Source organism: Arachis ipaensis, chromosome B6 (assembly GCF_059453495.1).
Source record: "Arachis ipaensis isolate K30076 ecotype BB chromosome B6, ASM5945349v1, whole genome shotgun sequence".
NCBI classification, from domain to species: Eukaryota; Viridiplantae; Streptophyta; class Magnoliopsida; order Fabales; family Fabaceae; genus Arachis; species Arachis ipaensis.
The window spans coordinates 144,761,348-144,904,983 of NC_142441.1; the positions used below are offsets into that span (position 1 = coordinate 144,761,348).

At 32.9% G+C, this 143,636-nt stretch overlaps 12 protein-coding genes, 1 long non-coding RNA gene and 1 pseudogene across 37 annotated transcripts in view; 9 read left to right on the forward strand and 5 right to left on the reverse strand.

The window, feature by feature from the left end:
- Positions 1-1,348: 1,348 nt before the first annotated feature.
- LOC148563036 (uncharacterized) lies at positions 1,349-9,663 on the reverse strand (annotated as a pseudogene).
- LOC107605144 (methyltransferase) lies at positions 9,581-14,382 on the forward strand. The gene is made up of 7 exons (XM_016306910.3): positions 9,581-9,710; positions 9,805-9,836; positions 10,055-10,197; positions 10,930-10,996; positions 11,835-11,912; positions 13,603-13,748; positions 14,108-14,382. The coding sequence occupies exons 1-7, from the start codon at positions 9,662-9,664 to the stop codon at positions 14,145-14,147; spliced, it is 555 nt and encodes a 184-aa protein (XP_016162396.1). The 5' UTR covers positions 9,581-9,661; the 3' UTR covers positions 14,148-14,382.
- A 2,753-nt stretch (positions 14,383-17,135) lies between these two features.
- On the forward strand, positions 17,136-21,733 carry LOC107605143 (uncharacterized protein At2g24330). The gene is made up of 5 exons (XM_016306909.3): positions 17,136-17,906; positions 18,236-18,380; positions 19,231-19,340; positions 20,565-20,988; positions 21,134-21,733. The coding sequence occupies exons 1-5, from the start codon at positions 17,607-17,609 to the stop codon at positions 21,403-21,405; spliced, it is 1,251 nt and encodes a 416-aa protein (XP_016162395.1). The 5' UTR covers positions 17,136-17,606; the 3' UTR covers positions 21,406-21,733.
- Positions 21,734-27,261: 5,528 nt separating this feature from the next.
- Positions 27,262-36,182, forward strand: UBP26 (ubiquitin-specific protease 26). 3 transcript variants are annotated; one of them, XM_088489994.1, is made up of 14 exons: positions 27,262-27,544; positions 28,422-28,516; positions 28,634-29,230; positions 30,021-30,276; positions 31,126-31,859; positions 32,043-32,151; positions 32,704-32,882; positions 33,136-33,420; positions 33,500-33,698; positions 33,907-33,978; positions 34,224-34,454; positions 34,755-35,018; positions 35,595-35,742; positions 35,820-36,182. In XM_088489994.1, exons 2-14 carry the CDS (start codon positions 28,437-28,439, stop codon positions 35,912-35,914), a joined length of 3,249 nt encoding a protein of 1,082 aa, XP_088346120.1. In that variant the 5' UTR covers positions 27,262-27,544; positions 28,422-28,436; the 3' UTR covers positions 35,915-36,182. The 3 variants fall into 3 exon arrangements, with proteins under 3 accessions (XP_088346120.1, XP_088346119.1, XP_088346121.1); XM_088489993.1 differs by lacking the exon at positions 27,262-27,544 and adding an exon at positions 27,606-27,750; XM_088489995.1 differs by lacking the exon at positions 27,262-27,544 and adding an exon at positions 27,921-28,035.
- Positions 36,183-37,487: 1,305 nt separating this feature from the next.
- Positions 37,488-40,369, reverse strand: MK (mevalonate kinase). Of its 2 annotated transcripts, none has more exons than XM_016306906.3 (5): positions 40,023-40,369; positions 39,682-39,928; positions 39,048-39,301; positions 38,291-38,707; positions 37,488-37,884 (listed from the first exon to the last, which is right to left on the reverse strand). In XM_016306906.3, exons 1-5 carry the CDS (start codon positions 40,153-40,155, stop codon positions 37,766-37,768), a joined length of 1,170 nt encoding a protein of 389 aa, XP_016162392.1. In that variant the 5' UTR covers positions 40,156-40,369; the 3' UTR covers positions 37,488-37,765. The 2 variants fall into 2 exon arrangements, with proteins under 2 accessions (XP_016162392.1, XP_016162393.1); XM_016306907.3 differs by having other exon boundaries at positions 37,488-37,875; positions 40,023-40,368.
- Positions 40,370-46,769: 6,400 nt separating this feature from the next.
- LOC148563037 (uncharacterized) lies at positions 46,770-48,597 on the forward strand. The gene is made up of 3 exons (XR_015885816.1): positions 46,770-46,819; positions 46,902-47,045; positions 48,384-48,597. It is a non-coding gene; the product is annotated as an uncharacterized LOC148563037 (long non-coding RNA).
- A 1,989-nt stretch (positions 48,598-50,586) lies between these two features.
- On the forward strand, positions 50,587-54,783 carry LOC107605140 (uncharacterized). Of its 4 annotated transcripts, none has more exons than XM_088492167.1 (8): positions 50,587-50,837; positions 51,108-51,192; positions 51,329-51,399; positions 52,354-52,460; positions 53,569-53,675; positions 53,960-54,009; positions 54,101-54,183; positions 54,279-54,783. In XM_088492167.1, the coding sequence occupies exons 2-8, from the start codon at positions 51,135-51,137 to the stop codon at positions 54,391-54,393; spliced, it is 591 nt and encodes a 196-aa protein (XP_088348293.1). In that variant the 5' UTR covers positions 50,587-50,837; positions 51,108-51,134; the 3' UTR covers positions 54,394-54,783. The 4 variants fall into 4 exon arrangements, with proteins under 4 accessions (XP_088348293.1, XP_088348296.1, XP_088348294.1 ...); XM_088492170.1 differs by having other exon boundaries at positions 50,687-50,897; positions 52,360-52,460; XM_088492168.1 differs by having other exon boundaries at positions 50,699-50,897.
- Positions 54,784-56,309: 1,526 nt separating this feature from the next.
- LOC148563038 (mraW methylase family protein) lies at positions 56,310-58,946 on the forward strand. Its single transcript, XM_088489282.1, has 5 exons — positions 56,310-56,787; positions 57,214-57,459; positions 57,760-57,828; positions 58,032-58,224; positions 58,381-58,946. The coding sequence occupies exons 1-5, from the start codon at positions 56,440-56,442 to the stop codon at positions 58,782-58,784; spliced, it is 1,260 nt and encodes a 419-aa protein (XP_088345408.1). The 5' UTR covers positions 56,310-56,439; the 3' UTR covers positions 58,785-58,946.
- Positions 58,947-64,578: 5,632 nt separating this feature from the next.
- LOC107605138 (DUF1997 family protein, putative (DUF1997)) lies at positions 64,579-68,310 on the forward strand. 2 transcript variants are annotated; one of them, XM_016306903.3, is made up of 8 exons: positions 64,579-64,806; positions 64,902-64,995; positions 65,385-65,624; positions 66,110-66,218; positions 66,763-66,808; positions 67,026-67,111; positions 67,442-67,500; positions 68,080-68,310. In XM_016306903.3, exons 1-8 carry the CDS (start codon positions 64,803-64,805, stop codon positions 68,180-68,182), a joined length of 741 nt encoding a protein of 246 aa, XP_016162389.1. In that variant the 5' UTR covers positions 64,579-64,802; the 3' UTR covers positions 68,183-68,310. The 2 variants fall into 2 exon arrangements, with proteins under 2 accessions (XP_016162389.1, XP_016162388.1); XM_016306902.3 differs by having other exon boundaries at positions 64,581-64,806; positions 68,065-68,310.
- Positions 68,311-69,634: 1,324 nt separating this feature from the next.
- On the reverse strand, positions 69,635-72,811 carry LOC107605136 (pre-mRNA-splicing factor). 2 transcript variants are annotated; one of them, XM_016306900.3, is made up of 3 exons: positions 72,733-72,811; positions 72,167-72,544; positions 69,635-71,475 (listed from the first exon to the last, which is right to left on the reverse strand). In XM_016306900.3, the coding sequence occupies exons 2-3, from the start codon at positions 72,514-72,516 to the stop codon at positions 69,939-69,941; spliced, it is 1,887 nt and encodes a 628-aa protein (XP_016162386.1). In that variant the 5' UTR covers positions 72,517-72,544; positions 72,733-72,811; the 3' UTR covers positions 69,635-69,938. The 2 variants fall into 2 exon arrangements, with proteins under 2 accessions (XP_016162386.1, XP_088347689.1); XM_088491563.1 differs by lacking the exon at positions 72,733-72,811 and having other exon boundaries at positions 72,167-72,694.
- Positions 72,812-75,453: 2,642 nt separating this feature from the next.
- On the forward strand, positions 75,454-78,797 carry LOC107605137 (glucan endo-1,3-beta-glucosidase 5). Its single transcript, XM_016306901.3, has 2 exons — positions 75,454-76,397; positions 77,544-78,797. The coding sequence occupies exons 1-2, from the start codon at positions 76,054-76,056 to the stop codon at positions 78,637-78,639; spliced, it is 1,440 nt and encodes a 479-aa protein (XP_016162387.1). The 5' UTR covers positions 75,454-76,053; the 3' UTR covers positions 78,640-78,797.
- Positions 78,798-83,185: 4,388 nt separating this feature from the next.
- On the reverse strand, positions 83,186-89,570 carry LOC107605134 (endonuclease V family protein). Of its 11 annotated transcripts, none has more exons than XM_088492000.1 (11): positions 89,330-89,570; positions 89,030-89,195; positions 88,851-88,923; positions 88,505-88,763; positions 87,555-87,617; positions 87,265-87,304; positions 86,707-86,771; positions 86,374-86,490; positions 85,665-85,793; positions 83,876-83,931; positions 83,186-83,726 (listed from the first exon to the last, which is right to left on the reverse strand). In XM_088492000.1, exons 2-11 carry the CDS (start codon positions 89,037-89,039, stop codon positions 83,663-83,665), a joined length of 876 nt encoding a protein of 291 aa, XP_088348126.1. In that variant the 5' UTR covers positions 89,040-89,195; positions 89,330-89,570; the 3' UTR covers positions 83,186-83,662. The 11 variants fall into 11 exon arrangements, with proteins under 11 accessions (XP_088348126.1, XP_088348127.1, XP_016162379.1 ...); XM_088492001.1 differs by having other exon boundaries at positions 89,096-89,195; positions 89,330-89,563; XM_021105131.2 differs by having other exon boundaries at positions 83,438-83,726; positions 87,253-87,304; positions 89,096-89,195; positions 89,330-89,563.
- Positions 89,571-129,930: 40,360 nt separating this feature from the next.
- LOC107605133 (FCS-Like Zinc finger 10) lies at positions 129,931-132,407 on the forward strand. Its single transcript, XM_016306890.3, has 3 exons — positions 129,931-130,024; positions 130,566-131,657; positions 131,749-132,407. The coding sequence occupies exons 2-3, from the start codon at positions 130,582-130,584 to the stop codon at positions 131,906-131,908; spliced, it is 1,236 nt and encodes a 411-aa protein (XP_016162376.1). The 5' UTR covers positions 129,931-130,024; positions 130,566-130,581; the 3' UTR covers positions 131,909-132,407.
- A 7,116-nt stretch (positions 132,408-139,523) lies between these two features.
- Positions 139,524-143,636, reverse strand: part of LOC107605132 (putative E3 ubiquitin-protein ligase RZFP34) — a 5,714-nt gene continuing 1,601 nt past the window's right edge. Inside the window, exons 1-12 of one of the 7 annotated variants that reach the window (XM_021105138.2) lie at positions 143,581-143,636; positions 142,899-143,480; positions 142,729-142,816; positions 142,220-142,279; positions 142,072-142,104; positions 141,586-141,663; positions 141,383-141,426; positions 140,939-140,979; positions 140,696-140,778; positions 140,487-140,578; positions 140,291-140,402; positions 139,524-140,032 (exon numbers count right to left, since the gene is read on the reverse strand). The exon at positions 143,581-143,636 is cut by the window's right edge and continues 196 nt beyond it. In XM_021105138.2, coding sequence (XP_020960797.1) covers positions 139,913-140,032; positions 140,291-140,402; positions 140,487-140,578; positions 140,696-140,778; positions 140,939-140,979; positions 141,383-141,426; positions 141,586-141,663; positions 142,072-142,104; positions 142,220-142,279; positions 142,729-142,816; positions 142,899-143,086 — 939 coding nt within the window. In that variant the 5' untranslated portion in view covers positions 143,087-143,480; positions 143,581-143,636 and the 3' untranslated portion in view covers positions 139,524-139,912. Of the gene's footprint in view, positions 140,033-140,290; positions 140,403-140,486; positions 140,579-140,695; positions 140,779-140,938; positions 140,980-141,382; positions 141,430-141,585; positions 141,664-142,071; positions 142,105-142,219; positions 142,280-142,728; positions 142,817-142,898 lie in introns of all 7 variants that reach the window. The other 6 variants (XM_088489749.1, XM_088489751.1, XM_021105137.2 and 3 more) reach the window with 6 other exon arrangements.

A 143,636-nucleotide genomic window follows, 5' to 3' on the forward strand; every position in this document is an offset into this window, starting at 1 on the left:
TTGGCTGAGTTTTTAGAAATTTTTTTTTTGAATGATTTTTTTTAAAAGATCTTTTAGAAAAATAAAATTAATTTTATGTAAAAATTTATTTTTATCGTTTGGATATAATAATATAAAATTATTTTTTGTTTATTTATTATGTAAAAAATATTTTTTAAAAAATATAAATTACAACTTCTAAAATATATAATTTTTATTCTTTAGTATTTTTACTATTAAAAATTTGTCAAACACGTTATTAAATGAAAATAAATATATATTTTTACAAAATATCTTTTTATTGATTTTTTTTATTTTTTAACAATTTAACGATACTCACACAAATTTTATATATAATAATTTATTAATAAAACATCGAACTAAATTTCAGAAGAAGAATGCTAGAAGAATAGTAGAATTTTTTTTACTATTAATATTTAGAAGTATGGACTTAATTTTGATGCACTAAAAACGTAAAGTGTTTTACATAGTTATTTTATTTTTTTAGATGATCATTCATGTCGTTAATGTAAAATGTAGTTATTTTTATTGATGTAGTGTTATATAATTGGATGCACGTGTAAAATTACTATATACTAGCATTGCATCAAAATTAAATTCATATTTAAAAGTATGGGTTAAAAATATATTATTAAATTACTAAATTAAAAAAAAATTATTTGATGACTAAAAATAAGGATTTTTTTTATTTAAATTAAAAATATATAATATTTACCGATTTAAATAAACGTATAAGTATTTACTAAAATACGGTTTGGGTCACATCTCGGATGCACGACTACCGTGTTATGATACGCCACGTGCCAGTCATATCTCGGATGCACTCGAGATATAGCTTTAATCAGCCTAAACCCACTGCATCCAACATATGCACATTTTTGTTGATCAGGGGCAGTGCATCCGAGATACCGTCAAGTGTGCATGACAATTTTTATTTATAAACATTACAATATTTTAAAAAAATATATATTCACATGGATAAATTAAACAAGTCGAGTTATACATTTGGATGCACTAAAAAAGAGTCACACATGTGATGGAAGTCTATAAACATGAGTAATAAGCAAAATACATATAGCAATAATGGTAACTAATGCCGTCCAGCAACAGGATCCAAGTGGTGTCCAGTCCCACATCTGCGAGGACGGGACACCCTAGGAGAACGGTATGGACGAGTACGAACAACTAGCTGACTGGAAGTGGGCGGTGGACGCTGGTATGGTGGCGGAGGAGAAGCTGATACAGTCATGGTAGGAGATGTAGGAGGTGATCTCGAGACAGTATCGGATGATGGAGTCGGCGGTGGCAGTGATGGAGTCCGATAGTGGGGTGACGAAGCAGAACCTGACTAGTGCAGTGGTGGAGGAGGAGTCTGATAGTGCCTTGGAGGAGCTGTCCCATGCCGGATGGAAACACCACTCGACGTCCCAGGAATGTCGGTGTCGTCTCTCCTGTGGCGATAACGACTGGCCAAGGCATCCATTACATCATTGGGTGCCCCGATGATCTGGAACATGTCATCGATGTCTATCATATCATCGGATCCAATGTCGAATTGGGGCTGCTCCCAAGCTCTGTCATCAGTCGGGTGGTGAGCAGGGGCTGAGGTACCCGGCATAAGCCTCGCAGCAACGTCAGCCTCATGGGCAGCGAAAAATGCGTCGGAGGGATGCTCTGCATGCGCATCGAAAATGACATTCTCATGTACCTCCTCCTGTCGGGCGTACTCAGCCTCCTCGTCTGACAACTGCTAGTCTCCATCATGAGGATGCCCACCGTCCCTACGGGCGCGCAGACCACGTGCCTGCCGCGCTAGTTTCCGGACATCATCGCGAGGTCGCCTCCTGGCCCGTCGCCTCCGATCTGGGGCATCGTGCGGTAACTGTATGTCATCTCTGTGACCAGGGGCTGCAGGGAGGATATCAGCCGGTGGGGTTGCTGCTCTGTGATCTGCTAGGATGTCATCGCCGGAAAGATGTCGAATTCTGCAGGCCTGCTGCCACCAGGTGATGTACTCCTGTGTCGGGTGAAGATCCGGATGACCGTCGATGGTACCCACTCCCATGTCGGGTGTCCATACTACCGCTGGAAGTCTTTGGTACAACCCCAACAGGCTCTCCGGCAGTGCGTAGTCTAGTGTAGTAGGCAACATCGTCGAGCGTAACGCTGGCCTCACCCCACGGATGGTGGAACATATGGGTCTCCAGCCTCCACCGCTCGACAAATACAGAGATCAAGCACCCGTCAAACAAAAAGTCCTGTAACTCTACTGCATGCCCAAATCCAGCCTCCTTTATATAGGGAAGCAGGATGGGTGGCAGCGGGAGACCTAGTGTCACATGGCGTGACAAAAGTAACCGTGGTCGCTGCAATTTCCAAAACAAATAACTAACGCATATTAGTTACAGCTAAACCATTAACTGTCCCTAAATAGTACTACAACTTATAATGCACCTACCTATGCGTTTACATTAAATGTAACACACACACCCACTAAAAGCTAACACCCTAAATGCATTACAAGATAATTATATAAATCTACAAATCCAAACCTATTAAACACGAATTTTTTATTTAAATTAAAAAATATAACATTTACCGATCTAACTAGATGTGTAAATATTTAAATAAAGAGTAAAGTATCGTTTTTGTCCCCAACGTTTGGGGTAAGTCCTATTTGTGTCCCTAACGTTTAAATCGTCCTATTTGTATCCCTAACGTTTATAAAAGTGATTCAATGTTATCCTACTATCAATTATACTAACAAATCAAATTATATTTTCAATTATTCTCACTTGAATGTATTCATTCTTAATTAGGTCTCACTTGGATGTGTTCGATTTTAATATTATACCTACTATTTGTGTTTAGATTCAATTATGTCCCTAGAAAAGTGAATTATGTAAATGTTGTAGGAATTAGTTTCAACTTTTGATGAGCTATTTTTCGGAGTGGATCATCGATTCTATCCCATACATTTGTATTCTAACTTCAAGAAGAGATTTTTAAAACTCAAACTAAAGCGTTCATGATGTGTAATTGACGGCAGGATAACATTGAATCACTTTTACAAACGTTAGCGATACAAATAGGACAATTTAAACGTTAGGGACACAAATAGGATTTACCCCAAACGTTTGGGACAAAAACAATACTTTACTCTTAAATAAAAAAAAAACCCATAAAACACTAACCTCAAAGTCCAACACTCCAACTACGTGACAAGTATCATTCAGTCTATTAATGTCTCACGTGCGGACATATGCTCAAGGGGTCATAGTTCGTGAAGATTCTCAAAACCACACGTGTAGAATCTCAAAAGTTAGAAAAAAATGAAGCCAATCCACCTTGTTCTCAGATGCTGTGGATTTATATACGGCTTAGGCCGTCTCTCGGATGCACTGCCCCTGATTAACAAAAATGTGCAAATCTAGAATGCAGTGGGTTTAGACTGATTAAAGCCATATCTCGGATGCACTATATTCGAGATCTAGTTTTGTTCATATCTCAAGTGCATCCGACATATGACTAGCACGTGGCGTATCATAACACAGTAATAGTGCATCCGAGATACGCTCATTTAGTATAATTTACCCTACTGCATTCGAAACATGACCCAAAACATATTTAAGTAAATACTTATACGTTTATTTAAATCAATAAATATTATATATTTTTAATTTAAATAAAAAAAATCCCTAAAAATAATAACCATAAACAATAAATTCGGTAGGCATTTCACATTCAGAAAATTATAAAAATTGTTGTGATAAACACAATAGATATGGATGCCCATTAATATCATGGCTGGATGACTCAGTTCTCATTTTACCAAGAAAGAATGTACATTAATGAAGGTTGAAAATTTTCCTTCATTAAGCCTATAAAAGGAGGTTAAGCCTCCGTCAATATTACACACAGCAATAACAAATACTTCTCTTTCTCTTTCTCTTTACAACAATAAAATTATCTTCTCTCTTTATACACTATTAATAATTTCTCTTTATCTATCTTTATGTTACTGCATATAAATATATAAAGTATTTTATCAAGTTACTTATATTAATATTAGAGTATTCTATTTACATTTTATTTTATATTACCTCTTCCTTATTTATTTATTTAGTTATTTTATAACACGTTATCAGCACGAGACTCTGATCAAATTTTTAGGAAGACTCAGGTAACAAATTTTTCATTATGTCGAAACTCTCTCATCTTGAATTCAATGCTCTTGATATATCTGGAAACAATTATTTATCATGGATATTAGATGCTGAAATCCATCTTGATTCAATGGATTTTGGAGATACCATTAAGGCTGAAAATAATGCATCCCAAAAGGATAAAGCTAAAGCCATGATTTTTCTTCGCCGTCATCTTGACGAAGGATTGAAAAATGAATATCTTACATTAAAAGATCCTGCAGATCTTTGGAAAGACCTTGAAGAAAAGTATAATCATCAGAAAACGGTGATACTTCCTCAAGCCCGATATGAATGGACGCATTTGCATTTACAAGATTTTAAATCTATAAATGAATATAACTCTGCAATGTTTCGAATCACCTCACGAATGAAATTGTGTGGGGAGAAAATAACTGATCATGATATGTTGGAGAAAATTTTCTCAACCTTCCATGCCTCGAATGTGCTCCTGCAGCAGCAGTATCGAGATAAAGGGTTTAAAAAATATTTTGAGTTAATTTATTGCCTTCTTGTTGCTGAACGCAACAATGAGTTGTTATTGAAAAATCATGAAGCGCGCCCAGCTGGCGCTGCCCCATTTCCTGAAGTAAATGTGGCAAATTACCCGAGAAGAGGTAAATGACAAGGTTTTAATAATAAGAAAAATTATGGAAGGAAAAAGAATTATGTTCAAAAGAGATGATCTCACCAGAAGTGGGATAGAGAAAGGAATATCAGGCAGAATAAATCAACAGAGGATAAGTGTTTCCGTTGTGGTGGAAAGGGCCATTGGTCACGTACCTGTCGTACCCCAAGGCACCTAGTCGATCTTTACCAGGCATCTTTGAAAAAGGACGACAAAGGAAAGGAAACAAATTTTGTCTCAAATGATGCTGAGAACTCCACCACTCATTATGATGTATCTGATTTCTTTGAGGATCCTGAAGGAAATATTGGTCATTTGATCAATGATGGAATAGTTTAATATGTGGGACTGTGAAGTATATATGTAAATAAATAATGTAAAGAACTTATTGTTAAGTTTTATTTTCTATGTATTTAAGTTTCAAATGTGATGTACATAAATAATGAAATATTAATGTTTATGAATTTTAAAATTATTAAATGTGTCAAATTTTAAAATAAAATTTTAGTATATGACATTATTTTATGTACAGTGTTTCTTAGAAAAATAATTCTGATCAAGTATTCAATTTAACTGTTCATACTACTCATTTTATTATTATTTGTTTTTGAAGAGAATGGCAAGGATATGTAATGAAGATGTATGCCTTGCGGATAGTGCAAGTTCGCACACTATTCTCAAAAGTGATATATATTTTACCCATCTTGTGCCAAAAGAGGAATATGTTAATACTATTATTGGCTCAGACAATGTGATAGAAGGCTCCGGAAGAGCTATAATTTTGTTTCCTGGAGGAACAAAATTAATAATAAATAATGCACTGTTGTCTACCAAGTCTCGTAGAAACTTGTTGAGCTTTAAAGATATTCGCCGAAATGGATATCATGTTGAGACAATGAATGAGGGAAATCATGAGTATTTATGTATCACAACTCATGATTCAAATAAGAAAGTTATATTAGAAAAATTACCCTCACTTTCATCTGGGTTGTATTATACGAAGATTAGTGCAATTGAATCACATGCCATTGTAAACCAGAAGTTTACTAGCCCAAACGAGTTCATAACTTGGCACGACCGATTGGGTCATCCGGGAACAACCATGATGAGAAAAATTATTGAAAACTCTCATGGACATTCACTAAAGAACCAGAAGATTCTTAAAACTAGTGAATTTTGTTGTGCTGCGTGTTCTCAGGGAAAGTTAATTTTAAGGCCATCACCAGTAAAGATTGGATTTGAGTCCCCTGAATTCCTAGAAAGGATTCAAGGTGATATATGTGGACCTATTCATCCACCATGTGGATCTTTTAGATATTTTATGGCCCTAATAGACGCATCTTCGAGATGGTCACATGTGTGCTTATTATCTTCTCGCAACCTGGCGTTTGCGAGATTACTGTCTCAAATTATTCGATTAAAAGTACAATTTCCAGAAAATCCAATCAAAGCAATTCGTCTTGATAATGTTGGTGAATTTACTTCCCAAGCTTTTGATGCTTATTGTATGGCTAATGGAATAAGTGTTGAACATCCAGTAGCTTATGTTCACACACAAAATGGGTTAGCAGAATCACTTATTAAGCGCCTCCAATTAATTGCTAGACCCTTACTTATGAGAACAAATCTCCCAACCTCGGTTTGGGGGCATGCAGTTTTACATGCCGCAGCACTTATTCGTTTGAGGCCAACGATTTATCATCAATTCTCTCCTATGCAATTAGCTTTTGGCCAGCAGCCAAATGTTTCCCATTTAAGAATATTTGGGTGTGCGATATATGTTCCCATTGCACCACCTAATCGCACCAAAATGGGACCCCAAAGAAAATTGGGAATATATGTTGGATATGATTCTCCCTCTATAGTGAGGTATCTTGAGATACAAACTGGAGATGTATTTAAAGCCCGGTTTGCGGATTGTCATTTTGATGAATCAAAATTTTTAACATTAGGGGGAGAGAATAAGCTTCCCGAAAAGGAGCTTAACTGGAATGCATCATTATTGATGCATTTAGATCCTCGATCAGGGCAATGTGAACTGGAAGTTCAAAAGATTATACATTTGCAAAGAATAGCGAATGATTTGCCTGATGCATTTTCCGATACAAAGAGGATAACTAAATCTTATATACCAGCGGAAAATGCCCCAATTCGAATTGATGTCCCAGTAGGACAAGTAGCCACTGAAGCAAATTTACGCCAGAAGCGTGGCAGGCCTGTCGGTTCCAAAGACAAAAATCCTCGAAAGAGAAAAGAGGTAAATAATATTCCTATTGAAAAAGACATAGTAGAGACACTTGCAGTTGTCCAAAATTCTAATATAACGCCAGAAGACGTTCAAGTACCTGAAAATTGTGAAAATGACGAGATCTCGATAAATTATGTCTTTACATGAGCGAAATGGGACCGAAATAAGACAATTGTCAATGAAATATTTGCATATAATGTGGCATTAGATATCATGCATGAAATTAAGGATCTTGAGCCAAGATCAGTCGAAGAATGTCGACAAAGGAATGATTGGCCAAAATGGAAAGAAGCCATGAAGGCTGAATTAGACTCACTTGCAAAACGTGAAGTCTTTGGACCTGTAGTCCGTACACCTGAAGATGTAAAACCTGTTGGATATAAGTGGGTATTTGTGAGAAAACGAAATGAGAAAAATGAAGTTGTGCGGTATAGAGCCCGACTTGTGGCACAAGGTTTTTCACAAAGGCCCGGTATAGATTCTGAAGAAACGTATTCCCCTGTAGCGGATGCGATAACATTGCGTTATTTGGTCAGTTTATCTGCATATCATAAACTGTATATGCATTTAATGGATGTGGTAACAACCTATTTATACGGCTCATTAGATCGGGATATCTATATGAAAGTCCCTGAAGGACTAAAGATATCTAAACCATCTAATGAATATTCGCAAGGGTTATACTCAGTCAAATTGCAAAGATCTTTATATGGTCTAAAGCAATCTGGACGAATGTGGTATAATCATCTTACTGAGTATCTGGCCAAAAACGGATTCAAGAATGATGATATCTGCCCATGTGTTTTCATAAAGAAAACTACATCTGGGTTCATTATAATTGCTGTGTACGTTGATGATTTAAATATCATCGGGACTCCTGAAGAGATTCCAACAATTATAAAAACTTTAAAAGAAGAGTTTGAGATGAAAGATCTTGGAAGAACTAAATTTTGTCTCGGCCTGCAGATCGAGCATATAAAAAGTGGGATCTTTATTCATCAAACAACATACACAGAAAAGATCTTGAAGAGATTTTATATGGATAAGTCACATCCATTAAGTACACCAATGATCGTAAGATCTTTGGATGTGGAAAAGGATCAATTCCGTCCCAAAGAAGAGAATGAAGATATCATTGGTCCTGAAGTACCATATCTTAGTACCATTGGAGCACTAATGTATCTTGCTAATAATACACGACCCGATATATCATTTGCTGTGAATTTACTAGCAAGATATAGTTCCTCTCCAACCAGAAGACATTGGAGTGGAATCAAACAAATCTTTCGATATCTTCATGGGACGGTTGATATGGGATTGTTTTATCCCTATGGATCCAAGTCACAACTAGTTGGTTATGCAGATGCCGGATACTTGTCTGATCCACATAAAGGGAGATCTCAAACAGGATACCTGTTTACATATGGTGGAATAGCTATATCATGGAGGTCCACGAAACAGACGATTGCTGCAACATCCTCTAATCATGCCGAAATACTGGCGATTCATGAAACTAGTCGCGAGTGTTTTTGGCTGAGGAGTCTGATCCAATACATTCTGTCATCATGTGGACTGATTGATCATAAGATAGCTCCAACTATCCTGTTTGAAGATACTGCAACATGTATTGCTCAACTTAAAGGCGGATACATCAAAGGCGATAGAACAAAGCATATTTCTCCCAAATTCTTCTTCACTCATGACCTTCAAAATAAGGGACAATTGATGTCCAACAGATCCGTTCAAGTGACAATCTGGCAGATTTATTCACAAAGTCACTCCCGAAATCCTCCTTTGAAAGACTGGTACATGAGATTGGGATGCGCCGATTTCGAGACATTAAATAATGTCAGCAAGAGGGGGAGACTGTACTCTTTTTTCCTTGGTCAAGGTTTTTTTTCCCATTGGGTTTTTTTTGACAAGGTTTTTAATGAGGCAGTCCCCATCACAAAGGATATTGTACTCTTTTTCCTTCACTAAGGTTTTTTTTCCCACTGAATTTTTCTTTAGTAAGGTTTTAACGAGGCAATAATCCGAATGGTCATCAAAGGGGGAGTGTTGTGATAAACACAATAGATATGGATGCCCATTAATATCATGGCTGAATGACTCAGTTCTCATTTTACCAAGAAAGAATGTACATTAATGAAGGTTGAAAATTTTCCTTCATTATGCCTATAAAAGGAGGTTAAGCCTCCGTCAATATTACACACAGCAATAACAAATACTTCTCTTTCTCTTCCTCTTTACAACAATAAAATTATCTTCTCTCTTTATACACTATTAATAATTTCTCTTTATCTATCTTTATGTTACTGCATATAAATAGATAAAGTATTTTATCAAGTTACTTATATTAATATTAGAGTCTTCTATTTATATTTTATTTTATATTACCTCTTCCTTATTTATTTATTTAGTTATTTTATAACAAAAATATGCCACAACATATTTTTTTTTTAAATTTTCCAAAATACCGGTAACTTTCCACAATAGATATCCTCTTTCAAAGAAACACGGTTCAAATCACGCATTTGCGCTGTGCGTTTTGCACTGTTTCGTCTCCTCCTTCTGTTCGCCATGGCCACCGCAGTGTACCTCAATTCAGCGCATTCGAATCCTTTTCAAGGTTCTTATTATTCCCTAAATATCACTAATTCTTGCATCCCCAATCTTCCAAAATCCCGCACTCTTTAATTCTTCTTATTCCAAACATTTTTCAGCTACAAAATGCAAATACGCCGCTCAATCTGTGGTAACAATTCTCCCTCTCTCAATTACTTTTACCATCAGTTACCAATTGATTATGGCCTAAATGCTCATTTTAGTACCTCAAGTTAATTTGGTCTTTGAAATTTTAAAATGTTCAATTTTGTCTCGAAGTTGCATCTCGTGAATCCCTTCATATCTTGAAATAGTAATGATGCTATTTTTGTTTAGAAAATAAAAAATAAAAAAAATTGGTTTTTATAGAGAGCAGTTCCCATACGTGTATTATCAGTGGGGAAGAAGCGATCACGGGAGCTCCAACTCATGATTGATGAGTATGCTGAAAAGATAAAGTATTATTGCAGTTTTGAAGATGTTCAAATTCGGCCAAACCCTAGAAATGCACGGTGAATTCTCCGCTCTATTATTTTTAGTTGAACAATTTTGGTACGACCTATTTGAATAGGTTGCTAACTCAATCATCTGATAGGCCCAGGGGTATATCAAGTTTCATTTTCTGTCGAGCTAATGAAATGACTAATTTTGTTTTTTCGAATTTGCATCTAGCGCATTACTACAATCATTTCGATGTTGTGTTTCTCTCGTGTCAAAATTTCACATGCATGTTTTACTCTGTAGAAGGTTAAATGATAGAACACGCCGATGAAAATTTGCTCAGGACTTTGTCATGCAGATTTTGCTCATGACGCAACCATGTGCGGTTAAGTCTAGAAATTGGTTTTCTCAGCTACATGATAGAAAACAAATAGAGAGGGTCATTGGATTTTGAAAAGGAAATTACACATTAGAATTTGTTTTAAGTTTGTAATTAATTTTAATAGTGATATAAGAAAATAAGCCTGAGATGGAACTTATTTGTATGTATATATAATCTTTAAAATTTTGATTATATGTATGTTGTATCTGTGTTTTCTCTTATCAAAATTCAGCATTTTCCTTGTGTCAATATTGTATGATGTTTGGTACTTCTGTGTCTATTGAGTATCTTAGGCTCTGAGATACATAGGTGCATTGTGAATATATGCATGCATGCTGAAACCTCTTGTCTTCTAGGTACAAGAAGCTTGAAATTTTCATTGATGCCTAATGGAAAAAGTGGAATTTGGTTTGCATTGCAGTGATCAACGTGCTCAGGTTGATGACGAAGATGCAGCAATGATGAACCATATAAGGTCTGATGATTGGGTATAGTCTTTCAACATGCATGAATTGAAATTATAATAATATTTTTGTCATCCTACTTGAAATTACAATAATACTTGAAATTGTATTCTGTTCCTACTTGACATGATGATAGTAAATCAAATTTCATACGGCATTGGTTTCAGGTTGAGACTGTATACTGTTTGCTTATGATACTTCCTTACGTTCTGCAATTTAGGCCATGCTTGTTTTAGGTTTTAAAACGAGTGACTTTGCAACTCCAAAAAGATAAAAATAAGGCAAAACAAACACACCTTTAATTTTGAAGCTTACTTGAATTGTTTGTCTTTTTTCTCCTCCTTGCCCCACTTTGGAGTCTAAATTATACCCTAATTATAGATTTTTTGTAATATGTTTGTACAGTACTCAAGCTTAGTGTCTTTTGTTGATCTCACAATGTATTCAAACTAAAGTTAAATGTAGATGTTGGTGCTAATGTCATTGATGAAATTGCTAATGGTTTTCATGAACTTATTGATGACTTTGGAAATAGAAATTTGATCCAGGTTTGTCTCCTGCTAGGGATAGTGTTACACCAATGGACTACACCACACCTTTAACTCAAAGCATGTTTCCATGTAAATCATAAATTTTTGTTGTATTTCAATCTCATATATACTACGATTGACATTGTTCCAATGCAACAAACACGTAATGCCATTCCCTTATGTTTGTTCCTTGCTTGGAAGTCAGAACATGCTTGCAGTTCCTATTTTCAAGATACAGTGAGAGTCACAGATTTATATATGTTTTATAGCAAGAAACTGGGCTTGTTTCCCCTGCTAACTAGGTTTCGTTTGCAACACACCTGCACTAACAGGTTGTGATGTTGGATGAACGTGGACAAGACATAAGATCCGAGGAAATGGCAGAGTTGGTTGGTAATGCTGGAAATACGGTAAGAACGTCTTATAAATGATCTCTTTCTCTTTCGTTTTTGATCCATGAGTATTTCGTTATTATTGCATGCGCTTATTGGCACTGCATTGAAATAGCACAAGTTTTCTTTCGTTAAAGACCTTTGGCATGCTGTCGAAAATGTAAATTAATGTTAAATTTTGTAAAAGTACAACAATCCTTTCAATTCATGTTTCTGACACTTGGCAGTGTTTTTAATTTCCTATCAATCATGTTAGTCTTTTACTAATATTCCAAAGGAGTAAACTATCAAAATGGTACCCGAAAGTTTGCATCGCTTACAAAACAAACCCAAAAAGATGCTAACGACAAATAAGTCCCTGAAAGATTTAAAAACATGACAAAAGAACTAGATATTAAATATATTCTAAAAAAATGACTTTAGACATCAAATTTTTTAAATCATTATTAGGAAAATAAGATCTTTTGATACTTAAAATTTGATAATTTTTTGTTAAGTGAATTTTTAAACAAAAAAATTGAGGAAAGGACAAATCGATCAATGACTTTTTGGTATGCGGACATTTAAGTCCCTGAAAATTTTAAAAATATATTTAAATCCCTGACTTTTTCAAAATCTGGACACATCAATCCCTGCGTATGATTTGTCCCATTTTAAAAACTATCTCATGTGTGCATTCGTATCAACTAGGTCAGTAAAATGGGAGTCACATTTGATTTTTCCGTTGGGTCTGACAGACCTAAGTGAACATGAGGAATCGATATGTCCAGGTTTTGAAAAGGTCAAATATTTAAATGTGTTTTCAAATTCTCGAGGACTTAAATGTCCCGCGGATCAAAAGGTCAATGACCTATTTGTCTTTATCTCAAAAATTTAATTGTGAATGATCACATTTTTTTGAAAAATAAAAAAAAATTTAGAGATCAAATTTTGCTTTGAATTTTTTTGTATATCTTCTAAATATTTATTTAAATGTTGCTATAAATATTTAGATTTAATGGATAAGTCAGTTTGTTAAATATAAAAGCTTTGTTTGTTATTTACAAAAAATATAATATTTATGAGTTATTTTTATCGTATTTTTAAATTATTTAAGAGTTATTTTATCAATAACATTTTTTGGAGACTTTTTTTATCAGCAACTTAATTTTTCGGGTACTCAATTGATAATTAACCCTATTCCAAAGTATTTGACGAGGTTATGTCCGCTAACATGGCACCATGTTGAGTAAGGAGAATTGGGGCCGGAGGCTTATCGCCAATAATTAACCCAATATTTTGCCAACTGCTTTATAGTGAATTACCTTTATTATCGATAAAAGGCTTTTAATAGCCACCATGACGTGTGCCAAATATATTTTACTTTGTATGATCCAGCTATTGAACGCTGACTCAGCTAAGACACTAGGCCACTAGGCCTATGGAGCTTAGATGGCATAAAATTCAAATCGTAATCTTTTTAAACCTGATCTGGTAAGTGGGAACCTAAATTCGTAAATTGTTAACTCAGTAATTTGATAATATTTTCACACCAGGTTTGTCTTCTTTTAAGTACCTAAATCTACTTTGATTTGGATTATTTGTTCCAAGATGACTTGTTGTTTAGCTTCTCTTTTGATGAGAAATTACTAACATCAATTTCCATTCTCTATTACTGTCTATTCATGTAAAGAAATTAATTTTTTTGTTGATTTCTGCATTCTCATAGGGTGCTTCAAGATTATCTTTTTGCATCGGTGGGCCCTATGGTCATGGGAGAAAAATGAGGGAACGTGCTAACAAATCTATCAAGCTGTCTTCATTGGTCTTAAATCATCAAATCGCACTGCTTGTGCTCATGGAACAGCTCTACAGGTGACAATATCTTAATCTCCAATTCGTTCTGCTTTTCTGATGTTCCATATCTTTTTGAAACAAAGTTTAACATCAGGATGATAGAGTAGCACATATTGGAGGCTTTTGACTTCCCTGCCTAGCCTGTTGTTTATAAATATATGCTTTTTGACTTCAATTGTTTATAACCCATTTGCTTTGTTTTCTAGCTTTCTCTACTACCTGAAATTTTGAACTTTTTTCATATATATAGTTTCCTATAGTTTATTTATACCCCCGAACCACTGTCAGTTATTATCTCTAAGATATGCTATTTGTTCATGTTTTTGGATTGTATTATTTAATTGTTAGTGGCGTAACACAGTCTTTTTGTTTTGTAGGTCATGGACAATTTTGAAAGGACAGAACTACCATCACTAGATATCCATGTATCATTTTGTTTATCCTTCATACATGTATTTTGTGATCTGTCCAATTTTATTGTGAAATTTTTGTATCTTCTTTTTCTGTTTTACGGAATGTGCATATTTTGAAAGTTGCCTTGAAGGGTTTGTCTTCTTATGAGCACTGAAATTTCATTAGCTGAGTGTGTATGAAGTAATGCTGAAAAGCCATTTGTTACCCTAACGAAGGGCGTAATGTATTGCATTCATCATTCATGTGTTACTGACTATAAAGCGCATACACTTCGCTGAATTGTCGTGTCCGCGTGTCCACGTGTCGGACACGACACTCACCGACACTCGTCCAACACGCGTGTCTGCTGTATCCAACCGTATTTTAATAAAAAATAAAAAAAAATTTTCTGGACATGCTTTTACACACCTAAATACCATCACGTGTCAGCGTGTCCGGTCTTATTCTTAATATATATTCTTAAAATAAATTTAGATATAGTATATATTACTATTTATTAAAATAAAAAAATATTTTAAATACTTGATATAATTAAAATAAGACATTGAAAATAATAAAAAATTTTAATTTATATTTTAATATCAATAAAATATCAAAATATCATTATAATTTATCTATAAAATACTTTATATTTTATATGTATGCGTATCCCCTTGTCATGTAAGATTTTAAAATCCGCGTGTCGGCGTATTCCGTATCGTATCGTGTCCGTGTCCGTGTCAGTATCTCTGCATCATAGGTTACTAATTACTTTAGCATAGTTCGTTGAAATATTAGCATAACATCTTGGCGGAATGAATTCTTATGTACTGCTGTGTTCAATATAGTTTTTTATCTCTAGGAACCTATTATCCAATATTTATAGAGTTTATTTACCTTGGTATCTTTTTTACCCAAAGAAATGAATTAGAACCACACTATTTACTCTAAAATAAATTGGAGACTTGGCATGATTCTACTCATAATCAGGCTGCTCCACCATGATTATTTTTTATTTAAATAATATATAACTAATTATTTTTTATTTCTGCAAAAGAAAAAAATAAATTATACCTCAGAATTTCAGATTTTGGGAGTTTAGGTTTCTGGTCATTTTTTGATTGAAAAGTAATGTTCTATTACCATGAATTTTATTCACGATAAAAAAAAACTTCTTGTGTGTGCGTGTAATTTATCATTTCCAAGTAATAATTTTTTGTACTCAATTTAGAACTTTTCTTTTATACTTTGTTTTTTTCAAATTTCACATCAAATTGCAATCAATTTTAAACTTTTCCATATTATATTCGTTAGCTTTGATCACAACTCACAAGTATTTTAAGGATACTAGTTAAAATATTTAATAAAACATATTTTTAGAATAATACTATATATTTAAATTTTTTTTGTTAACTAAGTCCAACTAAATTAATTTAATATAACAAAAATCAGTTATGCTTATTATTATTTTAAGTTTTATTATTTAACTCGATTGAATTTAGTTTATAAAAAAAATTTAGATATGTAACGATACTTATATTTTTATTAGAAAACTAAATAGTTATAGTTTTTATTGTATTTGTGACGTATCTAACTATCTATTAAGAGAAAATAATTTTTTAAAAGATTATTTCTCACAGTAACTTTAATTACTTTTCTTAACTTTGTATCCAAAATTGTCACATTCTTATCTATCCACGATGTACCAAATCTTGATGACATATCACTTGACTAACCAGTTGACCTATTTAATGAGTGACCAATAATAACATGCCACCTCATCAGTCATTCAATTAAATTTTACAAATCAAATTTATTTCTAAAAAATCATCGATTTTTTAAATTATTCAAATTAATTTTAAATTAAAAATTTTAATATTTTTAAAATTAAATTAAATTAAATTTAATTTAATTATATAAATTTATCATGTATTAAAACAGTTAAGTATATGATATGATCCGTTATCACTAGAAACCACAAAAGCACTGATATAATTAATTTAAATTTTTTTAAAAACAAACTTAAATAAAAAAATCTTTTAAAATCAATTTAAAAAATAAATAATTTTGAGAGACATTTAATTATTTATTCTTAATTTTATTTGTCACACATGGTCTTCATTTATTGGGGGGTTGGGGAAGTTCAGTGAACCACCCATGACATGTGGTATGCAATCTCCGAAATCTAAAAAGAGAAAAATAATAAAAATAAGAGTAGAAATATAATTACTTTTAATTATATTTAGAAAAAAAATAAATAGGTCATTAAAAAATAAATTTAAGATTTTAATTTTTTTAAAATTTAGACATATTAATTTCTTTATTCACTTGAGTATGTTAAATCCAACAAAAAAATCAAATGTAGCTTTTATTATATTAATTTAGTCGATACAGAAGTAAAGGCAAGAGAATTTTTTGAATAAAACAAATTAGACTTAAAGATCAATGTGTCAAGAATTTAAGAAGATTAATGACTTAAATGTATTTTCAAATTCTTAAAAACTTAAATGTTAACAAATCAAAAAATTAAAAATTTCTCTTATATTTAATTTAATATTAATATAATAATATAAATTTTAAAAATAATTTATCAAATATTACTTTTTTGAGTTATGTTAATAAAATTAATATTTATTTTACTTTATTTAACAAAATTATAATCATTTTAAATAAAATATTACAATTTTAGAAAAACAAAAAAATCGACCGCTTATAAAAATAGAGTTTAACTAATACATATATTAAAATTATCGATTGAAGATATTTTTATAAAAAAATATAAAATTTAAATTTGTAATACATTAATTATGGATTTTATTAAAATAATTTAAAAAATTTTATTAATAATAATTTTAATAACAATACTAATTACTAAAGATAATAACAAGACTAATTACTAAACTCATCCTAAACGGATAAATATAAAAAAATAATAATTTATTATATAAAAACAATAACTAAAAAAAATTAAATATTTAATTCATTTAACTAAACTACTTAACCATCATTTTCGAGTAATTTATGGAAGCTCATACGATGATGAGATGTTATTGAAGTGTTGCAATAATGTTGGCAAGAGCGTGAAGTACAAGGTGCGTGGCACGCTTTGCCGTGTCCCGCGTGTGGGAAAAGGCATTAAGCCATTAACTAACCCCCCGAAACGGAAACCCAAAAACCCGTTTTAAAAGCCTCTTGCTTCCCACTCTGGTTCCCTCCCCCTAAGATAGATCCACCAACCACAGTACCACAAGATTCTCGAACCTTCTCAGATCCAAGTTCGTTAATCCCACTTTCTTTGTCTCACTCACTTTCCTTCACATTCTTAGTCGCTTCTTTTCCCTAACGAATTGCTGACCTTTCACTTACTCGCAACCAATACGGTGCCGTATCATAGCTAACAGCGAAATTCAGTCAACAAAACCCTAATTGGTTGTTTTTTCTATTTTGTTTGAGGTTTTAGGGAAGAAGAAAGAGGGGAAAAGAATGGGTGAGGAGAATAAGGTAGTTGGAGAAGGTGAGAAGAAGAAAGAGGAAAGTGTTGGTGCCACTGCTGTTGTTGGTGATGGAGAGGAGGAAAAGAATAATAAGAAGAAGAAGAGTAAGAAGCAGGGGTTAATTTCTCGAATTTGGAACGGGATTTTCAGAAGACGTAGCGATGATTTCGAGAAGAGGCTGCAGTATATTTCCAAAGAGGAAGCTGCGGTTATGGCCAGGGTCAATCGGAGAAACCGGTCGTGGCGGAGAACTTCGCGCCAGATCATCATAATTTCTGTTATATTTGAGGTACATTTTCCATTGCTGGCTGAATGGGTTTATCTTTGTGTGTTTTTGTTTGTCATGAATCATTTCTCACATGAATTTGTGTATTTTAACATGCCATTCTATGCTAGAGTTTCTTTGAACTTGAAATGCGAAAAACTACAAACTACGACTCATGATAGCTATCTCAAAGATCAAATTAAAAATATAAAACTTTGACAGTATAGGGATATGACAGAATAGAATGGAGTCACCTGATCAGTGTAGGTGACCCCCTATATAGTGGGAAAAGACGTTCTTCTCTTATTGTTTTGAAATATGACAATTTGGATTTAAACGATTTCATCTCCCAGGCCGTTGCTGTAGGTTTTGCAATCATGACAACTAGATCAATGGATATGAATTGGAAGATGAGAGCAATCCGAGTTTTGCCAATGTTTCTTTTGCCTGCCTTGTCATCTGCTGTTTATTCAACGTATGTTAGCTTCACAAGGATGCGTAAGTGTTGAAATGTTTACAGCTAACTTGTATCTTGCAATGTTGCAATAGCTACCTTGTTTCTCTCTTCTTTTTTCTTTTTCATCTAGATAAGATTGGAGTGGTTCGTATGTCTAATTTACTGTAATTGAGTTTATTCAAGTTTTGCTGAATTCGCAGTTTGTGTCTAGGACAAGAAATGCTCCTCAAATTTAATGTGTTCCAATTCTTACTGCCAAATTTGATGGCTTCTGCAGTTGTAGATTCTTCTGATCTTGTTTGTGATACAATTTTCAAATGAAAAGAGATCTGAAGTTTTCAATTTCATTAGAATTGCTGCTATCATTTGTATTATAATAGAACGTATTATAGTTATTCTTTCTGAATTAGGGTGATAAGGATTCAAAGGTGAGTCTTTTGTGCCATTTAATTCAACAAACTTGTCTTGCTAAGCTATTGCGTTCAGTTACTTATCTATGGCAGTGGAAAAGTATGTGGGTGCTATAATGGATAGATGCTTTTTAAAAATGAATTTCTGTGTGCTTCTAGTTGATTCCGACAGTGTGATATTGCAGCTAATGCTAGTAGAAGTGTTTGATCTTGATAAGTTTTTATATTCATTTGAAGCTTGGAAGTGTGTGCACAAATATCTAGAATGGATCTTCTGGGTAGAGACAATATGCTTGAAGCAACAGGATTTGATATTCAGCTTCATAATGAAGAAACTTGTTCCTATGATTCTGATGATTGTAGCGTTGGATTTCTGTTTGATAATTCAGTTTTTTTGCAACAGATGCATGTTTTTAGGATTTGGTAGATCATCATGTGCTGATCATTGTTGCTGAATATTTATATAAATGTATTTTTATAGGTGATCGCAAGGACCAGAAAATTCTTGTAAAGCTTCGGGCTGAAAGGCAGGCAAAAATTGATGAGCTCAAAGAAAAGACAAATTATTACATTACTCAACAACTCATTCAGGTGATTGTTTGAGGCAACAATTTTTAGGTGTATTTCAGTAACTTCATTCCATGTTGCTTGAAACAGAATGAATGTTTTTGTTTGGGTTTGTACTGGTCTGTCCATTTTCCTTAATATCAAAATCTCTGGCTAACTATGGTGCATCTTTAAGAAATATCTTCTCATGTATGCAAATGCCATCAGATCTAACCGTGTGGCTGATGCATTTGCATAACTGTGTAGTCAAATCTGGTCAACATTTTGATTGGGTTACAAATGTTTCCCCCACGACTTGTCCACCTGATAAGAAGCAAAGTCTGACCTTCCTTGTCCCGATAGAAGGCCTGCTGGCTGGTACTGCTGCCACAACGACTCTTGCCACTATTCACCCAAAAATTGTCAATAATGAAAATGACATAATTATTCTTAGGAACAACTAATAATTACTAAGCATCTTCCTTTTCTATAGTTGTCAATTTATCATTTCATTTTTCTTTCCATTTGGCTGCCCAATTTCACATTGTTATTTTCTGTTGAATATGAAATTTCGGCTTGTCTATTTCTGGCATGGCCACGTTTTTTTTCTCTGGCATTTGTTTTCATTCTATGTTTGGATTTGTTGAGATTACCTTTCTTTGTTATGTTCTTTCTAACATTTAGTCATTTAACTAGTGACTTTTTGGTGGTCATGTGGGGATTGATTTGTGTTACTTTTAGTTGAGATTATCATCAGTATAAAGAAGGCACTTTTATGGATATAAGTACCATTTGTACTCTCAGATTATATTTTGCCTGAATTTTGCACTCAACATCTTTTACGTTATATTGATGTTGTCAAAACATCTAAGACCTATACATCACGTTGCTTATAAAGCTTTGCACCCAATATTGATGATGTAAGAGCTTAGTAGCCTCTTTGTAGTATGAGGCATACCAAATGGGCTAAGGTGTTGGACACAATGAAATTTCTTATACTCATATTCTTGAGTTCTGTCTTTATTTATTTATTTTTCTCCCCTTCTCTAAGAATCAACAATGTGAGCATGTCAATTATGTTAGTTGCTAACAGTGAGAAATTTTTCTTTTAAGGGGAAAAAATTAATGGTATCACATATAACCAATTCGTTTCAATTTAGTATAGTCCTGTCCTTTGAATTGTATAACTTGGAAGGCAACTTAGGATGGTAGTTGTTTGCAACTGCTTTAATAATGCTGTCCATTTAACTTAGTTTGTGATCTACACAGAGATATGACACAGATCCAGCAGCAAAGGCAGCTGCTGCAACTGTTTTGGCATCCAAGTTGGGTGCAGATTCTGGCTTGAAAGTGTACGTGGGAGATGAATCTAACTCTGCTGCTCCAACAGGGCAGAGCATTGATGCTGATCCTGCAAGGTCTAGTGGACTTAGAAATCGGAAAACAGTGCATTCTAGATCCATTAGTTCTGGGACATCTACTCCAAATGTTCCTGATCAACAACTAGTTGGTGCTGCCGGAACTGATCAAACCCTTACTTCTGAGCACAATCAGCTTGTAGTTGTTGAACATCACCAACCTCAAAGTTCAACATCACAAGATGGGTGGATTGCTAGAATCGCAGCATTGCTTGTAGGTGAGGATCCAACACAGTCATATGCACTCATATGCGGTAACTGCCATATGCATAATGGTAAGTGCACTGAATTTATTTCATGTTTCTGGGTTTGGCTTTTGTCAATTTATATATATTTCCTTGAAAAATGGTGGTGTAGCTGCCAATTGTGTCATGAATACAGTGGCAGGAAGTGTGTTTTTATCTGCTTGTGTTTCTTCAGGTCTTGCTCGGAAGGAGGATTTCCCATTTATTACTTACTATTGCCCACACTGTCGCGCCTTAAACAAACCAAAGCAATCAGATGAGCGTGTCTCCAGTGGTAACTCCCCAAATATGAGGTTTCCAAAAACAGATGATGGTGAAGCAGTAGTTAAAACTGTTAGTGCTTCTGCTGCTGACAGCATAATCAAAAGCAATAATCCCTTAGATACTGCTACCCCTGAGATTGAAGAAGTATCCGAAGTGGCTAGTTCAGGGGAGAAAAATAGTTAAGGGCAGCCTCGTTTAGTGATGGCCTGTTGTTGCGAGCTGTCTTGCCCCCCTTATCTCGGGAGGCTGACCAACTATGAGTATGTTCGGTTGGGGTGCTAAAATGAGGAGTGATTTTTCATAAACGAGTTTGATGTGTAAAATTATGCACGAAGCTCATTCATGAATTTGTTACTCAATTTTTACCCTCCAACCAAATATAAAGGAAGCAAATATGGGTATTGTTTCCCTTGTTGGTTCTGTAACAGGAATAGTGTTGATATTATACTGAGAATTGTGAAACTGTGATTTATAATTTATAGATTACATGTCTCAACTCGTGACTTGACAATTTTGGCGATTTTTTTTACTGAAAATATTTTTCGTTGAGGCATTCCCTTTGTTTACCTCTTGGACTTTATCAGAGAAATTTTGGGGACAATGATGTTGGAAATTGATCGAAAAAGAAGACTGAAATGTGAAATGTTCAATTATCCAAAGAGAGAATAATCTACAACCGGTAAGTTGTATTATTTGACAAGTTACCTGTATTTTACTCTTGGTTTTGTTGTCTGACTGTACTTCACCAAGTTTTGTACACATTGCTCACTTTAGCTTTTGAGGCTTTGAATGGTGATGACAAATCACAGAATGTTCACCTACCTAATGGTTGTTTGAATGCAAAACTGTCTTATGCATTCAAAAAGCTTAAAATGAGTCTAACTCGCATATGGTTACGAGTAAATTAGTGACTATATTAAGTGTATACCAAAATCAGCTATCAGTATAAAATATATGTTCAAATATAAATGCATATTAAAAATAAATTAAATCACATATGTACAAATATATTGGTGACTGATTTTAGTATACGAATAACATTCTTGGTAAACTAGTGATCACGGCGGTCCTTAAATTATAATTGAAGGAATTAAAGCATAATCGGTGATCGAATTGCTGATTTATTAATTTATTAATTTAACCGATAAATCACTGATTGAACCAATAGAATCTGTTTTACTTAAATAATTATATAAAATTTTAATATTTCCTTCTTCGTAATAAATATTTTTTCATTTTATTTTTATACCATAGTAACCATTATTTTTAAAATTTTAATAACTAATTGATTATTCCATACCTATTATATTGTTATATACTATGTGCAATTATTGAAAAATAACATTAATAAATATTATGTTATCATAAAAAAATTGTTATAATTAATAAAATTTTTTGTTTTTTTTTTGTAGGTGTTTAATAAAATTTATATTTATAATAATTATTCATAATTAAAAAATATAATTACTTTAAAAATAAGTGAGTATATAGTTAAAATAATATAAAATAATTTTATACTTTTTTTATTATATATTAATTAAATAGCATATTTATTACTAAAAAGTATTATAGCTTGGTGACAAGCTGGAACCTTGAGTTCAAACCATGCTCGCTGAAATTTTAAAGTTTTCTTTGTGAACTAGTTCTTGCCAGTTCTCACCAGTTTCATGCTGGTTTTCAACCTTAAATGGTCTTAGAGCTGAAACTGGATCGGTTTGAAGTTTGATTTGCTAGTTTTTTTGTTGAACCTTTTACTCTCAACTCAAAAAAATAAACAGAGAGAAGACAAAGTTTATCACAAATTTTCTCAATTTCTCTAATAGAAGGAGCGACTAACAAATAAATTTGACACATAAAACAAATATAGAGAAACCCTAAAAACTATAGTATAAGTTTTTAATGGTAGAATTTCTTCTTCCATATGTTTATTGTATAAGTGTAGTTGATAAAAATAATAAAGGAAAGACTTAAGAAAATTGTTATTTTTTAAATCATATTTATTTATTAAGTATATCATATTTATTGTTTTATACTAAATATCCGATAGGGAACAATGAGAAATCTTGACAACGTGTACAATGAGTTTTGAATTTGGCCCAAATACAATTATTCCAAAAAAATAACCATCTCAAATCTTAATTTATCAAAACATTTTACTCCAATACCCTTTTCTCTCACAATCGGCTGTCACCCCCGACCCACCTTCATCAATAATCATCCTATTTCACCGTTGTTGCTTGGCTTGCCACACGTCACCACCGGCATCGCTCACCCATAGTGAAAATAACCATCCACGCAAAGATAAAAATAATCATCCGCATACTTAATAAATTGTCTAACATATTTTAATTATATATAACTAAATTCAATCCAATAAAAATAATCATTCACATAACAATTAAAATAACCATTTGTATATCTACTAAACTGACCATCATCCTATAATATGTTGTGATTTCACTAATACAGTTTTCAGTCGTTCTTGACACTATTTTTCCGATATTTTTGACAGGACCTTTGCAAATTTCAAGAAATTTGATTTCATTGTAATCCTACCAAAAATATATAGTCATTTTAATTCAAATAATACATGGGACAAATGGTATTGTTTAAACAAATTTAAAATACAAAAAATGAACACAACGAACATCCTCGAAAGTTATAACAAATAAAATCATATATGATACTTACAAACATATTGATAATCCAAGTGAGATGAGAAAGTTGGTCAAGAAAAGAGAGAGACGGCGATGGTTAAAAACGAATTTGACATTGGCTTTCAGCGCGGGAGAGAGACGAACCTGGCACAATAAAAGCGCGACGGGGAGGTAGGACTTGCCGTCTGCGATTATGGCTGCCGGGAGAGTAGCGTGAGAACAGCGAAAAAAAGGGCGAAGCGCGTCGGCTGACCGGCGGAGGTGGAGGCGGTGTCGGTGGGAGGCTGCGGCGGCATCGGTATGGCCGGCAGGGAGTGCAGCGGCGCGATGTGAGGACTAGAGAAGATGACAGCGAGTTTTAGACGTGTATTGGAGATTATGGTGAGATTAGGAATAACTGTATGTAGTGTGAATGAGTTTTTTTTGTGTGACTGAAATAAACTAAACAAAGAAAAATAAAACAAACAAAACAATGAACTGTTTAAATAGAGGGACAGTCCCATTTAAGACTACTTTTAAACTCCTCCCAAAGTGAAAGAAGCTCCACATGTGAAAGTTGTAACTTCATCGCCATATTTGTTATAGTATCTGCCACCGTGTTTGCATATCTCATAATCAAACGAAAGTCAACACGCCAATTCCAATGCATGATATCTCTTATTTTGAGTACCAATGAATCAATAAACCCAAAACCATCTTGAGTAACAAGATTAAATGCTTCCACACAATCTGTCTCACAAATAACATATCGTTGACCCACATCCCAAGCTAAGAGATATCATCTCCAAATGGCAAACAATTATCCTTGAAGAATACTATTACTCTCAATCATTCCCAAACACCCCATTTGCCAACTCCCATTACAATCTCTAATAACACAAGCAAAACCAACACTATCACCCGAACCAAAATAACTAGCATCACAATTAATCTTAAAAGTATCAATGGATGGGGGATTCCAAAAACCATTTAGAGTAGAGGGAAGGGACGTTGTAATTCAAAAATATTCCTAAGCTACTTTTCTGAAGTTAATGCCAGACAAATCACTTTTTCCGGAGGCCAAGTTTCATGAGGATTAAAGATGTCATTATTCCTTACTCTCCATATCCACCAAAGTCCCGAAAAGAACTTGAACGGATACTCTCTGCTATGATACAAGAACCAATTCTTCAAATCCAAAGGATGACAAGAAATATCCAACCTATGCCAAACAAGCTGAGCTTTTGGACAATCCCGAATACAATGTAAAACCAGTTCCTGGCTAGAAAGACATCTTGGACACTTATCCGATTACAACATCCCTCTTCTAAAGCGAAAACTTGCAGTAGGAAGAGCCTCCTTAAGACACAACTAAGCCAAAAACTTATGCTTTTCCAGAACAAGCTGACGCCAAAGCCAAAGCCAATTCTCCCGCTCCTCCCAACCAAATAGCTGCTTACACAACCACAAATAACCATTACGTGAGTCATAGACTTTAGCTAATATTAATTTTTTAAATTTTAAAATTTGAAATTAAATAATTAATTAATGATCTAATTTTTAATTTTAATTTTTTTTAATTTTATTATATATATTGTATATTAAAATTATTGTCTTCTCATACTTTCTTATATTTTATATTTGTTTTTGTTCAACATTCATATTCAATATTTGTTTTATCAGGTTTATCAATTTATACAAAATATATCTATTGTATTTGTTTTTATCTACAATTCATGCTTATTTGTTTATGTAAATCATGTTTACTAGTTTGATACAACACATGAAACTTAAAAAAGAAAGAAAAGTAGAAGAGAAGAGAAAAAGAAAGACAGAAAGAAAGAAATGAAGAAAAGAAGAAAGAGGACTGTCCATGCTGATTTTGAAAATTTAAAACATTTAGTTTTGCGTCTTTTTTATATCTGTATCTTACAATTATAAGTCACAAATTATTCATTATATGTGCTCTCGTCCTCTCTCTCTTGCTTCTCCTTTCATCCGTCGCGCCTTTGATGTTTGCTTCCTCCCGCACATCGTGCCACTATCGTGTCTTCGATTCGCTCACATGAATCGGCTTCGTCTCCGTCTCCGCGCATGTCCTCCCTTGCAGTCGTTTTGTGTCGCTAGGTTTGGTTCATTTCGAATTTTTGAATTTGAAATGAGAGGGTTGGGTTGGCTTTGACCGTTAAAAGTAAGTAATTCGTTCTTATTATTTTTTATTTGTTTTTATTGCATTTTATTTCATCGTATCCTATTTGGTTTTGCGATATTTGAGAATCGCTGTCAATATTTCAGTGTAGATTCGGAATACTCTCTTGTTCTACAATACAGGACTATTTAAACTAACTAATTTAGAATTCTTGGATGTACTAGTATTCGCAATAACAAATGCATCTTTGATGCAGTCATCAATTCTCCCGAAAGATTACAATTGCCAGGAACAAATATGTTAATGACGAAAAATGCATTTTTACTATACTACAAATACTTTACTTATACTGCTATTCTGTCCATCGTGTAGTCGTCCTCTTCATTGTGACGTCGTGGGTGCGCCGGTGTCATCCTTGCCATCGCGTTGCCTCTATTGCCGTTAACACATAAGTGCTCACGAAGGATCAAACCCGCCTTCGCGTTGCCCGCTGCAACGTTTGAAGTTCTCTTGGACCTCACTCATGAGGTAGTCCACATGAGCATCACTGCATGATTCAGCTGCCACTCGCATCCTCTCTCCTGCACACAGTTTTCTTCTTTTTTATTTTAGATGATTATTTTTATTAATTTTAAATGTTTTTTTTTCTAAATTTCAGATTTTTTTTTATATTTTAGATTTTTTTTTTTTGAGTTTTGGATGATTTCTTTAATAGTTTTAGATATTTGTTATTTCTTTTCTTAATTTTTAAAAATTATTTTTTTAATATTTATTGGAAGTTTTGTTTTACTAGGTTTTGAATGTTTTTTTTATGTTTTAAATATTTCTTTTTATTATGAATTCCTAAAATGATTTTGGAAAATTTAAAATTAGTTTTCAAATTTTTAAAACGATTTTTGAAATTTTTAAAATAAATTTTAAAAATTTTAAAATAATTTTACATGATTTTAAATGTTTGTTATTATTTGGTGGTAGATATTTTCTTTAGATATTGAATATTTATTTTATTAAGTTTTCGATATTTTTCGTGATAATTTAAATTTATGTTTTCTCTAAAATAAAATATTAAAAAAAAAACTAGTTGGCTGTAGTTTGTTGTATTATCTAACAAAATTGATTGTATAAAATATTTTAAATAGAATTTTTTATTAATAATTAATAATATATAATATTTTAAAATTCATTTAAATATATCAACTAAAAATAACAGTAAATACAATTAAACACAAAAGAAAACCCACTAATGATACAATTATGGTATCCAAAAAATGTTTTAACACTAGAACTTAGCTAGGTGTGTGTAGCCACTAGCCTGTGCCACAGAAGAGAAAAGCTCTGACTCGGACTTGACCCATCTATTCACCCTTTCAGATTTCTTCCTTCTTACTTGGCCCATTCATTTTTAAAACCCACTCAAAACCAATTTCTGTCTTTTTCCCCTCTCTCTCTTTTTCTATTCACTGTGCGTGTCTCTGACTCTCCCTCTTCTCTTTTCTACCATTCCCTCCCTCCCTAGCATTTTCCCTCCGGTAAAAAGGTAAAAAAATAAATAAGATTTAGATTTGGAAGAAAACAAAAATTACAGTTCTCAGTAATTCATTCTAGCTTAAAATTAAAAAGAATCAATTGAAAAAAGTCATATATAAATTCAATTATTCTTCTCTGCTATTGTTTCCTCGTTACCCTGAATCCTAAAGTGATTATTGATCTTTCAAAGCAGCTCGTCTTTTTCCTCTCTCTCTGGTAATATCACAAAAAATCAACCGAAGTTTTTTTGATAATGTTTTCCGCAATTTATTTTTTATTTATTATTATTTATTGAAGCATAAACGTGTGTTTCACATTTCATCGTGGCTTCGATTCTACGTTGATTTTGCTTCGTTTTATTTGTGTTTTTGTTCCTCTTGCACTGTTTGAGATTTCTAGGGTTCTCTTTCAGTTTGGCTTTGGTTCTTTGGGTTTATTATAATCTAAGACGTGCTTGTTCTGATGTGTAATGAATCATGATGATGTGAAAGTGAACTTACGGTAATGTGTTTTGTATATTTACACATGAATAAAGCCAAAGCTTCTTAAGAGTTTTGTTCTGGGGAAATTTTGAGTTTATTCATTCAAAGTGATGCTGGAACTTTTTGTTAGCTAAATATTTGGGTTTATATTGTGTTATTGGATCACCATTTTTATTATCATAAGAGTTCTTATGAGAACTATTATACTTGGCTCTTTGATATACAGTGGTCATTGCCAATTTTCAGAAGGGAAAACAAATAAAGATTCTGAGTTAATTTGATGTGTTTGAATGTTGCTGTAAAATTTTTTAATGGGTGTGAAAACTGAAAAATGTTGTGTTGATTTGTTTCTTCTATTCTTCTCTAACGAAGTTGGTTTCTCATGCCTTTGATTGTCACTTTTAGGTTATATATTCTACTATGAGTAGACCAAATACGCGAAGCAAAAACAAGAGGCAGAGGCAAGGGGATGATGTTGATAACACTACCGAAATATGGAGGTACTAGTAACAGATGTTTATTAATTTTTAAATACTAGGAATTGAGTGAAGTGCAGCTTTTTGTTCCCTATCTGTGCTTCATTATTGTTTTGACCTTTGATGTGCTTTCTTGTGTAGGAAAATTCACAAAACGGGTGGTATAACTGAAGAAGATATAAACCAATTGTATATGATTTGGAAGCCGGTTTGTTCAGGTTGCCGTGTCAATGCTAAAGACAACCCAAATTGCTTCTGTGCATTGGTTCCTCCCCCAAATGGATCGCGGAAGTCTGGCTTGTGGATGAAGACGTCAGATTTTGTTGAAAGTCTTGGCCCCGACCCAACTAAGGATCTTCGTGCATCTGCTTCTTCACCTGCGGGTCTAACAAATCTTGGTGCAACCTGCTATGCCAACAGTATACTTCAGTGCTTGTACATGAATAAATCTTTCCGGGAAGGCATATTTTCTGTAGAACCAGAAGTTTTGCAACAGCAACCGGTGTTAAATCAGCTGGTTCGGCTTTTTGTACAGTTGCATGTTAGCAAAATGGCTTTCATAGATTCATCCCCATTTGTAAAAACACTTGAGTTAGACAATGGAGTTCAGCAGGATAGCCATGAGTTCCTGACATTGCTTCTGTCATTGCTGGAGCGTTGCCTGAGCCATTCCAAAATTGCAAAGGCAAGAACAATAGTTCAAGATCTTTTTCGTGGAAATGTGTCTCACGTGACAAAGTAAGAATCAGTGATTTGATGAACATATTGATTACATAAACATTTTTTTGATATAGGATCATTTTTTTCATTAATAATTATCAAGAAATCCAAAATTATTTTTCTGTTAAGTTTGATATTTCACAGTTTAGAAATCTCCATTTTCACTTTTTGTTGGGTGGGGCTTTGAAATTGTAGACTTATCATATATGATATGTTTTTCTTTTATTTATTTTAACTTCTCAGCACTCTCACACAAGAATCATTTTTCTAATGTCATAAATGCAGCTATTCATTGTGGTTGTTGGGTCTCCCCATTTATTTGAGTTTGAATTCAATGAAGGAATTTTCGTTTTTCTTATTACCAATGAGCTTTTAATCATCTTTCTGTGCTAATCTGGCTTCTATATTAGTCTTGAGTACTATTTGGAGTTTGAAATTATTAAGTAATTCGTGGTACTGGTTGTGTAGAATGATTTCGTCATAATTGGTCAAAAGCTATGAAGCATATACATGGGACATGACACTGACTCAGACATGGTGGCATAACAAGATGTGATGTGTCCATGTGTATTTTGTAGTGTCCCATTGTGATTTCTCTAACTCTTAAAACAAAGTATTCAACATGTTTCCTGCACAGCCCTTTCTTGAAATGTTTGTGCTTCATAAGTCAGAAGTGACATTGGTATTTATGTTCAAATGATCTCAAGTATTTTCTTCTCCCTACATTCATGTTTCATATATGTGTGATTAGTTGTAGCTATGTTTGTGACTATTACACATTATTTAATTCCATCTCTTTATTATGCAGGTGCTCACAATGTGGAAAAGACTCTGAAGCTTCTTCGAAAATGGAAGACTTCTATGAGTTGGAGTTGAATGTCAAGGGATTACAAAGTTTATATGAGAGCCTAGATGATTACCTTGCTATTGAAGAGCTTCATGGAGACAACCAATATTATTGCGACTCATGTAGAGCAAGAGTTGATGCAACTCGTAGCATCAAGCTCCGCACATTGCCCGAAGTACTTAATTTTCAACTTAAACGATATGTTTTTCTTCCAAAGGTATTGTAGTAAATTCAGGAGTGTCCTTCTGTTTCTGTTATTATTGTGAGGATTATACAACTAAATATTCATCATCATTGTTGTTGTATTATTATTTGCCTTGTGTGTATAATATGGACATAGAGAAGTAGTGTTACTGTATTAGAATACAAGAATAAATATCCTATAAGGAAAGGAAAATAACTATAATAGAAAGTTCTTTTTGCCATGCACCGTGTCGCGAAATGAGCTGTCTCTTTTCTTTGTAAGTTTCCTTCTCCATGCCTAACCTCAAATCAGATAAAAACTACTCCAACGTTACCACTTACCAAACATCTTGGTCCAAGCACATCAACAGAAAGAACAATTCATGCACATTGGTCTGTCTTCACACACAGAGGGATGCAAGATATCTATTTTCTGTTATTTCCAGTTATTCTTTTTTGTTTTCCTTGTTTTCTTTGAGGAGAATATGTTTTCTGAAGATTGTCTTTATTATTCAAGTTTCAACTTCTCTTAAGCAGAATAGGGAAAGAACCATGAATGGTTTGCTTTACTTTACAAACATACGCTTTGCCCCATAAGTTTAATGAGATGTTGTTCCTAGTTTCTTTCTTAAATGTTGACATCCTTTTTTATTGTTACTGATGTGCTAGGGTAAAGAGTGAAACTATGTTTAATTGTTAATAGTATTATGCTTTATCTTTCTTTAGTCTTCATATGATGATAGTTTTTATGCCATTTTTTTCTTTTAGTGCACTTTAGTAGTGTTGGGTTTGTCCTTCATGCTGTGGAGCAAAATTTAATTTTCTCAATCACTCAGTTGTGTTCTGATTATTGTTTTTCGTTATTATCTATTCCTTATGACAGACTACAACAAGGAAGAAAATTACTTCTGCATTTTCATTTCCTGCTGAACTTGATATGCGCCATAGATTGTTTGAATCATCTCCTTTTGAGTTGATATATGACTTGTCAGCTGTACTAATTCACAAGGGAAGTGCTGTTAATAGTGGTCACTACATTGCTCATATTAAGGATGAAAATACTGGGCAATGGTGGGAATTTGATGATGAGAATGTCACTAACTTAGGTCGTCATCCCTTTGGTGAAGAAGCTTCAAATTCTACTTCTAAATTGGCCAAGACTGATGTAGTTCATAGTAATTGCTCTGAAGCAAAGATAGCTGACAGTAATGGGAATGGTTTAGATGCCACGCTGTCTCACTCTTCCCATGTGGAGACATTTTCTTCTAGCGATGCATACATGTTGATGTACCATCTTAAACGTTCGAAAGATGTTGATGGAAAAGGTGTTATGTTTTCTGGTACTAACCATAAAGGAGAGCGTGATGCAGTTACTGCCCAGGATGATGCTTGTCTTCCTTTCCATCTTCGTGAAGAGATTAAAAATATCAATGCCTCATATCTTGATGCTTGTGAGCAGTACAAGCAAAAGAAAGAGTTAGAATTGAGTCGTATCAATGAGCGGAGACAGGAAGTTCGATCTGTTTTAGCTGAAGCCCCTGTTCAGCCACTGAAGCAACCATTTTTTTGGATTTATAGTGACTGGCTTCGCCAGTGGGCTGACAACATCATTCCAACGTTGGTGCATACTTTTATTCCATTATTTATTATTTATAATAAATGCTTCAATTGATTTTTGTTATACAGTGTCGATTTCTTCCCCTCCTTGTCTACAATCAAACATTCCTCGGGTAAATTACTCAATTATTAGGGTATGATGATATAACTTAATCTATATATTACTTTCTAACTTTGATGCAGTGCTGTTGACAACACATCTATTCAATGTTCACATGGGAAAGTCCCAGTATCAAAGATTACCACAATGAAAAGATTGTCTTCTCAAGCATGGGATAAGCTACTCTCTAAGGTAACTGCATTGTTGTTGGCTGTGATGCATTTTGGTACATTTAGTTACTTGCTTAGTGTGTTTAATGATTTGTCTACACCCCCTTTCCTGCTGTTTGACATTCATGCCGGATATACTAGTATATAAGATGAAATGTAAAAGTAATCAATAGTCAGAGGGACCAAGACAACTCTTATGACCTATAGGAGGGTTACTGAGGGATTTGATGCTCTGGGCTGTTTTCTTCTTGAAGCATGAAGCTTATCCTTTTTTTCTTGTTGGCAATGTCATCATGGAAAATTTTGTAATATATGGGTTGAAGGGGTATAAGCATGTTGGCAAATGATAGTTCTAGAAAGTAAGTTTCTTTATATGTTGTTTATGGGAGAATGTAGCTTGCTTTTTTGAATGAACTCCTGATTACATAAATAGTAAGGTCATACAATTGCAATCCGCCTGAAAATTTTCAGAAGCTGTTTATTTTTATGGTTTTTTAATTGATAACTCCAGTTCTGCCATTATTGCTGATATTTATGTTCATAACATGTTCCTTTATTGGCTTGTAAAATTCAGCATGGTGGGGGGCCCACACTTTCTCATGATGATTGCTGTTGGGATTGTCTGATTGAAGGAGCTCGGAATGTGGTGTCAGCTGATACCTATCGGGATCGAAGGGAATCACTGAAGCAGCTTGCACGGGATGTTCTAGATGGAAATTGTGAAGATGGAAAGTACTACATTTCCAGGCCATGGTGTGATACCAAAATCTTCTTTTCATACCATTTTTGCTCCTCCAGGAACAAAGGAGTGGTTATTGAATGCTGACTAGTTGTGTTATCTGTTGTGTTGTGGAAACAGTTAATATGTTTTGTTGTAGAGATATCTATCAGCGGTGCTGATCTGTTTTAAGTTCACTGCAATGTCTTCATTAATCATTATGATATCAACATATATCAAAAGCAATAACACTAATGCCTGTTGTGCTGATGAACTTACTTTTCATAGGTTACAGCAATGGTGGAAACGAAAAGTTCTTGATGCTCCATCTGAAGCTGATGCAGGACCAACAGCAGCTATTAGCTGTCCACATGGGCAGCTTATGCCTGAACAAGCTGCTGGTGCTAAGAGAGTGCTTGTTCCTGAGGATTTTTGGCTCTTCTTATATGAAGATTCTATCTCTGTAAAACCTGATGATCCTTTGGGTTGCCCTACTTTCCCTTTTGACTCCAGAGAGTGTTCTGAATGCAGTAATGAATTATCTGAAGTGGCTTGCTTTGAGGATTCATTGAGGTCGTTTCATTTGATGGTTGCTGTTGATCTAGAGTTGATATATAGAGTTTTAAATGTGACTTCTGCTTAAATGCTGCAGATTAGTGAAGCAAAGACAACGTCAGAAACATGAGAAACTATTCCTGGGTAAAAGTATGCCGCTCTCTCTGCATTGCAAGTATTTCTTAGTTCCATCTTTGTGGATTTCAAAATGGAGAAATTATGTTAATCCATCCGTAAAGAATTCAGATAAACCTGAAACATTAGATGGGGTAATTGATTCACTGAAGTGTGAAAAGGTACCGTGTTACTCCACCTTGCTTTTTATTGTGTTTTCTGTTTTTGTTCTGTGGTATGGAGGTGGTTTGCAGAATTTATTATTGCAAATATCTTGTTAAATTTTGAGACAACTTTAGGTGTGCACTCACAATTTGTACTGGGTGTGCTCAATTTTAGCAATTCCATTTTGTGAAATTTAATTGTAATTCTTCCTCTGTTTTGTTACAGCACTCACGACTAGTTGAGAGGCCTCCTGAGTTGGTTTTCAGACGCAGTGCTATAGTGCCAAGAGAGTCTTCTGTAAGTTTGAATAGGAGGAAAAGATGACATTGTGTACTATAGTCAAATGACATAGACAACACAAATGTGTGTCTATTCATGCTTACCATGATAATTATCTTACTTATGGAAATATAAATTTTTTTACTTGGGGAAAAATATATTATAATTTCTAATACCAAGATTTTGTTTTTTGAAATGATCTAACTTTAAGTGCAGTTTTAAGTCTGATGACTCAGTTTGATATTATCTTTTTTGGATTCTAGGCAAGTGGTGTAACAGTTATATCTGAAAATGATTGGAAACTTTTATGTGAAGAATGGGGTGGTAATGAGGCCAAAGGAATATCTGCCAAAATTGAAAATATTGACGAGTCAGAGAATGTTTTGATTGGATCCTGTGAAGAGTTGCCAGTATGTGAGGATCAGTTGGGTTCTTCAGATAAAGTGAATAATGAAACTGAGAATGGACAATTCGTGATCAAGACTTGTCCAGAGGTAATGCAAAATACTACCTCAATCTGTTGAAAATGCCGTTGCAGGCTCCTATCCTTCTGTATGTACATATCTTGGTTGAAATAGTCCAATATGATAGTATGAACTTATATGTACTTTGATGGACATATCCTTGGCTTCCCTAGTTTCCCTTTAGGTGTTTCCATTGGTCCATCTTTTGTTCTGAATAAGTTATACAACTTACACGCCTTACATCCTTGTGTTATGTTTAATTGAATATATTAATTGATAATATATTGCACTACTGAATTGAAGTATCTCTGTCTCTTTCTCAATATGCAGGTTTGTGAAAGTTGCATTGGAGAAAAAGAAAGCTGTGAGTTGATGCAGAAGCTAAACTATTGCAATGAGAACATAACTGTAATACTTGTCCGTGGAAAAGAGGTACCTAGATCAATATTGGAGGCTTCGAAGGGTTTTGTTGAAACAGAACGGCGGGCTTCTAAACGCACCCGTAAAACTAAAAATGGGAGTTCTATTAGTCTGAAAGTTTCTGCTTCGACATCAATTTACCAGCTTAAAATGATGATATGGGAATCATTTGGGGTAAGCCTACTTTCTTGTGCATATTTATAATATCCTAAGATAGGATTTTTTTTTTCTCTCCCTTTTAACCATGTTCTTGGATGTGCTTGCTAAACAAATCCAGGTGCTTGCGTTCAAGCATCCTGCTTTTTGAATGATATAGTCCTAATTGGAACAAATGAACAAATAGTCTTTTATATAGGTGTGTGTGCTCATATTTGTGCAGAGTGAGAGTGATGGAGAAACTTAGAAGTTATGTATGTAGATATGATTGAGGAATATGATTTTATGTGAAACTTTTCATCCTCTCTTGTACAAGAATCCAGTTTGTGGTATGGATAAATTCTATAATAGTTTTGGTTACTCCGTGTTTTGTTTTCCCATTGGAAATGTAAATAACTCCTATATAAACGCATACTGATTTTCAATTTAAAATAAATGTTTTTGTCGAGACACATGAAAGAAAATATTTCACATATCTTAGGTGTTTGGATAACCAGTTCTTTTCTCATGTGGGGTGGTTTTACTTTTAGTGGATAAATTTGTGTATTTTAATAACCTATTGTATTGCTTCTAATTTTTTTGCTCCATACCCAGGTGGTCAAGGAAAATCAGTTACTACAAAAGGGCGATAAGACAATTGACATTGATGATGAATACACTACACTTGCAGATGTAAACATATTTGCTGGAGATCAGATTATAGTGAGGGATTCTGAGATCCATGAAAATCGAGATATTGCCGGTTAGCTACTTTGCTATTGGTTATTTACTTATAATTCTTTAATACATATACTGAAAATTGATCATTCAATTTTGCAGAGGAACTTTATGATGAGAAAATGGATACACAGCATACCGAGGAAGGGTTCCGGGGAACACTTTTGACCTCCAATGCTTCATCCCAGGCTGTTTAGGAAGCTATCTTAGTGGTTGATGTATGCTTTGTAATGTTTTTAGGTGTAAATATCTAAAGAAAAATCAATCTAGTGGACATGAAATAGTGTGGTACAGTTCATCTTTGTAAATTCATATTTCTAGCCCCTAGCTAGCATTGAACGCACTATATTGGTATGCCATGATAATGGCAAATTTTGGAGTGAACTTGTTTCTTGAGCTGAACTTCAACGGATTGGAGGCTACCTATTTGAAAATCAAGGGCATGCAAAATTCATATTTTATGCAGCTTGTCTACTATGAGGCACTGTTAGGGCGTTAAGTTGCAGTTGGATCGATCAATTTCTGTTTCACGCATTCTGCATTCACCATCCGTTTTCAGTTAAAAGAAAAGTGTTCCTGGTAAATAGTAAATGTAAGATTCTTAATAACAGGATTAGATTATTCGAATGATGATTCGGTCAAGACTATATATTGTTAACTGCTACGTTAACTTATACAATAACCATCTTTATCTAATAGCTTTTCAAAGAATATGTAAAAGCCGCCTATCTGATTCATAATTATTAAAAAAAAAAAAGTATATTTATTGTTCTTATTATTAAAAGATTTAAAAATATTCTTAAATTTTATCTAAATTTTGTTTCAAAAGTTTTAAATTTATATTAAATATACCCGAACGATAAATCAATTATGTCCGTGATGTGGCAACTAGGTATCTGAATCAGATGAAAAAATTTTATTTTTTGTTTTTTAAAAATTATATTAAAAAATTAAAGGATAAAAATTCCAATCTGGATCCTAGAATTTATTTCTTCTTCCTCAAATCCATGTTTTTCCAAGACTCTACATCACAAAAGAGCAATAGGCGATGAGGAACACTTACATGCAATTGTGGTACCCCTATATTGAGATGGTCAAACCAGAGAATCCGACTAGAGATTTTGGGGCTTGTATACTTTGATATAAGTTTTAAGTGTTTTTTATTTTAATGTCTTTTTGAATTTCTTCAAGCGCTTTTTGTTTATGTTGCAGATTGGGAAGGAATGCACGTTCTCTGCTTGAGCAAATAGAGAAGTAACAACACAAGAGGCTGAAGTTGCAAGATTGAAAATGAGGATTTGGACTTTGAAGGCTAAATTAATTTATGCTAAATGGAAACCATTGGTGGCTACCATCTTTGGTGTTTTGGGTTATTTTATGGTGACTTTTATGTTTTATTTGTGGGTGAAGGTTCGAACTCATTTGGGGTTGGGGTATTGACATAGCGAGGTTGTTAGATGAATTATCTGATGCGTTTGGAACTGCTGTAATTAGCAGTAGTAATAGTAAGACAGAAGTAGTAGAAGTACGGCATGTGTAGCTAGTTTTAAAAGTGTACTCAACGCAAAAACTTTTTAAGTTGTGCCTGAAGTTTACTTTATGTTTCAAAAATACCTCTGAAAGAATTGAAATAGTTTGGGTTTAAAATTGGCATTAACACTCTGTTGTCACCAGTCATCTTAGATAATACAAACAAACTCAAATAATATGAGACAATCTCAACAGTACACCAATAATAAATACATAAAATAATCAATTACATAACCGTAATTGAAACCATCAAACCAAATATATGTGTTTGCCATCCATTTGCAAAGGAAGAGTTTCTAGTGCTAATAACAGAGATCAGTATGGAACAAAAATTAATTGTGGTGTTAAGAACTACGTGTTCACCAATTCACGGTTACAAAAAAATGTGTTCCGAGTACCAACAAATCCAAAGTTATGCTAGAAATTACATGCAAAAAGATTGAAGCATATATTTTCATGCTATTTATTTTGAAGATCTTCAATCACCGATGGTAATCCTTCCGGACAAAAGAGAAAGATCAAGATGACACTTCAAAGTTAATTTCAACACCTTTCCCACCAATTTCGGCAGTGAAACACTGGAACCCGCATGACTCCAATTCAGCAATTACTTTTTCAACAACGAAACCTGATAACACTGATTAAAAGCATGTCAAGGAAAAGATACATAACATAAACTTCAAGATACATTTCATAATTAGAAAGCTATGTAATATCATGTTGGATTCACAAAACATGGTTTGTGCAAGTAACAATTGTATAAAAGACAAGAAACCATCCATCCCTCCCACCCCAAAACTAAGGTAAGGTGAATAAAATGAATGATAGTGCAGAGAATCTTTATGCAAATAAGCCTAAAATGTGGGTGGCAAGTGTTCTTATCATGTTTGTGTGCTGGACATCTAACTTGGTGTAGAAGTCTAAAAAGTGGTTATCAAGATGAATCTCTTTATATAATAGAATCATAGTATATATATAACAGATAATGGAAAACCTTAAGCGAACAATTGAATCAGAATCAAGATGAGGAGTAAAGAGGATACATGTTGGAAGCAGTGTGAGAACACAGCCACCACCACCAGCTCCGGTCAATTTAGAAGCCAACTTGTACTTCAATGTCGTTCTAAGAACAGTTTCTATTGTGACATGACTAACCCCCATAGATTGGAGCAAACCTTGATTCATTTCCATCAGTTCCGCTATCTTCTCTTCTTTCTGCGTTACAGAGAGAACATCATCTGATGCTGGTGACTGCAAAATCAAGGTTAATTCCTGGCTAATAGAATCAACAGCACTGAACACAAAAGCCATTGCGTCCGGGTGCCTTAGCATCCTCTCTGAAACACCAGCCACCAATGCTTTCGTGTTTCTCCCTACTTTGGTGTTAGTTATGAGCATTTTCAGTAACGTATTTGCCTTCATGTGTGTCATGCTACCAGACTTGAAACTTATGATGTTACCTGATAATAACAACAAAAGTCAAGTAACTTCAGCATTCAGAGGCAACAACTTAACACTCTAACTATGAACAACCTACAAAGTAATTGAAAATTTCAAACGAATCACAATCTGTATAGTATATAGATCTCCCAATCACATACTAATATGTTATAATGGATCATGCCTGGACTCATCCATTTATTTAAATACAGCAATTTTATGAAATGAACGGAAGTATTTGTATCATAGCTGATATGTTGTTTCTCAATTCAGTTGCACCATTTCAGACTATATAAACCTTCAAAATGCAGAAACACACGTTGAAATTATGTGTTAAAGTCTGACAAAGTCAGGGCTCACCATATGCGCTAACAGAGTTGTCAATTCCAGAGGGCTTTCCGTGGATGATCTTCTCGCCTTCAAAAGCCCATTTATTTACCAAATCAAGTTGCTTCTCCTGAAAAGACTGCCATCCTTGTTGTTTCAAATCCAGAGAAACAAAATCAGTGCAGGCGAGCAAGGCAGCCGCCAGCGCCACGCAAAACGAGGCTGATGATCCAAGGCCGGAACCCATGGGAAGTTCAGAAGTGAAAGACACAGTAGCAGGCTTAAATCTGCATAAGCAGAGAGAAATTAAGAAAAACAACTCACACGACTACGTTTGGTATGTGTTCAAACTTCAAAATAAAACTATATCACTGTCCTTGCCATGTTTAGAAATTGGAACGGTAATAGTAGGGAGAAAATAACCCAAAATTACCTATTTAACTTAGTATCTACAGTTTCATGCATGTAACATCCATGATTAATTATACACTTATTAGATAATATTACCCAATTATTACAGCAATAATCAAGGAACGCAAAGTAACTCTTGGCTGTTTAAACATTTCTGGAATTGGAAAAAGAAAACAAATGCATACTCTTTGAACACATTTACTGCATACTTCAAAAACATTCCCCACCGCTAATTTCAAATTTGTAAGAATAATACCCATGAATGGAAGTGTATAACCAAAGGAAAGCAGAAACACCAGAAGCAATAGCGATCTTGGCCTCAGGAATGTTGAGTCCTTCAACGAGAGATGCAATAGACTTGGCAGACTCGACGGAGCACGAGGGTGGCGCCGGAGATTGCGGCTCAGCTGATGATTCCGGAAATTCTTGTTTGATTCTGTTAGTCGGCCACGAGAACTCTAAACCCTCATCCTTCAACACAAGTTTCAACGAATCCTGATCGTCTGTATATAAATAAATACATACAAAATTGAAAACAACCAGAAACGAAAAATGAAATCAAGAATGGATCTAGAGAGAGAGAATGAAAGAGCGTACCGGAAGGGGTGGAGAAGCGGAGAGTAACGTAGGTGTATAAGTTGATAGAGGCGGCAACAGCAGTGGATCCATGAACAACAGCATGTTCCCCTGAGAGTATTATCTTGCCTGGAGCTCTGGCTTTAACCTCCATGAATGACCTCTTCGTTTCCCTTTTCTGTGTTGTTTGGTTGTGATGTGAGTCAGTGAAAGGCCATTGGTTCCTATCTTAAAGGTAGTTATTGCTGTCGTTGTCGTGGTTGTTGAGCGGAGAGTGATGGAATCATGGAGTATTCCCGTACTGCTGTGGCTCTCACTGTTCCCAAACTCGATGGAGGCCCCAAATCCATGCGGAATGCATGCTCCCTTTTTAATTATTTTTTTTAAATATATAAAAAAATTCAATATATGTCCATGTATAGACGGACGGTGAAGAGTAATGTACATTTGTGTTTATGTAAAGTTGATAATTAAAAATTGTTAGACAATAATTTAATTAAGTTTATAAAATTATCTAATAATTTATAAATATTAACTTTACATAAACACAATTTGGGATGAATTTCTATCATAAATGGACTCATCTTGTTATAGATGTAATATTATTTAATTCTTTTATACAATACCACATGGCAAATAGTCAATTTCGTCGCTTAACACTTATTTTTTAAAATGATTTTTTAAATATTTTTTAATTAAATTCATCTTTTTGAAAATTTTAAATTAGTTACATTAATAGTTTTTTGTAATTTTTTGTTGACAACATCACAATTTACTAATATGACATATTAAATGATACTATAATATACATTTAAACATCTTAATTAATTATTAATATAATAAATTTATAAAATTAAATCAAATCGAAGTCTAATTAAAAGAAACTTTGAGGTATTATTAGAATCTCTCAATTTAAAGTTGATTTAATTTAATTTCATAAATTTATTATGTTAATTGTCAATTAAAACCGTCAAGTATATACTGTAATATCACTTAATATATTACATTAATAAATTATGACACTATAAATAATAAAAATTATAAAAAGACTACTATAACTAATTTTAGGGGTGTCCATGGATCGGATCGTATCCGCAGATCCGCGGTAAATATCCGCATCCGATCCAAAAATTGCGGATACGATCCGATCCGCAAATTGATCGGATCGGATCGCGGATATCTGCTCTACATCCGCGTATCCGATCCGCGGATCCGCAGATCTGCACAATAAAAATAAATAAATATATATGTTTGGTATTATATTTACTTGTTTGTATGTTTTAGTTAGTAATTATTATTCATATATTATATTATTTTATTTTTGTTATTCAGAAAGAGTTTGATTAAAAATATTTTAAGAATAAATAAGTTGAAAAGTATGAAAGAAATATTTTTATTGAATTTTTTTACATTGAAATATGATTAAAAAGAGAAGGTTTAATTATGTGGATATATCCGATCCGATCCGTACATTTGCGGATCGGATCGGATCCGGCACTAAAAAGTGCGGATATCATATCCGATGGTGTGCGGATCGGATCGAATTTTCGGCCATATCTGATCTGATCCGCGGACACCTCTGACTAACTTAAATTTTTAAACACAAAGTTTAGTTTAAAAACTCTTTCGATAATCTATTTAAAAAATCAGTAATTTTGTATGAACCAATTTGGTTATTTACTTAAAAAAATATTAGTTAACAAACTAACAAAACTTTATATTATTAAAATAAGTTGTTCTGCTAGTATGAATAGAGTACTACTATAAAAGCAACTGTATGGATCATAAATTTATGCAGCATATGAGTTTATATTATTATGGACTAAGAGTGTAGCCATGTAATTAAAGCATCCTATGTGACATTAAAATGGGGTGTTTTGAAAAACATGTTTAAATGCTAGTAATTTGTGTTCTAAAGAAATTTCAGGAATAAGTGGTTATGTAGTACATCTATTATATCTATTATATCTATTATATATCTCTAATTTTAAGGCTAAAATGTGCCACATGTCATTCTCTCATTACAATTGAAATCAAATCTTTCCCTCCAAAATTAAAGAACTCTCCTCTCTTCTCTCTTCCTTTCTCTATCTCTTTCATTTTTTCATTTACTCTATCTTTCTTATATATCATTATCAATGACTAATTACGAATTTGACAATCAAAATATACAACATAACATTCTCTAATTGTATTTAAATTAAATTAAAATTAAAATTAAAATATAACTATATTATATATTAAATTTATATATTACTAACTAATTTAATAACTAAAATGTGTCACATGACACTCTTTTATTAAAATTTAGATAAAATATTTTCCTCTTAAATTAGTGAACATTCTTCTTATATTTTCTTATCTACCTCTCTCTTTTTTTCTATTTCTCTTTATCCTTCCCACTCTATATATAATTTATAATTCATATTTTATATTAGTAATTTGACAAATCAAAATGTATCACCAGATATTTTTATTATAATTAAAATAAAAAATTTTCTTAGCTTCCAAAATTAACAAACTCCCTCTCTCATTCTTCTTCTTTATCTTTCTCTCTCCTTTCTCTCATTCTTTATTTTTCTCTACCTTTAAGTTCTACGAAAAATAGAATTAACAACATAATATAATTTAAATTAAAAATATTATTATATACATATTTTTTATTTAATTTTAAATTTTTACTGCTTATCTTTTTAATATATATTTTCACTTTTTTTTAATATTTATTACATATAATTTTAAAAAAATACTAATGTTGTGATTAAAAGTTAAAATTAAGATTCAATTATTTTTAAAAAAAATAAGTTAATTTTATAACTATCAATATAAATTTTTTTTATGTTAATATCTAATTATATTTTTATATATATAGAAAAAATATTATTTTTAAATAGCAAATATAAAAATTAATTATTTCTATTTGTACAACAAACTTAATATCTAATCAAATATAAAAATATACACGTTAAATTCTTTCAAATTTTAGATAACGAATGTTAAAATTAAGTAAAAAATTAAATTCTTTCATTTGAAAATAATAACTAAAAAATTTATTATTTAATTTTGTTTAAGACTCTGGTCTTCTTAGTCGACGGAGACTTTTGTCCCTTACGACCATTTTATAATAGTAGTTTAATGTTATAAATTTTTTGTGTCATAATCTATAATACCAGGATCGACGTAATTTAAAAAAATTTATATTCCCGTAATAGTATTACGGGTAAAAATACTAGTAAAAGATTAAAAATAGAATAGGACCTTGTTGAATATATAAAAGGGATCATTTCTAAGTCTTTTGCTTTCTATTATGGGCAAAAATTTTGTGTATAATGTGAAAGGTACCTGTTACATAACAATCAAACTAAAAGGGATCATGTTAATTTGCCTGGTATGATACTACTGTTTTTTATTTATTTTGTCCTGCTTCTTTTATATTATATGTTGCTATTCTATCTCTACCTTTTAGGTTTGCAATCTTTACAAGTAATTCGAGTGTATTTTTATGAAATTAAATTAAGTAAAAAAAAATTTAAAAAGAAGATTAAGGGTATATAAATTTGTGAAGAAAAAGATTTTATTAGTGACATAGACCATACAAGAATAAAAAATGAGAAATAGTAATAAAAAATAAGTGTTGAAACTTTTACTAATATCGTAAGAGAATAAATGAACTTTTTTAAAGTGGACAATAGTTAAATAGAACTTGTTCCTGAATGCTAATTTTATTTTTTATTATCTTTTTATTTGAAATTGATGAACGAAATAAAGAATAATGAGAAAGATTAGAAAAGAGAAAAGAAAAGAGATGATCTCCTAATTGTTGAAATTTTTTTTAGAAAATGAATTCAAATCTTTTTTTATAATCTCAAGTTATTTTAAAGGAAAATACATTGTCCAATAGTTACAATGTCATATCCAGTATATTCTTCTTGTTTAAAGGCTAGTTACTAAATAAAATAATTGTGAAAATGTATTTTCCTTATATTTTTATTATTTTAAGTTTATTTAACTAAAAATAAATATAAAAAAGTTAATCTTCACAAATTAAGTTAACAGTTCTGATACCACTTTCGGTATGCGTAACAAAAAGGTGTTGGGATAAAAAAAATTTATGACATGTAGCATTATTAGAGGAACATTTAATTTAGTTCCTTTTTAATTAGATGATATTTTTTATATTTTAAATCCAACAAATTCATTTCTACAAAAAAAAATTAACTCCTTAGAGTATTTTTTAGTTTTCATTCTTTTGGTCTAACACTCCCAGGAAGAACTTTATTTTTTTTTATCATGTTTTATACCATGTTAAAATTAATCATATAAAAAAAATCATACTTTTAGCATCAATCAACAAATTACATTACAATATACATAAATTCAAGGATTGAATTATGATTTACTGATTTTTAATGGTTAAAAGGAAAATACAAAGCTGAATTTATGATTATTTATCTGATGTATGTGCTTCTCTACATTTGGAGTTTAAGGTTAAACTATATAAATTTTGAGTTGCTGTAAACCTCTGGAATTTTTATTTTTAGCTGCTGTAACTTTGCAAGATGATAATCATGAAAATAATTGAATTATTCAACGAAATTTTTTAAGAATAACATTTTTTATTTAAAATATTTTTCTTTTGTTAATGGTTATCGAGCTATAATATATGAAATGTGGATTTTTAAATTGTGAATTTGTGAACTTTTATCAAGTATTTTTTATAATTATATTTTTTAAAAACATAATTAATCTGATAATAAATTAACAATATTCTTGTATTCAAATATTTTCAAAATTAAAGAATTGAAAGAAATTTATATACAAAAAATCTTCGTATGAAATTATTTGCTAAAAGCTGACAATAATTTAATATTAGTGTAAATAACAAACAAGTCTCTAACTTTTATTTCGAAAATAAATAAATTATTAACTAATTAAAAATATAAAAATATTTTTTATTTTTTAAAATGTGAGACGTCTAAGAATTTGTTTGTGTAGACTTTTGAAAAAAAATATTTTTTTGAGTTATCTTTTTTTTGAAAAATCTTATAGGAAAGTAAAAGTAATTTTATGTTTGGACTTTTTATTTATCAATTATGTTTGGATATAACAATATAAAAATACATTTTTGTTTATTTATTATGTAAATTTTTTTTAAAAAATATCTTTTAAAAAAAGATGTAAACGGTAGCTTCTCAAAAAATATATTTTTTTTCAAGTGTTTTTATTTTTACTAATAGAAATTTACCAAACACACTAAAAAATGAACAAATATTAAAAAAAATCTTTTTTTTATTATCTTAATGACACCCAAACAAGCACTAAGTCTCTCTAGAATATCGTTTTTTTTTAGTAAATAAACAAAGAAACAAAGCAAAACAAAAAAAAAAAAAAACGCTTATCCTATATATCATCAAGCATGAGTTATTGTAGATCATCACAAGACTCGGACCAAATAACATGAGTAAGATGAGTCTTCACACCATATCTCGCTAGTCAATCCGCCAAGTATTAGCTTCACGGGTTATCCAATCAAAATATACAACCTACGGTCTTGACATAAACTCTTGGATCTTATTAAGAATATCAACATCAGAATTATGCCCATTATTCGAATTGTATAATAGGTGCAAAATATCAAGACAATCCGTTTTGCACACAATATCTCTCAAGTCATAATCCCAAGTTAAAACTGGACCCCTCTAAATAGTAAAAAGCTCACATCAGACAGTAGACTCTAGAAGACAACTACTAGCTAGAACAAGCCAAAATTCAACAGCCATTAGAATCTCTATTGACAACCAATTTTAGCCAAGTTCCAATAAAAAATTAGTCTCGCATCACAATTAACTTTAAAATGATTACCTGCTGGAGGTTCCCACCTCATCCAATTCTTAAAAGATCTAAAGCACACACTGGTTTTAGCAAACTTTCTTAAATTATTAGCAGTTATCTGTGTTATAGCAACAACCTTGTGATTTGACTATTGATCTCTAGTGTTAAAAAAGATCATTACAGCAATGCTTCTACGCTCACCAAAGACTCATCCCAAATAATTTCTCATTACCCGACATGACCTTTCGAAACCAAAATTCCAAAGGGGTATCTTCAAATGACTCAATAAACAAAGGAAAATATTTTTTCAAATGACTCTAGATTTCACAGTCTCTAAGATAATGCTCCATTATTTCCTAATCCTCATTGCATCTCGAACATCTATCCGACTCAGTTAAATGACGCTTGAAACGGAAGGTGTAAAATTCAGTTAAATAACGAATAATTAAGTGATAAATTAATTATGAGAAAATATGGCTAAAAATGTAATAATTTACAATGTGAAAAAAATAAAAATATCTAAAATACAAATTAAAACACTTATCTTAAAAATTTTGGTCTTAGGTTTGACCAACGGACCGAAAATCACAAAACGACTCATGTTGGGCCCAAGCCCACATACATGACCCTCATAACTTAGTGAATTTAGTCATTCCTTCCTCCTCCTTTCATTTAGAGTTCCACAGAAAATAGAAGAGAGTGAAGGCTCACCCTAAATTACTACTCATCACATCACTCAATCCTCATAACTTTCAAATCCTAACTCTGATCGAAGACTCATTTGCAGCTATGCGTCACTCTCGTCGCGCTCTTCGATTCTATCTAACTATTGTGGTAAGAAATTTTAAAATTCTTGCCTCATTCTTCATTTATCCTCAATTTCGCATATTAGTTTGGGTATTGAGAAAATTTCGATTTTTGAATGTTTAAGGGAGGCTCAATCTTAAGTTCTAGCGAGATTTTGACCCAAGACTATGAGAAATAAGGTAAGTAGACCTTTTCTCTTTATTTTTTTCAAGTTTTACTTATGAACATTGTGTGAATGTTGTGAAAATTGAATGTGATTAGATTGAATATGATTGGATTTGTGTAAATTCGGTGCGGAATTGAGTCAAAGATCACATTGGTGAGGAATTTGGTGGAGCTTGGATCGGTGGAGGTTGAAATTGTCGGAGAAGAGTTTTTTCGAGGTTGAGACTGCCGTCAACGAAGGTACGAGTTTTAATTTCGAATAGACATTATGTAACATTTTGTGAAAACCTAGGTTAATTATCCTAGGATAGTGTTGAATGTTGTGTGTTGATGATGAAGTGTGATTATGTGAATTGAGTTTTTGGTGAGTGCTATACGATGGTAAGATTGAGATTGAATATGCATGTTGTGGTATAGTTGTTATTATATCGATTGGTATGAAATTAGACCGGAGACCGTGATAGGGTGAGGTATTTTCTATTTGATAAGTTGCATAATTGCCATATTTTGATTGGTTATGGAATGATGTGGTTTGGCCGGGTGATTAACATGTGATTGATTTGTTGATAGAAGTTTGGAAAGTTGGATTGTTGTGTTGGAACTTTTTGATTAGGTGTTGAATGGATAGAACTAGATAAATTTATGTTGAGATACTTTTGGGATGATTTGAAACTAAATTGAATTGAGATTTGGTAAAATTTGGCAATAGGATAAATTTAGCAAAAACAGAATTTAGACCAACATCGACGGGCCATAACTTAGTGCTCGAAGTTTGGATTTGCATAAAATTTATCTGAAATTGAAGATGGTGCAAAGAACTTTAAAACTGTCTAAGAATGGAAGAAAATGAATTTTATAGAGAAAATTATGAAGGATTGAAAACTGGTATAAAAATCTAGAATTTGAGATTATGCAGAACATCAGAAATTTTGGTCTGCGTATCCACGCACAGTATGGTGTGTGCGCACTACACAAAATGGGTGTAAATACTCATGCGTACACACAAGGGTGTGCGTACGCACATCAAAGAGTTTTAGCAAGTCATGTATATGCATGAGGTGATGCGTACGCACAAGTCATATTTTCTTGAAGAAACCATGTTTTTAACTGTTTGGCCTTTCCGGCACTCTTGTAAACTTCTGTAACCCCTAAATGAATCTCGATAACTCATTTTTAAGCCTTGGATAGGGTGTGGCTAAGTTCAATGAACTAAATTTAATTATTTTGGAATGAAACACTTAGTTAACCGAAAAAAAAATATTGTGGGATGGTGGTTTTATCCCGACTACGATGAGGACGGAGGTTCCATCCCACTCACGTGTTAGTAAAATTAGCAAATCGATAAATGAATTGGGGGTTAATGAATTCAAATTAATGCAATAGATAACAAATTGGGGTTAATAAGCAAAATCACTTATGAAATTACTAAAAGACACTGATATTGTTGATTTATTGTGGTCTGAATGGCTGGATTAGAAAGGTCTGGGTGTTATCCCGTTTGCGTACTGAATTGATTTTGCTTTGGCACTTGTACTGGGTAAGGACAAATGTCTCATCCCGCTTGTTCTGTGGTTGCAGTGTGATGTGGGGACAGCGATACGTAACGCCCACGTTCTCTTGGATGAAAGGTGAGACGGCACTCTTTGTTGTTTGAAACATTTATACTTCCGGGAGAAGGTGAGACAGAGCTTTCCGCTGGAATAATGGTACCATGATTTATAATTCCTCCTGGTGATGCGCATCGAGAGACCGATTCGGGGTGTCAACCGAATTTTGTGTCGGACTTAGCCTAATAACCGACACGTAAGCTCATGGCTAGTAGGACAAACATGCATAATCTGCATTTAAGTAACATTGTTTGAGTATGCTCATTGTATTTGGTTTATCTATGTGAATATTTTCTGTTTAACTCCTATTTGCCTTACTTGCTGTAATTGTCTTTGTCTGTGCTTGAAATTCTCTATTTGTGCTTGTTACTACTACTAAATAAATTACTGGATATTAAATTACTGAGATTAAATCATTATGACATGGAGAGAATTGATGACTTGTATGGAGAATAATTGAGAGTCTGAAATCACTAGTTTAGTTGAAACTTAGTTTGATTTTTCCTGTTTGGATTTAGAAAGGACTTTAGACTTGAATTTTGTGTTGGTTGGAGTTTAGAATTATCTAGTGGGTTCATATCTTTTTACATACTCTCTATTTGGAATTACTACTCTAATGGAAATCTTTGGGTTCTCACCCCATTGTGGAACTATTTATTTTATAGATACAGGATGTAAGACACCTTATTGAGCGTGCTAGATTTCTCTCGGAAGCGAATACACTCTTTTGGGATTTTATTTTGTATCTTAGTATATTATATTTTTCACTTTTGAATATGTCTTTGTATATCCCTCTTAGAGATTGATTTTGGAGAAACATGTATTTTTTTATTTTGTGTACTTCTGGGATGTGTTGTAGTTTCTAACCGGCATTGTCTTCGGGGGTCGAGACTAGTACTTACTATGTATCTCCTTTTGAATCTTATATATATATATATATATATATATATATATATATATATATATATATATATATATATATATATATATATATATATTTTTTTTTTTTTCTGTATATCGGTGCAGTATATCTTTGATGTTTTGAGTGAGATGCGCTTGTCGTTTCGTTATTTTTTTTACAGGCTATTAGCTATATTACTATCTTTTAAATATATGTATGTATTTTTTTAGGTATCGTAATGCCTTACTACCACTGATTTACGACTATAGCGTAAAAGTTTGTGTGATAGGGTGTTACAGAAGGTATTCATCGGAAACGCATTTTGTAAACCCAGCCACATCATCATCTTTATCTTTTCTGGAAAATTACAATGCCAAATCCACCTACAGTTGCTATTACCATTCCCATTTAATTTCTTCTTCAAGAGCCAACGATAATCTTCTCTAGAACTATAAATCTTTAAAGCTGCAGGCCACCAATTCCATCCGGGCTTCAAATCAGACATAAGCAGAGACCAAATGCTATGAAGAAACTGTTTGTTTTTATGAGAAATTGGCGCGACAAGTCTTTCTTCCTCCCAAGCCCCATTGCTCCACAAATGTGTTAGATCATAAAGTTTACTGAGAGGAGTCCACTTATCATACCAAATCGATTATTGCCATTAGATGCTACTCATGTGATTGAAAATCCGGAAGTATTTATGAGTTAGAACCTGCACCTACAATTTGTTCTTATTATCTCTAGAAGATCGATTTATTTTTATATATCTTGGACAGAGAAACTTAAATATTTCATATTTTAAAAAATAAAAAATATTTTTATATTTTTAATTAGTTAAAAACTTATGTATTTTTGAATAACTACGTTATTACGTGTACGCTAAAATTAGCCACTAAAGTAAGCCATCAATATAAAAATACATGTTGAAATACAAATACACATTAAAAATAAATTAAATTATATATGTATTTATATATAAATATATTGATTATTAATTTTGGTACGAATAATATTTTTTGTTTTCAAATTAAAAAAATTGAGTATGTACCCAAATAAGTTCCTGACAAATTTTTATTACATTGAGGTTTTTAAATTTTACAAAAATAAAATATATAAGTTTCTTTATCTTAGTTAAATCTAATATTTTCAGTTAAACAAATAAATTCTCAAAAGTATGACACAATAATCTATATATCTTATTTCTATAAAATTCAAAAATCTCAACGTAGTAAATTTTTTTAAATACAAAAATATCCAATATAAAAATTTTCAAGAATCCATTTAGATATATACTCTAATAAATTAGACATCTATTTATTTTTTTTTTCTTAGTATTACTGTTATCTTACCGCCTCAAGTATCAACTTCAACCTAAGAAACTTCTTAGTCACCAAAAAAAAAAACCTAAGAAACTTCTTGAGTTTGAGGCATCTTCCGACTTCGATAATAATCTCGTCTTCTTCTCTCTTATTTCTTCGCTTTTTGCGGCGGCTGCACTCTTCTTCCCCCCTAGGTGGCGGCGAGGTTCCATTTTCCCCCCTCTCACTTCTCTCTCTGCTTTTTACGCTCTGATTCTCTTGCTTGGTGCTTATCTTCTACTCTTTCTCTCCTAATGCATATTCCATTTACTTTTCAAACACTCATATATCTTGTTTTCCCAATTTTCTTATATATTGGTTTTTCTAGAAGCAAAATCTTTCCACTGCACATCATTTAATACCCTTGCCCTGTGAATCTGTCTCAGCATCATTCTATGCGAGTTTATTTATTTTTATTTTATTTATGCGATTTTAGGGTTTTGTAATCCCCTCATCAACTCCTATGCTAAGTTCAAGACTTCCAAGACTTGGACCATGGATCGCCAAGCGCCTCTTCACAAGTAAATCACTGCATTTTTAACTATTTTTTTATGCTTCCCTTTTTCTTAATTACCAATTTAATTTACATAATGTCCATTACATGTCAACAATATCTAATTCCGTTAAATCCATGATTCTAAAAAATCATTTTGGCAGGGAATTATGCATCCATTTATAGAGGAAGATACAATCAAAGCACCAGAAACAGTTTCCTGCAACCTCCGGCAGTAAGTATGATTGAATCATTCAATTTAAATCTTACGATTTTGGATATCTAAATTTGGCTCTTGGCTTTCTGTATATGATATTTGGCTGTTGTAACCATTGCCAAAAAAAAAAAAAAAAGGAAACAAATACTAGATTTCAATCAATGGCGAGTTTACTGATGAAGCAAAGACTAGTATAAGAATTCAATTTTGGCCTTTGTTTGGCTGATACTATGAATAATCTGTTTTTGTTTGTTATTTGAAGTTCTGTTTACGAGTATGATGTAATTCTTATTGAACGGAATGGTAACTATGGATGCACAATTATGGAAGGTTATATATCATTCATAGAAATTGAAGCTTTTGAATGTATTAGGTGAGCTTGATAATAAGATTAGACATTCACCAGTTCAAGGGGTGTCGTCGTGTCGAGGAGTGTAATCATGAATGTTGTCCCATTAAGTCGAGATGACTGATGTGTTTGTGTATGACACAAGAATGGGAATTTAGATTTTGGTTATTTTGGAAATGTTAATTAATTTAGCATTTTTCTGTTGTTTTGGAAATGAGTTCATTTGCTTTTCATAATTTTGTCTCAACAGATTTCGTTGCTTTCGATTTCTTGTCATTAGAGATAGATTTCATTGTGACAACATTCGCAATTGGTAAAGGAAATAACCCCGGGATATGTAAATCTCTGAATGTTGTAATAGAATTTTACACTAGAAAAAGGAATCTAATGGGGAGTATGTGAGGATATATTAAAAACTTGGAATTTCTAGAATAATGTATATTTAAAAATTTCTCCAATTGGAAATTAAGTGCTATGATATTTGTGGATGCCATGTAGATTAAAATTATATATGTATATATATTTATGGATTATTAGCTAAATAGTTTTATAAGATGTTTTTTTTTTCTGTGGCATGTTTATATCTGTGTTTTTAATGCTAATTATTATTATTATTTTGTTAGGTACAGTTTCAACAACTTTCTCTTAATAAGTTATATAATGGAGCTATGATTGGAAAACATAATTTCCTATCAACAACTAGCAATGAAGGGAATGAACAAAAGGAAACGTAAGTCTTCTTTTTTTTATCTGAAAATATTATTGAAATTGCCTTTTCTATAGCAGTGTATGCATTTTCATGATGAGTGTAGTCAAGTAACATGATATACCTATATAAACTCACACTTTGCCTTCCCCAAATTAAACTGAGACACAATTGGAGCTAGGAATTTCATTGTTGCACCTCAATTCTCTATTTTTGTCCCTTTCCCTCCCCTGGCACTGTCCTTTACTGTTGCTCAACATATTATCCCAAAGCCTTCCCATAGACTATGTATCATACTTCTATGTTTCTCACTTTAAACTCTGTTGTCTTCTCTATTGCTTTTCCTATATATATATATTTTGTATAAATTGGGAATATTTATCTATACTTCTCAAGTTGGCGGCCAGCTTTCCATCCACTATCCAGCTATAGCAGTTTTTGAGTAGGCCACATTGCATCTTGATCCAGGATTAGCTACTATGTTTTTGCACGATTCACCCTGATTGGAGAAGTTAAAAGTTATGCGATTTTGGTTTATAATGGTTCAGACAATTTTATTGGGAAGGTCACAGTTTGTGTGTAATCTACCTTTGTAGCTTATACTACTAAGTTGTAATGGTTGAATTTTTAATGGGATATGAGAACTTAATGCAAAGAATGCTAATCTCGTAGTGTGCATTTTACCAGTCTGGTTTTGTGCTCTTAACCATGGGGTTGTAATACTTTACCATCATAGAATGAGTTGAGTTGATGTTGGGGTGTGGTACTTCTGCCTAAATGGCACTAGTAGTGATTCCGGGCAAGTCTTGAGTTGTTGCTCTCAGTCATACTTTCTTGAAACATCTTTCATTCCATTGCTCTTGGCAGAGGACAATAATACTTATCAAATGCTAAACTAACATTTTAATAGTTGTTCAATGCTAACTTTACATAAGACATACAGCACAATTAATGCTTTATATTCCTTACATATTGGATTAGATGAACACAATGCATTGTGTAAGTGTGTCCTTACTCAATTAGATGAATGGTCGTATATCTTCAAAGCTTAGGGGTAAAAGTGCATGTTTATCATTTAGTTTCTTGCATGTTTATCATTTAGTTTCTTAGTCTTTGATCCAACTATGTGCAGGATATCTGTGACGTTTGTTGATAAGGATGGGGAGGAACAACATATTCGAGTCCCTGTTGGAATGTCCATGCTAGAAGCTGCACATGAAAACGACATTGAACTAGAAGGCAAGAAAATAATTGTACACTAAATTGTATATTATCAATTTTTTCATTCTACACTAAATTGTATATTTTGATTGTTTTGAAAATAATTTCTTTTGTTTGGATAACTTGCTCTGGTTGCTACCTTACTCATAATGGATATATTGACCCATGTCATACACCCTTATTTTTTTAACTAAGCTTGCGAGTCTGTGTTTTGGGGCTATGGAAGTTGCATAGTAGTATATTTACTATTGATTCAGCTTAGGTTCACTTTTTCACGAGTTTTATAATATGTTGTTTTGCAGGGGCATGCGAGGGCTCACTTGCATGTTCAACTTGCCATGTTATAGTCATGGTAAATTAAATTAATTTATCATTTTTATGCAATTACTTATTATTTTCCACATACGTGAGTGTCAAATTGCTTGAGTCTGAACTTTGTGCAGGATGTAGAATATTACAACAAATTGGAAGATCCAACTGATGAGGAAAATGATATGTTGGACCTAGCTTTTGGCCTTTCCGAAACGTGAGTTTGTTTAATCTGAACATGGGATCCCTTATATCTATAGTTTGTATTTCAACCCTAAATTCTTCCCAGACTAATCTTGGTAGTTAATACAGTTCACGTTTGGGTTGCCAAGTGATTGCAAAGCCTGAACTCGACGGGATTCGATTAGCTATTCCAGCTGCCACGCGGAACTTTGCAGTCGATGGTTATGTGCCGAAGCCACACTAATGAATACAATTTATAAGTTTGAGTGCAAAAGAATGGCAACTGATAAGGTTTAGGATTTGGAGGTTTAGGTTTTGTAGCTTAATGATTGGTTCTAGATAAATGAGCATTTACATCTTAGGCATTATTTTGGTGCTGAGTTTTGTGGATAACAAGCTACTCAGTATGCGAGAACCAGAAATTTGTCACTGTTGGGAATTTTCAGCGTCCCAAGTATAGTTGCATGCCAATAAATTAATCAGAGATCTGCTACACGTCCAAGCAATATTGCCATTCAAGTTCAACTAAGTAGACCTAATACCAACAAAAACCATTCATTAAAAAGAGTGTGATTACACGCACATATATCATTTTTTTAATCTAGTCATTTACGTTCATGGGGTGTTGTCGTCATCTTTTTCTTCGTGTTCTTCATTTTCCTCTTCCTCCTCCTTTTTCTTCTTTTTTCTGCGTATTTTTTCCTCATTGTCATTCTTTTATTGTTGCTGTTATTGCTATTACTATAGTAGAAGGTAAGGAGAAAGAGTTTTGAATTGAGTAGAATGAGTTTAAATATAGCTTAATTCATTCAGAAATGAACTGAAATTACATAATGATTACGACAAAATTAACTCAGAAAAAAAGAGAAATAGAGAATAATAGTAAAGAATTTGTAGAACTCAAATTGTGTTAAATTTGAGTAAATCAATAAAATTTTTGAGAAAATGAAATAAAAAGTAGATGAGGAAGAAGATGAGAAAGAGTTTTAAATTGTGTAGGACAACGAGTTCAAATGAGCTTAATTCACTTAGAAATAAATTGAAATTGCATAATAATTGCGACACAATTAACTCAAAAGAAAAAGAAGTAGAAAACAATAGTAAAGAATCTGCAGAATTCAGAAATTGTGTTAAATTTGAGTAAATCAAGAAAAATTGAGAAAACGAAATAAGAATGAGAAGATGAAGAAAAAGATGAAAAAGAAGAAGCAATAGAAGATGAAGAGGAAGAGGAGAAAGGGTTTTGAATTGTGCAGGATAACGAGTCTAAATGTACCCTAATTCACTCAGAAATGAACCGAAATTACATTACAATTACGACACAATTAACTAAGAAATGAATCGAAATTTACCATAACGATTGCGACATATAAACTCAAGTTCGAAAACAAGCATACAAACAAGATTGAATCATGGTTTCTTCTTTTTTGTTTGATATTTTCTTTTCCTTTTTTTGGTTTTATTCCTCTCAAAAGAGTAAATAAATAAAAATTGAAAAAATGAAATAAGAAGGTGAAGACGAAGAAGAAAAAGATAAAATAGAAGCAGTACAAGATGAGGAGAACGAGTTTTGAATTGTGTAAGACAACGAGTCCAAATGCTCCTTAATTCACTCAGAAATGAACCGAAATTATATAATAGATTGCGACACAATTAACTCAAAAATAAATAAAAAATTATATAACGATTGTGACACAATTAACTCCATTAAAAAATAATCACACAAACAAGACTGAGTCATGAATAACAACACATCAAAAATCAATTTTAGATCAGACAACATTATCAATATGATAAAAATTCAACGATAACGATGATATGTATAAAAAAAAGATGATGATAACGATAACGATAACGATGATGATCATAAGAATGATGACGATGGAAGAGAAGAAAAAGGAAGTTGAAGAAGAAATTCAAATGAGAAAAAAATGAGGATGAGGTGGTGGTGTTGTTGGTATTTACGATAATAAAAAGAAGAAGCGCCGCGAGAGTAGAAGAAAGCGAGAAAAAAAAACCGCGTGATTCTAAATTATTTGGATAAACTTTGATGTTAAAATTATTTGGACAGGAAGAATAATTTAAAAAATTAAATCTTTAGTTCCGCTTTTAAATCTAGTTACTATTACAACTAAAGTATCATTAATTGAGGAATTATGTAAAGTGATAGAATTTGTAATTTTGTAGGATTAGATCACTTTTAAAAGAAAAAAATTGCCCCTCTCAGGTTCTGGTTGGTGCCAGTGTTTTTGATTACGAAAGCAGAAGCAGAATAATCGGAATTGGAAACATGGCAATGCTCTACAAGATATCATTACTATCGCTCTCACCCACACCCATCCTCCTCAACCGCCTTCAAAACCTCACTTCCCTCTCTTGTTCTTCTTTTTCAACTGTCAATAGCCCCATTCGTAGCAGCGCCACCTCAACAAAGAAGCAGAAGCAAAAATCGGCGTTGGCCAAAGAGAAGAGAAGGACCCGTTCCGATAAGGACTTCGACATGGACGCTGTAATGGACCGTTCTGAATCTCGTCATCATTTTCCTGTTATGCTCGCTGAAGTTTTGGACGTTTTCTCCAATCTCTCGCTTACTTCCTTCGTCGATTGCACCCTTGGCGCCGCCGGTCATTCCTCCGCTGTTAGTATCAATCAATGCCTTCATTTTGCACGGATTTCTTAAATTTAGGGGTTTTCTTTTGCTACCTTTGTTTTGTGCAATTAATTATTAGTTAGTATAATTTAGAGTAAGGGTTCAATTTGGTTCTGAAATTGCAAGTGTTTCGTTTTACTATCTTATTAACCTTATCAGAGAAAGGAGTATCTTGCATTGCAACTGACCATCGAGTCGAGATTAAGTTAGACCCTTGAGTATTTCGAAGTATGTGTTCAAGGACAATTGTCTTTCCATTAATTCTTATTGTATAACATGTAGAGAGAATTTGATATGATTTTTATTTTTTGATAGACTAATTTGATGTTATGCATTTATTTTGGGCATGTATACTATTTCTTATTTGATAATGACATTGTGATGATGTTAATTTGTATATGAATGTTGAGACAGGTGATTAATGGGCATGCGGAGTTGAAGTATTTTGTTGGGATGGATGTGGATCCTGTGGCACATAACATGGCTCAAGCTCGAATCAATTCTGTAGTAGAAAAGCAATTGGATGGTGGTGTAAAAGTTTTTACGCTGCTAAGGAATTTCAGACATATCAAGTCTGCTCTTAGGGAAACTGGCGACGAACGGTTGGTGGATGGTAGCATCGATGGAATCTTGATGGACTTGGGCATGTCATCCATGCAGGTTTCATTCTTGAACTTGTATCTTCTATACTGTTACGTGATCGGCCCACTTGCTGCGTTGCTTGGTTTGGTTTCCAATATTTGTGCATGGGTGTTTTTTATCTTTGGAACTTCCAATGGGGAGAAACGGAAAATTTGATTTCTTCTAATTTTTGGTAGAGCAATTGCATTTTATTTATTTATTTGAAAAAGGAAAACTCTCTCTTGCTAAAGTTGTAATGATAAGCTTTATTGAACTTAAAATAAACTGATGACCCTTTTTCTTTTGGCTTTTCTTATTTATATTTGTCCTGGTTTTTAGGTGGACAATCCCCAGAGAGGATTCAGTGTGCTAGCTGATGGTCCCCTTGATATGCGTATGGATCCACAGGTATACTTTTAGACATTATGGAGTTTAATGCAAAAATCAACATGCTCATTTTGCAGAAAGCGTATATGGTTGTAAACTGCTTTGTCAGGATTACGGCTTTGGTGTAGATGAGTATTTTGTGGAATGATACTGTTGCTTGCTTGATGCAGAGTCATTCATAATTTTCTTTCCTGTGTAACTGATGAACAGGCCTAATATGACAGGCAAGTCTTAAAGCAGAGGATATATTAAATTCTTGGCCAGAATCTGAAGTTGGGCGTGTCCTAAGGGATTTTGGGGAAGAAAGTAATTGGCGTAATCTGCAAAAGAAGATTGTTCAAGCCCGGTTAGATGGTGGATTGCATTCCACTACTGACTTGCTCAATCTTATTCGACGTGTGACTCCTGCAATGAAAGGTATATCTTTCTCCATTTTGTGCCTCTTGATTAGTTGTCTCTAAGGCCATCAGTTTATTTATGCATGTCTTTTAGATACTGTAACCAATATCATGCATGAAATACCAATTATGCTCAAGGAAATATAATCACCGATTTCAATCAACATTGTAACAGGTGGAAGGCAAGGTTGGATAAAGACAGCAACCCGGGTGTTTCAAGCTCTTCGAATAGCTGTGAATGATGAACTGAAGACACTTGAGGATTCCCTCTATTCTTGTTTTGATTGCCTCTCGCCGGGGGGTAGGCTTGCCGTGATATCTTTCCATAGTCTAGAGGACAGAATTGTGAAGCAGACATTCCTTGATATAATTAAAGGAAGCGAAGATGAGAGCTGCGATAATAGTGATTTGAGGAAGGTGAGTGATGAGATAAAAGAGAAAGAAGCATGGATAAAACATGTGATAAATGGATCAAATGGAATCATTCTCACAAAAAGACCAATCACGCCCTCGGCCGAAGAAGAAAAATTGAACCGCCGAAGTAGAAGTGCAAAGCTCAGGGTGATTCAGAAGGTTTGATTTTTCTTTTTTTGGATTTTTTTAGAAAATGAAAATATTGTATGCATAGACTTATATGTAGTTTGTTCTTCTTTTATAGTCATCTCTAGAAAATAGTCACTGCTGTATTCACAAATTTCATTAAGAAAAGATTTAAATTATATGCCTTGCACCTTTAGCAAACTATCTGCTTAATTAGACACGAAAAAAAAGCTATCTGCTTAATTTACTCATAATTAATAATTCACACTTCCCCCTCATAATTTCTATTGCATTTATAGGAGTTTGCTAACAAGTATTTCGCTATTTCCTTTTATGTATGTTAAAGTTTGAAACGAGGTAGTATTCGATGAAAAATCGAAAAAGATTTCTTTTTTGACAAATGCTCAAAGACCAGAATAATTTATTATTTTTTATTATTATTTTTAGCCATCAACCTAATTTTTTTATTCGAATAATTTAACAATATATTTTTAGTCTACACTTTTAAATATTAATGGTTAATTGTTAATCAAAATAATAAATTTTACTGGACTTCTAATATTTTTCTTCTTTTCTGAAACGAAAATGTCATTTAAAAAAAAATTGTGATACTTTCTGAAAACTAAATGTCTTTAGAATACTCCTTAGTAAAATACTGAAATTCAATAAAATATCACCATACTTATAATTAAAATTTGCCACAATAGATGCAATGGTAGATGAATGACGTGTCCGATGAGATGATTAAGATTCAAGCTCCAGAAATATAATTGTTCAAAAGTGTCTTTTTTATTATAAAAAGTAATATCAGACTCTTTACACATCAAAATTCTGATTAATATAACTAGTGAATCGTTTCTCAATGATATATGTACCAAAAGACATACCATTTCTCTATTCAACGGAGTAGAGAAGAAAACAAACGGAGTAGAGAAGAAAACAAGCGTAGGCACGATGTTAGATTTGTTACATTCTTATCCTAATTCACATTAAGAAATATTTCTTTTAATTGAAAGATAAGTCCTTTTATCTATTTGCATGCCAACGGTTTGTACTGGGATTAATTGCTGTAATATTTTCCTTGGTTCAAATGAGATTACTGGTTGTGTAATATGCTTAGAACGTTCGAATTCACCGGACTTAAGAAAAGATAATGTTGTTGACAATGGGATCCAGAGCTTGCTACAATTATTGGTAAGGAATTTCAGAATAGTTTGATCATTAGAAACTTTGAATTCTAGTATACTTGTAGATAAATTTCTCAACATAAATTCTATAATTACTTTTAAGATATGAAAAAAATCAGAAAGGAATTTACTAAATTTATGTTTTTATCTCGTGTATTACATGTAATGCTTGTGCATTACGAGATAATACAACTTAGTATTAGCTTACATTATCAGTGACATAAGGAAGAATAATACAAAAAGAATAAGGGAATGAAAATGACAATAAATATATCGTAAAAAGTAAGAGAATATGACATTTAGACCAAAATGATATAACAATATTATAGAATAATAATGCTCTATCTCCATGTAAAAAATCTATTCAAGTCATTGAAGTACTTTTTTTTTTAACGCGCCTCCCCCTTTTCCCAAAGTTACGTGAAATATATGCACGCCCCTTTTTCCCTCCTATCAACGTAACAGATTTACATAAATTTTTTCTTTAACATAAATATTCTTTTTCTTCTTCTCTTTTTCAATGTTAACGATTTGCATTGTAATTTTTGGATTTGTAATCTCTATTGCTTGTCCTTCTTCTTCGATTTTGTGGATTTATCTTCTTCGTTTTCAGATTTCAATATTCTATCAAAATAATGAATGATTCAACTTCAAATCAATTGAATGAGAGCGTTTTGGATTATTCTTCTGAAACGAATCAAACGGACGAGGTTTGGATTTTTTTAAATCAAATTGAATGGAATGCAATTGTTAAATTGAACTGAATTGAACGTACGCATGTGTTCTGAATTGAATTGAATTGATAATCTCTCAATTGTAGATACAGGTGTTTTGAATTTATATAATGGATAATGTTCCATTTATTTAGTACTATACAATTGTTTCACCATAATGACGTGTTCGGTTCATTATGCAGAAAACTATTTGAATTTGAATTTATATAATGGATAATGTTCTGTTCATTTAGTACTATACAATTGTTTCACCATAATAACATGTTCGGTTCATTCTGCAGACCAGGTGTGTTGTGGATGAACAATTTGTCCCAAAGGTCGGGATGATTTTCAAGATACTAGAAGAAGTCGGAAAGTTTTACAAAAATTATTCCAAAGAGTTCAAGAGTTTCTGAAATTCAATACTGATAGCAACATTTTTTTAAAATTATCTCTCTGCTATATTAATATATGCACTTTTTCGGTTCACCATGTGTATTAATTTCGATTCATTTGTTTTTTTTTTTTGGGCTCTTAATATTTGATAAATACCCTGATTCTATTCACTGCAAGTCTGCAACCTAGAATAAAACAGCAGCCAGACAGTTCCAATAGATATATATATTAACATCTTAAACCAACAGGACAAGGACTAATCCATCTTGAATCAGATATATACATTAACATTAAATTTTCAATAACATTTACATTAATATTCACATATAGACATTGTTTGGTTTTTTAAACAAGTTAAACAAAATAGTGCTAATTACAACCAATCAAACAAAGTATATCCTATTTACTATCTATATCCCCGTATGTGAATTTACAATAAGGGCTGGAGAGGACAGCAGATGGTTTTAAGAGTCTTATTTCTTTAGATGCCCGAATCACTTGGTCTCTAATTTTGTTCAGTTTGTGCAACAAAATATTTGGACCATATTTGAGCCTGAAGCCAAAAAAATTTAGTCAATACTTCACTTAATACACCGACAAGCACAATCATACATATTTTAATCAAGTGAATCAAAATGGCCAACCTAACTGAACCGAACATCATTCATGTGCTGAATAAAACGTGATAAATATTCAATCATCAATAAAAACTTTTTTACATGCAAAAGAATTCAACTGAACACATAAAAATCAGGTGGATCAAATGACAAACACCAGTGAACTGAACAGCAATCATGTGCTGAATAAAACGTGATAAACATTCAATCATCAAGTAAATCATTTCTGCATGCAAAATGACTCAATTAAACACACTAATAATCAAATGAATTAAAATAACCAACTCCACTGAACTGAATTTCATTGATGTTCTAAATAAAACTTGAAAAACATTCAATCAGCAAGAAAAATATTTCTGCATGCAAAAGAACTCAACTGAACGCACTAACAATCAGGTGAATCAAATGACAAACACCTGTAAACTGAACATCAATCATGTGCTGAATATAACGTGATAAATATTCAATCATCAAGTAAATCATTTCTGCATGTAAAAGAACTCAACTGAACGCACTAACCATCAGGTGAATCAAATGATAAACACCAGTGAACCGAACACCAATCATGTGCTGAATAAAACGTGATAAATATTCAATCATCAAGTAAATCATTTCTGTATGCAAAAGGACTCAACTAAACACACTAACAATCAAATGAACGAAAATGAGCAACTCCATTGAACAGAAAGAAAATAAGAACACATTTCCATTCCTATACCCTAGTTATGCCAAAAAAAATGGAATCAGATTAAGTCAATCTACTAAACGAAGTAACTCAATTCAGTAAACCTAAAATGCAACTAAGAGAAATGCGAGATTGCAAGATTTTAAATGAACAGTAGTTTTTATCATACCTTTCGCAGTCTTTGTTCTTATTTTTGTTCGTGTTTTCTTCTTCCTTTCGAAATCTTCTCGCGATTCTTCGCCAGTAACGATTTTCGCAGAGAACACGAGTGAAGTTTGAGAGATTTTGAGAGAGATTCGAACTTCTCCAGTAGCGGTTTCAATATTGAAGAATGAACGTTGTTTCATATTCAATGCGTGAATGAATATGTTAACGTTTTGTACGTTTGGGCGCGTGGAGTCACGTTTCATTTAATGAGATTGGGTTTTTTCGGTATTGGGCCAGCTTGGATGGACTTGGATGAAAAATTATATGGATGTGTAGCATGACTGATTATAGAATAGTAAGTTCTCAAAATATCACTTTATTATTATTTTCTTTTTTTTAATATATTATAAATGAGTAAACTACTATTTGTACCCACGAAAGTTGAAAACACTGACATATCTACCCATAGAAGAAGGAAATTACCATTTGTACCCATGAAACACAAACTTTTGCTAACAAAATTATCCAAATCTAAAAAAATATTTGAAATTTTCAAATTACCCTACCACCAACACTTACTTCACACCACCACTTTTCCAATCCCAAACTCTACCACCACCGAAACTCTTTCTCACCACCACCCTAAACCCTAACTATCACCATCACTCAAAATGCCCCGTGCCTCCGACAAACATTCCAGAAACAACGATTATTTCAACCAAACACAGAACAAGTACAAACTTCAACCATGTCTCGTTGTAACTCCAAGAAAATAAAGAGACGCACCTGGATTTAGGGTAGAGTCCTTCCATTGAAGGGGTAGCAGATGTGACGGTCATAGGATACATATTCCAATCCGTTTCCACATTTGGGAACAAACCCAATAATTTCGAATACGCATCACACTTCTCCGCCACCCCCAACCAACCAAACATTCCCTCCACCTCCACCACCACCACCATCGAGACAAGATTGCAGAGGAAGATAGGGGGCGAGTAGTGCGTTCTTGAGAAGATTTTACAAGAAGGTGGAGGATTAGTAGGCTGAAGATTGAAAGAACGAAGTGTTTGAGCTCAACGTTCAGAAACGACGCCATTCCTTGATTGAACTGAGGGTTTTGGTGATTGTGGATTTGCATCAAGTGGAAGGTATCCGGGTGGCGCCGTTGGTTCTCTTGGGAGCATTTTATGGCCGCCATGAGGGAGTTCGACGTCGTCAACGGTGGAGAAGGTCGATGAGGGTTTGGTGGAGGGGAGGCGGTCGAGGGACATGCCGACGAAGAGTTTTAGGGCACGCAACTGGAGGCGCGGGGAGATGGTTACGACTGCGGCTACGGTGGTTACGGCAGTGCGCGATTGAGTGATTGCGTCACGGAGGAAGGAGGAATGGAGGGCCAAGAGAGCGGAGGCTGCATGGAAGGAGGCCGTCTAGAAAGCTTGCGAATTTTGGATGGCGGCAGTAATGGTGGTAGTTGGGGATGAGAGTGGTGGTGAAGAAGAGTTTGGGTAGTGGTGGGATTTAAGATTAGAAAAGTGGCGGTGAAGATAAAGATAATTTAGGAATTTTAGTTGATTTTTTAGTGTTTGAATTTCCCTCTTTTGTGGGTAGATATGTCAGTGTTTTCAACTTTCATGGGTAGAAATTGTAGTTTACTCTATTATAAATACATTTGTAAGTTTTTTAATAAATTTTTTATTAAAATGAGACATATTATAAACTTGATGGACGGACTAATGTCAAATTCATTTATTTTTTGTTTAAAAAAAATGTCCTGATTGAGATTTTACAACAAGTGTATTTAAATTAAATTCTTTTAAAATTAAAAAAAAATATTTTTTTAATTGTTAAAAGAATATTTAAAGAGTTTAATTTTGTTATAGTAATAATTGTACCATCATATCTATTTTTTTTAGGATTATTTATGTGGTTAATGTAAACATGTAATATATAATTATTTTTGTTGATTTCACGTGACGTAATTAGATATACGCATAAAATTATTTTGAGGTGTATCAAACCTAGATTCATGTTTAAATTATTGTTATCACTTATCCAATTTATTTGGAGGTTTATACTTTATAGTACTATGTAAGATCTTGTGTACATAACAATCTCTGCGGCTCATATGTCATAACACGTTTTATTGCGCACTTTCTGGGTTGTGTCTCTGATTGTGAAGAAGATGAGATAAGAAATGAGATTACGATATCATGAAGTTTTAAGTGGCATTTCCGCAATTCCGCAAATATCACATAAAATAGAACTCATCTCTTTCAATCTTGTTCCTTGTTCGGATTCCTCCAACTTCCTTAATGGGTGATTACGCTAACCCACACATTCGTTTCCACTTAGTTCTCTGCAAACCAAACACTCCCTTCATAACCACTGCACCTCTTTATTTCCTTTTGCAGCAAAAGCTATTCCGATGTGTAACAAATCGTGTGGATATCGCCATCACTGCTTCAAACATTCGCCTTCTTTTTCCATCCCTAAATTCAGTTACTGGTAACTTCATAACTTTATAGACTTCCATCTAATCAAGTTCTGCCACGTGGCAGTAACTGAATGCATGATTAGATGAGATTACTATGCAAGAATTTTATACTGGGCGATTCACTCTAAAGTAGTTATGGTTGTTAAAAGAGTGAATAATGGTAAAATATTTGTGGTTGCTGTTGCATTGTGATTAGCAGATTAGGTGCATCGTAGAAAATTATGGTAAAATATATATGATGTCTTTTGATATGATTTTGTGAGCACTTCTTGTGCCATTTTCTTTTAATTGAAGACATTATTATTAAAGCATCGTTATTTCCCCTTTTTTCTGATAAATTTTGTTCCGTAAACTGTGTGATCTTTGTTAATGGTTGTTAATATTTTTGGTGTTAAAAAAGGGCTTCTAGGAAGAAAACTGTTATCAAAGTAATTGCAGAGGATTCCTCTGGTTCAAATGTAAAGAGAGCAAATTTATCAGCCGCGAAATCGGAGAGAATTAAGCTGCCTGATTATAATGATGGCGTTGGAGGTAAGAAATACCACATAAGCGAATTTCTAAGGCAGCCTAGTGGTATTGCGGCCGTGTTGAACACGAGGGCGTTGCAAACATTTGAATCTCTTGATGCTAACACTTACAGGTCTGTAAAACTTTCTAATTCTGTTTTTGTTGATTAGTTATTCTCTTAGTTACTTAATGATTAACTCAGGTTACATAGTATGAGCTGATATCCAGTAATGAGTCTTGAAAACCAGTAGTTTTACTTTTCATGTTGATCCTCCTTGTTCCAATTACAATCAGAGGATTCCTTAGTCCCACACCCGTGTTAATGCAGGGTTTGGGGAGGCAGATAATTTACATGAATGCCAAAAAAGGTGGAGGAACATTGTAAATTTATATGGTGATTCTGACATAGTACACTGAAATTTGAAAATTTAAGCAGATAATTCAATTGTAACCTATAGAACATAGGTTGGAAAATACTATTCTTTAATCCTTATAGTGAAAATACATCATTGTGTTTTAACCTTGCATTTATGAATTCTAGCATATATCTTACTGTGCTTGTTTGGTGTAATAAGGATGCATCTGAAATCAAATACTAATTATTTCTTGTTTGTGTAGGTGCTCACTACCTAAACTTCAATTTTTGAACTTTGAAGCTGCTCCAATGATGGATCTGCGCGTCACCCCAACAGAGGAAGATTGCTTGGTTGAGATGCTTTCCTGTAAGGTGTGCCACGCGACAACACAATAGTGGAAAACAAAATGAAAAGTTTGGTAAATGATTTAACAATGAGTTTAATTCAACAATTGAATTGCTTAAATGTGCATTTGTAAATACTAAGAAAGATTTTAATTAACTTAAGCTACTTATGTTAGATTTTACTCAAATGCTGAAAACAAATTTAATTATTTATTTTGCTTTTAAGCAGAATTTGAGGTAAATATATTCTATACGAAACCTTAATATTCAATAAACATAATAAGCCTTAGAGTCTCTTTACTTTCAAAAGATCATTTTCTCATTGTTTTCTGTTTTCAACAAACTTGTTTTAATTGTTTCCTTTAGAAAATCTCGAAATCGGAAATGGATTGAAATCATGTGATATTTTTGTAATTAAAACTGAAAAAGGAGAAATGAAAACAGAGAATTAATTTCTTAAATCAAATAAGCCCTTTTTATATTTAATTGGACATGCATCTTTGCACTGCTACATTCCATCAGTCACTCATCCCATTTTAATTTTCTGGATACTTCACTGTATTCTTCACAGTTTGAGGGTTCTGAAGTTGTGGAAGAGCAAAACAACCACTTTTCAGGTATCAATGGATCGGATTGGTGCACAGCGTGGGATCCGAGTCATATGTTTAATTTGGGATCTAATCTCTTTGTTTTTTGTGAATTGACCAACAATTTTTTTTAATTTGCTATTAAGAGTCTTCTACAGATAAACTAATCTGTCTTCCAAGAAAATGAAAAGATATTTCATGTGACTTTTCTTTTTTAATTCATGCTTTTATTGCTACGGATTTGCAGCACTTATGGTAAATCATATGACATGGGGAGGTGCTGATGCTGAATCATTTTTAGAAGTTGATGTTAAATTGAATCTCACACTTGAGGTTGTTCTTAATTTCTTATCCTCATCATAGATTTAAATTTTCGATATACTATTGTATCCATATTCATTTCAGTTTCTTCTGTTCTTCTGTATAAACTTTGGTTTTTGTTCAAAAATCATGAACTTTCTTTGCTTTGATGCAAACTATGAGTAATTTATGTAATAGCCTAATTTATTTTATATTTACCACTGTGGAGTCTCTCTGATTTTTACTTGTTCAGCTTGTGTAGCTGCATGTTTGTATGCTATAATGTCAAGATTCTGCAATCAAAATTATTACAATATTAACTATATTTTGATACCTTTTCTTGTGTTCATTTGTGTTTTGCAGATTTATACAAAACCATTCACCATGATGCCTGTATCAGCTGTGGAGCGTCCAGGAAATTTGTGAGTGTTTTTAGTAAATAATCTTGGTTTAACCCTTTTAGGTTGTTTTCCATATGTTACTCTCCTCTCATGCTTTCCGATGGTCCCAAAAATCAATTCCAACCAAATTAACTCGATTTCTATTTTTGTCAATCATAGAATGGTAGAGATTGCTGATTTCTTCCAACAAAATTTGCTCATTTCTTTCTGACCTTGATTTATTTATTCATTTTGCTTTCAAGAAATTGTTTTTATCATTTATTGATTGTAGATTAATCCTTGTTGGAAGAGCTAGCTTCACATATCAAGTTCAAACAGAAGTTAATTCTGTAGTTTCGACTTTGGACCAAACTTGCGAATTAATAATTCTCAAGATTATATATCTCCCTGGAAATTATACTTGCTTATGATAGTGGTTTCGCAATGTTGCTACTAATTCAATGCAAAAATCATCAAATTTTTTTACAGATTAAGTGAATAGTTTCTCTGAAAACCAACAACAAAATACTAGTTTTGTCCTCTTGGCACTATATTATTCTACCAGTTTCAACCAACAACTTTCATTCATGAATTATGATACATTAGTGTGGTTGAGTGCAGAATGATGCAAGCTTTGGTGGACAAACTCGTGCCACTGCTACTTCAGCAGATGCTTCAAGATTATGATGAATGGGTTCAAAAGCAATTGGGAAATATTACTTAAAATCTGGATTCTAGCTTATAAATTATTTGTACTTTGTTTTATCATGGTCACAAAAGGTTCATTTTATTCAGGCTTGTAAAGAATGACAACCACATGCAATCAAATACATGGAATCTTCTCACGAGAAATATTAAATAGTGACAACCACATGCAATCAAATACATGGAATCTTCTCACGAGAAATATTAAATAGTTGGAGGAGTATATATAGAAATATTAAATTGTTGGAGGAATATCTATATATATTAAATAAAGTAACTTAACTTTCTTCCTTTAGAATACAACATACACCCTGATCTTAGTTGACTCTACTTAAGAGACAGGCTTGCTTTTTATGAATACATAATATCATCCCAACAGAAGAGAGAAGAGATAACAAGAAAATTTTCATGGTTGAGGGAATTAATACCGAATTGGTGCAATTAGTAAGAAATTTAATCAGCAAAGATCAAGGGAAAAAATGCAGGATCAAGGTATGTTAATTGATCGATGGTTAGCTATGATGCTCAGAGAGAATTGAGGAAAAGAATCATGTTTCCCAAGGATCAAACTGAATACAGGATTAAAAACTTGATCAAAATAAAATTAAATTGATATCATAAAATTTAGATATCAATGAAAGTAGAAAATCAATACTTCAATTACACAACCTCAATCCAAAAACAAAACCTTCAGTACCATAAAAATATGAAATGTCACACGAGATTAAAAACTTGCCATCAAATAGCTTTGACATATCAATGCCAAGCATGATATTAAAATAAACTTGATCAATTCCCAAAAAAAAAAATGAATAAATAAAATAAAGAGAATGGATATTGTCACTCCAATTTTGATAATATCATTCTTGTTTTTCTACAAATTCATGTAAATATACAATGTAAAAGAATCGTGTGGAATGACATTATCATTTTCCAATAAAAGAACATGGACATAACATTGAAAATTCCACAAAAGTAATTCAAGTTGAACTTCTACAATATAGAAAAGCTAGCAATATCAACAACCATGATTGGCAAATGTAGAAAAGCTCTAATTCTTTAGGAAAAATTTATAAAATATGTATATTGATGCAGAAAGAAATCATACCTTCGTATTGCATGAACAAACTACTTCACTATCGTTAAAATCACACATAGTTCAGTTTTTACTATATCTGTATATGTAGCCGTGACATTCTATAACCATGAAGAGTTGAAGAAAGCAATAAAATCATTTCGAGAAGAAACATAAGATCAAGCAATCATAATTCCAATTAAATATGCAGCGGTTTTACATATAGGCAAGAAAAATTTGTAAAACTAGTTGGTCAATACCAAACCATACACTGCAAAGATAGATGAAGCCAAAACTAACCACCAACCAAAGCTGGTCATTAAAGGGGTGTTACAGGCAACTACCTACTTGCTAGAGAACTATGCAGCAGCCGCCAATGGCTGCCTGGAGAGAACATGAACAACTTGTGCTTATATTTAGAAGAATCAAGAGGATTATTGAACCGCTTGAAAGTAACAATGAAAAACCGTACATATTACATAATCAATGTCACTGCAGGTCCCCAATATAGATGGAACAGAACAGACTGGTAATACAACCCCGAAGTACAAGACAGAATAAAAAGACTTGGTGCATAAAGCACATGTCTAACAGACTAATACTGTAATACATTCTAGTTAATGAGATGACTTCCTCTTTCAGCAACCTTCCTCTTAGCATTGCTATCAGAATCATATTCACCGCTGTTGTCCACGTCCCCTTACCGATGGTGCTTCTTTCTGCGACCCTTCTCATAGCTGTCTGAATCAGATGGATCGTCCTCATGCTTCCTTCTTCGAGACTCACCCTTCTTTCCAGCATTGACCTTCCTCTTAGAATCGCGATCAGAATCATATTTGCCACCACTGTCTGAAGTCTCTCTACGGTGCTTCTTTCTGTCCATTCTGCTGTCTGAATCAGAAGAATTATCCTCATACTTCCGTTTATGATATTCATCTTTTCTGAGTAGGCCTGTATCTTTAAGGCCCTTCCTTTTAGCATTTTCATCCACTCTATGATGCTTGTTTCTATCATCAAAACTGCTGTATGAATCTGGAGAATCATCACCATACTTTCTCCTTTGAGTTTCACCCCTGTGTTGCCTTGTATCTTTAACATTCTTCTTTGTATCATATTCATCCACCTCTCTTTGGTTCTTCCTTCTATGGTCCTTCTCACCATCCAAATCAAATGAATCGTCATCATACTTTCTCCTTTGAGGGTCAGCCTTCTTGTCATACCTTCTATCTTCAACACCCTTCTTTTTAGCGTATTCATCCTGCTCCCTTCCGGGTTTTCTTCTATGATCCTTCTCATCATCCATACTGCTATCTGATTCAAAAGAATCATCATCATACTTCTTCCTCCGAGTGTCAGCCTTCTTGTTGTGCCTTGTATCTTCAACATCCTCCTTTTTAGCATATTCATCCTCCTCCCTTCGGTGTTTTCTTTTATAATCCTTCTCATTATCCGTACTGCTATCTGATTCTGAAGAATCATCATCATACTTCTTCCTCCGACTGTTAGCCTTCTTGTTGTGCCTTGTATCTTTAACATTCCTCTTTTTGGCATAATCATCCTCCTCTCTTCGATGCTTCCTTCTATGATCCTGTTCATCATCTGTGCTGCTATCAGATTCAGTTGATTCGTCATTATACTTTCTCCTTTGAGTGTCAACCTTCTTGTTGTGCCTTGTATCTCTAACATCCATCTTTTTGGCATATTCATCCTCCTCTCTTCGGTGCTTCCTTCTATGATCTTTCTCATCATCAGTACTGCTATCTGATTCAGATGAGTCATCATACTTTTTCCTTCGAGTGTCACCCTTCTTGCTGTGCGTTGTATCTTTAACACCCTTCTTTTTGGTATATTCATCCTCTTCTCTTCGGTGCCTCCTCTTATAATCTTTCTCATCATCCATACTGCTATCTGAATCGGACGAATCATCATCATACTTATTCTTTTGAGTATCAACCTTCTTGTGGTGCCTCGTGGTATCTTTAACATCCTTCTTTTTAGCATCTTCATCCTTTATATCTTCAGCCATTTTTTTCTTCCTACTGAAATCTCTGTCCAAAAACGCATGCTCACTTTTCGAGTTATGCTTCACCTCAGCAATAGAAGCATTTTTCCCATCATCATTCCCATCAGCAATTATTTCACCATCTTCAACAGAAGCTATTCCAAGAGCAGCTTTTAAGGTTTCCATCTGTTTTTCCTTTCTAGCAGCAACTTGGTGAGTCTGGGTATCTGAAACTCTGAAAATTTGCCCCAAAAGCAATATGGTTAATGAATGACTGGAAAGGAACTATGTAAACATCGCTTAAAAAAAAAACCAAGCAAGCATAATTGTTTGTTAGCCCCTTCTTTCAATCTTCAAAGAAACACAAATTGTTCTAACATACATACCAAACATCTATTTCACAAGCCTAATAAAATACCATGACTTAAACAAGCTTTTCATCTATAAAATATAGCACATATTAGTTTCAACCTCTCAATTTCTGTTTCAGTCTCGTTGTCAGGTCATCTACAATGAACTAGGGATGAAGACTATAAAGGATTACAATTTCACAGACCAGATCAAATCCATGCTTAAGCACATGGAAATGATTACAACCGATATTGTTTGCGTCGGTCAAAGAAATTTGCTTTGTTTCAGTCTCTATCTCTAACTCCCAGACCCTGTCAGGTGCATTTGCCCCTAATGAGGGCTTGGTATGGGGTAAAGAAATTAAAAATTTCAAAGCTTGCTCAACAGCAGAATTTTACTGACAGTTCTCATCCAATGCGAAACATACCCTCACTATTAAAAATACTAATCATCAAACATTAAATGTGTTAAATTTTCACAGAACAAACATATAAATGATCACATCAAAACCTAAGCACATACAAACCCCAAATCAAAACACATCCAAAGATTACATCAAAACAAAAATTTCTCACCTCTTATCGGATGCACTGGTTGGTCCATCGCCGTCCTCAGCAGCCGCAGCGGTTTCCAAATTCCTCCGGGCCTCATCGAGCTTCTCAGCGATCTCAGCATCAGTGTAACCCTGATCAATGAGCTTATCTTCGAGGATCACAAGCTTGAGCTGAATCTGGCGCTTGCGGTCATGCTCAAGAATCTCCTTGTTGGGCTTCCTTGTAACACCAGCAGTTCCCTGATCCGCTTCGAAACCCTTTGTGTTCTCCGAAACCTTGTTAGTTTTGGCCTTCACGAAAAACTTGTTGCCCTGGATGTAACCGTTGGTACCGGACCCTCTCGGAGTCTGTAACCCTATTCCGTTGTACATAGTATCGTTCTCTTAGCAATCACAAAAGCTGAAATTCAAAAGGAAAACCGAACCGAGAAAAAGGAAATTAGAAACCCTAAATTTTACAGTAATTATGGGAATGAAATATGATGTTAACAACGAAACCAGATATTGATGTTTAGAGAGAGAATAGGAAAAAGTGAATCCTGGGGGCGATGCAAACAGAAGAAGATTAAACCCTAGAGGGAGTGGCACCTGTGCTGGGGGACGAGAGAATGGAATTGAAGAAACCGACAATTGTTTCCCAGAGTCTAATTGAAGAATTAAATTAAATTCTGTTATTCGAAATAAATGAGTAAATTTCACTGTTTAGAATATTTAACTAATGAGTTAAAATTTTATAAAAATAATTTTATTTGTTATTAATATAATATTATACTTATAATAGACAATTTTTTCTATTAAAAATTATATTTTAACTAGAATTTTTTAATTAAAATTTATTTATTAAAAAAACAAAATTAGATTAATCTAAAAATATTAAATTTAAAAAATATTGTTATTAATTAAAAAATTAAATAATTATCTATGATAAAAAAGTGGAATATAAATTTATAGTAATGTATATAAATGAGTATTATTTTGTATGTTGTGTAAGATAAAAAAAAAGAGCATGAATCTTTTTTATTTCTTTTATTAAATTTTATTCATAATTTGTTTTTTCTTAGTTTCTAGCTTCTCGTTGCATTTATTAGAGTTGTAGAATATTTTTTTCAAAGATTACTAAAATTTATTGTAAAGATATTGTATGTATATATAAAAATTAAAATTTTTTTTCCTTAAAATATGCCTCGAAATACAAAATAACTAATAAAAGCTAACATCTAATTAATATTTGATTAGTTTTATTAAACCGATTTTGTTATGACTTTAATTATTATGTATCCTATAAATATATGTTAAAATTATTATTAATAGAAAATTTTAAATCTTTTTTATTTTAATAAATTCATAATAAATATATTAAAAGTTAACTTTATATTTTTCTATAAAAATTTTTAATTGATAATTTTAATTTGTACTCTTAGAATATATGTTAGTTAATTCTTTTAAAAAAACAAGTTAATTCCAACTTTTAATGATTATTTTTTTATAATTAAAAAATAATAGTTTAGTCATGAATATGTCTAAAAAATGTGTAATTCAAAAATGAGATTGAGTGAAAAAAACATATCATTCTTTAACCAAGCATTAATGATTTAATACACATTTTGGACATACAAAAATTTAAACCTCTAAATCAACTATCTAATTAATCAAAGTGCTTACAAGAAAAAAAAAGTAATTATCATGTTTAACAATATATACCCCAATCATGAGGGGAAAATAAATTTAAAAAAAAAAAAAAAAGAAAAAACCAAAAGTATGTTAGTCTAGCATGACTCTAGCAAGAAACTTTATGTTTGGATAAGGAGGACAAGAAGCAGTTGGACATTGCTGGATAATGAGGTGGAAAACATATTATACCTTAAACGTTAAGATTATTATACACCCATATCAATTATCATGTCTAACTATTAATAATTCATAATATGATATTAATTAAATTTGCAACAAGTAATGCCATCTATATCTTCAAATGCTGCTCTTCTTTTGTCTCCACTGCCATATACACTTTATAGTTTATAAACTTAGTATTATATACAGAACCATATCAAACCGTTAATTAATGTAGCCGAAACATAAAGAGAGAAAATCTTGTAACATAATCTTTGTTAAGATAAAAAAAATATAATGTAAGAATGGGAATTGGCATCTGAAGTCTATGAATTGAAGTAAAGTGGTTTTCTCTGGGGACGGCCACACTTCAACAACACAGTGTACTTATCAGGTTCAACAGTTATGACGAAAAAAGAAATACAAAAAATAAGAGTAAAATTAAAGCCATTTATTGCAATTTGCAAGCATGTGGGATTTTCTATGTAATTCTTTTATGGAAAAGGGTTGGTTCCACTTTGTGTGATGTGATTACTTGCCTTCTTAATTCTCCCAAACAAAAAAAAGATTCCCTCACCATTGGAGAAATATTTAATATACAGAAAAATCTAGATATTTAGGGTTGGATTCGTTTTTCTTTTTAATATTTCACGTTTTAATATTAAAAAATTATGAAGAATGTTAGAGACCAGTAATTTTTGTGATTGGTAGCCATCAATAATAATTTAATGGTGTGAGATTGGTATGAGATTTCATCTAACGACTCACCTTTCTGTGCTAGTTATATGCTAGCCAAAATTCAATAAAATTGTTGGCTTCTTAAACTTTTCCATTATTTATTTATCTTCTTACAAAATCTCTGAAAAATGAAAATATTTAAACTAGAAAAACTCAAAGCAACTAATCACTTGTATTTTAACATCTATTCCCTTCTCCCTATTTTATCATATTTCAATAAAAAATTTAGAAATTAAAAAATGAAACTAAAAACTAAATATCACTTTATATAAAAATACAGAGTAATTTCCAATCAATTTTTTAAAAATTTTTAGTTAGAATATCTTAATGTTCAACAAATTTTAGTTAACAAATCAATTCATAATTTTTATTTTGTTAGATAAATTAATTTTTATATTAAATTTTAGTAAAAAACTAAATGAATTAGTTTTTATTATTATTCAATAAAATAATAAAAAAATTTAAAAATATTAAAAGTTCTCATATAAATTTTTTATATAGACAAACAATTTAATATAAATACTAATTATCTAACGAAATAAAAATTATAGATTAATTTAGTGGTTAAAATTTGTTAAAATCTAAAATGATCCACTAAAAATATTTTAAAAATTGATTTGGGATATTATTAAAAAATACATTACCCTTTATATCTATATTTTAAGAATAATTATAATAAGTTTTTATGTTATATTTTTTCTAATATTATAAATAATTATTTTACCCACCGTCTTTTTTTTTAATACAGAATTCCCCCCACCATTGAGCTTCTCTTCTCTGTCTCATAATTCAATAATGCATTAAGGACTCGTTATTTTCTCTCTCCATCTTTATCTCTCTCTCTCTCAAACACACACAGACACACACATCCTCATTCTCCGTCTTTGTCTCTCTGTTGTTTTGGGGAAGCAGCTCAGCTTAAGTCTTAAAGCACTTAAGCAGAACAAAGGTTCTGCACTTCTGCTATCCAAAGAGATCCGTTCTTAGCTTCTCTTTTTTTTTTTTAACCTTTTTTAGGCTTTCAAGCTCCCTTAACTTTGTTGCTTTCTGAATAATTTCAGTTAGGGTGTTCTTTTTTTTCCCCTTTTACCGACTTGTGATTTTTACCATTGTTTTTGTATCACTATTCTTGACTACTCTTCTCTCTCTTGAGTTTCATGCTTTAACAGTTATCCAAGTTCTGCTTTACTTAGTTTCATAGCTGGTTGCAGAATAAAGCAACAAACTTGTGAAACCCCAGGAATAAAAAAAGCACCTTTGAGTTTCGAGCTTCAAATTTGACATACCCTTATAAATAAAAAGCAAGATTTTTTAATCTTCATTTATCTGGGGTGTCTTATAATGGGGTGTGGAAAACTGAAGAGGTTTCTTGTTATGGTGTTGTTCATTGAACTTTTGGTGTGCTCAGTGGTGAGTGGAATTGGTGTTAACTGGGGAACACAAGCAACACACCCTTTGCCACCATCAACAGTGGTGAAAATGCTAAAAGACAATGGTATTCAGAAAGTGAAGCTTTTTGATGCTGACTCAAATATCTTAGAGGCTCTTAAGAAGACTCAGATCCAAGTCATGGTTGGTATCCCAAATGACATGCTTTACACACTTGCTAACAGTGTTCAAGCTGCTGAAAAATGGGTCTCAAAGAATATCTCAGCTCATATCTCATCTGGTGGAGTAGACATCAGGTAAAAAAAGAAAAAAGAGAACACTTTTTCTTTGGGTCTTTTGTTGATTCATTGATTTAGAGTTCAACCTTTTGGTTTTTGATGTTTTTGTGAGTGATCCCCTTTTGTGGTTGCCACTTAATTCATCAATTTGAATCTTTTACTATATTGCCTCTTAGTTTGTGTGGTTCATAGCTTTGAATGTGGAATAGTTATTTATGTTAATGCATGTGTTTGAGGAGTTTGTTTATGGTTTGGTAGTTCTCTTTTGTGGAGTGATGGAACTATCCAATTTGGGAAGAAAATGTGGCAACTAGAAAATGACTTTGGATGAGTGAAAATCTTGTGTTTCTTTTTAGCTGTGATTTTTTGTGGAATTGATTGTGATGTGCTTGGAATCATTGAAAGGGATGATTATACTATGTATGCCATCTTCATAGAGATTATTTCTTCTAAAATTCATATATTGCTGAAACTACTCTTGCTCTTGCTTAGTCCAATTTAAATTCTAAACTTTGATTAATTCACTCTCACTTATTTGTATCTACTTGCTTGCCTTCAATTGTTGTTGTTATCAAGTTATATTCTAATATGATGTTGAATTGTCAAGTTATTTGTGAAATTGTACTATTAAGTTTTCACCATCGATTGATGAAATAAGGACTTATAAAATATGACATGAGCCATCAAAAATAAAAAATCCATATCAGTTTTATTTTAGGCGTGTACAAAAACAGATTATTTGTTCTGTTTGATTGTAAAAATTGAAAGGTCCAATGCTATGAAAATTCTCTTGGAAGTCGAGTGTAATTAAGATCTCATGGGGAGTTATATTGAAATAAAGGCCACCTTGTTTTTGGTCTGGCTTTTATTTCCAAGATTTTGTGAACGAAATAATGACAAAGGAAACGTTGAAATCAAGATGGTTTCTTTCTAGTAAAACTTGAAGCTGGTACAATGAAAACAGAAAATGAGAATGCAAACGGAATATGTCCTATTGTCCTTTGCTTTTTGAAAGAGTGGAATTATGGAATAGAAATGATTTGAGATTTCATTCTGCAAGATCTTAGTATTTTACAATGTTGTTTTGATACAATGAATTACTTTTTTTTATTGTTTGCATTATGTGTATCTCCTTAACCATTATTTCTTGTAATTTTTTTCAAGGTATGTCGCCGTGGGAAATGAACCTTTCTTGTCAACTTACAATGGAACGTTCGAGTCCACAACCCTTCCGGCTCTTCAAAACATCCAGTCAGCTCTTGTGAAGGCTGGTTTGGGCAACAGGGTTAAAGTCACCACCCCTTTAAATGCTGATGTGTATCAAAGTTCGTCGGATAAACCTTCTGACGGTGACTTCAGGACAGACATCCATGATCTCATGATAAAAATTGTCAGTTTCTTGAGCCAGAACAATGCTCCATTCACTGTAAACATCTACCCTTTCATCAGCCTTTACGCCGATCCCAACTTCCCAATGGACTATGCCTTCTTCAATGGCTTCTCAAGTGCTATAAACGACAATGGAAAGATCTATGACAATGTCTTTGATGCTAACCATGATACTCTAGTATGGGCATTGCAGAAGAATGGCTTCGGAAACCTGCCCATTATTGTCGGAGAGATCGGGTGGCCTACAGATGGGGACCGGAATGCAAACCTTCAATATGCCCAACGCTTCAACCAAGGCTTCACGTCTAGATACCTTGGCGGAAAAGGTACTCCAATGAGGCCAGGTCCGATCGACGCCTACCTATTTAGCCTCATAGATGAAGATAGCAAAAGCATTCAGCCAGGTAACTTCGAACGCCACTGGGGATTGTTTTACTACGACGGAAAGCCAAAGTACCAACTCAGCCTTGGACCGACAAGTCCGAACGGCTTGGTAGCTGCTAGTGGCGTCGCATATCTTCCTAAAAAGTGGTGTATTATGAAGCCGTCGGCGAACCTCAACAGCGACCAAGTTGCGCCGAGTGTATCTTATGCGTGCCAAAATGCTGATTGCACTAGTCTTGGATATGGAACTTCATGTGGAAATTTGGATGTTCAAGGTAACATATCTTATGCATTTAATAGCTATTTTCAGGTGAATGATCAAATGGACAGTGCATGCAAATTCCCTGGACTTTCTGTTGTCACCGAGAGAGATCCTTCAGTGGGTGATTGCAAATTCAAAATCATGATCCAGACAGATTCTGCTGTCAGAATTGGTTCTGTTAGAATATTGCTATTTGTATTCTTGTTTTTAGGTATTGTTCTGTAATATTATTTTTGCTTTTTTGAATTTGTTATTATTGGAGAAAAGTGAAACCGTGTATTTTGAGTTTCTTATTTTTTCAATGTGCTGGATTGGAGCCAATGGAAGTGAAAGCATGTTGAAAATTATGCGGAAACCAAGCATAGAGACGTTTTTTTTTTGTCCGTCTCAATTGTCTTTGTTTCTCGGTTTTCGTCTGAGACACATTCCGGACACTACCTCGGTGACAACGTTTCTTTAAAATCTGAATTCTTGTCTCTCAAAAAAGATATATTTGTTGAGTAAATAAAGCAGCTTCTCAATTTTTTTTTTGGTAATTCCTTCTATAAAGATATTTTTATGTAAAGATGATATTTGTGAAATGTTAAATGGTTTGAAATAGTTAATTGAATAACTTAATGGTTTATATAACAAAAATGTTATTTGTACACTAAAATTAGTTATTAATGTATTTGTGTATAAATACATGTGTAGTTTAATTTATTTTCAATGTGTATTTATATTTGCCAATGAGTAATAGTTCAAATGTCATAGACTTCTTATATTCAATTAAGAGGTTGCGGGTTCAAGTCTCCTCCTATCTTCTAAATTTTTAGCCAATGAGTAATAGCTCAAATGGCATAGTCTCCCCATACTCAATTGAGAGGAAAGAGGTTGAGTCTCATATCTTTGGTAAAAAAAAATGTGTATTTATATTCATATATAAATGGTTTTATAAAAATAATTATTTTTTTTGTCTAACATAGATTAAAGGAAATTTTTTCTAATATAAATTATGAAAAATATTTATTATCCTAAAATTCATTTCTGAACTTTATTTACCGAAATACACGTTTTTTTTGGTATTTGGGCAAATTCGCCGTACTTTTTCTTGGCTAAATAATTAATTTTGTGACTAAATTTTTTATACACATTTATATAGTGATAAAATATAAATTTGAATTCGTTTTTGATATTTCTAAAAGATGTCAAGAAAACAACGTGAAACAACTGGGTAGTCGATTGGGAAAAAAAATAAGAAAAACAGTGAAAATACTAATAGAATTGAGTGAAATTAATCTAGCCCATCAGGAGTGGTTTAATGGTAAACTTACTCTAAAAAGATGGGAAGATAATAACACAAATTATTATTATTTGGAATGTAACAAAGAAAAATTATTTATGCCACATAAAGGAAGCTTTGCAACTCTGGACCTTATCACTATCGCTGTCGCACATGAGGTTCAAACCAAGATAATGAAAATCCACTTCTAATACTCTATAATATAAACATATATAGAGTGCGGATTGATCGAGTATGATTGAGACTCAATCCGCACTCTACCCGACTCGCACGAAAATTCTACTCGCACCCTATCTTACCCGCTGCGGATCGAGTGGGGTCGGGTTAAATATCCGTGAGTATGGTCCACCCCTACTTGCAAGCGATAGCGATCTCTTAGATTTATGAGATTATTTAATTTAATTTTTCATATTCTAATTTTATTATAGTGGTCTCTTGCTCTTTTAGATTGAATTCCGGATACTATAGTAGTTTTTGGATTACTTTTGGGGAATGAATCAATAATTGCAACGATGATGTTGCATTCTGTTGCCATACTGAATGTTACAACAGTTAGCTGAAATGACCAGATTGAAATTTCGACCCAATTTGGTCCCTCTCCCTGTATATAATCCTAATTCATTCCCTCCATTCCTTATTCTTGAAGCTCTGTCTTCATTTACAATTATTGAACAGAAAGGCATTTAAAAACAACTCATTTTTTAATTATATAAAATATTAATAAATAAAAAAAATTACTAATAGAGACTAACTAATGTTTTTATCTGTAATAACATTATTAAAATATAAATTTTTTAAAATTACATCGGCTTTATTTTGACATTATACATTATGACAAAAAAAATTTATAAAAACAAACTACTTTTATAAAAAAATTGCAGGGGACATAAGCCATTGCTGGCCAAAAGAGACCAGTGTCTCAAATAAAAAAAAATTAAATAATAAATTTTGTAGTTATTATTTTCATACGAAATAGTTTAATTTTTACTAATAATTAATTTTAATATTTATTATCTAAAATTTGAAAGAATTTGATGTATATACTTTTATATTTGATTAGATATTAAGTTTGTTGTCCAAATAAAAATAATTAATTTTTATATTTTTATTTAAAAATAATATTTTTCTCTCTATATATATATAAAAATATAATTAGATATTAGTATAAAAAAATTATATTAATAGTTATAAAATTAACTCAAAATTATTTTTTAAAAAAATATAAATTTTAATTCTAATTATTAATTATAATATTAGTATTTTTTACAAATTATATGTAATAAATATTTAAAGAAAGAAAAAAAAATATAGATTAGAAAGATAAATAGTAAAAATTTAGAACTAAATATAAAAAATAATAATAATAATAATAATAATATATTTTTTATATGAATAATATTACGGAATATTTTTTAATTATATTTAGTTATAAATTTAATTTATTTTTTATAATTTTATGAATTTATTTGAATTATATTATTTTATAAATTTTAATTTTTGTAGAAGAAAAATGTAGAGAGAGATAGAGAATGAAAGAGAAAAGAAAAAGAATAAAGGAGGAGAGAGTTTGTTACTTTTGGAGGGAAATATTTTATTTTAATTATAATGAAAGAATATTTCGTCACACATTTTGATTTGTTAGTTTAGTAATATAAAATATAAGTTATAAGTTATATATAGAGTGGGAATGGTAGAGAGAAATAAAAAAGAAGAGAGAAATAGATAAAAAGATAGAGAAAAAAATTTATTAATTTAAAAAAAATATTTTATCTTAATTTTGATGAGAGTGTCATGTGACACATTTTAGTTCTTTAATTAGGAATATAATATATTATATTTTAAGTTTAATATAATTTAATTTTAATTATAATTAAAAAATATTATATTATATATTTTAATTGTTAAATTTATAGCTAATCATTGATAATGATATATAAGAAATAGAAAGAATAAAAAAAAAGAGAAAACTGTTTAATTTTAGAGAATAAATTTTATTTTAATTATACCTGAAAGAATGATATATAATATATTTTAGTTATAAAATTAGTAATATATAATAGACGTTAGATGCCAATATTATTTTTCTTTAATAAATAATTACAGGTTAACGTTTTAGACATAGAAATAGAATAATTGATATTGAAAATGTTATATATTTTTATGAAACTTTTAATACTTCAATGGAGTTTATCTTCAATAATAAGATGATAGATGCGATTTCAAAAAAGAAAAAGAAAAGGTACCAGTGACAAGGAAACAACAAATGTGGTTCTGACTGGTCCGTAATATTTTGTATTCGATTTGGTTGCATAGCATTGTCATCACTTACATTGATGATTTGGACTTCCCAAAAGCTAAACGAAAAGATGCTAAGATAGATATTAATTATGATTACAAGCTGACCCCACACGTGATCATCGACCGTGCGGTGAAATCATTCATTGATTCATTCACTGTATAAAATCCATAATAATACATTTTCAGAAAAAAAATTGTATTATATGCATACCATTTTTAGTCACTATTTTTAACCATCATACTTATATGCGTATACAATATAAAATTTAAAAATAAAAAATTAAAATCTCACTTTATACAAAATTTAAAAATTAAAAACCTTATTCTCACTCTTATATGCAGTGAAACAAACGTTTTTTTCTCCTTCCTTCACTCTCACTCTCTAACGCAACTCCTTTTTCATTCTCATCTCAACAATGATTCTCCTTCCTTCTCTCAACAATGATTCTCCTTCCTTCTCTCTCCGACAACACGATTCTCCTTGTTTCAGCGCGTGTAAAGAGTGAGAGTAAGGTTGAGAATGAGATTTTAATTTTTAATTTTTGAATTTTTTATTGTATACATATATAAATACAGTGGCAATGGCTTAAAGTGGTGTCCATATAGCACAACTCTTTATAATACTATCAAAATTCTTATTCATAAAATTTTTTTATAAAAAATTAAAAAGATACAAAGACATATTGTATTAGAACATTGTTATGAGAAAGTCTAGAGGGTCAGCAGATTTTGTGGTTTTTAGCCATCAATTAGTCATCAATGATATTTTTAATGGTGTGAGATTGCATCTAATGGTGTAGAATCATTCAATTTCCTTTTGATGGTTAAGTGATGGCCAGAATTTAACAAAAGTGCTGGTCCCTAGCACTCCTCTCATTGTTATTTAAACATATCATAAGCCATCTAATTAAAGGTGTTTCATCTTATAAAATTCTATAAAAAGACAAAATGGTTTTTTTTTTCTATCTTTTTCCCTTATCTTCCATATATACTGCCACTATTATATTCCCGAACCCTAAACTCTATATTTCCTAGAAAATTATGTTCAAATAATACTTTTAATTTCTCCTCTTAAGATTTGCATAACTATACCCAGACTCCTTTCTAGTTGACCAACTACAATGACTACTTCTAATTTACCCTTTTTATAAAAATGTCTATAGCTGAATGCTAATTTCATCAAAACCAAAATTATGAAAAAGAACTTCACTAATGAAGGAAAGGAAATTAACAAGGACAACACAGGTCTCTGCTCCAATTTCAGGGTTACAATTGAATTTTGAAAATAACAAAGATATAAAGTAAGAGTGTTTAATATGTATGGGGTTGTCTGAGATGTGTGTATGTAAATCTGGGAAATAATGGAGTGTGATTATAAAGTAAGTACTGAGACAAAATTCATGGGGATATGGATCAAAATCAGGTACAAGCTACACTTGAATCTATGGAATCACGGTCATACCATCTTTCCCTTCAGATTTCTCTTGCCCATTTTAGCTTGGGCCAATTTTTCAGGATCATAACAATGTCCCATTTTCATAATTTCATTACAGTTGTGTCACAACTCACAACAATATCATGTGATTAATCAAACATTAATCTCATCACCTTTGTTGTTTACAAGTGGTCGATACAGTGTTGCCCTCTGCTATCATCTTGTAATAACCATCATGTTTTGCAATACTTTTGCAACATCTGTTTCCAGCTCAAGTAAGTCTCACCAATGAGAAATCTGTATTTGGAACCAAAGCAAGGCCAAGAGCAATAAAGTTTATATCTCAAGGTTCTGTACTCTTATTTAATTCATTGTAGTATCAATGTTCAAGAAACAATGAGAAATGTGTTGAAGTCATTAACAATGTACTGTATCAGTGACATTACTTCATTCTGGCATTCATTTTGAGCTTCCGAATGTAGTCTCTGGATCTTATATCGGCCTGCAGTAAAAATACAGATGAAAGAAGTGGATGCATTTTTTAATGTCATTAGTTACCAAAGAATTGAAACAAAGCGAGTAACTGGAGCGGTTCTGAAAAATAAAACCTTACTAAATGATAGAAAACCTTTCCAAACCAATCTAATATAAACATTTATTAACCAAAAACGTTGGAAAATAATGCATCAGCCTAGCTAACAACATTTGATGCTTTGACTTTCTGTTGTAAGGACATTAAGAATGAGATGCAGCAACATCTCATGGATCATCTAGAGAATACTTCGCAATACAAGATTTTGAGTTGAACCCAAGGTAGTAGTCAAAGGCTAAAGGTGCCCTTAAGGTGCGAAAGGCTCAAAACGTCTTGATAATTAGACACAAATCCTTCAATAAAGCATAATATTAAGTTAATACCCAAAAGCAATTTATGGAATGCCCAAAATTCACCAAAAATAGAAAAAAAAAAACCCTAAAGTTGATCAAGGAAAAGAAAGATTAAATTTACCCATTGTTTGGTTCCCAAAAAAAAAATGGAAGGAAGGAAGAAAAAACAGCAGAAAGAGGATGGGGAGAAAAGTAGATTTTCTTTGGTTGGTTGTCAAAGAAAATGGAGAAAAGGAAAAAATTGTTCATGAGACATTGAGACTTGGATATGCAGTTTTTCCAAACAAGATTATAACTATACCCTTAAATAAATGACTTGGATAAGCTTACCATTAATAGAAAGTTTTAAATGCTTTCACTTAATAAATGCAAAACAAATGCATTGAAAACTTAAATTTTTTATATTTTCAATAAAAACTTTTTCATTTTGTAATGTTCACGTGTACTCTTAAGGCATAAAATAGATAAACCCTAAAAATAATTATAAAAAATTGTGGTGTTTATTCATCTATTATACATGGAAATTAGATAGCTTTTGTTGGTGCACAAATTTTTATTCTTAAAATACCATAACCTCTTGATTAGAATGTAAATGTTTACCATCTTAACTAATCTTACAATTATTATTTTTACACAATTAATAAATAAAATAATAATAGAATCAAGATATTTACCCTCTTAACTAGTTTCACATGGTTGAGTTTTACCCTCAGTTAATAATAATAGAATGAATTAAAACACTAGTCACTAAAATAAGGATATAAATATGATTTCATTTTCTTGATCCAAAAAGGTGCAATAATTTGACAACCAAATTTAATAATTAGATTTCAAACTCACTATTCTTTCATTGTATTTTTCTCTCAAACAAGTTTCAGTTATTATATCAACTACTTGTGCTTTTGATAACAGTAACACTGGTTGAACCAGCAAGAATTTGTATTCTTATTTCTAGTATTTTTTATTTACAAGATTTTATAGAGAAAAAAATCATAAAATAAGATTTGATTGTTTCTACATTTTTTCTTATTACAATTGTTCAAAACAAAACCAAAGAGTTGTGGTAAACCAAAAGGTTTTTTAGTGGGTCACAGATAAAAAAGCAGTGATTGGTTTTCAAAACTTTTCCTTTCTTTCCCTTTTAAGTCCTTAACAACTCTTCTCAATGAACCAAGACTGCTAAAGTGTACTAACATGAAATAAAGGACTAGAAATAAAAGCCATAAATATTCAATTTATAGATTAATTCATGTAAATAGTTACTTGTATCTAGTAATGGACATACGATTTATATGAATACATGTGAAACTAATGAGATATCAAAAGCTTTCAAATGACAAATAATTTCACCTGTCTAATTGGCTCGGGAACACGATACTTGCAAGTCATCTGAACTAGTCTAAGAGCAGTTTGAAGTGAAATCCGATGACCAATTGATATAAATATTGGCTTTATAGATCCTTGTGTAGATCTCATGGCCTAAACATATTGTTTTGGAAAAAAAACTGATTCAATAAATATTTATAACTGTATAAATACTTGAAACTGGATTTTAGCAGCATGTGTAAGTCTAAGCTGGATAGCAATTCATAACATGCCAGCAATATGGCACGGACTTTTCCAATGGCTTGTGCTCACCAGAGCAGTTAGTGTAACAAATAACAAAATGCCGTTAATTCAAAGAGTAAACTAGCTATCTAGTCCCACAATGATATAGGTGACATTAGTTTGATTTTTAAAAGATTTGTGACATCAGTTTAGTCCCTGAAAGATGTACGCTCACATTAGTTTGGTCCATTACATCAATTTAGTACTTGAAAAAAAATACATGTAACATCACTTTGGTCCTTCAACAATAGATGTTGACCTTAAATAAATTAATGAATTTACCTGAACAAAGGACCAAATAGATGCCACATGAATATTTTAATAACTAAACTTCTGTTAGACAATTAAAGACTAAAACTGATGCTAACATGTATCATTCAGGAGTTAAAACCAAGTCACATGTATCATTGAGTTACCAAATAGCTAGTTTGGTCTTAGATGAATGACTTACCGCTCCCCATATATGCCCTGAGCAACCTACCAAATTAATGAAATCTTTACAAGAATTTTCTCCAGCTTCAAGAAGCTCTCTAACCCTAGATTGATTAAGACCATCCACATGATGCAACTGGAACATACACAGGTAAAGAATAAGTGTTCGAGTATTTAAACGGCAATTCTTCTTCTTGACTGTAAGAACAAAAGAGAGTGCAAAATCTCTTAAATGATCGATAACCGAATTTCTATCAATAGAAGCTCCTCAGTTTTGTGATAGGTACAAGATAAAAAAAATGACTAACCATGACAATAAGAATGAATTAGATCGAATATTATCAATACTAACATTCTTTCCAATTCCAACTGTTGGGAGATTGGCCTCAACTCCTAGATGACAGGCCAGGCCAAAGCCTGCATAAGTTAATTTAGGGAATTTCCATTTATACATGGTAAGATAATAACAAGCTAAAATTTCTATATTTTATATCAATTATAACATGAAAAAGTTGAAAACATAATTTACATTAGGGGAAAAACTTAGACATTGAAAATGGAGTGATAAAAATTCATTGGTTGAATCACTATTCAATGTCATGGTCTATTAAAGCATAAAAATATTTGAAAAACAATGACCCAGTATTACAAATTGATGGTTTACTAAGCATACAAAATGTTTGAAAAACAATGTCCCATTACTAGAAGAGAACAGTCTAATGACAATGAATAGTTCCTCACTTTAAAGCAGCTACTCTGCAAATACAGTATTATATTTCAAATTCACTACTGCTAAATAAATTCAAATTTATAATTCTTTTGAGAATTCAAAAGAATATTTTTTAGCTTAAACAAACAGCAGTATAAGAACAATACATAACATTGGCATATCTCTTACAAAAGCACTTGCCTCGGGGATGTAGTATTCCGTTTCCATCAACCATTAACAACTGTCAATAAACACCAAAATCAACTTCCATTCAGATGACAAAAACATTGTACAAAATCATCAAAAAGAAAAAAGACTGCTACAAAATTCCAAAGTAAATAATCTTCATTTTAAAATTCAGTATATTCGAAACACACTCTTGCAACGCTAAATGGAGTGTAGGATCCACATGAGCCACACACCATCCAATCGATATACAAGGTAGACTAAGCAAATTAGAACTATTTTTCAACATAAGATACGACAGTCACCTGTGGGTAGAAAGAACTACCACTCTTTTTCATTTTCTCCAGAATCTCTAAAAGAATTGGGGCCTAAAATATTATAAGATTAATCAAAACAAGAGCTGAAATAAATAATTTAGACACTTAATGTAAGGAAAATTATAAATCAAAATTGAGAAAAGACTATCCTAGCTAATTGGTCCTTAAAGATATGCATGACATCATTTTAGTTTTTAACACATTTGTGACAAAGTTTAGTTCCTTAAAGATTTGTGAATCAATTCATCTGTTAGGCTGTGCTTAGACACTGCAAGAGAAACAAAGAGACAGTAGAACCAGAAACACACTTAGTTGTAGAGAGAGCGAGACTGAGACAAAATTTTTCTTATATTTTCTAAAAGTGAATATCTAAATCAACCAATCTATCTATATATTGGTGACTACTGCAAGACCGACCCGTTGAGCAGGACGAAAGTCAGCCTTAGTGATCCGTAGGGATGAAAGTCATCCTTAGTGATCCGACCACGGTGTTGAGTGGAAGGGTCGTTGCTCAATGGATAAAAGTTACTCTAGGAAAGGTTTGCTACCCTGATGTCGGCTCTTCGCCACCTGGGACTGAAGTATGTTTCAAGGGTTGGGTTGTTTGCCCTACTCACATGAAGATTTCCTATATCTAAATATGATATTTGAGAATAGTTAAAAATTTTGATATATTTGACTAAATTATTTAACTTACCAGAACCTGTCAACATATTAGCTATCATCTCCACATGAAAATTTTTATGTGAGTAGTCACAATGTATATTTCTGTCTTCAAGAATAGAATCCAAATGGTAAAAGAAAGGGACAAATGTCAAATATATCTCAGACTAAACTGAAGTCACCTATAGTTATAAAGAAACTGAATTGACGTCACAAATTTTTCAAGTAATGGTACATGTATCTTTGAGTTTAATCATAAAAAAAGGAACATTTACCTCTCTGAATGCAAGGAAGCCAGGAACATAGGGAACTCGAATATTGACCAAAGAGAAGTCTTCATAAACAACTTGCAGAGTTCTTAAGTCCAAAACCACAAGTGTGCCACACGCCATTGATGGGTCATCTTTTGAGAAGCTTATATCAACTCCGCCAATGTATCTCAATAATCCTTCCTCCGAATCCGAACGGTCTTCGGGTATTTTCCATGTGAAGCTATCCTCTCTGATCAGCTTCTCCCTCAGCAAATCTTGTGCTCTGAAAGGAAAAAGAAATTATCCTTTTAATCAAAAAGTAAAATTGAATAACGATAATAAGGTTAGTGCAATAGAATCTTTTACGCACGCTATCCAGTTTTGATGATCTGGCAACGGAGTTGAAGAGGGTTCTTCGGTTTCTGATGGTTTTTCCATTGGTTCTGTATCGGAGGATAGTTTCAGAGTAATTAAATTCATCTCCTTTCTATTTGCAAAATTGTAAAGTACCCCTTAACTCTTAATAATTACACAAATATCCACCCTTACGTCTTAACATTGAATTTTTAGTCAACACTACTGAAGTGCTTTAAAAAAGAATAAGAACATGGTTACAGTTTGTGACATATGGATGACTTATATCCTGTTGCACGAAATGGTGAAACTGAAAACGCAAGGATTGATTCAGTTAAGAGCGTGAAATAATCTGCGCGCACTGGAAGAACGAACAAAAATTACACTAATCAGTAATCACCGGGAAGCTCAAAAAGCACAAGTAAAGTTACCAGTTAGTACAATCCAGTAGCAGAACAACTAAAATACGTTAAAGAGGAACGGGAATGACCCAACTTGTTTCTGAGGCTTTTCATCAAACAGTTTGCCGTGCATCATTCCAAATGCTTTAATTAAATAACAAAATTCATCACAACAACCAAAAAAATCACAAAAACAAAGGCAAATGCTAGCTTAATCCGATATTCGTAATGAAATCAATCAGCGATTAAACTAACACGACATGAAAATTACGTTGTAATAATGGAATTTTATTGTATGTCTCTCAAAATCCGTCACTCTGAATTGAATCAAAAACTGGAAAAAATGAAACAGTGGAGATATAAATAAATAAATAAAACTAAAGCATTTTTGTCACGTTCTGAAGCATATAAAATATACGATAAAGTAAACAATATATATATATATAAAATATTAATGCACTCTAGGTAAAGTAGAGTGCAGCACTCTTTAAAAATTAATAATATTAAAAGTTATTACGTAAATTAAATTTATTTATTATTGTTATTATTATTTTTTATCATGGGCTGAATAAACAAATTGATACTAACAAAAAAAACTAATTAGCTCTCGTTTAACATAGGACGACCTTTACACCACAAAAGCACTCAGAAAAATCTGATCGAATTCTTCTATTGTCGATGCTATGTCTTCAAGCATCTTCACTGTTTACTGGCAGTGCTTTCACTATTGCTCTGGCCAGTCACAAAAATTTTGACGCTCTTGAACCCATTCCCTTCCCCCTCTGCCAAGAATGACTTTTAAAGCCCAAAAAATCGCTGTCATAGAAGAGGAAGAAGCCTATCTATCGCCGCTACTGGTTGGCTAACTCCAAACACAAACCGATTCTATAGAAGTATTCCAATCTCCATGAAGGCACCATAATTCTCAGATGACGATGCAGTCAAAGCACAAAATACAAGGCAGTCCATTATCTTTTATTTCAAATTATTCTCAACGTGTACGTAATAAAATGAAAAATTAAAATACAATTATATTTTAACAATTATTTGTATTATTTTTTATTAATTTATTCAAAAAATAATTAAACTTTAGAGCTAATTGGTATAAAATATTACAGATATAAAACTAAGAGAAATTTTTATTTGTATAAGAATGAGCCTAATAAATAATTATTCTATTTAATATATAAGTAAGAGTATTTTTTTCTTTGCCAACGAGTTATAATTCAAATAGCATAATCTTCTCATACTCACCTAAAATGGTCGCGGATTTGAGTCTTCCTATTTTTGGTAAAAAAAGAAAAGAGTACTTCTTTCTTTTATTAACTTATATAATATTTATTGAATAGTCGCAGTTACGTAAATTTTTTTTATCATAGTATTTGAACCCAAAAAAAAACCTTGTTTCGGGAAAAACTAATAATATATTTTTAATACAAAATAATAAATTTTAAATATTTTTCTAAATAATATATATTAACTAAAATAATATAATTATTTCAAATAATATATTTTAAATATAGGAAAGTAACATATTTCAATAAAAAATTGTTAATAAAAAATTATATAATATTTTTTTATATGAATTTTTGTTTCGCACAAAATAAAATTATTATATGTTTGTTTGCTTCTTACGTTGTATATATGTTTTTTAAATTGAATTTATATAATATAAAATATTTTATCATTCACTTCATATTTAATGTTATAATTTTGTTTCACACAAAATAAAATTATATATATATATGTGTATGTATGTATTAATTAAATTTATATAACACAAATTTTTTTATTATTGTGTTTATATTTAATATTATAATTTTATTTTACACAAAACAAAATTTATTTAAATTTTAATATTATATACATAATATATATTTAATATTATTTTTTTAAAATTCTAATATATCTTTTTTTCTGAATTTAGTACATGGTTTTTTAACTTATTTTTCATGTATTATTTATTTTAATTCTAAAGCCCAGTAAGTTTTGTTGTTGTACAGAGATGTTACTTTTAATATTTATACAATATTCTTTTTGTTGTGGACTTCAATCTGATATGGCCAATTTTTCTGGATATGAACCAAGGGTTGGTGTAACGCCCGTTTATGGCGCTGAGAGGTGTTTAACTAGTGTGTGACGGCGGTTAGCTAACGGAGGGAAATCGGACGGTCGATTTCATGCAGGGGGTGAGAGGCACAAATCGGACTGTCCGATTTGTGCGTGGCGAAGTTGCATGCATGCAAATCGGACCATACGATTTGTAGCATGCGTAGGATTTTTTTTTTTTTTTTGCCCAAGGAAATCGGACCTACCGATTTGAGGGCTGATTTCAGAAAAACTCCAGCTAACCCAAATCGGACCCAGCGATTTCTGGGTTTAAAAAAATTTTTGGGCGGGCTTTCTACTAATCGGACCGTCCGATTAGTTAGTTCTAAAAATTTCGAATGGCCATAGATGTGGTCGGATGGTCCGATTTGAGTGTGATATATATATATATATATATATAGATGTACCCACTAATCTGAGCAGCTCATTTCATTCCTCCTCTTCGGTGCTACAATTCTCTAAATCTCTTCTCTGCAAATCTCTTCTTCTTTATTTTTAGATCTCTTCTTCTCTATTATCATGGATGATAGAGTAAGATTAAAAGTGTATTATCATGACCATATTTTATTACAAACATCAGAAGGAGTGAAATTTGTGTGTGATAATCCGTTAGATATTATTATTCCATTCACACTGTCATTTGAAGAATTAAAAGGGGTCATTTGTGAGAGGATGGAGTCTCAAATATCTAGGAGAGTGTCGTGTATTCTGTACAGATATCCTATATCTGTCTTTGGTGGGTTCGTGCAATTTCAAACGAAATACGTGACCGACGAAGCGAGCATGCAAGAAATGTTTTCAGTGTATCTTGAAAGTCGGTCGCGAATGACGTTTATCGAACTGTATATCGAGTTCGAGCAATCTGCAGCGGACCGAGATATTGAATTGGAAGATTACAACAGTGATAGTGAAGAAGAGTTCGAAAGTAACTACGAGGTCGTTGATCCCGGTGTAGACGAAGATCAAGCTGACGAGGCTATGGTGACAGATGTGGTGGATGTGGCAAATGCACTAGCAAATCAGCAGCCATTTGTGGAGCCGAGTTTCATGCGGTCGTTGGATTTGGAGGCCATTCATGCACCGGAGTTTCCTCAATATGTAAATGCAGGTGCGCCGTTAATTTAAATTAAGATTTGTGATAGTATGATTTGTGTGCCATTTGGGCCCGACTGGCCGGTTTGACCGGACCGGCTTGGTCGACCGAAATGACTGGTTTGACCGGACTGGTCATCTAGAATGGACCGGCCAGTCCGACCGGGCAGGGCATTAGGATGGGACTTGATGGTTCGACCGGACCGACCGGTTCAACTGACAGACCGGTTCGACCGGACCGGTTGGTTCGTCCGACAAACTGGTAATCCGAATCTTAGACCGGTCCAGTCTCATGGTGAGACCGCAGAAGGCAACGAAAATTGTTGAATTGTTAGTAAAAATTTTTTACTATGCTTTATTTTTTAATTACATAAGACCGGGTATATCAGTTAAACCAGTGATCTGACCGGTTCGATCACCGGTTCGGTTTTGAGAAGTACGGTTTCCATTGTTCTGTGCTTGTTAGTTTATTACATTATTGGTTCTGACAAGTCTAAAATTTGTGATGTTGTTGCCGCAGAGCTTCCCCTTATGCCGGATGGTGAATTTACTGTGGGAATGGAATTCAGTTCTAGGGAGGCAGTGATTAAGGCGATGAAAGATTATACAATTCGCAGAGGTGTAGATTATCGGGTGCATGAGTCAGAACCGACGATATTCTATGCTAAATGCACCCAGTATGGTGCAGGATGTGATTGGCTAATTAGGGTGAGCAAAATGTCCAGAAAGTTCTGTTGGGAGATAAGGAGGTACAATGGTAGTCACACCTGTACTAGGGCCACCATTTCTCAAGATCATTCGAAGCTGGATTCCAACACAGTTGCAGAAGCAATAAAGCCATTGGTAGAAGCTGACCCGTCTATTAGGGTGAAATCAGTGATTGCAGAAGTACAGTCAAAGTTTAACTACACCATTAGTTATCGCAAAGCATGGTTGGCAAAACAGAAGGCAGTGGAGTCAATTTTCGGAGGGTGGGAAGCTTCGTACGAAGCCTTGCCGATATGGTTTGAGGCCATGTGTCACAAGGAGCCATCCGCAGTTGTTCATTTTGAAACAATGCCTGTGTACCAGGGAGATGACTTGATTCCTAATATTCGTGTGCTACACCGAGTCTTCTGGAGTTATTACCCTTGTATTAGAGCCTTCAGACATTGCAAGCCAATAGTACAGGTAGACGGAACTCATTTGTATGAAAAATACAAGGGTTGTTTGTTGGTTGCAGTCTCACAGGATGGCAACAACAACATCGTGCCGATTGCATTTACGATAGTTGAGGGAGAGACATCTGAGGCTTGGCACTTTTTTCTGAGTAACTTGCGACAGCATGTTGTGACACGTGACGGTGTGGGTCTTATCTCCGATCGACACGATTCCATTAGGGCTCCTATTGCTCGTTGTCACGGAGCTTGGTCTCCTCCCAAAGCATTCCACATGTTTTGCATCAGACACATAGAGTCCAACTTTCTGAGGAAATTCAAGGCTCCGTATCTGCAGAAGCTTATCGTCAACATCGGTATGATAGTTACGATTACATTTATTCCTGAACTCAGTTATTATGATGAACGTTTTTTATGGTGGGTCCTTTTTTATGTGACAGGTTACTCGCGAACAGTTCGCGAGTACGAGACGCGTTATCAGCGTTTACGTGAGCGGGGTGAGGCTTATACCAACTGGTTGGATCGAATTTCGCGTGAGCAATACGCTTTAGCATTTGATGGGGGATATCGATGGGGTCATATGACAACCAATCTAGTAGAATGCATCAACTCGGTACTGAAAGGGGCTCGTAATCTTCTAGTCACTGCACTTGTTAAGGCAACATTTTACAGGCTTAATGAATTGTTCACCCGAAAAAGGGCCGAGGCTGAGGCTCAAATTAATGCAGGACATGTGTTCTCTGAGCTTGTAACCTCCAAACTACATGCAAAGCAGCGGGCAGCAGGTAACATCCAAGTGAGTTGCTTTGACCGACAGAATGAGGTATTCGAAGTGCGTGAGTGTCCGAGTGGTGTGGAGTATGCAGTGGACCTCCGTCAACAACGGTGTGACTGTGGTGAGTTCCAAGTTGACCGGCTTCCGTGTTGACATGTGTTTGCTTGTTGTGCAAACCAACGTCTTGATTGGCAACTGTATGTACATGATGTCTACAAGATGGACCAGGTTCGACGAGTGTACAGGGCTAGGTTTAGGCCACTCGGGAATCCAACAACATGGCCTGTTTACCATGGACCTCGATTCGTAGGTAATCCATTCCTTAGACGGGTATCCAAAGGTCGGCCAAGGATGACCCGTTTCTTGAATGAGATGGACACTCGGATGTTGCGCGGTCCTAGGCGATGTAAGCAATGCGGGGCCGATGGCCACAGCCGTAGTAGATGTCGTCAACGTGGTGGTCCAAGCAATCCGCAGTAGATGGACGCTCGATTTAGTGTATGACTTTGAATATTTTATATATTGTATGACTTTCGTATATGATGTTATTGTATGACGTGATTAACAATTCCAATTCAAGACATAATTCCTTCTTTTAAATAAATCAATCTCAAAATATATCATGTTTAAAACCAAATCTTTTTAAATATTTACTTCAAATGAAACTTTCAATTTTATAAAATTTCGGCAGCATCTCCTCTAAAACTCGGATTTTGCCACCCTATTCGGGTCCCATCCAAATATTTCTCACACCTATTCTCAACCATTTCCAAATCTCAAACATTCTAGAAAATTGAACCAGTTCCATGAATAAGTCCAATACAGTCTACATAAGTAAGTCCAACATGCTACATAAATAAGTCCAACACATGCTAGATAAATAAGTCCATGACAAGATACATAAGTAAGCCTAACATCATTTTCTCATCGCCTATTTTACATCTTTGACTAATTTCTTGCATTTCTTTACAACCTTCTTAAAAGCGGATGGGGTATACCGACTAGTGCTCCGCCGAGGTGGGTCAGCTCTAAGGTTGTATCCTTTTCCTTTTTCGCTAGTGGCTGTACCTATGAAAACATTCAACAAACAACTAAGTCAACAATCAACTAATTAAATCAACTAATTCAACAATCAACTAATTAAATCAACTAAGTCAATAATCAACTAATTAAATCAACTAATTAAATCAACTAATCGACTCAAATAATCAATAACTAACTAATTCAACAAACAACTAATTGAATAATCAACTCGATTAATCAATAATGAAGTCAAATAATCAATGACCAACTAATTGAATCAACTAATCAACTCAAATAATCAATAACCAACTAATTCAATAAACAACTAATTCAATAATTCAATAATGAAGTCAAATAATCAATGACCAACAAATCGTTTTACCTGCAGTAGGCGCTGAACCATCATCTGGACCATCACCCCCATCATCATCATCCTCACCATCCACCTCATCCTCATCGTCGTCCTCATCCTCATCGTCATCGTCATCCTCATCCGCAACCTCATCCCCATCTGGATGGTCAACCAGAAAGTCATCATTGTCCTCATCAACTAGCTGATAGCTCTCTAGAATTAGATTCATCGGAACACGACGATCAAATCCGCTCTGTATGATACCCCTCGTGGCATCATCACTCATACTAGAGTCAACAGAAACTCTACCTCCGGAAGTACTAGAAGAGGTGAGTTGTCGAGGTCTCGTATCCAATGACAATCTACCTGGAGCAATCCCACTCGGTTGGGCCATCTGGTCGGTGGGAATGTCTCTATAAGCTGGATATGGGTAACCTGGCACAGGAGCCATGAACCCAAGTAGCTGGCTAAAAGAACCCTGTTCACCTGATTCTTGGTGCGGGACACTCCAGTACTGCTGATATACTGGTGGAGTCAAGTAATCCACAGAATGTGTGTCAGGAATGTATGGAGTGAACTGCTCAGGCTCTTGTTGTGCCTGTGTTTGTGAGGGAGGCGGTGGTGGTTGCGGTGGGGATGGTGGTGGCGGTGATTGTACGTCTTGGTTCTCCTGATTATGCATAGGATCACCGGGCTGATTCTCTTGCGGTTCGATCTGTGACAGATGCAAGTGTAAACCAAATCTATCTCGGTACCAATGCAAGTAGATATCTGCCTGATGCTGGGAGGGTACCGTGTCATCGACAAGAATATGACTATACCGGTTCATCCAATGCATAACTCAGATTGAGTGGGTTCCAGACCAATCTTGATTCTTCGGACCTGTCAGAACTTCGCCGTGTGCTTCACCTAGGTCTCGCTCCTGATTAGGAACACCCTGAGTCAAGCCAAATTGCCTCCTCAGTCTATCAGATGCATGCCACTCAATACATTCAAAAGATATAAGTGGAACTGTGGCACTCTAAATAGCAGAATGCTGGCGGATGTCAGGAGGAATCACGTCCGGATCGGTCCTTCCAATTGCATAAGGCTCCCAAACAAACTGCACACATTATGCAAGTAACCGAGGATTACACACAGAATAATAACACGGATAAACGAAAAGAACTACTTATTTATTACAACAAACCTGTCCTTCTTGCAGAACATCCAGATCTCTCCTATAGTTCTCAAGGGTACGAAATCTGTAAGGCCGATTCTGACATTCCCAGTTACGCCACCTAACATCAAGCAAGTCGCTAACTTACATTTATGGAGACAATTTAAAATACACTATTTAAAAGCGTTTAGTAATTAAATTTACCTATTTGCAATCGGAAAGATTCGAGGATTGCTTGGAATCAGCGCAATGAATGGTAGACGGGTCCAAGCCCAGGCAAGCAACAGTGTCAGCAGACCATCAATCTCCTTACAGTCGACACGAGTTGCCCTACACAACGCTCTGTACAGGTGTGCCAGGCATGTCGATCCCCAGCTGAACTGTATTATCCCGGCAAAGTTACGGAGTAATGGGAGAAACTTCCAGTGCACCCCTACTCCAGACTTATCTCCAAATATAACGGTCCCAAACAATAACATTATGTGGCACTTCACGTACCTCTGAATCTGGATATCATCAACCAACACTAACCGATCCTTCAATGCTCGAAACCACGTCAACTTGATGAAACTTCCCCTACAATCTGCCTGCCTAGGTGCAACACTAAACTGATCCAAGCATTCAGCCTCTAACGCCTCATAACTACTCAGTGTCGGTCCCGTAACTGGCAAACCATTCATCGGAAGACAAAAAATTAACGCCTCATCCTCCAGTGTCAAAGCACACTCACCAACCGGAAAATGGAAGGTGTGAATTTCGGGGCGCCATCTCTCAATCAGAGCATTAACCAATGCTGACTGACATTGGACAACTCCAATCTGTGAAACATGATAAAAGCTGGTGTCCCGTAAAAACCCCTCCACTATTAGATTGTACCGATCCGGCGGCATGTAGTGGTCACATTGCAACATTCTAGATCCCTAAACAAAAACAATAATATTAATAAATTAACAAATTAAACTTAAAAGAATCGAATTTTCATTATCAAATAACCAGTTACACATAAGAATCAATAAATATAATAATAATAACAATACAATACTTTATACAAATAACTATTATATTATCTACTAATACTCAAATAACTAACTACTCTATTTTATTCTATTCTAACAGCAAACATACAATAAAAAATCAATCACTAACCCTTTATTAAATATTTATATTAAACTTATAACATAAATAATTAATTCAATAATTTTTAATTCATAATATTTATTTACGAATGACTAATATAATATTAAGTAGCTACAAAAAAATTATTTATTATTAACAATTAAAACTAATTAACTTATTTAAATTCACACGTATAACAGAACAATATTAGCACTATTATATTCTATTCTACTGATAATTAAACGCTACTAGCAGTAATAATTAATATTATTACAATAGGCGGATTTTATACCAATTAATATTAATATTACTTATTCTATTTATTTATTTATCATACATCCAAATTTTTTAATAACCGTGTTATTATTAACAATATTATTATTGCAATTATTCTATTAATAACAATAATTAACTTATTATTATAATGTAACATATCTGAACAATATTAATACCCAATAATCTCTAATAATAATTTTTAATTCATAATATTTATTTACGAATGACTAATATAATATTAAGTAGCTACAAAAAAATTATTTATTATTAACAATTAAAACTAATTAACTTATTTAAATTCACACGTACAACAGAACAATATTAGCACTACTATATTCTATTTTACTGATAATTAAACGCTACTAGCAGTAATAATTAATATTATTACAATAGACGGATTTTATAACAATTAAACTTAATATTACTTATTCTATTTATTTATTTATCATACATCCAAATTTTTTACTAACCGTGTTATTATTAACAATATTATTATTACAATTATTCTATTAATAACAATAATTAACTTATTATTATAATGTAACATATCTGAACAATATTAATACCCAATAATCTCTAATAATAATTTTTAATTCATAATATTTATTTACGAACGACTAATATAATATTAAGTAACTACAAAAAAACTATTTATTATTAACAATTAAAACTAATTAACTTATTTAAATTCACACGTACAATAGAACAATATTAACACTACTATATTCTATTCTACTGATAATTAAACGCTACTAGCAGTAATAATTATTATTATTACAATAGGCGGATTATAACAATTAATATTAATATTACTTATTCTATTTATTTATTTATCATACATCCAAATTTTTTAATAACCGTGTTATTATTAACAATATTATTATTGCAATTATTCTATTAATAACAATAATTAACTTATTATTATAATGTAACATATCTAAACAATATTAATACCCAATAATCTCTAATATCATTTTTAATTAAACTCAAATATCTAAATATTATTATTCCACTAATTCCTAACATTATTACTATAATAAACTATTACTAATCTCTAACATTATAATTATTATTTTAACTAAAATAAAAAATTTTGGAATAGAAACGTACATAGTTAAGATGATCAAGATAATTAGCAATGTGGAGTTCTGGACGATTGACATCTTTTATTTTTCTTCTTTTAGGCATACTTTTCTGTGTGGTCCAATTTTTTCAGCTCAAACCTTCAACAATGGAGTGAGCTACGGTGGCTGGGGGTGGGGTATATGGGAGAAGAGAAATGGAACAAAGTGAAAGTGAAATGGGAAAGGGAAAGTGAAAGTGAAACTGGCTTAAGGGAGCTCGGGTGGTTGGGATCATTTCATCTTTGCTGGACCAACGTGCATGCGCGACACGTGGCTGGGGGCGCAAATCGGACAGTCCGATTTGTGTACCTGCCCAGCCTGAAATCGGACCGTCCGATTACTGATCCTCAAAACGGACCGTCCGATTTCTTCGATCCTGGCCGTCACACTCCGGTTACGTACCATGCAGCCCCATAACGTTGTTATACACCACTCCTCTCCCAATATTAAAAATAAAAAAGTGATCTAATATCTAAAACTTATAAAAAAATCTAAAATTTATAAAAAAAATGATTAACCTGATTAACAGATTACCTTTTTAAATTTAAACCATTCAAATAAAATATAATAAATGAACGAGTTCAAATTTAATGAATTAACAACGTGTGCAACACTCTATACTTAGCAAAGAGCGTTTAAGGATGGACTTAAAATATAAAATAAATGTTAATTTTTAAATTTTTATGCATGCATTGAAAAATAAAAACGTTTCTTATTCCTTCTCTTAACTATTATCTTTATGAGATTCTTAAGCTAAATCATTAAATACTATAATCAACTCTTCTTCTTCTCTTATTTTATTTTGTTTCTTCGTCTTAGAAAAAAAATCCAAAAACAAAAAAAACAAAAATTAGTAAAAATAACCAAAAAAAAAAAAAAGAAAATAGTATATTGAGTTTGAAAAAATAATAACAATAATTTAATGATGAACAAACGTTATAATATTAAGCCAAAAGTTCAAAGCGTGTGAATAATATATTTGGCTAAATGTGTAGACTAAAATTAGAAGGAACTATCTTAATATTGGATCAAGTCCATGATCTAACAAATGGCCCAAAGAGTAGTTGCATATCAGTATCCAAAATAGAGAGAAGTAACTCATTTTTTTTTAACCAAAGCAAAAGTGACCGAACACATTTTCTCTTTTTTCTCTTTTCTCTTCTCTAATTCACAGGAAGAAGTTCCAAAAGAAAGTAAGAAAAAAAAATGTCTAATTAGAGCTCAAATCAAGAAAAAAAATGGATTATCAAAATTAAGAAACAAAAAAAAAATCAAAAGTTAGGGCTCAAAAGCAAAGATTAAATTCGAAGGTAAATCAGAAAATCATTATTTTTTCTTTGTGCTTCATTGTTGCTTGTTGAAGATATTTTTCTCCTACATGCAACGAACGAAAAATTTAAAGAAAATTGAGGTTTTGAAGTTCTGCTACAAATCAAACGTCAAGAACCAAACTTGGAGCCAAAGTATTGATGAATGGCTGAGATCCTTGAAGAAATTTGAAAAATGAAGAAAGAGAAGCAGTTAGGTAAGAATGCATGTTTGCTTTATTCACCGTTGTTGTCAAATCTCTCTTCTGCACTGCTGTTGTGTTATTTGTGGAAGAAGTAGTCAAAGAAGTTCAAGTCAAGTTTTAAACTTTTGGGAGATTTACTCATCTATTAAAGGGATAAATGGCCAGAGATTAGGATAAGAAGTGGGCACACAAGTTTGGGTCTTCATAACTTTCAAGCTAACCCTTCTTCTCCTTTATGAATTTACATTAAATTTTCTATTCTTCAGTGTTTATCTTTTTTTTTTCAATAAAAAAAGCATTAAGTGAGGTATCAGTAAAAGCCATTGAGAGAAAAGGCAAAGAAAGTTATCTAGAAAAATAAAAAAATTATGTCAAACTCTTTTGTATGTATTTCTATTTTGTACACATAATTTTGAGGAAATTTTCTTGCTAAATTGGGTGAGCAATTAGTGGTTCCAAGTCTAGAGAGTGAATCTAGCTAAATCTAACTAAAGTAGAAGTTGGGTTGTCCTAGATAGGATTGGATTGAATCTTAAAGAAAATTTGTGTTTGTAAACATTGTGAAAGATAGTGAAAATTCTTTCACTGTTGTGGAGGAGACTGCATGTAGGTCATATTGCACATAGTAACTGAATCAGGATACATGATTGTGTGATTTTTTTTCTCTACTCTTTTATTTTTTCTCGATATGTATGAGACAAAATAAAAATGTTTCCTGCATTGTCTATTTCACAGAAGTCACAACTATTCAAAAATAGAGAGTTGCTCTGTTCCTAATCGCATCGTGAAGAGACCAAATAAATCTCCTGAAATTTTAACTTGACAGACTTAACAACAACTAAGTTCCAAATCCAGTCAGAAGTAAAAGGCAAAAAGAAGGTCAAAAGGGGGCATAGATTCAACTCCCTTCTCTAGGCCATTTACAAATATTCAATTGGTATCAAAACTTGGTCTCAAAGAAGTCAAACTTCACAGCTTGGAGAAAAGATCCAGATGGCCAACAATATGAGCTCGAATGTCGTGGCTTACTCACTCACTAAAAGTCAGTCCAACAACAGATTTTCCTTCTTCAACGGCAAAAACTATAACTACTAAAAGGAAAGAATGCGGATATTGTCCAATCTGTTGACTACAATATTTAGAAGATAATTATGAATGGTCTACAAGTTCCAACCAAAATAAGTGCAGAAGAAAAAGTCATGACACACAAAGAAGAAGCTAAATTGAATGATGAAGATAAAAAAAATAATGCTGAACACCAAAGCAATCAACATGATGCACTACTCAATTAGCTTTGAGGAGTACCGAAAGGTATCAAGGTGCAAATAGTAAAAGAGATTTGGGATAAACTCCAAGTCACATATGAGGACATAGAACAAGTGAAGGAAACAAGGATTGACATGTTAAAGAAAGAAAACGAGATATTTGCTATGAAGGAAGAAGAAACAATTGATGAAATGTTCGAGAAGTTCTCTGTCATCATCAATAGCTTGGATGTTATAGAGATGACTCACTCTGAACAAGTGCTAGTAAGAAAAATACTAAGATGTTTTACCAAAGAATGGGAAACTAAAGCAACTGTCATTGTTTTAAGTGATAACCTGAAACAGATATCATATAATGAGTTGAGAGAAAACTCCTTACCTATGAAACCACCCATATAAGCCGTGATATGAAAAAGAAAGCAGTGGCTTTAAAGTCTACTGTTGAGTCATTGAAAGATGATTCCAATAATAGTTCATTAGATGACAAAATTATATTTTTTGTTAGGAAATTAAAGAGGCTCATGAAAAATAAAGGAAGGAGCAAAGATTCAAGTTCAAATAAACACAAAAGAGACCTTAGTAAAATTATCTATCATCAATGCAAGAAGGCAGAACACTACAAGTATGACTGTTCTAAGTTCAAAAAAGAAGACAAGACAAGGAAGAATAAAAAAAATATTTTGATGGCTTCAAGGAAAAACTTGAAAAATAATTCAGAGGAAGAAGAAGACTCCAAATATGAAGCTTATGCTTTCTTCATGGCTGATCAAGATCAAGCTGAAGAGGTAATTTATTCCTTCCTAACTAATGACGAACTCCATCAAATGATTAATGATTTAATTGGTTATGTTAGAAAAATTTTAGATAAATGTCATGAATTTGAGGCTGAAAATGATTCTTTAAAAGCAGAAAATGCATATCTTAAAAAAATTGAATAAAAAAAAATACAGTTGATTTAGTGAAAAAAAATAAATGTCTTAAATCTAAAAATGAAATTCTTAAAGGGAATCATTCATTTATTTTTTTTAATAGATAGAATTGATAAAAATGAAAGGTTTCACAAAGTGATTAGAGGTTTAAATCAAGACATAGCTAAATTTGCTCAAAATTTCAGTAACTTAGATAAATTACTAGCTAGTCAAAAATCATTATTTGAAAAATCTGAATTACGATTTTGATAAACATGAAACTATTTTTGTAAAACGAAGTGTTGAAAATGAACCCTCAACTCAAAAATAAAAAATTTTAAACCTCATATCATTTTGAAAAATCAACAAAAAATAATCATTATCAAACATATAAGAAACATGGACATTCATTTCATCAATGCTTCATTTTTGAAAGAAAAGTTGGATATAAAGTGTACAAGATTATTAGAGATTTCAATTCTCTTGAGCAACTAAGATGGTTTAACATCAAAGGATCCAAATTGATTTGGATACCTAAGGTTACCTAAAGTATTGTGCATATTTATCTTGCATCGAAGAAGAAGAAAGATATGTGGTACTTGGATAGTGGATGCTCAAGGCACATGACCGAAAAGTACTTTCTTTATCAAACTTAACAAATACGATGGAGGTTTTATGACTTTTGGTGAAAACAAAAAAAGAAAAATCATAGCCGTAAATAAAGTTGGTAAGAATTTTTCTACATTCATAGATAATGTATTCTTGGTTGATAGCTTGAAGCACAACCTTCTAAGCATTAGTCAATTTTGTAATTTGGGATATTGAGTTACTTTCAAAAGGTTGAAATACTTAGTTGTTGATGAAAAGTCAGGTGATATTTTATTTGTTGCAAGAAGATGTAATAATATGTATGATCTTACTTTGAATGAACTTAAAGAACAAAATATAGCATGCTTTACCTCCATGGAATCTGAAAAGTAGTTATAGCACAAGAGATTGGGATATGTTAGCATATTTTAAATATCTCAGTTTGTCAAAAGAGACTTAGTTAGAGATCTTCCTAAAATTCAATTCGACAAAGGCATCACTTGTGATGCTTGTCAAATGGGGAAAAAAAACTAAAAGTTCTTTTAAACCCAAGAAAGATGTTTCAACTAAGAGACCTTTGGAGCTGCTACATATTGATCTATTTGGTCCTACTAGAACTCAAAGTCTAGGAGGTAAACACTATGACTTAATTGTGGTTGATGACTACACTAGATTCAGTTGAGTTCTCTTTTATAGCTCACAAAAATGATACTTTTTCAGATTTTATTATTTTATATAAAAAGATTTAAAATGAAAAGAATTTGAAGATTACTTCTATTGGAAATGATTATGGAAAGAAATTTGAAAATCAAGATTTTGAACAATTTTGTGATGAATTTAGTATATTATATAATTTTTCTTGTCCTAGAACACCTCAACTAGGGGTGTTCAGATCCAAACCGGTTCAAAAAAATCGTGAAATCGGACCGATCCAAACCAAAAACCAAATTAAACCGCTCTATTTTGGATATTTTTTGGATTTTAGATCGGTTTTATTGCGGTTCGGTTTGATTTTCGATTCCACTCTTCACAACCGAACCGAACCAAACCGCATATATTACAAATAATAATAATAATAATAATAATAATAATAATAATAATAATAATAATAATAATAATAATAATAATAATAATAATAATAAGAGTTAAGACCCTTACCGTAGCACACTAGTGTAGTAGCGCCGCTTCCCCAAAGGTTTGAAACCCTAATCTAAAGAAAGAAACCCCTCTGCCGTCTCTTAGTCTTCGTTCTTCACTCTCACCATCACAACATCACTCACTCTCACCATCACAGCATCACTCACTTTTAGTCACTCTCACTGTCACACGCCGACGCCGTCCGCTGCTCCTCTTCTGAATGATGCCCTTCATCGCCTCCTCTTCACGGTGACATCGCTGCCGCCTCCTCTCCTTGGTGACGCCGCTGTCGCCTTCTCCCCTCGGTGGCGTTGCTGCTGCCTCTTCTTCAAGGTATATTTTTACTTGCTTTTGTTTTGTTCTGTTGTTTTAAAATTTTGTTTAATTTTAATTTTTACTTGTTAATCTGTGTTAAACTGTGTTAAATTGTTCAAGGTATATTTTACTTGCTTTAATTTTTACTTGTTTTAATTTTTACTTGTTAAACTGTGTTTTAATTTTATTTTGTTCTTGTTGTACTGTTATTCTTGTTACTAAAATTTGTTAAACTCTGTATTAAATTAAGTATTTTGTTCTTGTTGATTGAAATTGAATTCTATTTTTTTTATCTTCTGCAGATTTTATATTTGTTCGGTTGATTTTAGCTTTCAATTTGAAGGTCAACAATGTCAGATTCATATCCTGAGGTAATTTTTTTAGTGTGTAATGTGTATGTTGGTAACAACTCAATATAGGAGGTAGAGTACTTAATCAATATAGGAGCTCTCTTACTCCAAAAACTGTTGAAGCTTTGATTTGTGCACAAAATTGGTTTTGATCCAATTCATTACCAATTGACCTTGAGGAGTCTTTGAAGAATTTGAAAAACTTGAGAAAGGTAATGTTCTTTAATATTATGTTTTATTTTATCTTTACATAGTGATTAACTTTACTATTTGATAATATGTTTAACTTACTAATATTTATTTTGTTACATTTTATTGTAGAATTTGAGCCAATTCCTCAACTAATAGATGAAGAAGACTCTGGTGATGAATCTGATTAGTGATCAGTGCTTCAACTCTCAGTTTAGAGTTTTTTATGTTATGTTTTTATTAAGACCTTGCTATGTTATTTGATTTTGTGTTGTTGAGACTTGTTTAGTTGTTTTGATGCTGAAGAATTATTATTTTAGCAAGACTTGTTGAATATGTTGGATTGTTGGACAATTGGACATGTTGGTTTATAATGTTCTATGGGATTTTTGTTTTATTATTATGTTGGATTGTGTTTTATTATTATGATGGATTTTTAATTGTTTGACAGGTTATAAACTGTATAAATTAAGTTATTATTTTGTATTTAAAAAACTGCAGATCCAAACCGATCCAAATTGCTTGTAATCGGATCGGATCGGATCGAATTTCCAAAAAAAGTTCATCCAATCCAAACTGCACCGCACATAAATTAAGCGTTTGGATCAGATGACTTTTTCCTTCAAAACCGAACCAAACCGCACCGCGAACACCCCTAACCTCAACAAAATGGTGTTGTGGAAAGGAGAAATAGAATTCTTTAAGAAATGGCTCGAGCCATGCTTTTGTGAAAGTGATGTACCCAAACTTTTTGGGCTAAAGGTGCGAATACAGCTTGTTATATTTTGAATCGAACCATCATTCGAAAGTTTTTAAAGAAAATCCCTATGAGCTATCGAAAAGAACTCCTCTAAATCTTAATTACTTTCATGTCTTTGGATATAAATATTTTGTTTTAAATAAAAAAGACAATTTTGAAAATTTTGATCCAAAATCGTATGAATGTACTTTTGTAGGTTACTCAACCACCAACAAAGCCTATAGAATATACCTTAAAAAATATAGGATCATTGAAGAGACCATACATGTTACTTTTTGTGAATCTAACTTAATTTCAAGTGTTGTAAAAGATAATGATGCAGGAAATCCAGTTGAACAGAACCTAAGAGGAACCCAAGTTCAAGACAAATCAGAATCCTTGCAAGAAGCCCCTGACTCTGATTCTGCAGACCAAATTACAGGAGACAAATATATTTTTTCTCCTACTACAGTAGAAGATTCTACAAATCTCAATAGTTTTGAACCAAATCAGACCAGATCTGCTCTCACATCACCCAAACCTAGAGAATGGAAGTTCTTGAAAAACTATCCACAAAAAATTATAATCGGAGATCCATCACAAGGAGTCACCACAAGATCTTCAAATAGAAGGAAGATGGAACAAAATGACATTGCCTTCATATCTCAAATTGAATTTCAAAATATAAAAGAAACCCTTGAAGATCCATTATGGGTCAAAGTCATAGAAGAGGAGCTCATTCAATTTGAGAAAAATAAAATTTGACAATTGGTGCCAAGTTCCAATGGAAAAAAGGTGATGGGAACCAAATGGATCTTTCAAAACAAATTGGGTGAATATGGTTACATTGCAAGAAACAAAGCAAGATTTGTAGCTCAAGGATATGATAAAGAAGAAGGGATTAACTTCTATAAGTCTTTTGCCCTGGTTGCAAGAATGGAAGTAATAAGATGGTTGCTTGTTTATGCCGCACACAAACGATTTAAACTTTTTCAAATGGATGTCAAATATACCTTTATTATTGATAGAGAAGTGTACGTGGCACAACCTCCTGATTAAAAAAAAAAAGTTTTTTTCAAACCATGTTTTTAGACTTTCAAAAGTTCTTTATGGTTTGAGACAAGCTCCTATAGTTTGGTATAAAAGACTTAGTTCTTTCTTATTGAAAAATAATTTTCAAAGAAGTATCACGAATACAACTTTTTCTATTAAAGAATCTAATGATCATTTTATTATAGTTCAAATTTATGTGGATGATATTGTGTTTGGCTCGGCTAATGAAGCCTTGTGTGCTAATTTTGAAAATTTAATGACTAATGAGTTTGATATAAGTATGATGGGAGAACTCGCATTCTTTCTTGGACTCCAAATCAAACAAACTCCTATTAGCATTTTTATGCAATAAGGTAAATATGCCAAAGATTTGGTTAAGAAATTTGATTTAGAAAATTCGAAACAAATGAGCACACCAATGCATCCAAATTCTAAACTTGAAAAAGATGAAAATGACAAAGACGTGAATGAGACAAGGTATAGAGGAATGATTGAATCTCTCATGTACCTCACTTCCTCTAGACCAGATATAGTTCAAAGTGTTAGAGTTTGCTCTAGATTTCAATCACACCCAAAAGAATTTCATCTTTAAGCCGTCAAGAGAATCATTAGATATATACATGACGCTTCTGATTTTGGTCTTTGGTATCCTAAATCTGATGAGTTTTGTATAGTGGGTTATTACGATGCAGATTTTGCAGGTGATTAAGTTGATCGAAGGAGCACTTTTGTTGCTTTCTTGGATAGTCACTCAATGTGTGGTCCAGCAAGAAGCAAGCAACTGTAACATTATCTATGCCGAGGTTGAATACATAGCCGCATCCTCTTGTTGTTCACAATTATTGTGGCTTAAAACCCAATTTGCAGATTACAAATTGCAAGTCAATAGTATACCCTTAATGTGTGACAATATCAGTGCTATAATTTCTAAAATTCCCCTCTGTACTCTAGAATCAAGCGCATTAAAGTTAGATTTTACTCTATCAGAGAACATGTGCTAAAGAAAACCATTGAAATTGAATTTCTAAAATCTAAGGATCAACTTACTGATATATTTATAAAATTACTGTCTGAAGACAGATTTTGCAAGTTGAAAATTGCCTTGGATATTATTTGTACTGAATCATTGAATTATTGTGAAGATGTTGCTCTTTGGTTATTTTTGTCTCTTGGGTCAACAAGAGACAAAATTGGACAGATGATGAATCCCTCTAGGCTTTCTTGATATATAACTGAGTTTGGTACTTGTAAATGAATATGGGTCAAAGTTAAATCTTGTTGGTGGGCCTTTGTATTTTCTTAACACTACCATTGGGCCCAAAAGAGGATGTTCTATTCTATGAAGTGAGCCTCATTGAATTTTTAATCATAAATTTAAAATATTTATTTTTAGAATTTTTCACCAAGTTAAATCAAGTTCAATTTTTTAAAAATCTTTTAATTTGTCTTTTCAAATACTTACTTGCATATATTTTCAAATAAATTTTTAAAAACATTTTTTATTTTCTTTAAATATCATTTTGTGTTTTCAAAACTCAAGCATTTATAGCCGTTTCTCTTTGTAGCTCATATTCTCCTCCAACTTCCATCATTCTCATAACCACATTCATTAAGTATTTATAAAGAAGAGAAAGAAAATAGCTACTAGAAGAGGCATTGGTGTCTATCGTGCTCGAAGAAATCCTCTTCCAAAAGATCAAGCACACACCCACATTTATATATACTCTCATTTTTTTCGCATTCCTCTCCCGTTCCAGAAATCATGGTACAAACCAAGACAATTTCTCGCCGTCCATCAACGGCACCACCAGAGGCTAGGACATCTAGGGTTAACGCCGTCAAAAGGAAGAAGCCCATGACAGAGGAAGAACCATCCTTGTCTCCTCCTTTACATTCTTCATCTGGTCCACAAGGATGTTTTGTATCCTCGAGTAAAGCAACCAAAGGTAACTATAGATCCTTTCTTAAATTTGTAAAAAAACCTACAAACCCTAATTCTGTTGGGTTCAAGTCTCATTTAGATAACTTTTCATACTCTTTTTCTGATCCTTTTCCATTTTCTTCTAGTATGAATTTTGAATTTCATAGTGCTATAATGTCTAACCGTCCATTGTGCTCAATCTACGTGGTTGATTTAAAGACTCTGACTAAAAAGGGGATAAACTTTGTTAATAATATTATTTATTTGGGTTGAAAAAATCTTTTTGAAATTAGAAAGTTAGTTTATCCCGATTTAGTTCGAGAATTTTACGCCAACATGTACTACCATGAAGAATCTGTTCACTCTTATATTAAGGGCCATGAAATTTATTTGAACAAAGAATTCATTAGTGAAGCCCTAAGTTACTATGATGTTGGTATCAATGCTTACCTCTCTAGTAAGTGAGATAATGATTTGGGCATTTCACATAAGGATATTTTGGCCAACATATGTGAGAACATATCACTCATGGATGGTGTCACCCCTAACTATCAAGCTTTAGGTTCTGTTAAAGCCCAGTTACACTGTATCATTACCCATATTCTCCTGCCACAAAGCGGGTCATCTCAAAGGGTTACTTGATGCGTGATCATCTTTCCTATCTTTTCCTAATGGATTTGCATCTAACTTGTTGAGTTTAATTAAGAATTAATTATATTTTAGCTACTATGGATGCTATTTTGAGTTTTGTGCAATTTTATTCATTTTAGGTAGCATTCGGACGGATTTGGTGAAGTTTCTGCAGAGAAAGAGAAGAAACTAAGGAGATGACCAGCGAATACCGACGCGGACGCATGGCTCACGTGACCGCGCGGAATGGAGGAATTTGCAATGATGCGATCGCGTGCCTGACGCGAACGCATGGACTGGAATCTGCACAAATGGCGCGAACGCGTGACCGACGCGTCCGCGTGACTCGCGAAAAAGGACATGCGCCACGTGCAGAAAACACAGATTGGAAGCTGCAGAATGGACAAATCAAATGGTCCCCACCCATCAGCTAAAGACTTGTTAATTAATTCGAATTTAAATTCAAATCTTATTTTAGGAAAAGATATTATTTTTATTTTAATTTTAGATATTTGATTTTTAAATTATTAGGATTAGTGATAAAAGGGATCTCAACAGGGTGGTTCCAACAACATTTTTATTCCACAACATTATTCCATACAAATTTACATTCCATATTCCATGAGTAACTAATCCTCCATTGTTAAGATTAGGAGCTCTGTCTATTGTATGGATTGATAATATTATTTTTCTATTTTAATTCATGTTTTGATTTATATTTCAATAATTATTTTCGTTCTTCATTTTATGAATTTGGGTGGAACGGAAGTATGACCCATGTTCTAATTGAGTTCTTGTATAACTTGGAAAAGCTCTTTACTTGAACAATAGCTTGAAAATATATTATCCTAAATTTCTAATTGTTTGTATTTAACGGGATACGTGACATATAATCCCTTTATTTTTGGATAATTAGGATTCTTGTGGCATATAAACTAGAATTTGATCGTTACCCTCTAATTGGAATTGATTGACCAAAGAATTGGCAGTTGATGAATTTTAGAGGAGACTAGGAAGGTATAAGGAATTAGGGTCTAGTCACACATAGTTTGCCATGAATTAAATCTTACATGATTAAAATTAGTTAATAAGAAAAGTCAATCCAGAAAATAGATAACTCTAAAGCCTTAATTGCTTTTTCTATATTTTATTCCTAATTTATTTATCTGCTTGTCTTTAATATTTTTAATATTGTTTAATGTCTTTTGAACTCCCAAACATTATTTTCTATTTGTCTAACTAATCCTATCAAACACTATTATTGCTTAATCCATCAATTCTCGTAGGATCGATCCTTACTCACGTAAGGTATTACTTGGTACGACCCGGTGCACTTGCCGGTAAGTTAGTAGATTACAAATACCGCACCAAGTTTTTGGCGTCGTTGCCAGAAATTGATTGTGATTAACAACTATTCGTTGTTTGATTGTTTAGATTAGATAATTTTTCTTTTAACTAGTTTTATTTTATTATTATTAATTTTTATTTTTATTTTTCATTTTTGTTTATTTTGATTACGGTAAATTTTTTTATTTCCTTCGATCTTTCGTTCCTTAAGTCGTGCCCCCTCCCATGTTTTCTTTTTACTTCCTTTTTGCTTTTGATTTTTTTTCTTTTTTTTCTTTTTTTCTTTTTCTTCTTTCGTCCGTTTTTAATTTTTTTTTAATTATTTTTATTTTTATTTTATTTAAATAAATAAAAAATTAGCACTAATATTTTTCTTTAATTTCTAAAACTAAGTTTGATGTCCTCTATTTATTTTTATTTTTATTTTTATTTTTTCTGTTTATTTTATTTTTAAAATTTTCGAATTTTTATTTATTTATTTAGTATTTTTATTTTATTATTTTATACAGGTTACCTCACAGGGACTTCTCTATACTTTGACGTAGAGAGTCCCATATTTTCTTGTCTTCTGGTTGTTTATGCGCAGGAACAGAAACAAAGAACATCTTTTAGACTTTGATCCTGAACCTGAAAGAACTTTCAGGCGACGTTTACAACAAGCAAGACTTTACAAGGCTGCAGAATCGACTATGGCAAATAATAATGCTAATGCCAATGTGGTAAATTCGAATGGGGATGATCAACAGAGGAGAGTGCTTGGCTCTTATTCTGCCCCTACTGCGGATCTTTATGGAAAAAGTATTGTGGTGCCTCCTATAAATGCAAACAACTTTGAGTTGAAGCCACAATTGGTCACCCTGGTGCAACAAAATTGCCAGTATCATGGACTTCCTCATGAAGATCCAAATCAGTTCATATATGATTTTCTGTAGATATGTGATACTGTGAAGACAAATGGAGTGAATCCAGAGGTGTACAGACTCATGCTTTTCCCGTTTGCTCTGAGGGATAAAGCAAAGCTATGGCTAGATTCCCAACCAAAGGAGAGTCTGAATACTTGAGAAAAGGTCGTTACTGAATTTCTCACTAAATTTTTCCCATCAAAAAAGCTGACTAAGCTTAGGTTGGAGGTTCAGACTTTCAGACAGAAGGAGGGTGAAACTCTTTATGAAGCTTGGGAGAGATACAAGCTACTGACTAGGCAATGCCCTCCGGACATGTTCTCCAAATGGACCCAACTAGATATCTTCTATGAAGGCTTGGGTTAGATGTCCAAGATGAGCTTAGATACTTCTGCAGGCGGTTCATTGCACAAGAAGAAGACACCAGAGGAGACTATTGAGCTAATTGAATTGGTTGCAAGCAACCAATATTTACACTCATCTAACAGGAATCCTGTGAACTCTGAGACCCCCAAAAGAGAGGCGTGTTGGAAGTAGAAGCTGTTAATGCTCTTCTTGCTCAGAACAAGCTGATGTCTCAGCAAATATATCTACTTACTCAACAGATGGGTGGCATGTAAGTTTCAGCTATCAACACCCAAAATCCACCACAGGAAGTCTCCTATGACATGGCAGGTAACTCTATGCAAAATGATAATTATGATTATGCTCAACCCTCTTCTGAACAGGTGAATTACATGGGGAGTGGTCATAGGAATTCCAACAATAATCCATATTCTAAAACATACAACCAGGAATGGAGAAATCACCCAAATTTTGGGTGGAGAGATCAACCTCAGAGACCTCAGAACTTCAACAATAGTTCTCAGGGCGGTTTTCAACAGAACAACTATAATAACCGCCAATTTTAGTCTCAGCAACAACAACCACCTCAGCAGAAAAATTCTAAATCCCAAAAAGATTCTAAATGGGAGATGATGATGAGTTTCATGCAAGAGACCAGAGCCTCCATTAGAAACTTGGAGGTGCAAATGGGTCAAATGAGCAATCAATTACCTGAAAGGTCTTCAAATACATTCCCTGGTGATACAATGGTGAACCCAAGAGAAGATTGCAAGGCTATTCAATTGAGAAGTGGTAAGGTAGCTGGTTCTGAGATCAAGGTCAATGAAGATCTAGTTGAAAAGGAAACTCCAGAGGAGAAGAAGGAAGAAGTAGAGCACGCTCCTCCTAAGTGTGCAGACAACCCATTTCCTGACTCTCTTGACACTTATCCCACCTTACCAAAGGCCCCTGAATAAAAGCCAAAAATGCCATATCCTCAGAGGCTTCAGAAGGCATCCAAAGAAAAGTAATTCTCTAAATTTTTAGATGTCTTCAAGAAGTTGTAGATCAACATCCCTTTTGCAGAGGCTCTGGAGCAAATGCCTCTCTATGCTAAATTTATGAAAGAGTTGTTGACCCACAAGAGGAATTAGAAGGAGCAAGAAACCGTAGTGTTAACCAAGGAATGCAGTGCTATTATTCAACACACCCTTCCTGAGAAGATGCCAGACCCAGGGAGCTTTGTCATTCCTTGCACCATTGGAGAAGTCGGCATTCAGAGAGCTTTATGTGATCTTGGAGCTAGCATCAACCTCATGCCACTTTCAGTGATGAAAAAGCTTCAAATTGAGGAGGTAAAACCCACTCGTATTTCTCTTCAACTTGCTGATCTTTCCATTAAATTACTGATGAATGGATTTTTGACGGTTTAGAATTTCACAAATAAATTCTCGTTGCAAGTATAGTTTCTAAACCAATCACTAATCCTTTCATACAAAAAGTTGTTTGTCACTAGTACAAACCCCTAAAATTTATAAACCGAAGTATTGGGCCTCGGGTCGTTCTCCCTAGGAATTACAATAAAGTGTCTTGTTATTGGTTATGAGTTATTTTGGGGTTTTGGATAAGAAGCATGAAAGATAAATGGTAAGAAAGTAAACTAATGGCTAAAAAGGTCTTGGCAAGGGTTGGTGGTCAAAGATCTCTATCCTAATCACTAACCACAATATGAGAATTAGCAAGGATTAATCTCATTAAATCATCCTCTAACTAGTAGTAAAGGAAAGTCAAATGAGCTATATCAATCCTAGTCCATAAGTCCTAACTCTCCACTAATTCAATTAGTGAGAACTAGAGTCAATGAATCCCAATCATCAATTACTTGGACATTAGTAACTCAAGAGTTCCTAAGTTACCTTTCCAAGCCAAGAACATAAAACTCTACTCTAAAATCCAACCAAGCATTTCATCAAACACTTGGAAGGCATAAAAGGAAAGCATAGTAAAATTGCAAGAAAAGTAAATCTACACTACTCAATTTGCAAGGAATTAAACAACAACAAATCAAATGAACACAATTATTATGATTTACCTTGAATTGAATTGAAAGAGAAAGGAAGGAACAAAAGTAGATCTACAACAAAATGCAAGAACAACATAAAGGAAATTACAACAAAAGGATGGAAGAAGAATGAATGTAACAACAAGGAATTGAGAAGATAGAAGTAGAAGAAGATGAATTAAAATCTAGATCTAAGAACTAAACCTAATCCTAATTCTAGAGAGAAGTGAGAGCTTCTCTCTCTAGAAACTAACTACAAAGCTAAACTAAACTAATTGGTAACTAACACATGTTTCCCTCTTCACTCCTTGGGTTAAATAGCATCAGAAATGAGTTGGATTGGGCCCACAAGGCTTTAGAATTCGTTGGCCACGTTTTGCTTTAAGTGACTAGGTGGCAGCAACGACGCGTGCGCGACTTTGCGCGTGCGCGCCACCATACGTGTAGCAACTATGGCAAATCTTATATCGTTTCGAAGCCCCGGATGTTAGCTTTCCAACTCAACTGGAACCGCATCAATTGGACCTCTGTAGCTCAAGTTATGGTCGTTTAAGTGCAAAGAGGTCGGCTTGACAGCTTCCCGGTTCTTTCATTTCTTCATGAGTTCTCCAACTTTTCATGCTTTCTTTCTTCATTCCCTTGATCCAATCTTTGCCTCCTAAACCTTAAATCACTTAAAAAACATATCAAGGCATCTAGTAGAATCAAGGTGAACTAAATTTAGCTATTTTAAGTCCTAAAAAGCATGTTTTCACTCTTAAGCACAATTAAGGGAGAAGTTATAAAACCATGCTATTTCATTGAATAAATGTGGGTAAAAGGTGATAAAATCCCCAAAAATCAATACAAGATAAACCCTACAAATGGGGTTTGTCAACCTCCCCACACTTAAACCAAGCATGTCCTCATGCTTAAGCCAAGAGAGAAACAAAGGGTATCAACATTTATTCAATGAAATCTAGCTAAATGCAACCCAAACTATATGCAATTATCTACATGAATGCAAGTGCTTGGTCAAAATAAATCAATTCCCAAGATGCATATATGCACAAGGGCTAAAGGTATTAACAACCATGCCAATCCACAATTGAATTGAGCTATTAAATATTTTTACAAACTTGCATGAAGAATGATGATCATAGGTGAAAACATGTAATTGAGCATCAAACCCTCACCGGATGTGTTTGCACTCTATTCGCTCAAGTGTTTAGGGTTGATTCACTCAATTCTCCTCTATTTCATGCTTTCCAAGATTTGTTTTTCTTCTAACAATCAACATTTATTTCATGCATGCATACAAGTATCATGAGGTCTTTTCATTGGTTGTAATGGGGCTAGGGTCAAGGTAGGATCATATATGGCTAGTGGGCTTAGGATTTGAATCTTTGATTAACTTAAACTTTCCCACCTAACCTATATAATGACCTATACAATTAAGTACTAATCTAACTACCCATTCCTCACTTTTTCACATACTCATGCATTTTCTTTTCATTTCACAACTCATATGCATTGATCTTATTGAGCTTCACCTTGGGGCATTTTGTCCCCTTTTTATTATTTTTATTCTTTTTTTCTTTCTTTTTCTATTTTTTTTCTATACTTTTCATATATTTTTTTTGTTTTTCTCATTTTTTCTTTCTTTCAAACTATATACAAGAGTACCAATGCATAAGGTCTATACATTTAATCAATACATGAGCATGTACCCAATTCCCAACATTTACAATAATAATACAAAACTACCCTTTTATTCACCCAATGTCCCAAGGTTCCCACACTTGAATGATACACACACTCTAGCCTAAGCTAATCAAAGATCCAAATAAGGACATTTATTATTTTTCGCTTTAAGGCTTGTAATGTGCTAAATTAAGAACAGGTGGGTTAATCGTAAGCTCAAATTTGGCTAACAATGGAAGATAAAAGGTAAGGCCATTTGGGTAAGTGAGCTAAATGAAATGATGGCCTCAATCACATAAATGCATGAATACACAAAATAATGGACATAAAGAATCAAACAAATCAAAGATTACAATCATAGAAAGAGAATAATGCACACAAGAAGGAAAAATAAGTGGTTATAAGATGTAACCACACCGTTAGGCTCAAATCTCACAAGCTTGTGTTCTTAGCTCATAAATTATGTTCCACAAAATATATAATTCAAGCAAGTTCTATGAAAAGTTTTCCACTCAAATCAATTGGTGCCCTATAGATAGAAATCCTTGGAAAATTTCATTATTTTGACTAAGCTTATTGTGTATATATATGCAAAAATAAGAAAATGCAACAAAAATCTAAAAAACCTAAAATGAAATGCAAAAGTGTTGGGATTAGAAATTTGTCACCCAAAATCGCTGACCGGTCGGACGACCTCCCCACACTTAAAAGTTTGCACCGTCCTCGGTGCACTCAAAGATGAGCAAGGGGGTGCGGCGACTCTCCGGATTGCTATGTGTTCTTTCTTCCACTTCCACGGTTGCTTGTGGTGCATTCGTTATGAAAAACAAAAATATAACACCATAAGATGAGAAGATATAAAAGCAAGGAAGCATACATTGTTGGAATGAGGTAAATCACTAGAATGAGGTGAGTGAATTAGTGTGACATTAAGAAATATTAGGTGTGTGAATTCTAAATTGCGCGGTTTAGAATACACATTAGCATAAAAGCTATGTCACAAAAGAAGCATGCACTTCACTTATCCTAGTGTGCTTGAGATGCTTTAAGTAAGCTTGTAAGGTAAGACAAGCATTAGAGAAGCATCAAAGCATTCAAGTCAAACATATAGATGGATATAATCATGAACACAAGGCATTAAGGTAAATGCACAACATCATCCATCAAGAGGTTGCCTAATCGAGGGAAAAGGATCCAAATCACATGGTGGCTAGCTACAACATGCAATTCAAAAGAGTTATAAGCTCGAAGACAATGCTCATCACTTGGTATTTTTCAAAAGGTAAGCATGAAGAACTCAAAACCAAGTGGCAAAAGGTAACCTCAACAATAGAATCCAACAATGATTATAAACATAATGATGTTAAGATAACATCCCTTCTTAAAACTCAGCAGCAATTAATGGTAGACAAGAATAACAATCCAACACTTACAATGAAAAAGAGAAAATGAAATGAAAACTAACTAAAACTAACTAATGAACCAACTAACTAACTAATTAACTAACTAACTAACTAATTAACGAACTAAAATAAATGGTTATTAATGGTGTTTGGGAGTGTTGGATGAGGGGTAGTAGGAGGGAAGAAGAAAGGAGAAGGAAAGAAATAGAAAGAGGAGAAGAAAAGAAGTGGATGGGAGAAAGGGTATCCACGCGTACAGTTAAAGTAGGACCATTTATTTTTCCTGTTGATTTTGTTATATTAGACATGGAAGAGGAGGTAAAACCCTCTATTATACTTGGTAGACCATTTTTAGCTACAGGTAGAGCTCTGATTGATGTACAAAAGGGTGAATTAACCCTGAGAGTCAATGAAGAACAGGTGGTCCTAAATATTTTTGAAGCTCTCAAGCACCCTAATGATTCTGAAGGGTGTATGAAAATAGATGTTATTGAACCACTTGTTCAAGAAGTACTGGAAGCTGAGGTACTTAATGATGTTCTGGATCCTATTTTTGAGTGTGAATTAGTTGAAGTTGACGATTCACCACCCCAAAAGGAGCTGCTGAACACGCCAATCAAGGAGAAGGAAGCCCCCAAGCTTGAGCTCAAACCCTTACCCCCTTCTTTGAAATATGTGTTCTTGGGTGGAAATGATTCATATCCAGTGATTATTAGCTCTTCTCTGAAGCCTGAAGAAGAGAAGGCGCTTATTTCAGTGCTCAAGAGCCATAAAACAGCTCTTGGGTGGACCATTAGTGACTTGAAAGGGATTAGTCCAACCAAGTGTATGCACAAGATCCTCCTTGAAAATGATGCCAAACCAGTTGTGCAACCACAAAGGAGACTCAATCCAACTATGAAAGAGGTGGTCCAAAAAGAGGTAATGAAGTTATGGGAAGCAAGTATTATTTACCCTATTTCTGACAGTCCTTGGGTAAGTCCTGTGCAGGTAGTTCCCAAGAAGGGAGGGATGACGGTGATCAAGAATGAAAAGAATGAGCTTATTCCTACAAGAACAGTCACAGGATGGAGAATGTGCATAGATTACAGGAGGCTCAACACTGCTACAAGGAAGGATCATTTCCCCCTCCCTTTCATTGATCAGATGCTTGAGAGGTTAGCTGGTCATGCCTTTTATTGTTTTCTAGATGGATATTCTGGATATAATCGAATTGCAGTGGACCCTCAAGATCAAGAGAAGACAGCATTCACATGCCCCTTTGGAGTATTTGCCTACAGGAGAATGCCATTTGGACTTTGCAATGCTCCAGCAACTTTTCAGAGGTGTATGCTTTCAATTTTTTCTGATATGGTTGAAAAGTTTATTGAGATATTTATGGATGACTTTTCTGTTTTTGGTAATTTTTTGAATCCTGTCTTAAACATTTATCTCTTGTCTTGAAACGGTGTCAAGAATTAAACCTTGTTTTAAATTGAGAAAAATGCCATTTTATGGTTACAGAAGGCATTGTTCTTGGACACCGGATTTCAAGTAAGGGGATTGAGGTTGACAGAGCAAAGGTGGAGGTAATTGAAAAATTACCACCACCAACTAATGTTAAGGCAATTAGGAGTTTCTTGGGTCATGCAGGATTTTATAGAAGATTTATAAAGGATTTTTCTAAAATTGCTAAACCATTGAGCAACATGTTGGTTGTTGATGTTCCTTTTGTTTTTGATTCTGATTGTCTGCATGCTTTTGAAACTTTGAAGGCAAACCTTACCTCTGCTCCCATTATAGCTCCTCCTGACTGGGATTTACCATTTGAATTAATGTGTGATGCTAGTGATTTTGCTATAGGAGCTGTTTTAGGACAAAGGCATGGTAAGCTTGTACATGTCATTTATTATGCCAGTCGTGTGTTAAATGATGCTCAAAAGAATTACACAACTACAGAAAAGGAATTATTAGCTGTTGTGTATGCTGTTGATAAGTTTAGGTCCTATTTACTTGGTTCTAAGGTTATTGTTTATACTGATCATGCTGCTTTGAAGTACCCTCTAACCAAGCAGGATTCTAAACCAAGATTAATCAGATGGGTGTTGCTCCTTCAGGAGTTTGATATTGAGATAAAAGACAGGAAAGGGTCAGAAAATCAAGTAGCTGACCATCTCTCCCGAATTGAGCATGAAGCAGGAGTACAACCACCCACAGCTGTGACTGAGACATTTCCAGATGAGCAATTGTTCCTCATTCAGCAGGCTCCATGGTTTGCAGACATTACAAATTATAAGGCCATGAATTTTATTCCAAGGGAGTACAACAGGCAACAAGTAAAGAAGCTATTGACTGATGCAAAGTACTACATTTGGGAGGAACCATACCTTTTTAAAAGGTGTTCAGATGGTATAATAAGGAGATGTGTCCCAGATGAAGAAACACAGCAGATTCTTTGGCACTGTCATGGTTCTGAATATGGAGGCCACTTTGGTGGTGAAAAGACAGCTACAAAGGTCCTTCAGAGCGAATTCTACTGGCCTACTCTCTTCAGAGATTCAAGAAAATTTGTGAAGCACTGTGACAGATGTGCAAAAGCCACAAATCTCCCTGCCAATCACGAAATTCCACAGCAGGGGATTCTTGAGGTTGAGTTATTTGATGTGTGGGGTATTGATTTCATGGGACCTTTCCCACCCTCACATTCAAACAACTATATTCTAGTAGCAGTCGACTATGTGTCCAAGTGGGTGGAAGCTGTAGCTTTGCCCACCAATGATGCCAAGGTGGTAATGAGCTTTCTTCAGAGATATATTTTTATCCGGTTTGGTGTCCCAAGGACACTCATTAGTGATGGAGGAAGTCACTTCTGTAACAGACAGCTGGACTCTCTTCTGCATAGATATGGAGTCCGTCATAAAGTGGCAACCCCCTATTACCCTCAGACAAGTGGATAGGTTGAAGTTTTCAACAGGAAACTTAAGAGAATTTTAGAGAAGACCGTCAGTATTTCAAGAAAGGACTGATCTAGGAAGCTTGATGATGCTCTCTGGGCATACCGGACAGCGTACAAGACTCCTATTGGCATGTCCCCTTATCAGTTAGTCTATGACAAATCCTGTCACTTACCAGTCGAACTGGAGCATAAAGCTTACTGGGCAATCAGATATCTGAATCTTGATTCAGAAGCTGCAGAAATTAAGCGGATGCTTCAGTTGAATGAGCTTGATGAATTTAGATACTCAGGCTACGAGAATGCCAAGCTCTATAAGGAGAGAACTAAGCTATTGCATGACAAGAAGATAGCCATCAGAGTCTTTGAGCCAGGACATAGAGTGCTTCTATATAATTCAAGGCTCAAATTCTTTCCCGGGAAGTTGAAATCCCGGTGGTCAGGACCGTTTGTGGTTACCAGAGCTTCACCATATGGTCATGTGGAAATACAGGGAGAGAATTCTGACAGGAAATTTACAGTGAATGGCCAGAGGTTGAAGCACTATCTTGGAGGCGAGATTGATCGCCATAGGTCTACTTATCTGCTGAACTAGCAGAGCTGATTGTCAAGCTAGTGACGTTAAAGAAGCGCTTGTCGGGAGGCAACCCGATAAATTTGTATCCTTAGCTATTTTTCGTAGTAGTAGTTTTCTTAGTTATTTTATTTTTTATTGAGTTCTTACTAATTTTCTGATCATGCAGCCATGTTCTTCCAGGAACCGAACACCTCAAGCTATATTTCAAAAAAAAAAGGGGCGGGGGAGGCACACGACGCGCAAGCGTCATTGACGCGGACGCGTCAATCATGTGTGCGTGAAAAATGAAAATTGACAGAGAGTTGCGCGGGAATGGCGATGGACTCATGCCTTTAGCAAAAACGATCCCACGCGAACGCGTACCCTACGCGTTCGCGTCGTTTGTGATTTTCGCCATTCACGCGGGCGCGTCACCCACGCGGATGCGTGACCCGAAAAATCGACGTAAAAGGTGTCTGGACAGAGAGTTATGTTGGCTTGAGGCAAGAAGTGTGCTAAAAGCACAAATTTGGTCACGCGGACGCGTGACTGACGCGTTCGCGTCAGTTGCACATATGGCCATCCACGTATGCGCATGCACGACGCGTTATTTGGCTCCCAAGCCATGCGAACAGAAAGTCATGCGGGCGCGCGGTTGGCTTCGCGCGAATCGCACAAAATCTAGGACACGCGGACGCGTGCCTGACGCTAACGCATCATTATGAAGAATGCGCGACGTACGCGATCGCATGCATGACGCGAACGCGTCGTTTGCGCCACCCAATTTTCTTTCTCTCTCTCTCCCAATCCTAATTCTCTCTTATTCTCTTATCCTTTTATTTTTCTTTCATCTTAATATTTGTCTCTTCTATTTTCAGTTCTTGTTTGCTTGAGGACAAGCAAACCTTTAAGTTTGGTGTTGACGCTTCGCTTAAGGGTTTTCTGTTTATTCCTATGGCACAAAAAGGGAGGCGAATCATCTTCACAAAGGAGCGCAACCTGAAGAATAAAACAACCGCTAAGATAACCCAGGTGGTTGAGTTCCTTTCATTTTTTTATTCTCTCCTGCTTTTATTATGTATGTTCCAATTTTCTGCTACTTTGTTTTGTTTATTGCATGATCCTTTATTAGTAGATTCATAGGGTTCTAGCTTAATTTTTTTGTTAAGTGCTTTAATTCTAAAAGATGTCTCATGCATTGCCCACTAAGCTTGAAATCAAAAAGAAAGAAGAACAGATGTAGTGCATGAGAATTTGAGTTTAATTTTTAGAGTAGTCTCATTTACTTAGATGTGGTGGTATTTTCTGTAATTCTGAATGAATGCTTGAACAGTGCATATTTTTTATAGTGAAGTTTATGTATGTTAAAATTGTTGGCTCTTGAAAGAATAATGAAAAAAAGAGAAATGTTATTGATAATTTGAAAAATCATAAAATTGATTCTTGAAGCAAGAAAAAGTAGTGAAAAACACAAAGCTTGCGGAAAAAAATATTTCAAAAAAATAAATAAATAAAATAAAATACAAAGAGAGAAAAAGAAAAAGCAAGCAGAAAAAGCCAATAACCCTTTAAACTAAAAGGCAAAGGGTAAAAAGGATCCAAGACTTTGAGCATTAATGGATAGGAGAGCCCAAAGGAATAAAATCCTGGCCTAAGCGGCTAAATCAAGCTGTCCCTAATCATGTGCTTGTGGCGTCAAGGTGTCAAGTGAAAAGCTTGAGACTGAGCGGTTAAAGTCGTGATCCAAAGCAAAAAGAGTGTGCTTAAGAACTCTGGACACCTCTAACTTGGGACTCTAGCAAAGCTGAGTCACAATGTGAAAAGGTTCACCCAGTTATGTGTTTGTGGCATTTATGTATTCGGTGGTAATACTGAAAAATAAAATGCTTAGGGTCAAGGCCAAGACTCATAAAGTAGCTGTGTTCAAGAATCAACATACTGAAGTAGGAGAATCAATAACACTATCTGGATTCTGAGTTCCTATGGATGCCAATCATTCTGAGCTTCAAAGGATAAAGTGAGATGCCAAAACTATTCAGGATTGCAGCTGTAAACCCCACTATAAGAAGAGACATGAGCTTAATCGAACTCTCATTCTCATGCAAATTCACATCCTAAGCTTATATTAGGTTTTGGTTGCTTGAGGACAAGCAATAGTTTAAGTTTGGTGTTGTGATGCGTGAGCATCTTTCCTATCTTTTCCTAGTGAATTTGCATCTAACTTGTTGAGTTTAATTAAGAATTAATTATATTTTAGCCACTATGGATGCTATTTTGAGTTTTGTGCAATTTTATTCATTTTAGGTAGCATTCGGACGGATTTGATAAAGTTTCTGCAGAGAAAGAGAAGAAACTAAGGAGATGACTAGCGAATACCGACGCGGACGCATGGCTCACGCGACCGCGCGGAATGGAGGAATTCGCAATGATGCGATCGCGTGCCTGACGCGAACGCATGGACTGGAATCTGCACAAATGGCGCGAACGCGTGACCGACGCGTCCGCGTGACTCGCGAAAAAGGACATGCGCCACGTGCAGAAAACACAGATTGGAAGCTGCAGAATGGACAAATCAAGTGGTCCCCACCCATCAGCTAAAGACTTGTTAATTAATTCGAATTTAAATTCAAATCTTATTTTAGGAAAATATATTATTTTAATTTTAATTTTAGATATTTGATTTTTAAATTATTAGGATTAGTGATAAAAGGGATCCCAACAGGGTGGTTCCAACAACATTTTTATTCCACAACATTATTCCATACAAATTTACATTCCATATTCCATGAGCAACTAATCCTCCATTGTTAAGGTTAGGAGCTCTGTCTATTGTATAGATTGATAATATTATTTTTTTATTTTAATTCATGTTTTGATTTATATTTCAATAATTGTTTTCGTTCTTCATTTTATGAATTTGGGTGGAACGGAAGTATGACCCATGTTCTAATTGAGTTCTTGACTTCTTGTATAACTTGGAAAAGCTCTTTACTTGAACAATAGCTTGAAAACATATTATCCTGAATTTCTAATTGTTTGTATTTAACGGGATACGTGACATATAATCCCTTTATTTTTGGATAATTAAGATTCTTGTGGCATATAAACTAGAATTTGATCGTTACCCTCTAATTGGAATTGATTGACCAAGAAATTGGCAGTTGATGAATTTTAGAGGAGACTAGGAAGGTCTAAGAAATTAGGGTCTAGTCACACATAGTTTGCCATGAATTAAATCTTACATGATTAAAATTAGTTAATAAGAAAAGTCAATCTAGAAAATAGATAACTTTGAAACCTTAACTGCTTTCTCTATATTTTATTCCTAATTTATTTATCTGCCTGTCTTTAATATTTTTAATATTGTTTAATGTCTTTTGAACTCCCAAACATTATTTTCTATTTGTCTAACTAATCCTATCAAACACTATTGTTGCTTAATCCATCAATCCTCGTGGGATCGACCCTTACTCACGTAAGGTATTACTTGGTACGACCCGGTGCACTTGCCGGTAAGTTAGTGAGTTACAAATACCGCACCATTACTCTTTGCGATACCTTGGTTCTCTATGCCATTATAAACAAAACTAAAATTTCATTTGCATATTTGATGATGCGTCATATGTATGACTATATCCGAAATGATAAAAATGTTTCATTATCATATATCATGTTTTCTATTTGTTTCTTTGAGTATTTTGGTGTTAATTCGAACAATAAGATCTAAGAGAATATAATTTCATCTCTTAAAGACGGTGGTTCAGTCAAACAAACTAAAAAAAAAAAGGGACTAAGATTGCTAAAGATGCGGCTATGGAAGAAGAAGATGATGAAAGCATCCCTTTTCCATCAGAAGCTGGTACATTTTCATCCAATAAGTATTTGGTCAATGGCATTGTAAAAGATGTCTTACAAGAATTTGTGAACTTAACCAAACATATGATCAACTCGAGCCAACAAGTTAGAAAATTGGCTATTCAAAATGAAAATTCTTTAAAAAAATCTCAAAGCCGAGTTGAGATACTTTTAAAGTACATTGAATCCTTTAAAGATGACCAAATGGTGTCTGAACAAGAAAAAGATTTGTGAAAAATTAAGGATGAGAGATCTGATGTCTAAGTCATTTGTCTCTAATGTAGATTATGAAATATTATTTTTTGATGTTTAAATCATGTTACTTTGATACCTTTTTAGTTTGTTTTAGATAACTGTAATAAGGATTTATAGACTTTTAACTCTGAACTGATTGAACTAATACATTTTTTGAAAACTAATAAATTTTTGTGCAGAAAATACTACCTTTTCTTGATAAAAAAGGGTGGAGTGAGTATGAAAAATGAATTGTTGGTTAGTTAATGCTGCTATTTTGCTTTAGCAATGCTGTTTTGTTTTAGTCGTAATGATTTTGTTGTGCTAATGATTTATTGAAGTTGTTGTTTTGCTTTAGATTTGATAAAATATTTTTTGACCATTGTTTGGATTGATATATTGGTCATATAATTACTTGATACTAAATAACAGTTTTTGAGAGCCTTATTAATATTTTCTGAAAATTTTATTTTCTCAAACTGATTCATTAGATTCGATTGGTACATAAAATTGCTTGAAAAATTATTTTTAATCTTAGATGATTGACATTATTTGTGAGTGTATTTTTTATATAGAAACTGCTTTTTGAATAACTATCATAGGTTGAGAAAAAAACTCACATTCAAAAAAAGTCAACAGAATGAAAGAAAAGATTAGTTCAACTTGAAGAATGAATCACCAAAGAAAAGTTCTTTTAACTCTTCTCATTTTTTTTACTTACAATTTATTTTATAATATTTGTTATCAAGGGGTAGATTGTTGAGTTTGAAAAAACAATAACAATAATTTGATGATGGATAAATATTACAATATTAGGCCAAAAGTTTAAAGTGTGTGAATAATGTGTTTGGCTAAGTGTGCAGGCCAAAATTAGAAGGAACTAGTCCAATGTTAGATCAAGCCCATGATCATCGCCTTCAGCTCACTTACTAACAAATGGCCCAAGAAATAGTTACATTATCACTGTCCAAGATAGAGAGAAATAACTCATTTTCTTCGAAATTAAAGCCAAAGTAACCGAACTCATTTTCTCTCCTCTATTCTCTAACCCACGTGAAGAAGTCTCAAAAGAAAGTAAAAAAAAAAAAGAAGTCTAATTAGGGGTCTAATCAAGAAGAAAAAGTGGATTATCAAAATCAAGAAACAAAAAAAAAGAAAGAAGAAAGTCAAAAGTTAAGGCTCAAAAGTAAAGATCAAATCCGAAGGTGAATCGAAAAATTATTTCTCTATTTGTAATTTATTATTGCTTGTTGAAGATATTTTTTTCCTATACGTCCCGAACGAAAAACTTAAAAAAAATGGAGGGTATGAAACTTTGTGACAAATCAATGGTCAAGGACCAAACTTGGAGCTAAAGTATTGATGAATGGCTCAGATTTTTTAAGAAATTTGAAAAAGGAAGAAAGAGAAGCAACTAGATAAAAATGCATGTTTGCTTTATTCATTGTTGTTGTCACATCTTTCTTCTGCGCTACTGCTGTTGTTGCTGTGTTATTTGGAGAAGAAGAAGTCAAAGATGTTCAAGCCAAGTTTCAAATTTTGGAAGCTTTACTCCTCTATTAAAGGAGTAAACAGCCAGAGATCGAGGCAAGAAGTGAGCACACAAGTTTGGGTCTTCATAACTTTCAAGCTAATCCTTCTCCTCCTTCATGAGTTTACATTAAATTTTTTGTTCTTCAGTGTTCATCTTTCTTTGTTTCTTTTCAATAAAAAATGCATTAAGTGAGGTAGTAGTAAAAGTCATTGAGAAAAAAAGTAAAGAGAGTTATCCAAAAAAAGTCAGAAAATTATGTCAAACTCTTTTGTATGTATTTCTGTTTTATACACATGATCTTGAGGAAATTTTTTTGCTAAGTTGGGTGAACAATTAGTGATTGTAAGTCTAGGGAGTGAACTTAGCAAAATCTAGCTTAGGTAGAAGTTGGGTTTGTCCCATATAAAATTGGGTTGGATCCTAAGAAAATTGGTGTTTGTAAACATTGTGAAAGATAGTGAAAATTCTTCTCCTTTTGTGAAGGAAAATGAATGTAGGTCACATTACACATAGTAACTGAATCATGATACATGACCGTGTAATTTTTTCTTCTCTATTCTTCTTCTGTTTTTCCTCGATATGAGACAAAATAAAAATGTCTTCTGCATTATCTATTTCATAGAAGTCATAGCTATTCAAAAGCAAAGAGTTATTCTATTTTTGATCACATCGTAAAAAGACAAAATAAAATTGTATCTTGAAGTTTTTACATAATAGAAACTAAATTTAAATCTAATAAAAAATAAAAACTAAAAAGTAAAAAGAAATTTAAAAAAGACTATAAATTTAAATTTTTTTCTCTAGACCATTTACAAATTTTCATAATAGAAAAAATATTATATGTTTATTTACAGAAATGATGAATTTTATAATTAATTTTTTTATTTTATTTTATTTATAATTATTTTGTGTTTATCTTCGTAAATTTTTGTGTTTAGTTTCATAAAATTCTATGCTTTTCATTGTTTATTTTAGGAACAACATTTTATAACAAAATTAAAAAAAAACGCATAAATTTTTTAATAAAACACATCATCTTGTGGATGAAAACATAGTATGTATCTTTTTATTTTTTTTCTTATTATGGGGGATAATATACAACACAAAAATTTAAGGAAAGTACAAAAATTTTACTATTTTTGATATTTTGACTTCTTTTCCACCTCAACTCAGTAATAAATGATTAGAAAAAATATAAAACCTCTGAAAAGAAAACACACAATTTTATAAATAAAAATATAAAAATTCACATTTTTTTTGTCTTCTCATTAACGATAAACATGAAAATTTTTTAAAAATAACATAAAAATTTTTAAATAAAAATACCAAAATTTTTATTTTTTTTATTCTTCCCCTCTCCTTTGCCATAAACATTTAGGAAAAAACACATAATTTTGTGAATAAAAATATAGAAATGTTGTATTTTTTATTTTATTTTTTGTTTTTTCTTTAATGATAAATATAGAATTTTTTTAAAAAAATACAAAAATTTATAAACAAAATCACATAAATTCTACTTTTTTTCCTCCTACTTCTTCCGCTTCTTATTTGCTTTTTGATTTTTATTCTATTTCTCTTATTTTCTTTTATATTTACTCTTAAAAAAATAAAGAAAAAATACAAAATAAAAAAGTAACAAAAATACAAAATACAATAGTAGAAGAAGAAGAAAGAAAAGAAGAAAAATTAAAAAAAATAAAAGGCAAAAAAATACAAACATGTGTGATTTATGCACATATTTATGTAAATAATTTTTGTTAGACTAATGAATTATTTAATTACTAAAAAAAGATTTATTTATTTAGTATTTTTATAAAAATTTAGTTAATATATATTTTAAAAATATAAATTAAAATTATTAATTTAAAAAAATTTCAACAAATATATAATAAGGATATTAAAAATTAATTTTTGAGTAAAGTATCGTTTTTGTCCTCAACGTTTGGGGTAAGTTCTAAAGTTGTCCCTAACGTTTCAATCGTTCTATTTAAGTCGCTAACGCTTCAAAATTGACTCAATATTGTCCTGCCGTTAGAGATCCGTTAACAGAATTGATGGCGGGATAAAATTGAAACGATTTTGAAACGTTGGGGACTTAAATAGGCGAAAATGTTAGGGACAAAAACAATACACAAAAATAAATTTAAATTTAATTTATCTTTCAATAATATTAATTTTTTACTATACATAGTATTCAATTATTTTTTAATTACATCTAAATAAATTACATTTAATCACCTTATTTTCATTTTAAATAAATTTATTTTTTTTATAATTTTAAAGAATTTTGATACATTAGAGACAAAAGGTATAATTTATATTTTTTTATATATATATTATTTTTTTCTACAAATTTATATACTAGTCATTCTACAAACATTTTATGATAACTAAAAATTTTTAAGAGTAAAATTATAAAAAAAATTAATTTATTTAAAATGAAAGTAATATGATTAAGTGTAATTTACTTAGATATGATTAAAAAATAATTGAATACTATGTATAGTAAAAATTTGATATTATTGAAGGATAAAATTAAAATTTATTTCTATGTATCTTTTTTGTCCCCAATGTTTTCGTCCTATTTAATTCTCTAACATTTTAAAATCGTCATAATTTTGTTTTGCCGTCAATTCTGTTAACGAATTCATAATGGCGGGACAACATTGAATCAGTTTTGAAGTTAGAGACTTAAATAAGACGATTGAAACGTTAGAGACAAAAACGATACTTTACTCTTAATTTTTTTTATAATTTTAGTAATTTTTTTTAATTTATGATTCTTAAGACATATGTTAACCAAACTTTTATCGAAAAAAGAAAAGGATGGGAATATTATTTTTGAAACTTTCTTTTTTTAACAGAAGAACATGAGAGTTGTGCTGGAGGGGGTACGTGGCAAATAAGCGATAAAACAAATGTCAGCATCAAAGTGAAAGCAACAAAATTTTGTATGGGACACGTCAAAGAAACAAAGTTACGCGCACAAGAGAGTGTGTGTTACACTCTCTCTCTCTTTCTCTCTCTCCATAGAATATATAGATACATAGTATTATTGCCTCTGCTTCTCACTGCACAGCACAGCACAGCACAACTTTCTCATTCTTATTTACTGCATTTGGGACCTCTTTCTCTCTGAACTTTCTAGACCAAGCACTCTCTGCTGGTGGGTTCTTTCTCCTCCTCTTCTTCTTCTTCTTTCTTTTCTTTATTATTATTATTATTATTATTATTATTATTATTATTTCTTGCTGTTCTTTCTTGTTGATTATTGATGTATTTTGTTGACTCTCACTGATTTGGGTCTTTCGTGTTTCTCTGGTATGCATTATTATCATTAGTATGCTATCAAACTTTTATTTCATTTTTGCTTTGTAAAATGTTCATTATTTAATCATTTTCTTTGATTATGCATGATATAAAATGTTTTTTTAGTACTGTTTTAATGCTCTATTAATGCATTTTGGGGGAAATGAATGAATTGATGTATTCTTTCTATACATGAAATTTCTCTCGAGAACTCTTGAAACTTTGCTATAGATTTTTACCTATTATTTATTTAGTGTGGCTAACAACAAAGGGTTTTAGTTTCTTTTTCTCACCTTGATGAAGGTCCATCTGCATTATTTATTTTTTTTGTTAATCCAAATTATGGAGTAAAGTTGGTAGTTGATCAGTTATTCAAACATGTGTCTATTGTTCTTCAGCTGGTGTTCTGAGAAAATGCTGAGGAAGAGGGCAAGATCAATTCATAAGGATCAAAATCACAAGGATCAGAAGACAATGATCTCTGATGCTGATTATGATTGCAATTCATTGGAGGTGACGAACATAAAAAACAGCTCAATTTTCAATGCTCCTCTTGTGTTTGTTGGAATGGGTCAGAGAGGGGTTTTAGATTCTGATTCAGTTAAGAGCCCCACTTCTCCACTAGATTTCACATGGATTTCAAATCTAGGAAACCCTTTTGTTAGGACCCCAAGATCTTCACTCCATGAAGGGAAACAACAAAGGATTTGGGATTGCAACAACAAAGTAGGTTTAGGGATCATAGATTCTTTGGAATTGGAAGATAATAACTGTTTTGAGTTTTCTGGGAAAATTCTCTTTTCATCAGAGAACAAGAAGCCTAGCCTCACTCCACAGATGATTATCAATGCCCCAAATTGCAGAACATTTGTGGATTCTGTTAAGGTATCTAAGTCCTTGCCAAAAGATTTTTGCAAGCTTCCTTATGCTAAGAATAGTGAGGATTCCTCTCACATGGGTAAATTTAATGTTCTTTATGAGATTGGTGAAACCATCCAAGAGAATGCACCTTTTGGGAAAACTAGGTCCTTCTCATTGGACTCTTTCACCCTGATTGATTCCAATGTGGATTCAGATTCTGAGGATTTCGGTTCAAACGGAGCGATCCGTCCTCCTCATTTTATTGGAGGGAGCAAGAATTCAAAAACATATCTGCCTGAAGAATTGGCTTCGAAACCTGCCTCCATCTGCTCCTCTAATGAGATTGTGAAGTTTCTTTCGCCTAGTGAGATTGAAAATTCTGAGGACTACACCTGTGTGATCTCGCACGGTCCCAGTCCGAAAACCACTCACATTTTTTGTGACTGCATCTTGGGAACTCATTCCAATGATCTTAAAAACCACTATAATGAAGGGGAGGATAAGGGAGTGTCCTCCATGGTGGAGGACATGTTACAGACTCCAATCCAATGCCCTTCTGGTGATTTCTTAAGTATCTGCTACCATTGCAACAAGAAACTCAAAGAGGGTGAAGATATTTACATATATAGGTAGATTTATTTGTGTTGTATCTCCTATGTTGTTAGTTGCTGTTTCTTTGTTTGATATAATTTGATCATTGGCTTCCTTTATGTCCTGCAGAGGTGAAGAGTCGTTTTGCAGTTTAGCTTGCCGCGAGATGGAAATCATGATCGATGAGGCGAGACAGGAATCATCGAATTCAGCTTCTCAAAGCCCTCCGAAGATGGGATATCATGGGGATATTTTTGAGCTAGGCATCCCCACGGCCATTGCGGTATAGAGGCTGCGGCCGGCGGCGCCTTTTTCTGCCATCACCATCAAGTTCATGAGAGTGGTAAACAACACCTGATCATCTGTTCACAAAGTGCTGTTCTTTATGTGCATCTATTAGCAGCCATGGATGATTTTTGTGTGTACATCATTTGTTTACCATTGGTTTTTAAGCTCTCATGGTGTTTGGTGGATGATGGCTATGAATTCAAGATTAATTTTGGTTTATTTCCATGTATAACTGAGATTATATATTATGAAATTTATATGATAGTCTAGACTAGATTTGTTTTGATGCAGAAAAGAAGGGGTTGATGTTGAAGCCAATTTTTTGTGGCTTATCCCCATAATGAGTTTGCATCTATATATTATTATATTATGATTTAAGAATCAATGTATACCCGCCAAACAAATTGTTGACTATATTGGTATGCTAATTATTTACTGTTGTAGTTTATATCAAGCTACCCCCGTTTGAATCAATGAGAGATGGTTTTTATTGTGGTTTATCACTATTATCCTCCAATACTGTAATACATGCGACTTCGCCTTTTATGTTTAAGATGCTATTTTGACTCGTATTTTCCCTTCTCCATTTCATGAGGAATGGTGGAAACTTCGGTTTTACGTGAGGTTTTACGTGAAGTTTATATTTGAGAGTATGAAAATTAGTTAAATCAATCAAATTATTTAACGGTCTTTAGATATCAATTTTACGTGAGGTCTTTAGATATTAATTTTACGTGAAGTTGATTGTACCTGAGCTTCCATCTTTTTCTTTAAAAATATGTGGGAACATGTGGTTATCTTCTAGTACAGTTTTTTTTTCTATTTATGTTATTGAAGCGCTTAATTTTCAATCATGTTTAGAAGATAATAAAAAAGTAATTTAAAATTATTTGTTAATTATAATTTATTTTATTTGTAGGATTTAGTTAATCGGTTTCGCTACGCATTTAAGTTTTTTTTTTTTTTTGACAATTAAGTCTAATCAAGTTGGTTTAAACCTAACAAAAATTAATTTTATTAGTGAGAACATATAGACATGTTTTAACTCCCAATGGCATCGCGCGCTTCATTTTGTTCTTCGCGTCTTTTTTCTTCGTGTTCTTTTTTCTTCTCTTTATACAATTGTTACGTTTTTCTTTCTTTTCTCTTCATTTTTCTGGTATTTTTTGCATATGATTTTTTTATTGGATTTTTTTATCTTTCTCTTATTTTTATTATTGTTAAGAGGGTAAAATAAAAAAAATTATGAGAATGTGAGATATAAAAAGAAGATAATAATAAAGAAGAGAATGAGACGATTTGAATTAGACAGAATTTATTAGAAAATAACATCGAAATATTTTAATAATAACACTGAAATTTCTTAATTCTGCATTGGAATTTAATTACAAAAACATAACTTCGTTAATGTTGCACTTTTATTTTGGATTGTTATTCTTACTTTTTTTTAGGAGTATTACTTCTTATATTAGACTTGAATAAAAGACTTGAATAAACATGTATTACAATCTTATTTAGTTGAATGAATGTAGCTTCACACTTATTAGATTAAATTCTTGCCAAAAACTAAAAAATACTAAAATATCGTAATTTTGACACTGAAATGTTGCTAAAAAACAAAAAAATTTATTAATTTTGACATAGAAATGTCTTGTTAATGTCTTCTTATGCTTCAATGATAGATTCTTTTCTTTTTTTACTTACTAACTAAATATAATGAGAAGGAATATTATAATTTGATGTTCTAAACTTACTAAGTAATCATGATGATTAAGATAACGAAAAATAAGAGCGGGAAGAGTTGTTGTTTTGAATTGTTATTCTTATTTTTTTAAGAGTATTGTTTATCATAGTAGACTTGAATGAACATGTACTATAATCTTATTTAATTAAATAAATGTAAAAAATAAAAAATCACAAGATAATATCGAAATTACTTGAATGAATATGTTTGTACTATATTAGAATCTTTTTTAATTGAATGAATGTATGTTTATACTTATTGGATTGAATTTTTGGTAGAAAAAAAAAATCAAATTTTCTTAATTTTGATACCGAGGTGTTGCTACAAAAATACAGAAATTTTTTCTTTAATTCTATATTTTTTGCTTCTAATTTTTTTCTTCTTTTTTTTGTTGCTTACTTCTTTTAAGAGTACTGTTTCTCAATTAGACTTGAATGCACACTTATTAGATTGAAATTTTATATGTGCAAAAATTTAAAAGAAAATGAAAGAGAAAAAGAAACATTGATTTACGTATAAGAAGAAAATGACATTGACGGTGATAATGATGATGATGATGATGATGATAATGGAGAAGGAGCAAAAGGAAGGAGGAGAATAAATTCAAATGAAAAAGAAGGGAGGAAGAAGAGGAGGTGGTGTTGGTAGTGACGAGGACGACGACGATAATGAAAGAGAAATATGAGGAAAAAAGAGGAGAATAAGAAGAGACAGTAGTATCAGCGATGACAATAACGATAATAATGATAATGAAGGAGGAGAAAAAGGAAGGAGGAAAATAAATTCAAATGAAAAAGAAAGGAGGAGGAAGAGGAGATGGTGGTGACGACAACGACGAAAGAGAACGGTGAGAAAAAAGGAGAAGAATAAGAAGAGACGGTAGCGGCAACGATACACGAGAAGAAGAAGTGCGTAAACAAAAAATACATTATAACAATTTGATTGGATTTGATTAGATAAATGCTTTTAGAGTAGATGTTAAGTTTACAGATTAAAATTTTTTTTATTGAAAATATAAAAAATTTAAGTTTTTAATACATTTGTTTTATATTTTTTAAATAAATATATTTAAAATTTTTATTAATAATAAATTTATCATAGACACATATTGACTAAATCTTTATTTATATTTATTTATCATTTATTGTTTTGATGGTCAATTTTAATGGTCATTTAATATTCTTCCTTTCGTATTTATTAATTATTGTTTAAATAACTAAATAATATTATATGTAATAAATATATAATTGTAAATGTTGCATATATGAAATTAAGTTAAACAAAGGCATAAATGTAATTATAGATTTTTTTTATCTAAAGTTAGGAATGAGACTCAAATTCACGACCTCTAAGTGAGTATTAAAAAATTATACCATTTAAACTATAATTTGTTGCTATATAATTATAAATTTTACATTTATAAAATTATAGATAGATTATTATTTTATTATCTCTTAGCATTACTGCATTACTGTTAACTTATATATTTTTTCTTAGTAAGATTCAGAATTTCAGATGCATCGACTATTGATTATTAAATGATAACAAGGTCAACTGTCAAGTCCTTAGCAGCGCACAATACTACAACAATTACTTGGCTAGATGAAATTTGAGTTAATACTCAAATTGGCCCTTAAAATTTGACTTCTGACTCAATTTAGCCTTCAAGGTTTCAATTGATTCTAATTGTACCCTGAAATTTTGCCTCGAGCCTCAATTTGGCCCTTCTGGTGTTTTTCGTCACTGGAGAGCTGACCTGGCAAATTTAAATGACACCTGGCAGTCTCAAAACGATGCCGTTTTACTGTTGGCGCCGAAATTGTTAGAAACGACGTTGTATCCCTTAGGAAGGGGTTAAATGAAAATCCAAACACTAACCACTCCAAAGGTGAGACTCAGTTGACCCTTTCTCTTCCTCCACTTCCTCTCGTTTTCCTTCCCGTCAGAGAAGCACCATGGATGTCACAGTAATAGAGTTTTGAAGCTTTTCTTACTTCTTTCTACCTCCATTGTGAAGATTAATTACCTGGGAGTCATCTTTTGAAAAACAGGTTAGTAACAAAATCGATGCTCTCAACTATCGTGCTCTGTTTTTATCAAAATGTTGGTTGTGTGTTGTTTTTCATTTTTTTCACCCTACTTGATCAGTGAAACTTTGGGAGAATGTGGTTGATTATGGTTGTTGATGATGATAGAATTTTTGTATGTTAGGGTTTAATTTTTTTGCATGTGTGTGGCTGTGATCAACCAAATCGTTCAATTCTTTATCCGTTTGAGCAGTCTTTGATTCTTCATATTCTATTTTAAAATAACAATTATACTCCTTCATATCCCATTTTAATTTAATTGTTGATTGGATAATTTCTTGTAAAACAAAATATTTTCTGTGCTGAACATTATATGCATCAATGACCACCATGAATGTTTAAGTGATAATCATGAACTGAGGATTTTATATTTTGGCCAGTCATTGCAGTGTATTTAACTTTTGATTATTGTTTCGTTAACAGAGTTTATGCTAATTTTTTTCATTATGTTCGTCTTGTTCTTGATATTCCTTTCTCTTCCCTTATCCTGGCATAGTTTTCTACTTATCCTTATCACATTAAAAAAGGAGCTTGTTTCCATATTTTCATCTAATGTAGCAGAACACATAAATTGCTAATATAAGACAATTCTTAAACTCAGTTGAACACATTCAATATCTGTATATGTACTATTCAAACAATTTCACAAGCATCAAACAATTATACAAATAATTGATTTCATATGTAACATGCTCTCCCAAACAGAGCAGCCTACTTGAGAATATTAAGAAAAATATATGTGAGACTTGAAATTTTCTTACAATGATACTGACTGTAGCACTTATATATACAAAAGCATAAAAGATTATAGTCAGAAATCTCGTTAAACGAGACTAATAATTTTTCAGGAATGCTTAGTTTCCATACAGCAAATACTAGGTCTGCCTAGTTTTTATGTAGTCAACATTTATGTACAGCAAGCCTATTGAGCTTGAAGCATGAACAATTCAAAAAATTACCTTATATTCTACTAAAACTTTGCTTTTATTCAGAAAAAATGGCAGACAAGTACATGAAAACCCTTTCTGAAAAATGATGGTTTGAGATTTTAAATATTTTTAAAAAATCATACATGGATTTTAATCCAAAAAGTAATTTTAGGTCCAAAAAGCCACATCAAAATAAACTCTTAAACAAGCGAGAAGCTTACTCCAACTCAAGCAGAAAAAGCTCATTATGAGTGAAGCAATTTTTTATACGAAGTTGCAACTGTCAGTATACTAATTAGTTAAATTCCAACCATCATGACATATTATGGTATCAAATAGGGGCAAAAATTTAAAATTAGTGTTGTTGTCAATTTTGTACTTGCTTTATTCTTTCATGTTTCATGAGTAAGGATTGTATGAGATAAATTGAAATTAGTGTTGTTGTCAATTTATTGTATTGGTCACTATTTCTGTTCACAATTTTACTAGGTCCCTCCATCAGACCCAACTCCACCTCCACAATAGGTGACAAGGTCTTACAAGTTGCAATCTAAGAGGAAAACAACTTTCAATGTGGACCCAATGCAAGGAGCAAGTTTTGGGACAGCTGCACGCTTGGCAGAGTTTATGACATTCGTCCCCACCCCAGGCTTCAAACCACCAACAACAAAATAGAAAACGCTTTGCAATGTTGACTGGAAGTTGTGTAGAACATATTTTGTAGAGAGCATTTGATCCAATTATGCTCTTTTGATATTTTGTTACTATGTTATGTAGAGTAATCTGTTTTGGTTTAGGATATTTGAAACTATGTTATCTAGAGTATCTAAGGTATGATACAGATACTGCTATTGCTAATGCTGTGATATTGACAATGATTAATGACTATGAATTATTTAATGAATTACTTATTTCTGGGTCTTCTGTCAAGTGCAAGAACCACACAAGGTTCTATTAGATTTTCTTTTGTCATAACATCTCATCTATTTATATCTTTTTCACAAATGAACTATACACTTAAATTTATTCACTAATGGAAGTGCATACACATATATAGTTATTAGAGCCAGCTCCTGTCTTGTCTTCATATACAGACTCATAGCAGCTTCATATATAATCTTAGTTTTAAAGAATTTTTACAGGATATATCATTAGCAAAGAGAACATAAAATTCTATTTCTATTTTCTCATTAAATACATAACAATGCTTCATTCACATAACTGATATACAGTTACATATATTTCATCCCACCTAATTCACAAGCTACAATCACAATTTCAAAAATAATAACAAACACATACAACATAATATTCCATATTTTTAATACTCTAATTTCAGCTTCAACTGCACTAATTTCCACCCCAGTGATATTTTTCAATGGTCTTCACTAACTGAACTTTCATTTCTGCCAACTATGGCTTCTTCTTCTTCAACATCTGCCCATTTAAAAAAGCCACATCATCTCTTATCGGTAGTCTACAACACAAAAAATCCAAAAAAAAATTGAGAGGAAGAACAGCTACAAAATCAACAAGCATTTGAGAAATAACACACAATCAACTTGCAATAATTCAACCAACTCACATTATAGTTAGAGCATCCATAGAATGGTCTTTCTGGATTGGAATCCGTCCCAGACCACCGAAGAATAGGACGCAACCCACAACCGCACCAATGCGGAACCTTCCCACCTCTGTCACCGTGTGTGTTCTTCACCCAGCCACCATGCGAACGAGCTCTACCAGAGCTACCTGAGCTTTGGTTGCTGCTTCGCAACATTCTTCTCACCTCTTGGAGACACTCTTCGATTTCGGGAAATTAGAACTTCTAGGTTTTATTTGAAATTTTTAGGAATTAAATTGAAGCCTTCAAATATTTTGCCACGTCATCTAACTACTAGGATGCCAGGTGTCTACCAAATTTGCCAGGTCAGCTCTCCGGTGACGGAAAACGCCGGAAGGGCCAAATTGAGACTCGAGGCAAAATTTTAGGATACAATTAGAGTCAACTGAAACCTTGAGGGCTAAATTTAATCGCGGGTCAAATTTCAGAGGCCAATTTGAGTATTAACTCGATGAAATTTAGTTCAAATTTTGACCGGACGATTCATGATTAACAAATTACAGTAGTTTCCCAATTCAAGCGAATGGAGCGGTGTACGGTAGACCTTCCTTATTTATGTGTGCGAAACTGCGAATTATTTATTTTCTTAAAAGAATTGGTTTTGAGGAGGTTACTTTTACCGCTGCAAAATTATAGGGTATTAATAACTGGCAGCTCTATGTAATTAAAGTATTCGATAATGTTATATTCACACTAAAATTTATTTTTAAAATCAACCATCGATATATTTATATATTAAAATATAAATATATATTAAAATAAATTAAATTACACATATATTTATATTTAAATATATTAATAACTAATATAAATATATTAATAACTAATTGTAAAATATTAGCTGCATTGCATCGCCTAATAAGAAGGTATTAAATCTTTAGTTGTAACAAGCTTTGCATTAAATCATAGTCGTCAAGTGAGTAGTAAATACCTTGGAAAGAAATATTAAAGACCAAATTAGGAATATTTAAATACATTTTAATCTTAATTATCCAGTTGTAACTTTGAGGAGCTCGCTTTGAAATTGCTATTAAGAGTCAAAATTAGAGACGCGTGTATCTTCAGTAAAACCTCTAAATTATTAAATGACTATTTATTAACTTCCAATCCAAGATATCTGTGTATCAATTATAAAGTCTTAACTAGAACTACTGCTCTCAAGTCTCGTGCGCCATATCCCCTCTACACATAGATTTTAGATTTGATATCATCACAAGACAAAACTCTCACAATTTAAATTTTAAAACCATAAATTCAGAATATTCTATTACATGGAGCATAGGCATACAAAAACAGAATTGAGTTGTCGAGCGAAAAATATATAAATCACTAATAACAAAATATTTACAAGCTAACACAAAACATTTGGAAAAGCAGCGACTACAACCAGAACACCCCCCCCCCCCCCTTCTCTTCCAACACGACACTATTAGTAAACAAATTATCTGACTCGGATCATTCCCCTAGGCATAAATTTGTCCTTCCTATTGAATATTGGATCAGCATGCAATTTTCCAATTCCCACAAAGTGCATTACTTCTTCACTTGACATTTTGTTTTCACAGGACTCTCAAGTGAAATCAGATTTAGACTTCAACTAGAAATATACCCCCCACTTGCTTCAGCAGTCTCCGCCTCGGGTCTGTCGTGTGTTGTAGGATTTGCAGTTCAAGCATTTTTGAGCCACAAAATGGAACTGAACTCGAGATGTTTTGCAACAATCATTGCACAAGATCCAAACCTGTCGAGCATAACACCATCATACCAGTATTTCATAAAACTGGACTAATGAACTACGCTATGGTGCATCAAATCAACAAGATAATTTGAAGTATAACTCAACATAATTTACATCACTAATTTAATCTCTCTGCATCAACACCAAGTTTATGTGGGTATATTTAAGTCATTCCTCATAATACTAGACATCTTAAAACCCTCAAACACAACAAACTTTTCATAGCAGCAACAGAAAGACATGACAGAAACAAACACTGACCATTTTATTCTGATATGGTTCAGGCATCGGTATAGCAGCCATCTCCAAGTCAAATTTCTCCCAAACCTTCGACATATCGCACACCGACTTTGAGCACAGAGGGCATGCATATCTGATGGATATTCAAAAGCAAGGATCAGTAAAATTTTCGGATAGATATTAAAAAAGAAGACAAAGGTAAGTGTCTATTACTCACTGGTAATGTTCTCTCATTTCTTTCAAGCAGCTCTTATGGATTGTATGTCCACAGGGCATAACAATGACATCATTTCTGGATTCAAACAAATACTGCAATAGCAAATTTTTCATGTACTATCAGTCTCCATTCCAGGAATTCAAAGTTCCAAAGAGGTATTATATAAAGGAAACATTATATTTTAACCGTAGAACTTGTAAAAGTATTACCTCAAAACAAACGGGGCAATCATGATGCATTGCTCCTTCAATGCAAGGGTGACTATCTTTTACCAGGATTGAATAGCAACAACCTACTCAAAATAATTCATCAATGAAAAGACGAAACAGGCATTGCATTGAAAAATAAATCACAATATAATAAGAGTAAAGATGAAGACCCCAATAATGTAGTGAGAGAAGAGTGTATTAAAATGAAAAATGAGAGTATTAAAATGAATAATATTAACTTACCACACTTGTAGCAGTGGAAGAAATTCTCACGTCCTCCAGTTCTGGATTATAACATTAGATAGAATCAATCAGTTTGAATTTCAATACTGAACACAGTTGATCCAAAAAGCAAAATTCTTTAAACCTTCAAGGCATACTTTGCACAAATGTGATATTGTAGTTAAGACACAAAACAAAATGGTACAATAAAGCATCATATCTAGAAACATAAAATTACCAAACGAAGCATAGCACACACTTCCATTTTAGAGAATCTTGTAAAATCAGTGTAGAAAGTGGACTACTACAAATGAAGGAACAAATAAATTTTTGTTTTGTTTCAAAAATAGTTTAAAAGAAAAATTATAAGCTAAATCACCCCTCCTCCCCCAAAAAACACCTTTCCTCTCATTTTCTGCAGAGGTATTTACAACAGAGAGAACACACTAGATCAGCAGTTCATACCTGCAAATTCCACATCCATTGCAATGATATTGTTGCTTCGATACCTGCTTCAAATGGAAGAAAAACAGATATAAGACGGTAAAACAGTATTAAAGCAGAAGTCTTATGGGGTAAATTAAACATGAAAAAGAAAAGGGAAAGAAGGGAAAAAAAGGGGGGGGGGGGGGAGGGTGTTGTTATTGAAACATGGATTAACTACTTACATCATCATCAAAGAGCTTGCATGTTTCACAGAAGTATTTGCCCATACAAACACCACAATTGATACAGTTCTGCTGCACCTGTAAGAAGAAAAATAAACACACAAAATGAATCAATTAGCAAAATATTGTAATCAATAGTACTGCAGGTTTTCAATGGATGACTAGTTCAATAAGATGAGATGAATTCAATGTTCTCAAAGAAACTCACTTTTCCTAGGAAACATCTTTAAGTAGTTTTTGTTTTCAAAAATAAAAGGGGAAAAAAACTACAAACCTAAATAAAACATCTAGAGCAAATTTCAAGATCCCCTTAACAACTGGACCTTTTTTGTTTACTTTATTGTATATGGAGGAGGACTCTCCATTGTTTTTATATACAATTATCACAGTTTCCTCCTAAAACGGTATTTAGATTCTCTGAATTCACTAATTTGTACACTAGACGGAGAAGTACAATTGAAGATGTCAAAGAATTTCTAAACTCACCTCTTGTTCTGTCCCACAAAGTGAACATATCACCTGAAAAGTTATTTCATTAGTATTAAGGACTTTCTTGATCACAATGCTACTAACAGTGGATTAGGCACAAAATAAATTGCACATTCCGACGGTATCTCCAAACAACTAACCATACCTGTTTGACTTGGTGGCGCGGAATGTCATGTCTAAGTTTCTGGTCAATGCTGATATCATTCTGTTAAACACAAGAAGAGAAGTTTTGAGAAACTGAAGGAATGTTGCACTACATGAATTACACAAAACGAGGATATTTCAAGGGTTTGAATTAAATTCCCATAAGCTAACATTTTTGTTCCCCTGAAAATTTATCTTTTCAGAAACTCATTATCAACTAGTACTCAAATATCTACACTTTATAGAAGAGAACACTTCCACTTCTAGTAAGACTATCCAGAGAAAGTAACGAAACATAGGTATTTCTGAACTACAGTTATGTAATAAAACAAATTGGACTTTGAGAGCAGACACAGAGAAATACAAACCACCGAAAATTAGAATAGATGTAAATAAAGCATCAAGTAGAGAAAACATATCAAGTTTGGCTGGAATATGAAATAGAACGGAAGCTTATCAGCTCCAGAAATAACCAATGTAAAATATTTGAGATCAAGGGAATTCACTCACTTTTGCCTCATTGTGACAGTGGCGGCAATCAAAAACCTCATTGCAACAAGGGGCCCTGATACAGCATCTTCTCCGGTAATGTTGACATCTGCAAACAAAGCCTATTGCTTTAGCAAACAAATAGGGTACGTAACACCTCAACTAGAAGAGTATATGAACAAAATATTTACCCGTACTCCATGTATCCTTTCTCACGCAAGTCATTAGTCTTTTCATGATCAGTTGATTGGCTTGATTCTTCCCTATGATCAAGCTCTGCATTTGAATCTGTGGCATAAGTGTCTCCCTCTGTCAGATGCTTCATATCATTGCACTCAAACTGCAGTGGCTCAGAGCGCATTACTGCCACCTCTCCCATTATACCTCCGGTAATATTACCAAATATCTAGAAGCAGTGAGTGAGCTTAGGGACCTGCATGTAGGGACAAGTTTAGAAATAATCCTAAAACTTCTAAAGGCATACTCAGTCACCCCATCAAGCCAGGTAAACACCGAATGTATTGTTGCTTTCTTCTAGACTGCCGCGGACCAACAACAACACAAATTGAATCATGCAGCTCCAATCAGCAATTGAAAATTAGTCTATCTACAAGAATTCCATATATTACTATAAGTTGGCACTGGGAAACTTGCAGCTGCCAGATGTAAATAGAAACCAACAGCAGAATGATCACTTGATTTCTTGAAGAACTCGAGTCCCAGTCCCAGAACCAAATCCAACTATAGTTGAGCCAACCAATAGATACTCCAACCTATGTTGAAATCAATAAACCACTCAATCAAAGGCATCTCAAATAATAATTAAAAAAATAGCATGTGTCGATTTTTATTGTCCATGAAGGACAATCCTACCTTAATAGGCAGAAGTGTATTGGATTCCTCCTGAACAGATAATCCTACCTGAACAG

Coding starts and splice junctions, on each gene's coding strand:
- UBP26 (XM_088489994.1), top strand. CDS start 28,437: ATGAGTAGACCAAATACGCGAAGCAAAAACAAGAGGCAGAGGCAAGGG. Junction 32,883..33,135: donor TACTACATTTCCAGGCCATG/GTGTGATACCAA, acceptor TACTTTTCATAG/GTTACAGCAATGGTGGAAAC. Junction 33,699..33,906: donor ATTCACTGAAGTGTGAAAAG/GTACCGTGTTAC, acceptor GTTTTGTTACAG/CACTCACGACTAGTTGAGAG.
- LOC107605137 (XM_016306901.3), top strand. CDS start 76,054: ATGGGGTGTGGAAAACTGAAGAGGTTTCTTGTTATGGTGTTGTTCATT. Junction 76,398..77,543: donor TCTGGTGGAGTAGACATCAG/GTAAAAAAAGAA, acceptor ATTTTTTTCAAG/GTATGTCGCCGTGGGAAATG.
- MK (XM_016306906.3), bottom strand. CDS start 40,155: ATGGAGGTTAAAGCCAGAGCTCCAGGCAAGATAATACTCTCAGGGGAA. Junction 39,929..40,022: donor CCGCTTCTCCACCCCTTCCG/GTACGCTCTTTC, acceptor ATTTATATACAG/ACGATCAGGATTCGTTGAAA. Junction 38,708..39,047: donor CAACTCTGTTAGCGCATATG/GTGAGCCCTGAC, acceptor TGTTATTATCAG/GTAACATCATAAGTTTCAAG.
- LOC107605133 (XM_016306890.3), top strand. CDS start 130,582: ATGCTGAGGAAGAGGGCAAGATCAATTCATAAGGATCAAAATCACAAG. Junction 131,658..131,748: donor GAAGATATTTACATATATAG/GTAGATTTATTT, acceptor TATGTCCTGCAG/AGGTGAAGAGTCGTTTTGCA.
- LOC107605143 (XM_016306909.3), top strand. CDS start 17,607: ATGGGTGAGGAGAATAAGGTAGTTGGAGAAGGTGAGAAGAAGAAAGAG. Junction 18,381..19,230: donor TGTTAGCTTCACAAGGATGC/GTAAGTGTTGAA, acceptor GTATTTTTATAG/GTGATCGCAAGGACCAGAAA. Junction 19,341..20,564: donor TTACTCAACAACTCATTCAG/GTGATTGTTTGA, acceptor TGATCTACACAG/AGATATGACACAGATCCAGC.
- LOC107605140 (XM_088492167.1), top strand. CDS start 51,135: ATGCTAAGTTCAAGACTTCCAAGACTTGGACCATGGATCGCCAAGCGC. Junction 52,461..53,568: donor GGGAATGAACAAAAGGAAAC/GTAAGTCTTCTT, acceptor AACTATGTGCAG/GATATCTGTGACGTTTGTTG. Junction 54,184..54,278: donor GCTTTTGGCCTTTCCGAAAC/GTGAGTTTGTTT, acceptor TAGTTAATACAG/TTCACGTTTGGGTTGCCAAG.
- LOC107605134 (XM_088491999.1), bottom strand. CDS start 88,960: ATGAATTTAATTACTCTGAAACTATCCTCCGATACAGAACCAATGGAA. Junction 87,305..87,554: donor GTAGTTCTTTCTACCCACAG/GTGACTGTCGTA, acceptor GTTTATTGACAG/TTGTTAATGGTTGATGGAAA. Junction 86,491..86,706: donor CAGTTGGAATTGGAAAGAAT/GTTAGTATTGAT, acceptor TGTATGTTCCAG/TTGCATCATGTGGATGGTCT.
- LOC107605144 (XM_016306910.3), top strand. CDS start 9,662: ATGGCCACCGCAGTGTACCTCAATTCAGCGCATTCGAATCCTTTTCAA. Junction 10,997..11,834: donor ATATAAGGTCTGATGATTGG/GTATAGTCTTTC, acceptor CTGCACTAACAG/GTTGTGATGTTGGATGAACG. Junction 11,913..13,602: donor TTGGTAATGCTGGAAATACG/GTAAGAACGTCT, acceptor GCATTCTCATAG/GGTGCTTCAAGATTATCTTT.
- LOC148563038 (XM_088489282.1), top strand. CDS start 56,440: ATGGCAATGCTCTACAAGATATCATTACTATCGCTCTCACCCACACCC. Junction 57,460..57,759: donor TGGGCATGTCATCCATGCAG/GTTTCATTCTTG, acceptor CCTGGTTTTTAG/GTGGACAATCCCCAGAGAGG. Junction 58,225..58,380: donor TGTGACTCCTGCAATGAAAG/GTATATCTTTCT, acceptor ACATTGTAACAG/GTGGAAGGCAAGGTTGGATA.
- LOC107605136 (XM_016306900.3), bottom strand. CDS start 72,516: ATGTACAACGGAATAGGGTTACAGACTCCGAGAGGGTCCGGTACCAAC. Junction 71,476..72,166: donor ACCAGTGCATCCGATAAGAG/GTGAGAAATTTT, acceptor GCAAATTTTCAG/AGTTTCAGATACCCAGACTC.
- LOC107605138 (XM_016306902.3), top strand. Junction 66,809..67,025: donor GCAAAACAACCACTTTTCAG/GTATCAATGGAT, acceptor ACGGATTTGCAG/CACTTATGGTAAATCATATG. Junction 67,112..67,441: donor AATTGAATCTCACACTTGAG/GTTGTTCTTAAT, acceptor TGTGTTTTGCAG/ATTTATACAAAACCATTCAC.